Source organism: Arvicanthis niloticus, chromosome 1 (genome assembly GCF_011762505.2).
Source record: "Arvicanthis niloticus isolate mArvNil1 chromosome 1, mArvNil1.pat.X, whole genome shotgun sequence".
In the NCBI taxonomy this organism is placed as follows: domain Eukaryota; kingdom Metazoa; phylum Chordata; class Mammalia; order Rodentia; family Muridae; genus Arvicanthis; species Arvicanthis niloticus.
The window spans coordinates 146,050,985-146,195,163 of record NC_047658.1 but is presented as its reverse complement, the minus strand read 5'-3'; the positions used below and the strand labels follow the sequence as shown (position 1 = coordinate 146,195,163).

The window sequence follows — 144,179 nt, the reverse complement described above, 5'->3', positions numbered from 1 at the left end:
TGGATATTTTGACTTCTTCCTGTCCAATTTCTATCCTGTTGACCTCTTCTGTTGTTTAATTCTTTTGGCTAGGACTTTGAGTACTATACTGACTAGCTAGGAAGAAAGTGGGCAACCTTGTCTAGACCTTAATTTTTTGTAGAATTCCTTCATTTTTTTCTCCATTTAGTTTGATGTTGGCTACTGGTTTGCTGTATATCGCTTTTTCTATGTTTACGTATGGGCCTTGAATTTCTGTTCTTTTCAAGATTTTTAACATCAAGGTGTGTTGAATTTTGTCATCTGCTTTTTCAGCATCTAGTAGATGATATTTGGTTATGTTTCCTTGATTTTGTTTATATGGTGGATTACATTGTTGGATGTACTAATATTGAATCTTCCCTGCATCCCTGGGATGAAGCCTACTTGATCTTGATGAATGATCCTTTTGATGTGTTCTTGGATTTGGTTTGCAAGAATTTTATTGAGTATTTTTGCATCAATATTCATAAAGAAAGTTGGTCTGAAGTTCTCTTTCTTTGTTGGGTCTTTTTTGTGATTTTAGTGTCAGTGTGACTGTAGCTTCATAGAATGAATTATGAAGTGTTTCTTCTGTTTCTATTTTGTGTAATATATTGAAGAGTATTGGTGTTAAATCTCATTCAGAGTACTCACAGCTAAGAATTTTTGTCTCAGCACTGCTTTCATTATGTCCTTTATATTTGAGTATGTTATACCTTCATTTTCATTAAATTCTAAAATGTCTTTAATTTTTTTATTTCTTCCTCGATCAAATTACCATACAGTGAAACTTTGTTCAGCTTCCATGTGTATATGTGCTTTCTGATGTTGTTGATGTTATTGAGGACACTCCTTAATCTGTGGTGATCTGATAAGATGCATGGGATCATTTCAATATTCTTGAGTCCATTTTTTTGACTTGTTTTTTGACCAAGTATATGGTCAGTTTTGGAGAAAGTACCATGAGGTGCTGAGAAGATGGCATATTCTTTTGTTTTAGCATGATATCTTTCAAATCCATTTCATTCATAACTTCTGTGAGTTTCACTATGTCTCTGTTCAGTATCTGTTTCTATAATCTGTTCAATGATGTGAATGGTGTGTTGAAGTCTCCTACTATTGTTGTGTGAGGCTCAATGTGTACTTTAAGCTTTAGCAAGTTTTTTTTTTTTTTTATGAATGTAAATACCCTAGCATTTGGGGAATAAATGTTCATAATTGAGAGTTCCACTTGGTAGATTTTTTTCTTTGATGAGTATGAAATGTTCTTTCTCATCTTTTTTGAGAACTTTTGTTTGAAAATAGATTTTATTCAATATTAGAATGGCTGCTCTAGCTTGTTTCTTGGGACCATTTGCTTGGAAAAAGACTTTTTCCAGTCTTTTACTTTGAGGTAGTGTCTGCTTTGTCACTGAGGTGTATTTCCTGTATGCAGCAAATTCTAGGTCCTATTTACATATCCAGTCTGTAAGTCTATGCTTTTTTTTTTTGAGAATTGAGTCCATTGATGTTAAGAGATGTTAGGGACTAATGATGCTTCATCTTATTTTTATTTTTAGAGGTAGAATTAAGTTTGTGTGGCTATCTTCTTTTGGATTTGCTGAAACAAGATTAATTTCTTGCTTTTTCTTGGTAGCTGTTTCTTTCCTTGTGTTGGAGCTTTCCATAAATTATCCTTTGTAGGACTGGATTTATGGAAAGATATTGTGTAAATTTGGTTTTGTCATAGAATATCTTGGTTTCACCATCTATGGTAATTGAGAATTTTGCTGGGTATAGTAGCCTGGGCTGTTATTTTTATTTTCTTAGGGTCTTTATGACATATGCCCAGGAATTCTGGCCTTTAGAGTCTCTGTTGAGAAGGCTAGTGTAATTATGATATGTCTGTTTTATATGTAACTTGACAATTTTCCATCACTGCTTTAATATTCTTTCTTTGTTTTGTTCATTTGTTGTGAAAGGAGAAATTTCTTTTCTGGTCCAATCTATTTTGGACTATATATAAGCTTCTTGTATGTTTATGGCCATCTTTTTCTTAGGACAGGGAAGTTTTGTTCTATAATTTTTTTGAAGACATTTACTATTCCTTTGAGTTGGGAATCTTTGCTCTCTTCTATGCCTATCATCCTTAGATTTGGTCTTTTCATTGTGTTCCAGATTTCCTGGATGTTTTGGGTTAGGAACTTTTTTGCATTTTGCATTTTTAAGTGTTGTGTCAATGTTTTCTATCATACCTTTTTTATGCCTAAAATTCTCTCTTCTATCACTTGTATTCTGTTGGTGATGCTTGCGTTTCTGATTCTAGGTTGTCTCTCGTTGTGATTTCTTTATTGTTTCTATGTGCTTTTTTAGACCCTCGATTTTGTTTTATTCCTTCACCTGTTTGGTGGTGTTTTTCTGTATTTTTCCAAGAGACTTATGTGTTTCCTCTTTAAAGGCTTCTACCTGTTTACCTGTTTCTGTATTTCTTTAAGGGAGTTACTTATGTCCTTCTTAAAGTCCCCTATCATCATCATTAAATGTGATTTTAAATCACAATCTTGCTTTTTCAGTTAGTTGGGGTATTCAGGGCTTGCTCTGGAGGGATAACTGGGTACTGATGATGCCAATTATCTTTGGTTTCTGTTCATTATGTTCTTGTTTTTGCCTCCCCCCTTCAGGTTATTTCTGGTGCTAGCTGGATTTGCTGTCTCTGACTCTAGCTTGTCCCTCCTGTGAGTCTCTGAGCCTATGGTCTTAGGTGTGTCAGCACTCCTGGAGACCTGCTCTCTTTGGTCTGGATTTGGGTGCTGAGAGTTCTATGTAGAACAAGGTTAGCTCCAGTGGTGAGATGGAAACCTGAATGATCCCCAGCTGCTTGGAAGTTCCTGGGTCTTGTGGCCTTCCGGCAGGTCCTACTTTGGCCTGGTATTTGGGCAGCAGTGGTGATCTCACCTGTGACCCTTGATGTGTCATCACTCCTGAGAGACCTGCTCTCTCTGGGTGGGATCAGCAGGATTGAGAAGATGATAGTTGTGGCACAGGCTCAGCTCAGGGGTACAGATGGAAACCAGAAGGATCTTGTCCCTGGCAGCTTGATGGTTTCTGGGTCTTGTGGGCTCTGGGCAGGTCACAATTGGGCCTGATATTTGGGCAACAGTGGTAGTCTCACCTATGATTTTTGGTGTATCAGCACTCCTGGGATACCTGCTCTCTCTGGGTGGGATTAGGGTGCAAATACTTGTGGCCTTTTCTATTATTTTGACTGAGGGTGAAGAGTAAGGGATATTTTATTTAATGACTCAGAATTTTAGACATGCAATGTTCTTGGATTTGACATTAATGCTGTACTCGGAAGAATTTACTGGAGTCTTCTTTGAAGTAAATCCAATGTACATGATCTCATATGTGAAATAAAACCAATCAACAGTATATGTGTTATTTTTAACCATCTAGTAGTCTATTCATAGATTGTGACTTGAGCCTAGAATGATGATTATTGAGACTGTGCTTTTTTAATGATGCTTCATGCTATGGTACACTTTGGATGATGCCCACTCTATGTACATTTGTAACAATAAAAGAGAATGGTAGTCGAACATTTGTCTTAATCTAAGAAATTTTATTTCTACTATTCACCACAGGGATCTCTAGTTTTAACAAGAAGTGTTTTCCAACTGGTTCTCTAGCACTCATCTGAGTATTGAAATCATTACAGTATGAGGTTATTATGAAAGTGATGCTCAATATCCAGTAATGAATAAAGAGAGAGCCAAATTTGAGTCGACTTATTTGCAATAGAACCCTGGAAATAAATGTGGCAATTTTTCTAGTTTCTTTGCATAATATGAAGAACAGATTAAATTGACAATCTTAGTGTGATAAATCTTTGGTTTTAGTGTATCAACAACCTGGGGGATTTTCTGGCACACTGTAGGCCATCAATGTATGATAATCATCACAATGTAAGGAATTATACAGAATTTAAACTGAGTTTTTCTGAATAAAAATGTTTTAACACAATATTATCAAAAAACTAAATAGATTGACTCTGGAAAATACAATATTTTTCATTAATATTTGTTTGCTATTTTATTGCAGTTTTCGAAAACCTATGGCCCAGTGTTCACTCTGTATTTCGGCTCACAGCCTACTGTGGTATTGTATGGCTATAAGGCAGTGAAAGAAGCCCTCATTGATCATGGGGAAGAGTTCTCTGGAAGAGGAAGGCTCCCAATTTTTAATAAGCTCTTTGAAGGACAGGGTAAGAGTGTGTGTGTGTGTGCGTGTGTGTGTGCATGTGTGTGTTTATGTGTATACTGGGCAGTTTCCACAGTGAATTGAAAGGTGGAGAGTAGAGGTCATGATTGCTTTTCAGGCATAGGGTATGACTCCACTGATGCCACCTGCCAGCTTCTTCCTTTTGTGTCTGAGATTTTCAGTGTCCCAATTTCTTCAGGCCTTGGTTTTAGCCATGGAAATGTATGGAAAGTCACAAGGCACTTCACAATCAATACTCTGAGGACCTTGGGAATGGGAAAAAGGTCCATTGAGGTCAAAGTACAAGAGGAAGCACAATGTCTTGTGAAGGAACTGATGAAAACCAATGGTAAGTGCAGGTCATAATCTGACTTTTATATCTTGGTCTATGCATGGCTGTGTATGAGTCATGTTGTTTTTATCTTATTCTAACGTTCTTTCTAATGAGGTGTCATGAGTATATGTCTAATAATAACTTTTAGTGCATTATGAAACATAAATTCCCTTAAACACAAATGTCATTTTTCTTTGCATACCATCATGATAAGGTGATTATCAGTGATAATGGTTTCCATGTAAAGTAAGTAGCCTAGACTATGTGGTTTCTTTCTTTCTCTCTCTCTCTCTCTTTCTCTCTCTCTCTCTTTCTTTCTTTCTTTCTTATTTTTGAAGACTAAGAATAGCACATCTTCACTCAAGTTTCTAGTTATCCTTCCTCATTCATGTTTGTAGTTCTTAGTACAATTGTGTAGTCAGTATTTTCATTTCTCAGCTGATTTAAATAATTTATCAATTATTGAATCTCTAATTTTAGCATAATTTCAGTGTTATTTCTTCTTACATAGCATTTAATATTTTTATTTATAACATTTACTAAAACACTTCAATATAAATACTCAAAATTCATGCACACATCAAAACTAGTAAAATTATTGATTTAAAAATATTTAGAAACAGTTTCATTGACTCTAATATTTTCCTATGCATCTTCAGTTGTGGAAGTCATTTTCACCTTTATAGGTTTTTGTATTAAAATGTTGGCTGTTACTTTGCTAGCACATTGGATGCTACTTACCTAGTGCTTTCAAAGAAATATATATATATATATATATATATATATATATATATATATATATATAATGTTTCTTCTAAATACAGTGAAACACTGATAATTAGATTTTTCTTGTAAGTGGCATGCACCCATCAAAAAGTAATCTCAAAGTACTTTAGTTCATCCTCTTTGCTTAAAAACTGGGATATCTTAGTACACTGTAAGGTTTTAAAATCCTGATATCAGTTTTTTCAAGGAGTTCCACATGTTTAAATGTCTAACTTTGTTAATTCATATGACCTTTGTTTGTGTCTACATAATTTAAGATCACCTTCAACACATCACCATTTTGATCCTTTGATCACAGCAATTTCACTAAAGAAAGTACTACTAACAATCATGCTCTCATAGATTGTTATTTGTTTTGTTTCTGTCATAAAACAGTGACCAAACTAAGTTGGTGTTGGGTTCAGTTGTCTTACAGTTGTCTTAGCTCATCATTTATGGAATCAGAGCAGGACCTCAAAGAAGGATCATAGAGGCATTAACAAACAACTAAATAAATGGAAGATAGCTACTAAGTGACCTATTCAGCTTGTGCTTCTCACTTCCTTTTTCCTACTGTCCAGAATCACGTGCTCAAGACTGACACTGCCAATAGTGGGTTTAGCTCATGCCTCCATCATTAGCAATGAAAGAACAGAACAGAGAGACATGAGCCCAGATTAGTTTCCTGGAGCAATTACTCAACTGAGGTTCCTTCTTTTATTTTTCCTTTTATTTTATTTACATTATATTTACATTTCAGATTTTATCTCCTTACCCCATTCCCCCCTCCACCCCGGAACCCCTTATCCCATCCCCCCTCCTCCTGCTTTTATGAGGGTGTGCCCCACCTGCTTCCCACTCCCACCTCCCCACCCTCAAATTCTTCTCCAATCAGTGTTCAGCCTTCATGGGACCAAGGATCTCCTCTTCCACCTATGCTTAACAAGGCCATCCTCCCCTCCATATATAGCTGGAGTCATGGGTCCCTCCCTATGTGCTCCCAGGCTAGTGGTTTAGATCCTGGGGAGCTCTGGTTGGTTGGTATTGTTGCTCTCCTCTTGGTGCCACCAACCCTTTCATCTCCTTCAGTCTTCTAATTCTTTTTGGGGGACCCTTGATCAGATCAATGGTTAGCTGTGAGCATCTGCCTCTGGATATGACAGACTCTGGTAGACCTCTGAGGAGACAGTTATATCAGGCTCCTGACAGCATGCACTTTCTGACATCCATATCAGCATCTATCTTTGGTGCCTGCACCTGGGATGGATACCAAGGTAGAATGGTCTCCAGATGGCCCCTCCTTGAGTTTATGTCCCACACTTTGTTTTGTATTTGCTCCCTTGAGTATGTCAAGTTGACTAAAACTGCAAGACAATCACTGATTTTTTATTTTCCTTACAAGTAAAATAAATTACATGACTAATATAATGCACACATTATAAACATATTTGTGTTACCTTGATTCTTACTTGATGGAAAATATCTACACATTTAAATTTTGCTTAAATATATTAAATATGAGTTTTGGCCATGATAAATATTCACTTTTTTCAGTAAATATTATTGTTGCAATTGTACTAGATGCTGGATTGAGATCATGAAAATATTTTTGTAATTGTAGATTATGCATTTTGGGTTTGCTTGCCCTTAGAGTATTTTTTTCTCCTCGGTTTTCTTACATTATTCCTAGTTACCACCCAATTTTGCTCTTAGAATACTTTACCAGTGGATTTTACCATGACATATATTTTTAGAAAGTAAAATTCATTGTTTAAATGATGACCATGTGAAAAGAAAAGTATTCATTTGTATTGTCATAGCATTTTCTTTATCTTGTATGGACATTAAATGCTCTCATAACACTTATTCATATAAATGTATCATGAAATAATTAGCAGGTGTTGACATTATATTTCCTTCATATATAACGATGATGTATCCTGGATTTTTAATTTTTCTTCCTAATTCTTTAATGTCACTACATGTATATGATTCCAAGTATTTCCACTACACTCTCCAAATAGATTATAATTTTTGTTTTGTTTTATACTGTTTATATTTTTGTTTTTTATATTTCTTTTGTTTTACACATACTATTATTTTGAGTATATGTGACTGTTATGGAAGTAGGTCTATAGACCAGGCTGTTCTGCAATTCAGATTTGGCAGTGAATCACAGACCTGCCTTCTCCAGGTTGCCAGGATTACTGCTATTGGCTTGAATAGGGATATTACAGAATTTGCTCTTAAAATTGCACCCCCTACATACCTAAACACACAAACTCTACCAATCCAACAGGGTTTCAGTGACTGTTTCTCACAGTCTATTTCAAACCCCACTGGATTTATATCTTTATTTGAAAGAATGAGCTTTGTACATCTGCTGGTACCTATAGTGAGAATATATAGCACAGAAGCAAGAGTTTACAGGCTCAGTAGTGAAATTATTTTCATGTCAGAACTAAAAATTCCTGAAATCACTTATGTCATCCACTTTTCTTCATACAGAATACACCAAAAACTTACATTGAAAGATTTTTCTTATTTTATAAATAAAACCATTAATTAGAGAAAATATCTGACTAATGTTAATGGCATTCTTTCAGAACTGTTCTATCAAATCATCATACCTCATTTTGTTGCCAAGTTTGAGGGCATAGAAAATGGAATCAAGAGAGTCTTAGTCAACATGATGACTTTGCCAACATTGATGTATTCCAATCAATATTTTGGTTGAGACCTATGAGCACAGACCCAGTTTGATGTCAAGAATAAAATCTATATTTTCAATATACCTCATAGATGAATGAATTGTACGATATTTTGAATGGGTAGAACCAAAAGTTAATTTTTTAAACTGTTAGACTACTATAACACATCTACATGTCAAGCCAAAGAAGCAAACACAATAGGTAATTCTTGGAAAGTCTTTTGGCACCAACATATATTAAATTTAGCACCATAGGTTCTGTACATTCATTCCAAAAATATTGAAAAGAAAAAGGAAATATGTGAGACTATGACAGAAATACCAAAATATAAAAAATAAATAAAGAGGGAAAGGATTCTATATATCATAAAGGAGATGTATGATACAGAGCTTTGAGGGATACAAGTATTCATTGGATGGTCAGAATAGGTCTCTAAGAAATATACTATAAATTAATGTGTCAAAGAGATTCATGCCAAATATGAATTTTCTAGAAAATGCTTGGAATAAATGTAGGAACAAATTTATGGTACTGAGAAAGAAATTAATCGTGAAAATACTTAAGTGATATATTCTAAGACTGTCAATGTACCAAAGGGAGAATCTATAGATTTGACAACAAATATGAACACAGTGATATTGATGCCATTTTTGAAAAGATGGATGCAACTTAGCTTAACAGTGTAATGTTAAAAACTATTCTCCATTATCAGTAGGAAGTGCAACACTTATGTGCCAACACTGAAGTGGCTTAACATGCTACACCTAATCCAAAGAAGCTATTAGTGTGAGTGGCCTATGAATAAGCACAGAGACCTCCAGGAAGTCCATATATACCACTAAAGTAATGTAGCTTGCATATTTATTACATGTTTATCTTGGAACATTAATTTAGGTGTATATTTGGGTCACATTCACACAGTTATAAAAATAAATATTTATTCTGAATACCATATACTGAAGTACTTGGCTGAATTTTAGGAGGTTATGCCATTTAAATTGAGGGCCTTGAATGTGGTAGTGAACAGTCTTATTTAACTTGTGAGAAAGAAAACTAAGTCAGTTTTATGTCAACATGATCATGATTCTTCACCAGGTAAGTACCTAGCAGTTTAGTATTGTAAATTACTGCTTACAATCTATAAAGTACCTTAATCTGTTAACAAGGGCAAATGTATGTATTTTTAAAAACAATTTTACAATTGTTTCCAATCTTCAGGCTCACCCTGTGATCCCAAGTTCATCATGGGATATGCTCCCTGCAATGTCATCTGCTCCATTGTCTTCCAGAAGCGTTTTGGTTATGAAGATAAGAACTTTATTAACTTGGTAGAAAAAGTGGAGGAGTGCGTTAAAATTTTGAGCTCTCCTTGGTTGCAGGTAAAGCCAAGGTCTTTTATTTCTGAAAACACATTTTATTATCTTTGTTTCTCACAGGTCAAGATCAATAGTAACCAAGTAGTAAGATGACAAGTACCACAATTCTGACTAACATATTATACAAAAGTATCTGGAGGTGAGTTGTAAGCCTTTAGCTATATACAAGCAAGTAAAACAATGCCAGGATCGCTCCAGCCTGCTAGCTAGCTATCCATGAGTTTTCTCAGTGACTACTACAGAATTGTTTGTAAAATAATTCCATTCACTTCTACAAGTGTGGGCAGTCACATATAGAACATTTTTTATACTATAGAAATTCCTTCCCTATGTTAAAACAAATAAACACTTTTTAAAAATCATATTACTAGGTAGGAATACCTCAGTATAGAAAGAATGTTCTAAGGAATAGTATTAATGGGAATGAAAACCTTCAGGAAAACTGAGTAATTACAGTTGTTTATCAGGTCAGCTTGGATAATAGTTAACAAGGGGACAGGTCAAAGTGAAAACATGAATATTTTAATAGTGTGTGGACAATATACATACCCACAGAATTGTCCTAGCGTGAACTAGCATTGACTGCACACTTCAAATAAATCAATTGTTTAATCATGCAGAAATTATAAAGTGGTACAGTGTGCTGTTCATTTAAGGGCATCTTGAAGCTCCACCTACTTCTAAATAGATATTACATGTCAGAAGCTGGTAGATAGAAATGGAACTCAGGCACTAGATTTCTTGTATAAATCAGTCAAAAAATTTAAACTTCTATTGTCATCTTAAAGGTGTGAGACTTAGTAATCATTCAAACTTGTAGAACAGAGTTATTTGAATCATTGAGTAGCTAAGATGAACATTCTTTCATACTCAAAAGAAATGTGAATGTGGAAATTTTTATTATGGTCTTTTTTCATTTTGCAAAATGTGTCCATCATATCTCTAATAGAATGAAATATATATATATATATATATATATATATATATATATATATATATAAACAACCTACCTAAGATGAATTTCATTCATATCTTGAGCTGTCAATGAAAACAATCATGCATTATGTTATCAATATATCTTTATTACCTCATTAGAGTGTATTCACTTAGTAAATTCTTGCATTTATTTGTAGGTTTGCAATGTATTCCCTTTACTTCTTGATTATTGTCCAGGAAGTCATAACTTACTTTTTAAAAATTTTAAATTTATAAAGAGTTTTGTTATGGAGAAAATAAAAGAACATGAAGAATTATTGGATGTTACAAATCCCCAGGACTTCATTGATTACTTCCTTATTCAAAGAAGTCAGGTAAAGGATTAATATATAATTATACAATGAGTGAAATGCTTGTGGACAGTATAGTTCATTCAATAGTTACTGATTTACAAGTGATGATTAAAATCATGCAAGTATTATTTTAAAAAAATTTTATTTTTTAATACATATATAGGTGTGGCTGGGAGAAATGGAACAAGTTTGTTAAATTGAGCATATTATCCTGTTCTTTAAATTAAAACCACAAAGAAAACTTAAAATAAGCAGAATAGAACAATAAGACAAATAGCAGATAAGATGAAGCAAATTTCAATCCAGTTATAAATCATAAGAAGTTCTGTATTAACATGAACACTTCATCATTATTAGCCAGTGTGTGGATCACTTGTATATCATATGTATTTAAAATGATATGGACATATTTGCAACAGTAGACCCTATGGAGGTTTTTAAATACATGTTTATGTTGTACCATTGGAAAGAGTAGGTGGATGAAAGCTCTGAGAAGAGTTTTTAATGAATTTGCACTAGTGAGGTTAAAGATAGGTGTCTGTTGGTTGTGCTGTGAGGATTAACTATTGGAATTGTGTATTTTAGAAAAAAAAGATCCATTTTCTACAATTTCTTTGACACTCAAATTTACAAAACAATTGATAACATTCAGGTTTGTTGTTAAGAGTCAGTCTGCTCTTTTGTCTTTGTTTATATCCTTCACTAGAGATACAGTGTCAAAATTCCCCATTAATGAAACTTTTTAACATTATTTTAAAATTCAGCACTGTCTGTCCCTGGACTTTGTTACTTGTTTTTTAAGACTACTTGATGAGTCTGAATCCCTTAAACTTCCATATGAATTTTAAGATGTTTTCAATTTCTGTAGTGAGGACAGTGAGAATATGGACAGAGATAGCCCTATTTTATGAGTTTTATTTTCCTTCAGTTTTATTATCATCATTATTGTTATTATCATTATTATTTTAATCTTTTTTATACTCCAGTGATTATCCCCCTCCTGGTCTGCAGGCTAAATATTCTTCAATACATATTTTCCTCCCCTGTCTCCAACAGAATGTCTACACTCTCCCAACTGACAGCTCACTAGACTTCCCCATCCCCTGAGACCTCAAATCTCTTGAGGCTTATGCACACCTTCTCTCATTGATGCCAGACCAGGCAGTCTTCTGTTGCATAGCTGCCAGAAGCCTGAGATCAGCTAGTATCTGCTTCCCGGTTGGTGCTCAGTGTCTGAGAGATCTCAGGGGTCTAAACTAGTTGAAAGTGCTGGTCTTCCTATGGATTTGTCTTATTCCTTAGATTCTTCCAGCTTTTTACTAATTCAATCAAAATTTCTGTCCTTTGGTTAGGTGTAAGTATCTGCATCTGACATTTTAGCTGCCTGTTCTGCCTCTCAGAAGGCGGTCATGCTAGGTTTATGCCTGTAATAGTGTCAGGCTTGAGCTGGATCCCAATTTGCATCTGTCACTGGACAATCTTTCCCTCAGTCTTTTCTCCATTTTTGTCCCTGCAGTTCATTTAGAAAACAAATCTGTGTCAGAGTTTTTTACTGTGGAATGGCAACCCTATACCTCCACTTGATGTCCTGTCTTTCTACTGAAAGTAGACTCTACAAATTCCCTCTCTCCACTGAAGGACATTTCATCTAAGGTCCCTTTCTTTGAGTCCTGAGAGTCTCTCACTTCCCAGGTCCCTGCTACATTTTAGAGTATACCCCACCTCTTATCTACCAAGGTTGCCTATTTCCATTCTTTCTGCTGGTCCTCAGGGCTTTAGTCTTATTTCCCACCCCATTACCTGATCATGCTTTCTATTTTCTGTCTCTGTGTCCCTTCCCACCCAAGACATTCCCTCCTTCTGTCCCCCTCCCCAGTTATTATTTTCTTCTCCCTTCCAAGTGGGATGGAGGCATCCTCATTTAGGCCCTTCGGCTGGTTAATCTTCTTGAGTTCTAAGGATTATATCCTGGGTATTCTGTATAATTTGGGGGGAGGGTAATATCTACTTATTAATGAGTACATACCATGTATTTCCTTTTGGGTCTGAGTTACTTCACTCAAGACGATAGTTTTGTTTCATTCATTTCCCTGCAAAACTCAAGATATCCTCATTTTTAATAGCTGAGGAGTATTACATCGTGCGCATGAGCCACATGTTCCGTATTCATTTTCCCTTCATGAAACATCTGGGTTGTTTTCAGATTCTGGATACCCAAAAAATACTGCTATAAACATAGTGGATCAGCAGCCCTTGTGGCATGCTGAAGCATGTTTTGGGCATGTGCCCAGAATGGTATAGCTGGATATTCAGGTAGATCTATTTCCAATTTTCTGAGGGAACCTCAAAATTGATTTCCAGAGTGATTGTACTACTTTGCAATTCCACCAATAATAGAGGAGTGTTCCTCTTTCTCTATATTCTTGCTATTTTGTGCTGTCATGTGAGTTTTTGATTTTAGCCACTCTGATTGGTATCATGGTTGTTTTGATTTGTATCTCACTGATCACTAATTTGAGAATTTCTTTCAGTTTTTCTCAGCCATTTGAGATCCCTATGTTTTGAATATTGTTCAGTTCTATAGTCCATTTTGGGTTGTTTGGCTTTTTTTGATGGTTTTTTTTTTTTGAGTTCTTTATATATTTTAGATATTAGTCCTCTACTGGATGTGGAGTTAGTATTTTTTCACAATATTTAAGTGGCTGATTTGTCCTGTTAACTATGTCCTTTCCCTTACAGAAGATTTCCAGTTTCATGAGGTGTCATTAATCAGTTCTTGATCTCAGAACCTGAACCTCTGGAATTCTGTTTAGGAAATTCCTGCTCCCCACCCCACTCATACCCACAATACAATGAGTTCTATGCTCTTTCCCATTTTCTCTTCTATAGATTCATTGTATCTTGTTTTAAGTTGAAGTCCTTTATTCACATGGAAGTGAGCTTTGTCCAAGATGACACATATAGATCCAGTTTGATTTTTCTACATACAGACTGCCAGTTAGATCATCACCATTCTTTGAAAATGCTTTCTTCATTCCATTGCATATTTTTGGATTTTTTTTTTTTTTTTTTTTTGTCAAAGATCAAGTGTGTGTAATTGTGTGGTTTTATTTCTGGGTCATCAATTTTATTTCATTGATCAACCTGTCTGTCTCTGTAACTATACCATGTAATTAGTTAGTTAGTTAGTTAGTTTGTTTATTTATTTATTTATTTATTTATTTATTTATTTATTTATTTATTTAAAACTCGAGCTTTTATTTCCCTCCTGGTCCACCCTCTAACTATTCCCCATTTCATATCTCCTCCCTGTCCCCTATCTCCACAAGGATGTCCCCAGCCCCACCCTCACCCTACCAGATATCTAAACTCAGTAGGGGCTCTAGGCTCTTGAAGATTAGGTGCATCTTCTGTGACTAAACCAAGACCCAGCAGTCCTCTGCTGTATATGTGTTGGGGGCCTCATATCAGCTGGTGTATGTTGGTTTATTTGTGGTCCAGTGTCTGAGACATCATGGGGGTCCAGGTTAATTGAGACTGCATTTCCCCTATAAGTTTGCCCTCCTCCTCATCTTTTTCCTGCTTTTCCCTAATTCATTCACAAATGTCAGCAGCTTCTATCCATTGGTTAGATGCAAATATCTTCATCTGACTCTTTCAGCTGATTGTTGGGTCTTCTGGAGGGCAGTCATGATAGGTACCTTTTTGTGAACACTCCATAGCATCAGTAATAGTGTCTGGTCATGGGACATACCCTTGAGCTGGATCTCACTTTGGGCCTGTCACTGGACCTCCTTTTTCTCAGGCTCCTCTCCATTTCCATCCCTGCAGTCTTTCAGTGAGGAACAATTATGGGTCAGAGTTTTGACTGTGGGATGACAATACCCTCCCTCATTTGATGCCCTGTCTTTTTGCTTGAGATGCGTTCTAGAGATTCTCTCTCCACAGTATAGGTCACTTTATCTAAGGTCCTTCTCTTTGAGTCCTGAGAGTCTCTCACTTCCCAGGTCTCATTTACATTCTGGAGGATCCCCTCATCCTCCTACCTCCAGAGGTTGCCTGTTTCCATTCTTTCAGCTGTTGCTTAGGGATTCTTTCCTTTCCCCCCACCCAATATTAGATCATGCTATGCTTACTCCTCCCATCCTCATTCTGTTTCAGGTCCCCCCTCCCTCCCAAGTGTGACGGAGGCATTCTCACTTGGGCCCTTTAGCTTGTTGACCTTTTTGAGTTCTCTGGACTGTATCTTGGGTATTTTGTACTTTTTTGGCTAACATTCACTTATTTGTGAGTACATATCACGCATGAAATGACCCTGAGGTTACACCTTACACCTATCAGATCAGGTAAGAGCAAAACCTCCTGTGCAACAGCACACGTGGGCAAGGATGTAGAGAAAGGGGAACATTCCTCCATTGCTGGTGGGATGGCCAGCTAGTACAAGTACTCTGGAAAGCATTTTGGAGTTTCCTCAGATAATTGGAAATAGATATAGCCAAAGACTCAGCAATACCACTCTTGGGCATATACCCAAAAGATGCTCCACCATACCACAGGGGCATGTGTTCCACTATGTTCATAGAGGCCTTGTTTGTGATAGACAGAAGCTGAAAACAACCTAGATGTCCCATGACAGAAGAATGGATACAGAAAATATTGTTCATTTGCACAATGGAATACTACTTAGGTATTAAGAAGAAGGACATCCTAAGATTTGCAGGCAAATGGATGGAACTTCAAAATATCTTCCTGAGTGAGGTAACTGTGACCCAAAAGGACATGCATGGTATGTACTCACAATGCAGTTTTTTTTTTTTTTTATCATGATTGCTCCATAGAATAGCTTGAGGTCAGTGATGGAAATTATCCCAGAAGTTCTTTATTGTTAAGAATGTTTTCACTATTCTAAGTTTTTGCTTTTCCAGATGAATTTAAAATTGATTGTTCCATGTCTTTGAAGAAATGTGTTGTAATTTTGATGCAGATCATGTTGAATCTGTACATTGCTTTTTGTAGGATGGTCATTTTTTTTCTATGTTAATTCTACCAATCCATGAGCATGGGAATTCTATTCTATTTCTGAGGACTTCTTCAATTTCTTTATTGAGAGACTTGAAGTTCTTGTCATAAAGATCTTTACTTGTTTCATTACAGTTACCCCAAGATATTTTATATTATTTGTGTCTATCATGAAGGGTGTTGTTTCCCTATTTTCTTTCTCAAATCATTTATCATTTGTATAGAGGAGTGCTATTGATTTATTTGAGTGAATTTTATATCCAGTCACATTTCTGAAGTTATATATTAGCTGTAGAAGTTCTCTGGTATAATTTTTTGTGTGGCTTCTGTATACTATCATATCACCTGCAAATAGTGATACCTTGGCTTCTGCTTTGCCAATATGTATTTCTTTGGTCTCCTTTTGTTGTCATATTAGTCCAGCTAGAGCATCGAGGACTATATTGAATAGATATGGGGAGATTGGTCATCCTTGTCCCTGATTATAGGGGGATTGCTTTGAGAATCTCTCCATTTTATTTGATATTGGCTGTTGGTTTTCTGTATTTTGCTTTTATTATGCTATGTATGGGCCTTAAATTCCTAATCACTCTAATACTTTTAACATGAAAGGGTGTTGTATTTTGTCTAATGCTTTTTCAGGATCTAATGAGATGATCATGTGGTTTTTTTTTTTTTTACTGTATTTATATAGTGGTTTTCACTAATGGATTTTTACATATTGAGCCAACCTTGCATCCCTGAGATGCAGCCTACTTGATAATGTTGAATAATGGTTCTGGTGTGTTCTTGGATTTGTTTTGTGAGAATTTTATTCAATATTTTTGCTCTAATATTAATAAGCAAAATTGATCTAAAGTTCTGTCTTTTTGTTGGGTCCTTGCGTGATTTAGGTATCAGAGTAATTATGGCTTCTAGAATGAATTAAGTAGTGTTCCTTCTATTTATATTTTATGGGTCTAGTTTGAGAAGTATTGATATTAGCTCTTTGAATGTCTGAAAGAATTCTGCATTAAAGCCATCTGGCCATGGGCTTTTTGGCTAGAAAGTTTTTAATGACTTCTTCAATTTCTTTAGGGGATATGAGCCTGTTTATATAGCTTTCCTGGTCTTGATTTGGTACATGATTCCTGTATAGAAATTTATCCATTTCTTTTAGATTTTCCAATTTAATTAAATATAGACTTTTGTAGAAGGATCTTAAATTTTTTCAAATTTTCTTAGTTTCTGTTGATATGTCTCCCTTTTCATTTCTGATAATGTTGATATTGATATTTACTCTGGGTCCTCTAGCTAGTTTGGATATGTGTTTATCCATCTTTTGGTTCTCTTAATGAACCAGGTTTTGGTTTGTTGAGTCTTTGTAGTATTCTCTTTGTTTCTATTTGGTTAATTTTAGTCCCAAGTTTGAATATTTTCTGCCTTCTACTTGTCTTGCCTGTGTTTACATCTTTTTGTTCTAGAGCTCTCAGTTTTGCTGTTAAGGCTCTAGTGTACGGTTTCTCCAATTTCTTTACCAAAGCTATTAATTTTCCTCTTAGCACTACTTTTATTGTGTCCCATTAGTTTGGGTATGCTGTGTCTTTATTTTCATTGAATTCCAGGAAATATTTAATCTCCATCTTTATTTCTTCCCTGACCAAGTATTCTTTGAGTAGAGAATTGGTAGGTTTCTATGGAAATACAAGTTTTCTGGTTTTTCTCCTTTTCTTTTGGTTATTGACAATCAGGTTTAGTCCATGGACATCTGATAGGATGCATAGGATTATTTTAATCTTCTCTTATATTTTGAGGCGTTTTTTTCCAATTATACGGTCAGTTTTGGAAAAGGTACCATGATGTGCTGAGAAGATATGACATTTTGTTTTAGGGTGAAATGTTCTGTAGATGTCTATTAAATCCATTTGGTTCTTAACATCTATTAGTTTCACTCTATCTCTGTTTAGATTATATTTCAATGAACTGTCTGTTATTGATAGTGGGGTGTTGAAGTCTCTACTATTCTGTAGAGTTCAATGTGTGTTATGAGTTTTAGTAAAGCTTCTTTTTTTTGACTGTGAGTCCCCTTGTATTTGTGTCATAGATGTTCAGAATTGAGACTTTCTCTTGGTGGATTTTTTTTGTTTGATGAATATAATGTGTCCTTCTACATCTTGCTTCATAACTTTTGATTGAAATTATATTTTATTGGATATTAGGACGGCAACTCCAGCTTATTTCTTAGGACCATGTTCTTGGAAGACTATTTCTAGCCTTTTACTCTGACGTGGTGTCTGTCTTTGTTATTAAGGTGTATTTCTTTTATTCAGCAAAATGCTAGATCTTGTTTGGGTATCCATTTTGTTAGCTTATGTCTTTTTATTGGGGAATTGAGTTCATTTATATTGACAGAAATTAAAGACAGATGATTGTTGCTTCCTGTTATGTTTATTATTATTCTGGCATTATAGGTATATGATTCTCTCCTTTCAGTTTTGTTGTGACACTATTAACTTCCTGTTTTTTCTTTGATGTAGGTACTCTTATTGTGTTGAAGTTTTCCTTCTAGAATCCTTTTAGGGCTAGATTTGTAGATAGATTTTGTTTCAATTTGGTTTATACCTGTAATATTTTGAATTTGACATCTATGTTGATTGAGAGGGTACTGGGTTTAGGAGCTCAGAATGGCATTTATGTTCTCTTAGGGTCTGCATAATCTCTGTCCTAGCTCTGTTGGCTTTTATTGTCTCTATTGAAAATTCTGGTGTAATTGTGATAGGTATTCCTTTTATATTACTTGGCCTTTTTGACTTGCAGCTTTTAATATTCTTTCTTTATTCTGTACAATTAGTGTTTTGATTATTATGTGACAAGAGGGTTTTCTTTTCTGGTCCAAACTATTTCATGTTCTATAGGCTTCTTGTACTTTAATTACCATCTCTTTCTTTAGATTAGTAAAGTTTTCTTCTAAGATTTTGTAAAAATATTTTTGGATTCCTTGAGCTCAGAATCTTTGCTTTCTTCTATTCTTGTTATTCTTAGATTTGTTCTTTTCATTTTGTTCTGGATTTCCTGAATGTTTTGGGTTAGGAGTATTTTATGTTTTGAATTTTCATTTGCTGTTGTGTCAGTATCTTCTAAGGTATTTTCTACACCTGAGATTCTTTCTTCTATCTCTTATACTCTATTGGTTATGCTTGGATCTGTTGTTCCTGACCTCTTTCTTAGGTTTTTTATTTCTAGATTTGCCTCCATTTGTGTTTTCTTTACTGCTTCTAGTTCCACTTTTAGGTCTTGTCGTACTTTGTTCAATTCTGTAACCTGTTTGATAGTATTATCCTGTATTTTTTAAGAAATTTATTTGTTTCCTTCATTAAGGGCTTCTACCTATCCACCTGTATTTTCCTGTCTTTTTTTTTTTCAGTCAGTTATTTATATCCTCCTTAACAGACTCTATTATCTTCATGATATAGGATTTTATGTCAGCTTCCTGATTTTCAAGTGTTTTGGTGAATCCTGGGCTTGCTGCGGTGGGAGAACTGGTTTCTGATGATGCCAAAATATATTGATTTCTGTTGTTTATGATCTTGTGCTTGCCTCTCACCATTTTGTTATCCCTCATGTTAGCTGGTCTGGGCGTTTCTTTCTGGAGCCTGTCTTCTGTGTTCCTGAATTGCTGTAGGTTTCTGGGAGACCTGTGGCTCTGCCCATAGAAGACCTCCTGTGAGGTTTTCAGACTATGGGGTTTTCAGAGTTGCATGTCTGTGAGTGATCTCTTGCCCTGGTTGCAGTGGTTTTTCTGGGAGGCCTTCATACTGTAAGGACTTCAGGAGGTAGACAAGCTGCTGATCTGTTGTCTTGGATGCTGCAGATCTCTTAGAAGACTTTCAGACTGTTGTGTCTTCAGAGGATCTGTCCAGCTGTTAGACTGTGTGTTGCTCTTCTCTTGGGAGACATTCAAACTATGGGTTCTGTTGCTCTGTGTGCAGCCAAAATCCTGGGAGGCTTTCAGACTTGTCAGTCTCCCTGCATGCAGCAGATTTCCTGGGATGTCTTGAGGCTATGGTTTCTTAAGAGAATCAGACAAGCTGGTGATCTTGGTAGAATGAAAGGCAGTGTATTTCAGGGGGTGAGGTGTCTCTGTGTTTATGAGTCCTGAGATTTCTGTGCTTTTCAGGGTTCTCACCTGCTGCAGCTGTATGTAACCATACCTTACAGGCTTCTCTGTGTACAGTGGCACTCCTGGGAGGCATTCAGACTGTGCTGTTTTCAGGGGAGCAGACAAGCTGATCTTTAGCGATTGCCCTTACTTGCCAGCTTCTCTGTGTTCTATCTTTTTCTGATACAACAAACTTTAGTTTACAAGCATGGGAACTACCAAGTACTTATTCATCATTTATATATCTTTGCATTCTTTCTACCTTACAGTTTTCTGAGCTATTTTTCTATGAATATCTTTGCAAACATTTCTTGATGGTATGTTTGCTTTTTCTGTGTTCACATCACCCACCAATGATGAGGTTTCTCATTCAAATTGTAATTTCATATTAGCTTTTGTGAAAAAGTAGTCTTCAAAAGATAATGTACATTTTAATAGCTATAAGATCCTTTAGTTTTAATTTTTAAGTTCTCATACCATGTGTAATGTAGTTTTGCTTACATATGAGTCTGCACAATATGGACATCAAAGCTCATACCTTGAGAGAAGTGTTACATCTCTGTAAGGAAGGCAATTTAGAGAAGCTAAAAATTAGCAGGTAATCAAGAGATGGTTCTACCATGGACTGTAAAGCTTTGATGGTTTTGGTTCTTTAGGTACAAATGAGAAGATTTTATTTAAGGAAAGATTTTTGATATTAATTTTCTTTCTGTTTTTATAATTTTATTATTATTATTATTATTATTATTAATTTTCTGTGTTTTTTTACACTAAAGATTATATTTCCCTCCTGGTCCACCCTCTGACTGTTCCACATCCCATACCTCCTCCCTGTCTCCCTGTCTCTAAGATAAAGTTTCCCCTCCCTACTAGACATCTAAACTCCCTTGAGTCTCCAGTCTCTTGAGGGTTAGGTACATCTTCTCTGACAGAACCCAGACTTGTCAGTCCTTGGCTGTATATGTGTTAGCCTCATATCATCTGGTATATGCTGCCTGGTTGGTGCTCCAGTATCTAAGATACCTTGTGGGTCTATCTTAATTGAGACTGCTGGTCCTCCTACAGGGTCACCCTTCTCCTCAACTTCTTCCAGCTTTTGTCTAATTTAATCACAGGGGGTAGTAGCTTCTGTCCATTGGTTGCATGCAAATATCTGCATCTGACTCTTTCAGCTGCTTGTTGGGTCTTTTGGAGAGCAGTCATGATAGGTCCCGTTTTGTGAGTGCTTTGTAGCCTCAGTAATAGTGTCAGCCCTTGGGCCTCTTCTTGAACTAGATCCCACTTTCAGCCTGTCGCTGGATTTCCTTTTTCTCAGGCTCTTCTGCATTTTCATCCCTGCAGTTGTTTCAGACAGGAACAATTGTGGCAATATGTATAAAGTTACTAGGTATTAACCCATACTTTGTAGAACAATGAAGTTTTATTCTCTTGTAGAGATACTATATAGACAAATAAATAATTTATTAATACTTAATGATGATTCTGTAAGAATTCCTAAAATGATACTGGTAATGAGTAAGATATTTTATAGTAGGACTGCTCTTAAGTCCTTGCTGTTGTCAAAACTGCAATTAGGATACTGCTAATCTACCAGTGTCACTAGTTAGTTGCTTCTGAGCTAGTAAGCAGGCATCTACAATTTAGTGCACATTCCAAGAGTTTTTTTAATTAACCAGAAGTCATAAAAAGGAAGTATGGATTTACTGTAGGTGCTAGAACAGAAGATACAAAATTGACTGGGTTTATCTATATAAAACTTCAATAATACCATAGTTTCAAAAATTATGGTTTCTTAACTTTCAAGGAACCTGTTCAACTTGTGATAGAATAATGAATAGTTACTAAATAATTATTTTTATTGGATATATATGTAATTATTCTGTGTTGTAAAGTTATTCAATTTATGACTTGAATTTATGTTTGAACATTTAGTGATTCTGTGTACAAAAGATAAATAATGTTTGGAATCATTCAATCTATGCAATCTATTTCTTAGAAAAGGTACAAAACACTAAAGATGATTACATTGCAAAGGCACAGGCAATAAAACTATTGGGAGGAAAGGCAGTTGGGAGTAAGGTCATTGTGAACTAGGACATTACCAGAGCATGAGGAAAAAGCAAGTCTAGGAGAAAAAGAGAGCATGGAAAACTTTTTGCAAGGCATTTAGTAGAGAACATTTTGTAGAACATTTTAGAGAGCATGAGAAGAAACTTAGAGAGAAGAACCTTTTAGAGCAGAACTTTCTTAAAGAACTTTCTTTTTTGTTTTTGTTTTGTTTTATTTTGTTGTTTTTGTTTTTTGAGACAGGGTTTCTCTGTTTAGCCCTGGCTGTCCTGGAACTCACTCTGTAGACCAGGCTGGCCTCCAACTCAGAAATCCACCTGCCTCTGCCTCCCAAATGCTGGGATTAAAGGTGTGCATCACAACCAATGTTGCCTCCTTCCTAGTTTTGCCTCTCCAATTTCTTCACACCATCCCCAATCCCCTTTGCTTCTGAGAGGGTGGTCCTCTACCCACCCATGCACCCCCCACTTCATTCCCTAAAGCATCATCTTCCTTGTGGAATTAAGTTTCTACAGAATTAAGCAAATCTTCTCCTACTGAAATATATATATATATATATATATATATATATATATATATATATATATGGAGAGAGAGAGAGAGAGAGAGAGAGAGAGAGAGAGAGAGAGAGAGAGCCAAGGATCAGCTTATATATGCTCTTTGGTTTCTGCCTTATTCTATGTGAGCTCTGGTTGGTCTGATTAGTTGATACTGTTATTCAACTTATAGAGTTGCAATCTCATTCACCTCCTTCAGTTCTTTCCCTATGTCTTTAATAGTGGTTGCTCTGTTCAGTCCAATAGTTGTCTGAAAGTATCTCCATCTGTCTCAGTCAGCTGATGATAGAACCTCTCACAAGCTGTCTGCAAGCACAATATGACATCAATAATAGTGTCAGGGTAAGATACCTGCACATGTGATGGATACCGAGTTGGGCCAATCAGTGGTTGACTTTTCATTCAATCTCTGCTTCATTTTTGTCCCAGCATTTTATTTATACAGGAACAGTTCTGGATCAAAAAATTTGAAGACTGGCAGATAACAGTATGTCTTAATTGGGTGCCATATCTCTGTAGTAGAGGTTGTCTCTTCCAGTTCTGTCTTTCCACTGTTGGGCATTTTGGTAAAAGCCTTCCCCATTGAATCCCAAGAACTTCTCACATCACAAGTCTTTGCAGGTTTCTATAGATTTCCCCTGACTCCAATCCCTAACTGCTGTATATTTCCATTCATTTTCCCTGTCTCCCTGAGCTTCTCTCTTCTTTCCCCCATAACCAGATCCTACCCCATTTCTCCTCCCTCTCCCACCCAGGTTCCACAATATATTTGCCTCCTATTGACTATTTTGTTCCTCTTCTAAGTGGTATTGAAATATCTACACTTGGGCCTTCCTTCTTATTAAACTTCATATGGCCTATGAATTGTATCATGGGTATTCTGAACTTTTTGTATTATATCTACTTATCAGTGAGTATATATTACTCATGTCCTTTTAGGATTGAGTGTCCTTATGCAGGATGATATTTTTTAGTTGCACCCATTTACTTGCAAAATTCATGATATTCATTTTCTTAATAGTTGAAGAGTATTCCACTGTATAAATGAACCATATTTTCTGTATCTATTCTTTAATTGAGGGACATCTGGGTTGTTTTCATTTTCTGGCTATTACAAATCAGGCTGCTATGAACATAGTGGATAATGTGTTCCTGTGGTATGATGGACCATCCTTTGGGTATATATAGCCAGGAGTGGTATAGCTGGGTCTTCAGGTAGAAGTGTTTACAATTTTCTTAGGAACCACCAAATTGATTTCCATAGTGGTTGTACCATTTTGCAATTCTACCAGCAATTGGTGATACCAGCAATGGAGGAGTGTTTTGCTTTCTCCATGTCCTACCAATCCATGAGTGTGGGGATCTTTTCATAATCTGCAATCTTTGATTTCTTTCTTCAAGGAGTTGTTGTTCTTGTCATACAGATCTTTCATTTGATTTAATAAAGTTACACCAAGATAATTTATAGTACTTTTGACTACTATGAATTTTATTATTCACCTGAATTCATTCTCAGCCTGTTTATCATTTGGATAAATGAAGAACACTGATTAGTTTGAGTTAATTATGTATCCAGCCATTTTGCTGAATTTGTTTGTGACATGTAGCAGCTCTTTGGTATAAAATTTGGGTTCACTGATATATACTATCATATCGTCTGCAAATGGTGATACCTTGATTTCTTTATTAATAATTTGTATCTTTTTGACCTCCTGTTGTTGTCCAATTGTTCAAGTTAGAATGTTAAATATGATATAGAGTAAATATCGCTAGAGTGATCAACCTTCTTTTGTCCCTGATTTTAGTGGGATTACATCAAATTTTTCTATATTTAATTTGGTGCTGGCTGTTTGTATGCTGTATATTGCCTTTGTTATGTTTAGGTATGTACTTTGAATTTCTGATTTTTCTAAGACTTTTAACATGAAGTCATATGTATCTTGTAGAAGACATTTTCAGCATGTTGAAATGAACATTTAATTTTTGAATTGATTGAGATGAACATTTGATTTTTTTCTTAAAGCTCGTCTATACTATAGATTGTGTTGATGGATTTCCATGTATTGAACCATCCCTGCATTTCTGGGATGAAGCTTAATTAATCATGGAAAGTGATCATTTTGATGGTTCCTTGGATTTGTTTTGTGAGAATTTTCTTGAGTATTTTAACATTGATATTCACAAGCAGGATTGATCCAACATTCACTTTCTTTGTTGAGTCTTTGTGTGGCTTATGTATCAGCATAACTTTGTTTTAATAGAATGAATTAACTAGTATTCTCTCTATTTCTGTCTTGTAGAATAGTTTAAGAAGTATTGGTATTAGGTCTTCTTTGAAGGTCCGATAGATTTATGTACTAAAACCACCTGGCCTTGCATTACAACAGGAGATGAGTGTCTTTATGTGGTTGGTATCAATACAGAGAATGCTACTGCTTTTGATAATGTTGTTTATACAATATTAGATGCACTGAAGGCCATCTAGAGAACATGATGATATCAAGATGACAGAAAACAGTAATTATGTTTTATTTATGATTCTGCCTCAACATTTAAAGCCATAAAACTGTTGACAAACCTGCAGCACTATCTTTGCAGCTTTGTCACTTGCATTCCTCTCCTTCTCTGCTTTATCTTATGAAGGTCACAGATGTGTCATGCTCTTGTCTTCATAACTTAGTATCTTCTTTTTATATTTTCATTATCAATCCTTCCATATCATATGGATCATATTGGTAATTGACACATATTGGTAATTGACACATATTGCTAATTGTTCACATAGAGTGGAGCCTGGTTGTACTGACTGTGAACCTACCTAATCTTGCTAGGATTGATTCTTATCTCACTTACAAATTTGAAATTTGTGCAGATTGTGCAGTGATTGTTACTCCATGAAATTTTTTTGAGAAAAAATTAAAGCAAATTTTTTATTTAGACTTCAAGCAGCTAGAATAATAGATCCAACTTCTCTATTTGTACAAATCAAAGTTTTCTTCCTAACAAATAAGGGGAAGTCTAGCTATGAATGCCTTAAAAGTCCAAAGGATCTATGGAATTCAGGTACAAAGAGACTCATTGAGACCTAATAATGATATAGTGAAGAAGATGTAAAGTATTAGAGTCAAGTGCCTTTCAATATTGTTACTATCTTTAATGTGTAGGCTTTATTTGAATAAATGAACAATCTTATGCCCAGAGAGGATAAAATTTAAATCTCTTCTTACATGTGTTTTAATTGAAATAGACAACAAACAAAATTTCTGTAAACTTATTATGTATTGTGCGCACACACACACACACACACACACACACACACAAACACATAATCTTGGGAATGCAATTTTGGCAAACAAGAAAAATACGTTTGGAAAATGAAGTATAGACCATTATAAAACAATCTCTGAAACTCTATAATAGTTTTTGCCACGCTGAACTTTCTAGATTCTGTGTTATCAACAATATAGATTTGTCCTATTCAATTATAATTGATTGTAGTACATGGACAATATTTATCAGATAATTGTATCAATCCTTTCTTAGGCAAATCAGCAGTTGAACTATACCCTCGAACACCTGACAGTATTGGTGATTGATCTGATTTTTGGTGGGACAGAGACATTAAGCTCATCGATTAGATTTGCTTTTCTGCTCTTGATGAAGCACCCACACATCACAGGTAAAGACATAGGTGATGAAACACAGCATTCCTTGAAGATGCTAGGAAGATGTGGATTGTGTCCTGCACAGTATTATTCAAAATATCAGTATTTAACTTCCTATTCCATTGGCTTTAGTGAAAATGATGACTGAATGAAGTGAAGAGACCTTAGCTGTTGAAAGGCTAGTCCTTTGTCTGAGTTCTCTAGCAGTTGATCTTGAGCATATATTGGGCCATGGTTGCATACTGTTTACATCTCCAAATTCAGGCCCTCAGAGCAGACAAATTCTTGCAGTTGCCTTCTTTATTGTGATGAATTTAATTCTGGGGTAGATAAAAAAAAACTCAGCTCATTAAAGGATAAAATAAAGGCCAGTATTTAATGTTTTTTTTCTGGGAATTTTTTATTCTGTGAAGCATTTTTTTTTTTTTTTTTTTTTGGTTTTTCGAGACAGGGTTTCTCTGTGTAGCCCTGGCTGTCCTGGAACTCACTCTGTAGACCAAGCTGGCCTGGAACTCAGAAATCCGCCTGCCTCTGCCTTCCAAGTGCTGGGATTAAAGGCGTGCACCACCACCGCCCGGCTCTGTGAAGCATTTTAAATTGTTTGGTTCATAATAAATTTATTGCCTTTGATACCAAGGTTATGATGTCAAATTTATAAAATAGAGAGTTTTATCATGTTCAATAAAAATTCTGATGAACAATATTTTTCAAAATATACCAAAAAGTTTCATTTTACAAATAAGATTATTGTAAAAATTTCATATGTAAATAGAACTAGGCATTCCCCATTAATGAAACACACTTTTCATCTTGTGTCAATATCCACTGAAATGACAATAGTATAATTATGAGACAGAATTATGTCATCTAGGGTAGGACCATCAGAAAACAGTAAACAACAGAATCCTTCTAAATATAACTATAATACAACAGTAATGAAGAGTGATTGGCGAAGTACCCTGGAAGATGATGGGGGAACACATGCTTGAGGAATTGCTATAGAACAGGAAAAGCATTCTGTGCCTCTCCAGTGTCCCTAAGGTTTCCTCTTTGCATCTAACAATTTTAAATAGAAAACCAGGTTGGGAACCAGAGGCTGCCCTGACTACTGTTCCCTTAATTACTTCATTCATCTGAAGAGAGTTTCCATCACATAAAGCATAGAATTACTTTAAAAAGTCAACAGAAATCCATGTATAAAAGAACATTGAATAGTTGACAGTAAAAGAATAATGTAGAGGCTGAAAGTGCAGAACTGGCAATGTTGAATAGAGAGTCTTAGAGCTTTTCTCCACCATTTCATGAATATCAATTGCTGAATCTACCACCCAGACTGTAATGCACTATAAACATCTCCCTGTTTTACATAGACATTTTTCCCAAATATCCATCAGAAATGACAATATAAAGACCAGAATGTAAACAATGGAATGGAAGCACAAAGATGATCAGGTTTATTCACAATCCACACTTAAAATACTGTCACTATACTAGAATTACAAGAACAGCCAGCGATTGTCTTTTGCATTGAAAAGCAAAAACGTAAAGATAGATCTTTAACTGTAAATTTTGCTCACTATGTTGATTTCCTTATTAAACCATGGAGGATGTTTTTCATCATATTGTCTAAAGTAATTTTCTACAAAGCAATTAACTCCAGATAGTTGTATAATTTATGAGAGGAGTTGACACATTCAAAGAGTGTTCTAGACACTAGAATTCGAAAGCCCCAGATTTGGTATTCACCTGGAGGATGCTACAGGAATGAGCAGAGAATGAGGAACAACATATAATTAAGGGGTATTCTCTTGACTTCATTAAATGCACATTTATTCTAAGAGCTATAACATCTACTTGAATACTTGGAAGTAACTCTAAATCATAAAATGGAAAATTAAAAACTAATGTGAATGACATACATTTATCAAAAACTATATAAACTATATATATAAACTCATTTTGCACATAAGGAATCATATTTATACATCTGCAACTCTTTCAACAATTTGTCTATATTACCAATATGGCAATCAAAGATTGATGCATGTGTGGGCATTCATGTGTATATGTATTTCCATTTCTACCTGCAGATATATATTTATAAATAGGATTTAGGAATAAATGATATGTTCTTTTCTGCTACCATTATCTCAATAAATATTATGTATGATTGAGTACATAAAACAGTTATTGTTTAAAATAAAAATATATTTCTAAGTAGTTGTTGATGATGAACCTGCCCACTGATTATTAAAAATAAAATAGGTAGAATAAAATTGCTCAAAAACCTTCACATACATAATTTTAAAATCAGAACTACATTCACTAATTTAATAACTTATTTCTCATATCTTTTATTAATGTCTATAATGTTAAATTAATTATACTCTGTTTAATTTTTACCATTTATTATTTTTCATATTATTTGATAACATGGGTAAAAACAATTAGCATATAATGAATCATATTATGTATGTGATACGATCATAGTATAAATCTACACTAAAATAATCCTATGTATCTAAGTTTATTCCCAGCATAAAATGTATGTTCAAAATGCTACTTAGCCACTTTCTTCATGACCTAAGTAGCTGCGAATTAATGGGAGATACAGGGTACATTTTTTCTATTCCAATATTTGTCATTGCTTATATCCAGCTAAAGTCCAGGAAGAGATTGACAATGTGATTGGGAGACATCGAAGCCCCTGTATGCAGGACAGAAACCACATGCCCTACACAAATGCTATGGTGCATGAGGTCCAGAGATTCATTGACCTTTCTCCAAATAATTTGGCACATGAACTGACCTGTGACACTAAATTCAGAGACTACTTCATCCCCAAGGTAAGAATGTTTCTCTCTGCTATACTTCTGTTCTCTTAATGCTCTCGGTTTCAATGTGGTTCCAGTCCTCTCCATCACACTATGTATTTCATTGCTTATGCTGCTCACAATTGGGAAAGCAGCTATAAGCAGGCAGGTACATGGTAGATGCATTTGGACATTTGCTTTGTCTTTCAAGGATTACTTGGATAAAGATTGGTTGTTTATGTTCTCATGTATATTTTCCAATTTGAGTTGAATTCAGCTAATACCTTTTGAAATTTTATTATTGAATTGAGTTGAATTCAGCTAATACCTTTTGAAATTTTATTATTGAAAGGAAAATCTACAAGTAATTAGAAGTAGTTTATATGCTTAACTCTTCGATTTATGATAAAGGCTATATCATATTTGACTTTTGTTTGGTTTATTTTAGTCATAACAATTTCCTTTCAGTGATATAGCAGGTATAAAGTTTATGAGTTTTACTGACTAATGAATATTTTTGTTATCATTTTTAAACATGGTGTATAGTAACAAATTATTATGTAATTTTATTTTACCTAATCTCATATATTTTACTAGTTACTGATGTTTTCACTGAAAATATATGCAGAACTCAAGGTGGCTTCTGGTTAACATTTTATCTATGCTTTTATTTTAATATGTTTGTACTTCATTACCATTCAAGTCATTATTGGTCCATTAAGTTATTATTGATGAATTTTAGAAATAATTAATTTAAAATGCTATTAATTTCTAAATTAATGAAAATAAAATGTTTATAGAAGTATATTAGGACACTTGGAATATGTGTGCACTGAGAGAATAGAAAGGACTGAGGAACTCAAAATGTGAGTTATACTATTAATTCATGATTCATCTAGAGAACTGAGGAGTTGACATAAATATTATGAGATAAAGATGACTGAATGAATAAAAACAACTGATATATAGGCACATTCATGTTATTTATGATCAGTATAACTGTAACATTTCTCTTTCAATTTGAGAGACTTTAGATTACTTGGAAAGTAATTTTATTAGATTAAAATGTAGCCAAATGATAAAAAATTAGCATATAATAATGAGTCATATTAGCTATGTGATAGGGTGATGGTATAAGTCCATGTTAGACTAGATCTATGTATCTAAATTTCTGGAAAATCAGCACCCATATATATAATCACACCAAATCCAGGTGCCTAGATGCCAAGACAAGGACAAAACCAATTACCAAAGCATTATTGCATCATTAGAGAATTGCAAGGCTACCGTAAAAAGCTCTTAATATTCTAACACAGTTGAAGCACAAAAAAGTCCTCAGTATCAACATTATGAACAAAAGAGGGGATCTTAAAGAAGTGAGTAAATTTCTTAAAGAAATTGATTAAAAGACAAACAAAAACTTCTAGGAAATAAATGAATTTGTTAGCAAATGACAAGAATAAAACACCTAAAAAAATAAAAGCAAACAAATGAGAATACAGCTGATGTAAATTGAAATACAAGCAATGAAAAAACACAAGGAGAGAAAATTCTGAAAATGGAAAATCTAAGTATTTAAACAGGAGTTACATACACAAGCATCACCAACAAGGATTGAAGAATGAAATTCAGGCATTGGCAATACAATAGAAGAAATATATACATCAGTCAAAGAAAAAGTTAACTATTAAAAAAATTCTTGAAACAAAACATCCAGGAACCCTGCAGTACTATGAAAAGACTAAATTTATTTGACCAAATAATAATAGGAATAGTAGAAGAAGTTAGTGCAGAGACCCTCCAAAATATGTTAGTCTAAATCACAGAAGAAAAATTTTCTAACTTAAAAAAGGAGATTCATACAAGAATACAAGATAGAAGCAGACATGAAATATATTCTTCCAGATATGAAAGTTTCCTCTCAATATGAGAATTGAAATACTAAACATGCTGAACAAAGAAATAATATTGAGAGGTGCAATGGGAAAATTAAGTACAATATAAATATAGACATATGCAAATTATACCTGATTTCTCAATGGAGATTCTAAAATGGAGAAGGGGCTGAGCAGATGTTCTGCAGAGACTAAGAGACCAAAGATATGTCAAGAGTTCTAGATTTAGAAAAATTTTCAGTCACCAAACAAACAAAATCAGTTTATTCTATGATAAAGTTTAACTCAAACACTATCTATATACAAATCCAGTCTTACAGGTGATACTAGAAAGAAAATTATAGCCCTAGGAAGTTAACTATACCCATGAAAATATATAACCCCACACCAGATAAACTAAAATAAATAAAGAACCTTAGCTCCTTCTACATACATACCATGAACAACACCACCCAAAACAATACAATAACAAGAATTAACAATCATTGGTCACTGATATCTCTCAATATTAACGGATTCTACCCTCCCACAAAAGACTTAGACTAACACAATGAATGAAAAAGCAGGATCTATCCTTCTTCAGGGGCATACAATAAACACACTTTATCATCAAAGACAGTCATTGCTTTGGAGTGTATGGTTGGAAAATTATTTTCCAAGCAAAGGGACCTAAGAAACAAGCTGGTATAGACATTCTATTCTCTAACAAATAGATTTCTGCGGGTAAGGTGGCTGGGAACACTGAGAGTTCCTCCAGGGGGAAGTTAGGTGCTGTGCCTGTGGCTACAGTGGCTCATTAAAGGCCTCCTCTATGTTTCCTCATGCCATAGCCCCAATGACAAGAGAAAGTCTTTGAGTTTTACAGGCTTTATTTTCATGACGTATAGTAGTTGTCTCTGGATGTGCATCCCCCTGAAACTCAAGGCAGACCTGAATTAAATAGGGAGGAAGGGGGGAGGGGCTGGGGAAGAATGCTAAATTGGCTCCACCCTCTGGCCTTCAGGCAACTCATTAGTACGTAATTTCTCTAGGGCCTGAGGCCTGTTCTTCCTGACTGATGGCCATAGACCTCTCTGTTGGAGCAGCTGTGGAGGGCTGAAGCTAAATGAAAAGAACCATGGCCAGGAGCAGACCTGAACTCCTGTTATCCAATAAGGGTCCAGGGTTCCAGGCTTATGCTCTACCAAGCCCCCAGCTGCTTCTCAAACCCCACCACCCCACAGACTTTCAATGGATATGAGGATAGACACATCATATTCATTTAAGGAATTATACACCAAGACCATATTTTATTTTTTTTAACTATAATGGTCCAAACACAAGAATATCTTCTTTGTAAAAGAAAATTACTAAAGTTTAAATAACACATCAATACTAACACATTGGTAGTAGGAGACTTTAATATCCAACTCGTCTGAACTAATTGGCCATCAGGATGAAAACTAAGTAGAAAATAGTGTAGCTAAGAAATGTTACAATAGAAACAATCTAGAGAGATATCTACAGAACATTTACCTAACACACAAAAGACTATGCCTTCTTCTCAGCACCCCATAGAAATTTCTCCAAAATTGAGCACATACTAGTTTATACAGCAAGTCTCAAAAGGTACCAAAAACATTAAAATTAACCAAGAACACTACAGATTAAAGCTTGGTTTCAACAGCAGCACAAAAACTAGAAATCCTACAAACTTATAAAAACTGAAAAACTCTCTTCCTATTGAAATGTGTGACTTTGAGACATTCTTAGGAAAATGGATGGAACTAGAAAACACCATCCTGAGTGACATACCCTGGTCAAAAAAGAACACACATGGTATACACTCACTGATAAGTGGATATTAGCCAAAAAGCTCAAAATATCCAAGATACAATTCATAGACCACTTGAAGCTCAAGAAGAAGGAAGACAAAAGTATGTATGTTTCAGTCCTTCTTAGAAAAGGGAACAAAATACTCATGGGAGGAAATAGGGAGACAAATTATGGAGCAGAGACTGAAGGAAAGCCATCCAGAGACTGCCCTACCTGGAGATCCATCCCATATGTCGTCCCCAAAAGCAGATACTACTGTGGATGCCAAAAAGTGCTTTCTGACAGGAACCTGATATGTCTGTTACCTGAGAGACTCTGCCAGAGCTTGGCAAATACAGAGGCAGATGCTTGCAGCCAACTCTTGGACTGAGCACAGGGGCCCTAATGGAGAAGTTAGAGAAAGGATTGAAGTACTTGAAGGGGTTTACAATCCCATAGGACAAACAACAATATCTATCAAACAACCAGTCCCAGAGACTAAACCACCAACCAAGGACTGGACATGGAGGAACCTAGGGCTCCAGCCACATATGTAGCAGAGGATGGCCTTGTTGGGCATCAATGTGAGGAGAGGCCCTTGGTCCTGTGAAGGCTCAATGCCCCATTGTAGCAGAAAGACAGAGCAGGGCAGTGGGAGTGGGTGGGTGGGTTGGGGAGCACCCACAGAGAAGCAGGGGGAGGATCAATGGGATAAGGGGTTTCAGAGGGGAGAACCAGGAAAGGGTATAACATTTGAAATGTACATAAAGAAAATGTCTAATAAAAAAAAGACAACTGTGTAAAAGAGAGAGAGAGAGAGAGAGAGAGAGAGAGAGAGAGAGAGAGAGAGAGAAATTAAAGGCTTGTGAGGTATTGATAAAAATCCATGCACTAAATACCTAAATGTATGGAACACAATGAAGACTAAGATGAAATATCATAGCACTAAGTGCCTATAGAAAAAATGGAGTGTTTTCCCACTAGCAATTGGGCAGTACATCTGAAAGCTATAAAACAAGAAAAGTATTAAAGTAAGAAAAGAAAGTATTCAAACCCCCAAAGAATAGTTGGCATGAAATAATAATAAAACTGAGGGCTGAAATTAATAAAATGAAAACAAAGATATTAATACAAAGAAACAATAAAACAGAGTTGGTTCTTTGAAAAAATCAACAACATAAAAACCATGGTACAAACTAATTAAAAGGAACAGAGAAAATATCTAAATTAACAAATTCAGAAATGAGAAGGGCGACATAAAAACAGACAGCAAGGAAATTCAAAGACTCAACAGGTCATACTTTAAAAACCTGTTCTCCACAAAATTTCTTGATATACATCACTTACTGAAGTAAAATTGAGATCATATAAACAGTGTACATAAACCTATAACCCGTAAAGCAATAGAGGCAGTCCTTAAAAAGTTTTTAGCACAGAATTTTACAAGGATTTCAAAGAAAATTAATGACAATACTCCTCAAATTATTACATAAAATAGAAATAGAAGGAACTTCATAAAATTTATGTTATGCAGCCACACTCACCCTGTTATCAAAACCACACAAAGATTTAACAAATAGTTTTACATGACAATTTCCTTAGTTAACAAAAATGTAAAAATACTCAATGAGATATTTACAACATTTATCCAAGATCAAATCAAGATCATTCACTGTTATGAATGGCTGCATACTAGAGATATAAATATAGTTCAACATACATATATCAGACAAAATAATCCACCCTACAAACTAATAGAAAAAATTTTAGAATTATCCCATTAGATTCTAGAAAAGTCTTTGACAAAAAACAACACCCTTCAATGATTAAAGTCTTGGAGAGAATAGAGATCCAATTTATATACCTAAACATAAATGAAATTTATATCAAGACTATAGCTATCCTCAAATTAAAGGGAGGGAATATCGGGGAAATCCCACTAGAATCAGGAACTAGATCTAGACACAATGATAAAATAAGTGAAGGAAATCAAGTGGCTATATATTGGAAAAGAATAAGTTTATATTTATTTGCAGTTGATATGATAGGATGCATAAGGAACACCAAATATTCTACAAGGTAACTCCTAATCTAATAAACTCATTCAGGGAAGTGGGTAAATATGAGATTAACTTGAAAAAAAATCAATAACCCTCCTTCATACAAGTGAAAATGGAATGAGAAAGAAATCAGGGAAACAATATCATTCACTATAACTACAAACAATATAAAAACTTTGGGCTAACCCTATTCGAGTAAATACAAAATTTGTATGATAAACTTCATGTCTTTGAGGAAAGAAATAGAAGATATTAGAACATCAAAAGATCTCCCACAATTACAGATTGCTAGAAATAACATAGTAAAAATGAGTAATCTACAAAAAACAATCTACAAATTCAATGTAATCTCCATCAAAATTTCAACACAACTCTTCTCAGCCCTTAAAAGTACAATTACCAACTTCATATTGAGAAACATAAAGCCTCTGATAGCTAAAATAATCCTGAAAATAGAACTTCCAATGGTATCACCGTTCATTATTTCAAGAGGTAATACAGAGAAATATTAAATAAAACATATAATAATTACATAAACAGACATGTTGATCCTTAATAAATGATGTTGGTCTAACTGGCTGCCAGACCATAGAAGAATGCAAATAGATTCATATTTATGAGCTTACAAAAATGCACTTACAAGTACACCAAATAGCTCACCATTTTGGAAGGTAAAACCATGCAAGAATCTTGGTAATATAGACCAGGTTGAGACTCAGAGACTCAGTGGGCACACACCTAAGAATTAGGTGACTCCCCACTTCCTATCAGATTCCTGGCCTGGACCATGTGCCATACTTCTCAAGTAGGCACATAACAGAGTTCTCCATGCTAATGAGGTCCAGAAGGCTTAGTCAATAAACTTCCCTTCCCAGACACTCCTTCCTGCAAAAGTTATTTAATCTCATATCCACTCTGAGAAATGGGTACCAAACAGCATATATCTATTCCCCACAATGAACAGTCAATAAACAGTTTAGAACCATGAACTGTGTCTTTCATCAAGTTCTGCCCTGGGGAGCCTTGGAGAAGTTTTTCACTTTCAGAACCTCAACTCAATTCTCCAGTAGAAGGCCTCTCTGTGCTCCCAGCCACAACTGCCACCAAGCTAAGTATAGTCACCACTGGAACAAGTCTGAGCTTCTCTTTCCCAAGGCCCCAGACTAGACACTGTCCACAGTCTGTGGGTCCCTACTGTTCCAGTTCTTCTGCTACTCCCACCTGCACCTGCACATCCAAGAGTGAGAGAATTCACTAGTTCCCAGATTTTTTGCATCTCAGACTGTGCTTTGTCACCCAAGAATGGTGTCTTGGTGCTTCCCTCTAGCCCAGCACCTGGCCTGGCAGTGGTGTGGGAATAGCACAGACAAACACCCCATGTTCTATCTCCACAAGAGGCCATGCCTAGCAGTAGGATAGATGTGAACCCACATCACCATACAACCAGAAACAGTAAACGTGATAGAAAAAGAAATAGGGAATACCCTCTAATGCCTTGGCAGAGGACACACTTTCCTAAAGAGAACATTGGTATTACAGGCATGAGTACTGACAATAAATGAGACCTCATGAAAGTAAAAAGCTTCTTTAAGACAAAGGGCATGGTCAATAGGACAAAATGGCAGCCATCCAAACAGGAAAAAAAAAATTTTTCACAAACTTCACACCTGACAAAGGACTAATACTTAAACTATATAAACAAAGACTAGATATCAACAAACCAAATAATGAAATTATTTTTAAAAACTGTACAGATGTAAACAAAGAAATTTCAGTACAGGAGTCTTAAATGGTAGCGAAACACTTTAAAAAATAGAAATGTTCAACGTAGTTATCCAGCAGGAAAATGCAAATCAAGACTACTCTGAGATTCCACCTTACAACTGTCAGAATAGGTAAGATCAATTGCGTAAGTGACAGTTCATGCTGGCCAGGATATGAACCAATGGGAATGCTCCTGTATTGCTGTTGGGAGTGCAAACTTACACAGGAAGATAATTCAACTGAAATAAATAGAGCAGTTCCTCAGAAAACTTGAATCGATCTCTTTCAAGACTCAGATTTTCCACTTTTAGTCATATACCTATAAGATGATCCATCCTAGCACAAGGGCTGTTGGTCAATTGCATTCATAGTGGCTTCATTCAGAATATCCAGAAATGGGAAACAATCTAGATGCCCCTCAACTAAGAAAGGGATTTTTAAAATGTGGTACATTTACAGAGTGGGGTATCAATCAGATATTACAAACATGACATTATGAAATTTTTAGGCAAATGGATAGAACTAGAAAAAAATCATCCTGAGTGAGGTAACCCAGACCCAGAAAGACAAACATGGTATGTACTAACTTACATGTATATTAGCTATTAAGTAAATGATAATCATGCCACAATCCACAAATCATGACAGGTTAAATAACAAGGGGGAATAAACAAGAGTTTAGGGGAAGAGATGACTGGAATTGGCTAGTCTTTCCATATGTTTGTGAAAATCTAGTGCAATAGAAACAACATGGAATCTAAAAGGGGGAGTCTAGAAAGGATTCCTAGTATTAGGAGATAAGGGATTAGACATTTTTTTGCCACCAGACAAGGATTCCAGTAGTGGGAGTAGGATACTAACCCAGGCATATAACCTTCAAACTACAATTTGTCCTTCCTGGAAAATATTCTAGAGTAATGGAACCTCAGAACTTGTGAGACTAACCAACCATTTACTGGTGTAAATTGAGTCCCATGCCAAGTCAGAGGGTATAGACTGGACAGTGTGTAGGTGTAGATGGCCAAAACTGAATGTTGAACATCCTAGGTACCCATAGTAGAGATGAACCCAGCTGGCAAAAAAAGAAATCAATTAAATTGTTTTAAATTATATTCAACTATATTAGTACCCAGTATAGTTATCATCAGAGAGGATTTCTAAGGCAGTGGATCAGGGCAGATGCAGAGATGCAAACCCACAAATAATGTAGAGCTTAGGAACACTACAAGAGAAGGTGAGGTAAGGTTGTTGGAGACAGAGGGGATGAAGATAACAGGAGGACATGACACACAGAATCAACTGAGTAGGGCTCATAGGTACTTACAGAGATAGTAGATGCAATCTCAGAGCCTGCATGGGTCTGCACCAGGTACTCTGAAAATACATTATGGCTGATTGGCGTGGTCTAGTGGGACCTCTAACAATGGGAGTGGGGTATGACTCCGTTTTCCCTGCTCTTCTTAGTAAGAACTTTTCTTCTTACTAAGTTTCCTCACTCTGCTTTGATATGAGGGCTTATGACTAATCTTATTAGATTTTGTTGTGACATGTTCAGTTGATAATCTTAGGAGGGAACATTTTTTATGAACATTACCAAATAAATAACCCCCCAAAAAGACAAAAAATGTATTATTTATTTATTTACTTTGTGAAGGTTTATTTATTTATTTTGTGAACAGGGCAGTGGTCTTCGGTAAAGGGGAGCTTAGTGAGTCGAATGGGAGGGGTAGAGGGAGGGGAGGATCTCATCAGGATGTATTGTATGAAAGAGAATAAATAAGAAAAAAATAGTAACAGGGATTCTATTGCTTCCTATCCTGGTTGATTAGTTCCTTTCCTTCAACAGTCTCCCTTCTGTTTGTCTATTTGCACATGTCTTTATATACATAAACTCTGAGTGTGAGGGCAAAGAATTCCATCTATAGCATTTAAGACCTTAATTATGTTCATGAGGAAAAATAAGAACAATTTGTCTTTCTAGACCTTGCTTGTTTACCAGCACGAATGACTTCCTGTTTGCTTCACATAGAAAACAAGTCTCCATTTGAAATCATGACCCATGTGACCAATGAAAATCTGTTGAAAAACTAGAGCAGCAGGTGATGGGACAAACCTGCAGGAAAAGAGAAAAGAGTCAGAAGCATTAGCACTAAATGCTTAATGCCAACTTCAAATGTCACTGAAGGCACCTTACTCACACCACTGTGGCTAGTATCAGACTCCTCCCTGCTCCTTGCATGATTTGTTTCTTGAAATGTTCTACTGCTTTTGTACTTCCTCCATGGAGTAAAGTGTATATAATATTTAGCACTCTGATATATTTGTACATTGCTTTTTCTGTTGTGTATTGTTTGCAGGGAACAATGGTAATGACATCACTGACATCAGTGCTGTATGACAGTAAGGAGTTCCCCAACCCAGAGACGTTTGACCCTGGCCACTTTCTAGATGGGAATGGAAACTTTAAGAAAAGTGACTACTTCATGCCTTTCTCAGCAGGTAATAGAAACTCATTCCCAGGGCTCCAGTGACATGAGGAACTGTGGGGACTAGTACAGTGGCTCCCAATTGTGGGTAGACTTGGGATTTGTGCATGATTAGCAGAATTACTCCCAATGTCTGTACACTATCTTTGATAATGATGACAGGTTTTCCTTGACAGAATCAAATAAGGATTCGCTGTGGTCGTGCTTTCCTAGCCATCTTAGTGGTTATACATTTGCAATTTTCCTTTATGTACATCTTGGGGATGCAAAAGACATTATCCTTGAGAATAAACACCACTTAGCCTGTGATCAATCACCACTAAGATAAAGACTGAACCACAATTTGAATATACATCTTTGTTGTGTCACTCTCCTTCAGGCTCAGCTACACAGAAAAAATTAAAAAGTTAAAAAATAAAATAAATAAAATTAAAAACACCAAAAATGCTCCAGTACGCATAAAGTCCATGCAGGGACGTAGATGGCAACCAGGCTGATACAGTTGGACTTGTGTGGAGAGCATTACATATCGCTGAACAAGTGTGCTGCTTGGGAGAATCTTCCACAAGTTTTACAATCTAGTATCTCAAATTTAAAATAAAAAATTTAATCAACATTATAATTGAGAAATTCCTTCCTGTTACAAAGAATATGAGACAGCAGGAAAAAATAATAATATTTTTAGGTATCATTTTTGATTGTTTTAGTTTCATATGAGTGTACAAGGGCTTTGATAAAAACTAACACAATATTTCTACACAACCGTCACATGTTCATAACATACGATCAGCACAATTTTTTCCACCTTCACACACCTTTTTAAAACTACTGAGTGCACTATGTCCTGTTATATGTTTATTTGTTTAGTGATAACCTCTGGAGAATAAGTAACTCACATATGGCTCGAATCAATGAATAAAATTGGCTTTCTGTCTCTTAGTAACCTGAAGCTGCCAGTAACTCTGCATTAGGAATGAGGCTTTATGAGCACATCCCCAGTCATTGCTGGAACTTTGGCTGGTGTCTGACATTCTTACAAAGGCAATAAAGGCCATGATAGATGACTCAGCAATCAAGAGAACATGCAGCTCTTGTCATAAGCCTGCCTGCCTACCTACCTTGCACCTACCTTGGGTGCTAACAATCATTTGTATTTCCGGTTCCAGGAGACCTTGAGGAGTCTTATGATCTCCCTAAATAGCTAGCTTTGACATTCACTCACTCACATATTCAAATGTAATACACATTTATTTATATAAAAGAAGATAATGAAACACAGATAGACAATACTTTCTAGGTCCAGATGTAAGAAACTTCCAGCTTACTATGAGACTGTGGAAACCTTGTGATTGTGGCAGAAGACTTTGCTGGGATCATGGGCTTCCCTGGTGCTCCACCAATGAGGACAATTTTTTGGATATCACATTTACTTAGCTAAAATGTTGACATGGATTCATGTCCATTCATCAAGTGATTTTGATAACAAACTTGTAAGTTGACTCCTTCAGCCTGTTTGCTTTTCTGTTAATACCATACTGATTTTATTACTTCATCTTCTTAGTACAATTTGGATTCAGTTATAGTTATATCTCTGTACATTTTTGTCATTCAGGATTATTTCAGCTATCATATCTTTTTTGTGTTTCTTCTATATAAAGCTGAAAATTCTTCATTGTGTTGGGACTTTAATCTCTAAATTGCTTTTGGTAAGATAAGCATTTTTCACTCTATTAATTCTGTGGATCTGTGAATATTGGGGATCTTTCCATCTTCTGATTTATTCTTCAATTTATTTCTTCAATATCTTAGATCTTTTTCTTTAAGTCTTTCACTAGTTTGTTCAGAGGTACCCTAATATGTTTTTTGTTGTTAATATTGTTGGTCTGACTTCTCTCAGTATTGTTCTCATTTGTACATAAAAAAGCCTATTGATATTTATGTGCTGATTTTGTATCCTGATACTTTCCTTTCCTTAAAGAAATAGCTGTTCCAGTTACCTAGTAGATATTTTAGGGTTTTGTAGATACAATCTTATCACCTGCAATTAAGGATATTTTGAAATATTCCTTTCCTAGCTGGATTGCCTTGCTTTCCTTCAGTTGTCTCATTACCCTAGCGTAGACTCAAATGCTATATTGAATAAATATGGAGATAGTGGACATTCTTTTCTTGTTCCTGATTTTAGTAAAAATGCTTTAAGACTTTCATTTTAGGTTGATTTGGACTGTGGGTTTTCTCTAAAATAAGTTTTATTATATTGAGTGAATTCCTTCTATTTCTAAGCTCTCCAGGATTTTCTCATGAAGGAATGCTGTGTTTCAGCAAATGCCTCTTCTAATGAGATGATCACAGTGTTCTTATAATTTAGTATGCTTATATTGTGGATCACATTGTTTTATATATGTCAAACCATCCCTTCATCTCTGGGATGAAAGCTACTTGATAATCTTATTGAATATTCTGTGTTATGTTAGCAAGTATTTTAACTGAGAATTGTTACATCTATGATTGTCAGGCAATTTATTTTGTAATTCTCTTTTATATTTGTGTCTTTAATTGGTTTAGGCATCCGGGTCATTGTGACCTCATGACATAAATTAGGCAGTTCCTTTTGTTTCTATTTTGAAAAATAATGTTGGAATTATTGGCTTTAATTTTCACTGAAACTGGTAGAATTCTTGGCATCTGTATTTGCCAAGCTCTGGCAGAGCCTTCTCAGGATACAACTATATCAGGCTCCTGTCAACAACATTTTGGCATCAGCAATAGTGTCTAGGTTTGGTGTCTACATATGGGATGAATTCCCAGGTGGGTCAGCCTCTGGATGGCCTTTCCTTCAGTCTCTGCTACATTCTTTGTCCTTGTATTTCCTTTAGACAGGAGCAATTCTGAGTTTAAAAATTGAGATGGGTGGGTGGCACCAACCCTTTACTGGGGGCCATGTTTAACCTCTGGATGTGGTCTTTTCAGGTTCTCTCTCCACTTTGTTGACTATTTCAGCTAATGACATCACTGTTAGGTCCTGGGAGCCTCTTGCTTTCCTGGCAAATGAGACTTGCTGGTAGCTGCCCCCCCCCGTTCCCCAACCCCCACTGTTATACAACTCTTCAGTTTCCTGATCCTCTGTACATCAACCCTAACTTCTCTCATACCTCATCTTGCCTTCTTCTCCCTCCACTGCCTCTCTCTCTCCTAAGTCCCTCCTTCCATCTACTTCCCACAATTATTTTGTTCCTCCTTCTAAGTAGGGTTTAAGCAAGCACATTTTGGTCTTCCTCCTTCTTGAGCTTCATATGGTCTTGGAATTGTATGGTTGGTATTCTGAGCCTCATGTGTTGTATCTCCTTATCAGTGAATACATATCAAGTGTGTTCTTTGGTGACTGGGTTACCTCACTCAGGATGATATTTTCTAGTTACATCCATTTTCCTGTGAAATTCATGAACTCATTGTTTTTAATATCTGAGTAGTACTCCATTGCATAAATGTACAGCATTTTGGGTATCTATTCCTCTGTTGAAGGACATCTGGGTTCTTTCCAGCTTCTGGCTATTATAAATAAGGCTGCTATGTACATAGTGAAACATGTGTCCTTGTCATATTGGAACATATTTTGAGTATATGCCCAGGAGTGGTATAGCTGGGTCCTCAGGTAGTACTGTCCAATTTTCTGTGGAACTGCCAGAATGATTTCCAGAGTGGTTGTACCAGCTTGCAATTCCATCAACAATGGAGGAGTGTACCTCTTTCTCCACATCCTCTTCAGCATCTCATCTGAGTTTTCATGTTAGCCATTTTGACTGATGGGAAATGTAATCTCAGTGTCATTTTGATTTGCATTTTCCTGATGACTAAGGATTTTGAACATTTATTTAGGTGCTTCTCAGCTATTGAAGATTGCTCAGTTAGAATTATTTTTAGCTCTGTACTCCATTTTCAACAGGATTATTTGGTTCTCTGGATTTTAACTTCTTAAATTCTTTGTATATATTGGATATTACTCCTCCATCAGATGGAGGATTGGTAAAGATCTTTTCCCAATTTGCCATTTGTCCTGATGACAGTGTCCTTTGCCTTAGAGAAGTTTTTCAGTTTTATAAAATCCCATTTGTATATAGTTGATCTTAGAGACAGGGCCATTGGTGTTTTTTTCTGTTCAAGAAAATTTCCTCTGTGTCAATGTTTTCAAAGATTTTTCCCACTTGTTCTTCTAATAAATTCAATGCATCTAGTTTATGTGGAGGTCTTTGATCCACAGAACTTGAGCTTTCTACAAAGATACAAGATTGAACAATTTACATTCTTTTTTTTTTTATTTTGGAAAAAGATTAGTTTTTTTAATCATTCCATTCTTTTACATCTCAAATGATATCTCACTTCCTGATTACCTCTTCACAAACCTACTATCCCCCATCCACCCTCTCTCCCCTCCCCTTTGCCTCCATGTGGGTGCTCTCTCCAACCCTCTTCTACCCCACTCCCACTTCTCCAGTGTCCTTCTATACTGGGGCATCAGACCTCCACAGGACCAAGATACTTTCCATCCACTGCTGTCAGGCAAGGCCATTCTCTGCTACATATGTATCTGGAGTCATATAACCTTCCCTGTACACTCCTTGATTGGTGGTCTAGTCTCTGGAAGCACTGAGTCGTCTGGCCAGCTGAAGTTGTTCATCCTCTGGGGTTGCAATTCCCTCCAGCCCCTTCCTTTTTTTCAGACAGCTCTCTCAAGTGTAGTAGCAGTTGAACCTGCACCATTTGTTGAAAATGCTGTTATTTTTCCACTGGATGGTTTTGACTTCTTTATCAAAGATTAGGTGAATATAAATATGTTGGTTTAATTGTGGGTCTTCAGTTCTATTCCATTGATCTACTTATCTGTCTCAGTAACAATACCATGCAGGTATTATTTTATTAACTATATAGAGCTAGAGGTCAGGGATGATGATTCCCCAGAAGTTCTCTTATTGTTGAAAATAGTTTTCACTATCCTGATTCCAAATAAATTTAAAAATTGCTCTTTTCATTTCTGTGAAGAATTGAGTTGGACTTTTGACAGGAATTGAATTGAATCTGTAGATTGCTTTTGATAAGATGCCAATTTTTACTATGTTAATCCTGCTGATCCATGAATATAACAGATCATTCTATACTCTGAGGACTTCTTAAATTTCTTAAATTTCTTTCCATCTATTATTTATCGTAGGGCTAGATTTGCAGAAAGATATTATTTAAATTTTTTCATGGACTATCTTGGTTTCTCTATCTATGGTAATTGAGAATTTTGCTGGGTATAGTAGCTTTGGCTGGTATTTTTGTTCTTTTAGGATCTGTATGATATTTGCACAGGATCTTCTAGCTTTTAGAGACTCAGTTGAGATGTCTCATGTAATTCTGATAGTTCTGCCTTCATATGTTATTTGACATTTTTTGCTTATCACTTTTAATATTCTTTCTTTGTTCAGTGTATGAGTTGTTTTGATTATTATGGGATGGGTGGAGTTTCTTTTCTGGTCCAATGTATTTGGGGTTCTGTAGGCTTCTTGTTTAGATGTTTAGAGGCATCTCTTTCTTTAGGTTAGGGATGTTTTCTACTATAATTTTGTTGGAGATATTTACTGGCCCTTTAAGTTGGGAATCTTCTCTCTCCTCTATACCTATTATTCTTAGGTTTGATCTTTTCATTGTGTTCTGGATTTCCTGGATGTTTTGGGTTAGGAGCTATTTGCATTTTGAATTTTCTTTGACTGTTGTGTCAATATTTTCTATGGTATCTTCTACAGCTCAAGATTTTCCTATCTTCTGTATTCTGTTCATGATGCTTGCATTTTGACTCCTGATTTCTTTCCTTGGTTTTCTGTCTCCAGGGTTGTCTCCCTTTGTGTTTTTTTATTGTTTCTATTTCCATTTTTAGATCCTGGATGGTTTTGTTAAATTTGTTTTTCTGTTTGTTGTGTTTTCCTGTGTTTCATTAAGGGATTATGAGTTTCTTCTTCAAGGTCTTCTATCTGTTTACCTATGTTTTTTTGTATTTCTTTAAGAAAATTATTTATGTCCTTCTTAAAGTCCTCTATCATCATCATGAAATGTGAATCTAGATAAGGATCTTGCTATTCACGTGAGTTGAGATTCCAGGGCTCCCTGTGGTAGATGAACTGGGTTCTGAGGATGCTAAGTAGCCTTGGTTTCTGTTGCTTATGTTCTTGCACTTGCTGCTCTCAAATTGGTTATCTCTGGTGTTAACTGGTCTTGTTGTCTCTGATTGGAGCTTGTCCCTTGTGTGAGCCTGTGGTTCTATGAGCTTAGGTGTGTCAGCACTCATGGGGGCAAGTTATTTCCAGGTGGGATTGGGGTGTGGAGGACTGTGTCACAGGGTCGGCTCCTTGAGACAGATAGAAACTGGCTGGATCTGGGGGTTCCTGGTTCCTCTGGGCCCTGGGCAGGTGCCTCTTGGGACAGGTATTAGGGTGGTAGTAGTGGTCTCACCTGTGAGGTTAGAAATGTCATAGCTCTTGGGGAACAATTTATAACTGGGCAGGAATGAGTTGGGGAGAATTGTGGCACTGGGTCAGCTTTCAGGCACAGATAGAAACCTGAAGCTAGAATATATTTTTTAACATCATATGTTAGCAGAGAAAATATGTCTCAGCTTTGTGCCTTTGCGTAAGTAGTTATCCATTCAACCATCAATACATTTTACCACTCATCCAATAACTCATTCAAATTTATTTTCTTAAGCCAGTTACAACACAGTGCCTCTTGAACTCATTGATGTACAAGGCATAGTTACCTTCTTTCACTCTTTATTTCCCATAGGAAAACGGATGTGTGTGGGAGAGAGCCTTGCCCGCATGGAACTGTTTCTATTCCTGACCACTATTTTACAGAATTTCAAACTTAAATCTCTGGTTGACCCAGCGGACATCGATATAACACCAGTATATTCTGGATTTTCTTCAGTGCCTCCCACTTACCAGATGTGTTTCATCCCTGTCTAATGAAGAGCAGGAAACAGAAATGAAGACGAGGAAAGCTTGTGCTATGCTGTTTTCTGAAATATCCCACAAAAACCTCTATTAACCACTGTCCCACTAACGCAACTTTATACTTATTTTTTCTTGCAGATTCTGTTCTATAATTGCCCAAGTATATCAGTTCCCCATTATACAGTTTCTGAAGTCGATGTAAAAGATCCTGAGGGAAAAAAGTTCACTGCAAATAAAAGGTTTCTACTGTGATTACCTGTTTCTGAACTCATTTTGGGAGCTCCTAAAGGACAAAAATCAAAGATTGAGCTCTGATGCCTTACACCTTTACACACACACACACACACACACACACACACACAGAGAGAGAGAGAGAGAGAGAGAGAGAAAGAGAGAGAGAGAGAGAAATACACAGACAGACAGACACACATGCACACAGCCTATACTCTTCCTCTGTTAATACATATGAAAAAGAAATTATTGGTAAGAAAGATATGACAAATCTTTTTAGCTAAGAATCACCTAAAGTTACCGGAAGTATTTACTTTTGAAACTGAGAAACTGTAATCAGGAGTAGCTTCAAGAGGTACAGAAACAAGGGTGGAATACACTCTCAGGGTGATGCCATTCCTTCTTTGTTGTTACCCAGATCAAAATTAAAACATTTTAAATTTGTTTAAAAAATGCTCAACTCACAGACCACATGAAGCTCATGAAGAAGGAAGACCAAGTAGGGATGCCTCAGTCCTCCTTAGAAGGAGTAACAAAAATACTCAAGAGAGCAAATATGGAAACAAAACGTGGGACAGAAACTGAAGGAGGAGCCATCTGGAGACCATTCCACCTGAGTATCCATCCCATGTATAGTCACCTAAGCTAGACATTGATGTGGATGGCTGGAAGTGTATGCTGACAAGAACATGATATAGCTGTCTCCTTAGAGGTCTGCCAGAGACTAACACATTCAGAGGACGATGCTCACAGCTAACCACTGATATAATCAAAGGTTTCCTAATGGAGAAGTTAAAGAGAAGACTGAAGGAGCAGAAAGGGTTTGTGACCCCATGAGGAGAGCAACAATACCAATCATTCACAGCTCCCCAGGGTCTAAACCACCATCCTGGGAGAACATAGGGAGGGACCCATGACTCCAGCTGTATATGTAGGGGAGGATGGCCTTGTCGGACATAGGTGGGAGAGGAGATTCTTGGTCCCATGAAGGACAAACACAGAGTATGTGTGGGGGGAATGTGAAGCTGGGGAGGGGGGAGTGGGGGTAGGGGTAGGTGGGGGCACAGCCTCATAGAAGCATGAGGAGCAGGCATGGGATAGGAGGTTTCTGGGTGGTGGGGTGAAGTGGGGTAAGAGGATAAAATCTGAAATGTAAATAAAATACCCAATAAAAAATAAAATAAAAAATGCAAAAGCATTTTAAATTGGTCTTCCATCTTAAACCTTAGTAAGTGTTCTGCTTTCATATTGCTTTCCTTGTCTCTAAACTCCTCTCTCCAGTCCAGCAAGAGTAACAGCCACAAGAAACTTTACGTTTTGTCATTGTTGATTGCTATAATCCCTGTCCACAGCATCAAATGTTATTAAATGAGAATACATTGACAAAGTCAAATCCATTAGAAAGAGAAAGAGCTATGAAGTCAGCACAGTTGCTTAACACAGTTCCAAAAAAGATTGAACAGATTGAAAAGTTTTGAAGAGATTGATACAATCTTTGCCCTTCTATCTCTATCTTTTGGATTCTGCTCTCTGTATGTTGCATGCTTGGCAACTTTCTGCATTATGATTTTGTGTCTTTTTCTGAGAAAATTATATCTGAAACTTTTTAGGAAAATTCAAAAATTACATTATCTGGCCAATATGTAGAAGTCTTCTTTATGACTTGGAGATCATTAAGCACAGATAAGCACATAGCAAAATGAGGCCATTACTCCAGGAATCTTCTTTGGGTATCTCCATCCAAGCAAACTCAAACAGTATAATTGGTGCATGGTAAACAGAGACCATTAACAAACTGTGACTGTCCAGAAAAATGGGTTACAGATTGATAAGATTGATAGATTCTCTCTCTCTCTCTCTCTCTCTCTCTCTCTCTCTCTCTCTCTCTCTCTCTCCCTCCTTCTCTCTTGTTCAGAGCTCTTTGAGAATGTAGTTAAAAGATAAGGGTTCATGTAGGATACACTCATGAAGGAATAAAACTCAGTAAATAATATAGATTGACTAAAACTTTTGCTTACTTTATAGAGTAGATGAAACATATAGAAAAAGAAGTTAGGTATTAGAATTTTCTAATTATAAAAGACTGGTTCAGATATATTCTGTTTGTTTGGAGTGCTTTAAAACCTCAAACATTTCCACCCAAGGTGCGTAGAGTGCAGGAAATAGTCAAACTCAGGGTCAAAATCAATCAAATAGAAACAAAGAGAATAAATGATTCAAAGAATCAACAAAACCCAAAGCTGATTTGTTGAGAAAAATCAACAAGATAGATAAACCCCTATCCAAACTAACTAAAGGGTACAAAAATAGTATCCAAATTAACCAAATTAGTAATGAAATGGGAGACATAACAACAGAAAAATGAGGACACTAAAAAAACCATCAGATCCTACTATAAAAGCCTATACTCAAAACTGGAAAATGTAGATGAAATGAATGATTTTTCTAGAGAGATACTATGTACCAAAGTTAAATCAAGAGCACATCAATTATTTCAACAGTCCCATATCCCCTAAGGAAACAGAAATGGTAATTAAAAACCTCATAGAGGAAAAAAAAAAGCCTAGGGCATGATGGCTTTATGGCAGAATTTTGATAGACCTTCAAAGAAAAGCTAATACCAATACTTCTCAAACTATTCCACAAAATAGAAACAGAAGAAACTCTACCTAATTCATTCTATGAAGCCACAGTTACTCTGATACCACAATGACACAAGGACCCAAGAATGAAACAGAACTTCAGGCCAATTTCTCTTATGAATACTAATATAAAAATACTAATAAAATTCTCCCCAACTGAATCTGATAACTCATTAAACCAATTATTTACCTTGATTAAGTTGTCCTTCTTCTAGGGACGGAGGGATGTGTCAATATATGAAAATCCATCAATATAGGAAACTATAATACCCGTGATACAAATCACGGATTATATGAAGCTCAAGAGAAAGGAAGACCATGTAGTGGATGCTTCAGTCCTACTTAGAAGGAGAACAAAATAATCAAAGGAAGTAGTGGGTGGGAGGGACTTGGGAGGAAGAGAAGAGGAGGAGGGGAAAAAGAGGGGAAGAATCCAGTATAGGAGGAGATGGATGAGATGTTCAGAGGGTCAGGAAATTGACCAGAGGTGTGTAGAAATGGGGGATGGGGAGCTGAGTGTAGCAAGCAAGAAGTCCCAGATGCTAGGAAATCAAGAGCCTCCCAGGACTCCATGGGGTAACATTAGCTGAAATACCACACAAATGGGAGGGAAAGCCTGTCAAGATTATATCCAGAGATTAGGCACGGCCCCCTGGTTGAGGGATGTGGCCACCCACCAAAATTTTAACCCCAAATTGGTCCTGTCTAAAGGAAATACAGGGACAAAGAGTGGAAAAAAGACTGAAGGAAAGACCATCCAGAGACAGCCCCACCTGGGGATCTATCCCACATGCAGACACAAAACACAGACACTATTGTAGACACCCAGAAGTGCTTGTTGACAGGAGCCTGATACAGCAGCTGCCTGAGAGGCTGTGCCAGATCAACCAATACAGATGCAGTTGCTCTCAGCCAGCTATCAGACTGAGCCAAAGGACCCCAATGGAGGAGCTAGGGGAAGAACAGAAAGAGCTAAAGGGGCCTTATCTGGCATCAATAGGAGGGGAGGGCCTTGGTCCTGTGAACAAGGCTTGATGATGCCCCAGTGTAGAGGAATGCTAGGCAAGAGAGGCTAGAGTGGGTGGGTGAGAGGAGGAGAACTCTCATAGAAGCACTAATGTAAATGAATGGATATTTTCTATATCCATTCTCTGAGTGAGGAACATCTGAGTTGTTTCCAGCTTCTGCGTATTACAAATAAGGCTGCTAAGAACATAGTGGAAGGAAATTGGCAACATACAGATTGGGGAAAAAAAAAACTTCACTTACCCTATATCTGACAGAGGGATAATATGTTTATTAGACAAAGAACATAAAAAGGTAGACTTCATAACCCAACTAAAAAATAAGATACAGAGCTAAAAAATAATTCACAACAGATGACTCTTGAATAGCCAAGAATGACATTGGCCAAGGACAAGGAAATGGACTGCAGACAGGAATCCAACAATAGGCTAGAACAAAGAAGTAATTTCAAGCAGGAATCTAAATATTAGGCTAAAACAAAGAAGTAATTACTGGCATGGCAATGACTTTAGGCTAGGACAGGCAAGTAGGCTCAGATATTTTGGTCATCCTGATAAGCCCTTAGAAACAGTGATCATGGGAGTGATCACAGGACATTGTTTATTACCTTGCTTGTTCTTTGACTACTTGTGTTTATTGTCTTGCTTGTTCCTTCAACTATTTGCATCTATTGTATTGCTAATTCTTCAACCTAGAACAGACCTTAATACTTGTAAATATTTAAAATGGCATAAAAGCAGATTGGGAAAAAAATAAAAACAACAAAAAGAAAAATGATTAAAGTCCTTACTCATTACAGAATTGCAAACCAAATCAGCCATGAGATTCTTCCTTACACTAATCAAAAAGGCTAAAATCAAAAACTCAATTGACAGCACATGCTTGCAAGAATGCGGATAAAGAGAAACACTCCTTGATTGCTGGTGGGAACACATACTGGTGCAATAACTCTATAAATAAATCTGGCTGTTCCTCAAAAATTTGGAAATAGTTCTAAATGAAGAGCACCTATACCATTCTGGACATATACATAAAAAATGCCTTACCATACTACAAGGACTAGTGTTCCACTATGTTCTTAGCAGCCTTATTTGTAATAGGCAGAAGCTGGAAATGACTCAGATGTTCCTCACTCAGAGAATGGATATAGAAAATATCCATTCACTTACATTTACATATTGAAATACTCTTCAGCTTTTAACAAAAAGGACATCACACATTTTGGAGGCAAATGGATGGAACTAGAAAATATCATCCTGATCGAAGTAACTCAGACCCCAAATGACATACATGGTTGTTGGGCCTTGGACGAGGTAACTCCATTTAACCTGTTACCTTCAGTCACATAGGACACAGGTAGAGGGCGTGATTAACAAGTCTCTACCTCCAGAGATTTAAATATTAATGAATTATCAAAAGGCCAGGGGCGTAGCTAATTAAGTTATTCCCTCCCCTTTTTCCTTCCCTATAAAATGAGAGTCCCCTGGCCTTTGGCGGGGGAAGCACGTATCACTTGCGTCCATTCACCATGCCATGAACAATAAAAGCTTTGGAAAATCAGACTCCACGTGTCCATGGTCTCTCCGCCTGATTCCCAGCTTTTGGAACCCTGGAACCTTGCCGATGCAGCCGCCCGCCCACCGACAGCTGCGTGAATGTGGGATCTTCCGGGAAGCCCTGATGCCGGACCGCCCTGAGACTCTGCCGCTGGACTCCCTCCCCCCCACCCCCACCCCCCACCCCCGCCCTCGAGATTTCTTCCCCACACATGGTATGTACTCACTGATAAGTGTGTATTAGACAAAATATGTAGGATACAGCCCAAATAACTTAAAACGTTTAACAATATCCAAGTAAGAATGCTTCAATCCCACTTAGAATGGGGAACAAAATACTCAAGAAAGACAGAGGGTGGGAGAGGGGAAAGGAAGCAAAAAAAGGAACAGGAGTAGGTATGGGGTGGAAACTGGAGAGAAGTCCAGAGGGCAAAAAGATGAATGGAAACATGCAACCCCAGGGAGTGGGAGCTGGGAGTTTCTCTACTAAGTACCAGGGACCTGGGAGGTGAGAGACTCTCAGGTCTCAATTTGGGTGACCTTAGCAACAATGCCCAGCAATGTCAAGAGGGAGCTCGAAGAGTCCACCTCCAGTAGATAGACAGGGCCTCAAGTGGAGGAACATAGTTACCAAGCCAGAGTCAAAATTTCTGACCCAGAATTGTTCTTGTCTAAAAGAACTACAAGGACAAATATTGAAATAGACAGAAAGAAAAGAGATCCAGTGTCTGGTGCAATTTATGATCCATCTCCTGGGGACAGAGTGCATCAAGGCTTGACACTATTACTGATGCTATGATGTGCTTATAGACAGGAGCCTAGCATGGCTGTCATTGGTAAGGCCATCCCTGCAGCTGACTGAGACAGCTATTTACACTTAGCCATTTAAGTTTGGGACACCTCTGATTGAATTAGGGGAAGGATTGAAGAAGCTGAAGAGGAGGATGACCCTGTAGCAAGACCAGCATTCTCAGTTAACCCTGAACCCTGAGAGCTCCCCACCCCCACCCCCACAGTGACTGAGCTACAACCAGGCAGGATACAGGGACTGTCTAAAGGCCCTGGCACATATATAGCAGAGGACTACCTGGTCTGGCCTCAGTGGGAGAGGATATGCTTAATCCTAAGGAGACTTGAGGACCCAGGGATGGAAGATGCCTGGTGGGTGGGGAGAATCTCTTTGAAGTCAAGGGAGAAGAGGAAATCAATGAGGAAATTTGGGAAGAGGGACCCAGCTGGGAGGTAATGGCAGTAATGTAAACAAATGAAGTACCTTAAACAAACAAACCAACCAACCAACCAACAAACAAGATCTACAGGCAACTAAGGAGTTCTGGGAGTGGAGAGCATGCTCCAGGGGGTAGTTCACAGATTGGTTAGCAAATATTACATAACTAGCTCAGAAACATATATAAAAACCTATATAATACAAAATTTGCAGGTGCTGTTATATCTTATGAAGTACATGTGTATATACAAATATGTAAGAATCATTAATGAAAAAAGACAAAATACACGAAAAAATCACTAATTTTATATGTGAGTTTAGAGAGCTCCAGTATCAACCAGCCTAACAAACAAGACCACTGGTGTAATAATAACCTGAGTATTCTGGGTGTAACAAACCACTTTCTGAGTGGATTAAAGGTCCTATGTACAAGATAGAACTCATACCTAGAACTATTACTAGGAGCAAGACCTGTAGATACTGGGGAAGAGCCGTCTACTACTATTTTAAAAAGGCATAGTACTTAACAGACTCTTAAAGAAGCAAGTCAATTTTATTTAAAAAATAAGCAAACAAAAATCATTGAATGACAATTAATACAGTGACCCGCAAGTATTCAGGATAAAGAAACTAAGAGATTGCAGTTTCTAGTTCTGAGTCGGACATTTTTTTTTCACATCCTCACATTTCAAGGGTCAGGAATCACTATAAAATATGAATCTATACCACTACTGGGCATATAATGAAAAGCTGCTCCAACATATACCAAGGACACATTCTCCACTATGGTCATAGCAGTCTTGTTTATAATAGCCAGAAGTTGAACTACATTCACTTCTAACTCATCTCTCCTTTTATTTATTCCTGATCCATCTCCACCATCTTTGCCTTAATTCTAGTTTTATTTTACATTTTTGTTTAATACCACATGAATTTTGACATTCACTGTCATTTATTGTGGGTGTGGGTCTCTCTACTGGAAAGTAGTCTACCTACCAAAGCTTTAGTCTTTAAGATAACTAACTCTCCTACCTTTAGAAGTCATCATCTGACCCTCAGTTCAGGATTGCAGTTCACATACCCTTTTGCTCTCCAGACCGGTTTGTTCTCAATCAGGTCTTGTGGAGAAAGCACAACTTCTTTGGGTTTTTGAAGGCAGTGGTTCTCTCATATAAAGAAGACACAATAGTAGGAAATAGGATTCAGATGATAAAATGATCTTGTGATTACTATCCCTGAATCAATTTAAATGATGGATTACATGTTTCATTTCCCTTGCATATCTGAAATAAAACAGATTTGATCATGGTGGATGATCATATAGAGGTCATCTTGAATTCAACTTGAAAATATTTTATTCAGAATTCTTACATGTTTGTTAATAATAGAGATTAGCTTATACTTTTCTCTTTTTTTCCTTTGGTCTTTGTCTGATTTGGTTTATCAGGGTAATATTGGATTCATACAAACAACTCAAAAATTGTCCTTCCTTGCCATTTTATGAAGTAACATGAGAAGAATTGATGTTATCTTTTCTCAAAAGCTCTTGTAGAATTCTACATTGAAACTGTCTGGCACTAGGCTTTTTGAAGTTGTGGAAATTTTGATTACTGCTTTTATTTCATTGATTCTTATATATCTGCTCACTTTATTCTTTTCATTTTAGCCTAATGATTTTTTAAGTTATTGCATCAAAAATTCATCCTATTCTATGTTTTCTACTTTAGAGGAATATACATTATAGAGTATTTATTTAGTTAGTTAGTTAGTTTTTGTTTCTTTGGTAATTAATATTTTATTAATTTAATCCCTGATTTTAATTATCTTTTACTATCTACTTTTTCAAGGTGTTGTTTACTCTTCTTTTTCCAAGGCTTCAACTGCCTCATTGAGGTATTAATTTACATCACTTAATTTTTATACAGGCATTTACAGCTATAATCATTCATTTTATGAATGCTGTTCTATGTCTCACGGATTTTAAAATGTCCTGTTTTAACTTATATTAATAAAAATAATTTTAGGTCTATTTTATTTAAATGAGGTTTTTGTTTTTTGTTTTTGTTTTTGTTTTTTTTTTTTTTTGCATGTAAGTATGTGCATCACGTAAATGCCTGGTGCACTAAGAGGTCAGAAGTAGTCATCAGGTCCTGTGAAACTGGAGTTAAAAATGGTTGTGAACCAACCCAAGGATGCTATGACCCAAATGCAGGTCCTTTTTAAGAGAAAAGTACTTTTAACTGCAAAAGTGTCTCTCCAGCCCTAAATTTAGGAATCAATTAATTTCATTCTTCATTGCTTCAATGACAGAATTGTCATTTTGTGTAGTATGATATTTAATATTTTATGAGTTGGTATCCTTTCCCTTTCTGTTAATAATCACTTTTATTTTACTGTACTCTGAGAGAATTCAGAGTTTTATTTCACTTTACCTAATTTGTTGAGAATTGTACTGTGTACTAATATTGTTGCTCAGCAGTATTGGCTGCTGAGAAGAATGTTGATTCTTCAGGGCTTAGTCGTAATGTTCCTTATATGTATATTAGGACAAATTGATTTAAAGTGGTGTTTAACTATATTGTTTCTTTGTTTAGCTTTTGTACAGATGATCTGTCTATTAATAAGAATGAATGGTAGAGTCACTCACTATCACTGTGATGGGGTTAATCCATGGTTTTTGATATAATAACAATTTCTTCATGAAATGGAACTTATCTGTCTTCAGAAGTAATTTGATTTTTCTTACAGATTTTAATGAACTTTCTTTAATCTCTGATTTTAGTGTTTTAACTACAATGTCATAAGTGCATTTTTAATCCTATATATTTCAAATTCTGTAGACATCTTCAACCTAGACTGACATCTCCTTCTCTAGATTCTTTTCAGATTTCTACCAATGATTTTCTATGTCTTTGCTCTGGTATTCTCCTTCTTCTATGCCATAATCTCGTCATTGGGTCATTACACGTTGTCCAACAGCTCTTTTAATTTCTGTTTATATTTTTTTTGACTCATACAGAGTTATCTTTTTCGTCTACCTCTTTTTTGTTCCTGGTCAATTTATTTAAAGAATATCAGTATCAATTTTTAAAACATTTTTATTTAAATAAAGATTTATTTATATTACTTCCTATCACCCTTTCTATTTACTAAAATCTCCCATGGCCGTGTATGTCCATTGATATTAATAGTCTCATAATTTTAATTATCATTGATATTGTGTGCATGTGTGTGTGCATGTTTGTGTGTGTTACATATATAAAATGCAACCAGCTGAGTTTATTTAGTATTGATTGTGTGGATATATTTTAAGACTGACTAATGTATGATAACATTTAGGGTGTTCAACTCTGAGAAAGACTAAATCTTCCCATCCCCGCAGTTTTTAAATGCCTGGATCTCTTTACTAGGGTTGAATTTCCATGCCATCTGTCTCATAAAAATCATCATTTCCACTGATGTTATTACTGTTCACATCTTTTTTAGCAATGTTTTAGAGATTTTGTGGCCATAGCTTTCCTCTAATATCTAGAAGAAGCAATCTTGGAGCAGGTATTCTATACTCCTATCACTTACAATTTTTCTTTCCCTTCTTCCCATGGGGGTGATTGTAGGTCCATCGAATGGGTTTGGCAGTGGTTTTTTGTGTTTTTGGTTTTTTTTTTTTTGTGTGTGTGTGTGTGTGTGTTACTATTTGTGGAATAGTTTTGAGGAGTATTGGTATTAGCTGTTCTCTGAAAGTCTGTTAGAATTCTGCAATAAAACCATCTGCTTCTTGGTTGTTTTGGGTTGGAATGTTCTAATGACAGTTTCTCTTTCCTTAGGGTTTAGGAAACTGTTTAGATAGTTTACCTGCTCTTGATTTAACTTTGGTACATGGTATCACTCTTGAAAATTACCCATTTTATTTTGATTTTCCAGTTTGGTTAAGTATAGTCTTTTGAAAGTAATACCCGGTGACCTTTTTTTTTTTAATTTAACCCTTTTTATTGGAACAGACAATGAACTAGGTTATTTTCCTAATATGTTTTAGCTCTGTGATTTTTTTTGTGACTTGGTGACTCTGTGTTTGTTGTACCATGGAACAATGGTAAGAGCATCACTGTCATCAGTGCTGCATGACAACAAGAGGTTCTCCAATCCAGAAATGTTTGCCCTGTCCACTCTCTAGATGGGAATGGAAAATTTAAGAAAAGTGGCCATTTCATTCTTGTTTTCAACAAGTAAAAAAACTCATTTTCTTTTTTTTTTCATTTTTTATTGGATATTTTATTTATACTTCAGATGCCATCCCCTTTCCCCATTCCCCCCTTAGAAAACCCCTATTCCATGCCCCCTTTCCTTTTTGCATTTATTCACTTTTTTTAAAAAATGTTAATCAAAGGCTTTATAAGTTTGGTAATGCTCAATCAGAGGTGTAACCCACTACCCAACCTACATATATCAACTATCTTTGACTGGTGCAGACACATGAACATCTGCCTCCCTGTCTCCCCCCTCTTTCTCTCTCTCATCACCTAGCTTCTTCTGTCCTTCTTCTCCTCCTCTTTTTACTCCTTCTCTTCCTCTCAGTACTCCTCCAACCTTAGCTCCTCCTACATATCACCCTTCCTGTTAAAATAAAACTTTTCTCTCAAAATACAATTAGAGCATAATTACGCCAATTTGTACCAGTGAGGTACAAGATAGTCCTAATATCCAGTCCATCATTTTGTTGACTAACCAGAACCTCTGTCATCTATCCTAACTAAAGCACTTAGTTCTGAACCTGGATTTTTCCTTGGCTTTAGAATGAATGTCAGCTGAAAACCATCCACTCAAATCTTTTCTCTCAAGGTAAATAGCCAGGATTGGTTATGAGACTATAAGTTTTCAACCCTGTAAGAAATCCAGAATGACTGAGTTAACTATAATTGTGGGAAGCACAAAGCATAGCTTCTAAACCTTAGCCAATTTATAGAGACCTCTGAACACCTGGACACTCCCTATACACAAAATGTTGGAGCATCTGATCTTCAGCCTTCTGGCCCAGAATCATCTGACAGACCTTAGTGATGCAGAATTATTAAGGGCTGATTACTCTGTCTAGGCAGATATAATCAGTTGACTATTCTGCAAGTGTGTCCTTTTCTGGACAGTAATTTGTCTGTAGATGGAAAGAGGCAATTCTTGCCTAGTGGCTGTCTCACCACAACTGGAGTAACTCCAAAGATGCTCAATTTCTTCTTAGAATTCAATACAGGAAGCTGTCAGGAGCAGACAGGTCTCTAATCAAAATGAACATTACTACAGAAATGTTTGTCACGTCAATTCTGTGGACTTCTGATGTTTTGAAAACCAACTATCCATGTAAGGTAATCTGGACTGTTGTTTGTTAACTCCACTCAGTATTTCTAAGTAAAACATAGAAACCACCCTAATAATAAACTGTAAGCCATGATTTGCTATAGTCCCTTATCTCACAAGCTAACCATCTCAAATCTGTTTAAAAAGTTAAAGAAGGACTGGGTCTAAGCTTTGTATTCCTAAATCTGTTATACTGGTACCATGCCTATGAGAGTAACAATATTCATCTCACTTTCGTGTCAATAAGAAGCTCGTACCAATGAAAACCTTAAAATTTATAATCAAAGTAAATTGGTGCCATTTAAGAAATCATATCTTCATCTTGATAATAATTGTACAGATTTCTACCAATAGATTATGGTTATGCAATAAATCCTAACTAATCCTCTCTATTCCCCCCAAACCACTACTTTTCCCTAAAAAGGCAGCCCAACATTTACCACCTTATTCCCCAAGCCCAGAGAATAAGGACGCTGACTCTTCATTAGCTTCTTCAAGCTGATTATGGGAGTTGAGATATTAGAAGAGGAGTGGGGGGGAATAGTAAATTGATTAGCCTCTGATGCTGTGTCTTCACTGCATCCAGATGGAATTCCAGGACCTCAGAGGTTTGAGCAGGTCTGCCCAGCTGGCTGGATGTAAGGGCAATCTGGCTTAGACATCTGTCACCCCATTGATCGCCAGGGTTGATTTGGCTGATCTGACTGGCTAGGCGGGTGTCCCCTTCCTCCCTCACTTCTCCATGTGCATCCCTCCGGAAGCTGTGTGCTTGGTCGAAGAGGAAGCCCTTCCCCGAATAGAGGAGGACCGGTCTTTGGTCAAGTGTATAGGAGTAGCTGCGCTCCCCTGCTAGAACCTCCAAACAAGCTCTCAAGAAAGCTCATTTTTATATGACTGGATTACAGTTTCAGATGTGATAAAACATGATGACCAGAAGCAATTTGAAGAGGAAAATGTTTATTTCATCTTACAACTTGTTCACTAACATCAGGAAAGTCTGGAAAGAAATTCAAGACAGGCACCTGGAGTCTTGAATTGATACTGAAACCATGGAGGTATGTTGTTAAAAATATATTTTCAGCCTGCTTTCTAATGAAATCCAGGACCACGAGCCAAGAGGTGACACTACCCACAGTGAGCTAGATTCTCCCCCACCAATCATCAATCATAAAAAAAATTCATACTGGCTTGCCTTATGGCCAATTTGGTCAGGAATTTTCTTGATTGAGGTTCACTCTTTCCAAATGTCACTCTCTTTGATTAAACTGACTTAAAATTAGCCAGCACACACTAGACCAAGGAGAGGCACATTGTGGATATTTTAGAATTTACATGGCAACTTCGATAAGGTTAGTTGATTTGTAACTTGTACATAATCAGGAGCATGAATCCAAAGATGAACCCATAATATGGGTGCATTTTGCCAAAAAAACTGCAGTAGGAGTTAGTTTAGTGTTAAAAATAAGAAAATATAAAGGCTTAGAATAATTAATATGGGTTACAAATTGGGACAAAATAGCATTCTCAACCTTCTGTACAGCTTTTCTACCGTCCTCTGTTAGAGCACTGTCAGACTTAGGGTCAGGATCTCCTTTGAGAATCTCAGAGTCTTCAATTCTCCTGTCATGAGTTTCAAATGTGATCATAGCAAGTTAATGTCTCCCAATAATTTTTGAAAATCATTAAGTATCTTAAGGGAATCAGTCCTGAAGGTGGCCTTACTATTAATAATACGTGGACAATTAATCTGAAATCCTAAATAAGTACGTGGATCTTGTAATTATACTTTTTCTGGTGCTATTTGTAATCCTGCAGTCTGTAAAGCTGTTCTAAGATCATCAAAGCACTAAAGTACCTGTTTTCCATATTTTCCTGCTATTAAAATATCATCCATGAAATGAATCATATAGATTTGCTTCTACATGGTTCTAACACCCTCTATGGTGGAAGCCACAAACTTTTGGCACAAGGTAAGACTGTTAGCCATACCCTGAGGCAAGACCTTCCATTGATATCTCTTCACAGGTTCTCTAAAATTTATAGTGGGAACAATGAAAGCAAAGTGCTTTCTGTCATTAGGATGCAATGGGATAGAAAAAAAAAAACAGATTTTAAATCTATAACTATTTTATTATAGCCTAAAGGTATGGCCATCAGTGTGGGCATCCAAGGTTGTAAGGCTCCCATCCTAATCATGGTTGCATTAACAGCACTCAGGTCTTGCAACAATCTCCCCTTTCATTTTCCTAATGACAAATATTGGGGTATTCCATGGAGAGTTAGTCTCCTCTAAATGTCCTGCCTATAATTGCTCCTGCACTAGCAATTGAGCAGCTTGTAATTCTTCAGTGGTTAGGGACCACTGATCCACCCTGATGGGCGAGCCCCCCTTCCAGGTGATGAGATCTGCACAACACCCTGGGGGTACAGCTGAATCAGTCTCCCCCAAGCCTCTTCTTCCAGTGTTACCATAAACCTCAATAGGATGACTCATCCCATCTTCACTTTTTTTTAATCCTTTCCCTGGGGAAAATTCAGAGTTTATCATTTGAGCCATGATTACTTCATTAGGGCTGCACAAAATCAATCCCAACTGGGATAACAGATCTCTGCCCCAGAGATTAATAGGAAAGCCCAGGATGACATAGGGTTGTATATTCCCTGTATTGCCTTCTTTATCTTTCCATGTCAGCACCTTAGAGCTTTGTTTTGGATTTTGACTTTGGCCAATACCCCTTAGATTGGTTAAGGGTGGGGTCAGAGGCCAGGTGGCAGGCCATTTACTTTGTTTTAGAATAGTCACAACAGCTCCTGTGTCAATCAAGCCTTGAAATGCCTTTCCATCCAGCCATAGTGTCATCATAGGTTTTTGCTTAACTATAGGCTGTACCCAATATGCATCAGAGGAGCCAAAGCCTTGATCCCCTCTCTTGGGACTCTTATATTTGTGATTAGTAGGGTACAATGGAAGTAACAATAGTTGAGAGCTATCCTCCTTTCTGTAGGAATGGTGACTATATTCTGAATTGCCTTGGCCATTACCTTAATCTCACCTTGATAATCATTGTCTATAACTCCAGGAAAAATTTGTAGTCCCTGCATAGTAGTACTGCTTCTTCCCACTATCAGGCCAAACACATTTGGATAGAGTGGTCCAAACACTCCAGTGGGTAAGGCCTAAGGTTGCATTTCTGGGGTTAATACTATGTGGGTGGCAGAACTGAGGTCTAGTCCTGTACTTCCTGGTGTTACTCGACTAAGTTCTGAAAGGGATTTTTGTTTGCTGGTATAAAACTGACTGCTCCATAAGCCTGTTTTGACTTGTGTTGGTTCAGGCTCTGGAACTGGCCCCTGTTCCCATTTCCCTGATTATGGGAAAGGATGTTTTCTTGTGTGTCTCTTTTGGACCTACAATCACTAGCCCAACGCCTTCCACATTTGCAAAGTAGGCAGAGCCCAGGCTGTTTTCTGGGCATCTCTGGGTTAACTCATCTTCTGCCTTGCAATCTCTTGCAAAGTGTCCAGGCTTGCCACATTTAAAACAGGCCTTTTGGTTTCTACTAGTCAAAAAATCTCTTACTGATTGTCATTGTATGGCAGCCACCATAGCTAAGCCCTGTTGGTAGGAGGGGCCTATGTCAGAACAGAGTCTGATATACCCCATAAGGTCTGTCTTTTTCCTGTAGGGTCTAATGGCACCTTGGCAGGCAGTAATGGCATTTTCATATGCAAGCTGTTTCACATAACCTACACCTGCCTCTGAATTACCAAAAATCCTACCTGCTGTTGTCATTAATCGATGAACAAAATTAGAAAAGTGTTCATCAAGTCCTTGTCTGACTGCTGTTAAGGATGCACCAGAGTTCTCTTTTGCCTGGAGTTTATGCCAAGCCTTCATGACTGCATTTTGAATTTGAACAAATAAGCCTGGGTCATATTGCATCTCATTATCACTAGAAGTAAATTTCCTTCTCTTACCAAATCATCAAAGGAACAACCATTGCCTGCCTGAATGTTTTTCCTATCTGTTTCTTTACAATTCTCATGATACTCTGATTTCCAAATAAGATAGTCACCACCTGTAAGAACTGCTCCCACTAGCATATTCCAATCACTAGGAGTCAGCCAGTCCTCTGCAGTAGACTCTAAAATTGCAAGAGTAATGGGAGCAGTGGCACCATATTGTAATATTGATTTTTTTAGTTTCTTAATAATTTGGATATTAAACCCTGTGTGATGTCTCCAAGAAACCCCTTGAGCATCTCTGGTCTTCAATACAGGGAAAGCCTCAGTGAACCCCTTTTATGGATGATCTGTGGCTAATCTTAAGCTAGGGACAGGGACTGCCTTTGGACTCCTGGATGAGGAATGCAAGGAGCCGGGGGATTTTCGCAGTTTACCTTTTGAGACATCTTCCCTGACTTTAATTTTTGTAGCTTATTAATTAAGTCCTGATACTATTTTTCTAACTCTATTTGTTGTTTAAGAACAAATATTTTTTCTTGTAACTCCCTTATGGGATCTATAACCACCATCTACATTGGAGGAGCACTTGGAGGCAAAGGCGCATAGGGAGGGGGTCTTTGGGAAGAGGGCCATTCAGGGTTGTAATGTTGGGCTGCCTCTTCCTCTAGGTCAGCACAATCTGGCTCTGACAAATTGTCATCAACCTTTGGTGGTATTTTAGATTCTAATTTCAGATAAATACGTTTCTTTTTATTTTGAACATAAAAGATAGCATTCAAACAATAAAACAAAAGCAGACAATTAACACACATGAGCAGTAAACAGCAAAATAAAAACAGAGAGTTGAGTTCAGGCTGACTTATTTCTTGCCCCATTTTCATTAACATGCCTTTCTTGATACAGCAGATGCCTACAGTGATCACCTTTATTTCACTTCTGAATTTTCAGCAGATCCTTCTTCCAGTAAAGTCCCTCACTGGGTCTCTTGTTCTTGCTGCCCCACATTGGGTGCCAAAAATGTTCCGGCCTGAGCTACCCCACATTTGGTGGTCAAATTGATAGAGCAGTTTGGGGGACCGCTCTATCAATATTGGAACCCGCACTGCCAAAAGCCTTGGGAGGTAAATTGTTCCGGCTCCTACTGCCCCTAATTGCTCCAATCTGCAGGTTGGTGGTTAGCAAGAGAGAGTGAGGATGAACTTGAAAAATGGAGATCAGACAGAGTGTGATTCAATCCCATTTATTCTTCAGTCTCTCTTCTTCTCTCTTTACAGGCCCCTAGTTCCTAGTACCCAGTCTCAGGTCCTCATTCCTACTTCCTCTGTAATAAATCTCAAGTCCTAATCTCTGTTCCAAGTTGCTAGTCCCTTTCCCATTTCCAAGTTCTCTTCCAAGTGCCTTTCTGGAGTACAAGTGTCTAATCTCAAGTGTCTAGTTCAAGTGTCTGTCTTCTGTCTGCCTCTTGTCTTTTATATGTCTCACTTCTAAGTCACACCTTTTAGTCACTCCTTTAAGTCTCACACCTTTAAGTCTCAGACACCCAAGGGAAGATCCTGGGTATCTAAAACAAGATGTTATCAGAGTGTGCGCAGCTGTTGTAGGCTATTGTAAACAAGTCTCTTGTCAGGGTATATGGCTCAAGATGGCTGCAAGGATGATAGCCACCTTCTGTGGGCTCCCCACAACTTATTACTTATTGATTTTATATGCTGTGTTATTGGGTTTCTCTTTGTGAAATTTTCTCCTGAGGCACTGTGGTCAAGGCTGTTTCCTACTTTATTTTCTCCCAGGTTCAGTGTATCATTTTTATGCTGAAGTTTTGATCCATTTGGACTTGACTTTTGTGTAAAATGATAAATATTGATATAGTTGTATTATTCTACAAGCAGACATTTAGTTTTACCAGCACAGTATGTAGAAGATGCTGTCTATATTATACTGTGATTTTTTTTATTTCCTTATCAAAAATTTGGTGTTTTTAAATGTACAGATTTACATCTAGATGTTGAATTCAATTTTATTGATCAACATGTCTATGTATATGACAATATCATGGAGTTTTGAACTATGATGTCTCTTTAATACAACTTGAAATCAGCAACGGTGGTAACTTGAGCACTTCTATTTTTCAGATTGTATTAGATATTATGAATTGTTTGTTTTCACATGAAGTTGAGCATTGTCTTTTCAAAGTCTAAGAATTGTGTTTGAATTTTGATGATGATTGCATAGAATCTGAAGAATATGTTTGGTAGGATGCCTATCTTTACTTTGTTAATACTACAGATATACAAGCATGGGAGAGTTTTCCATCTTCTGCTACCTTATTCAGTTTCTTTAAAAAAAAAAAAATAGTTGTGGTTTTAATCATACAAGTCTTTCACTTCCTTGACTAGAGTTACCAAAAGATATTTATACTATTTTAGGCTATTGTGAAATCTATTTGCCATTTCTAAATAGGAAGGCTACTGGGTTTTTGTTGTTGTTGTTGTTGTTTGGGTTTTTTTTTAGTTGATTTTTGTATTTGGCTCCTTTGCTGACATTGAATATCAGCTGTAGATGATCCACAGTGTAATCTTAGGATCACATGTATATTTGACCATATCACCTGTTAATAGCAGTAATTTCATCTCTTCCTTTCCAAATAGTACCCCTTTGATTTCTGTCAATTGTCTTAGTGCTCTAGCTAAGACTACAAGGATTATATTCACTGGGTATCAAAAAAATAGCCAATTTTGTCTTATTCCTATTGAGTATTTCATCTATATTTATGAGAGAAGTTGGTCTCTAATTCTCTTTGAAGTTGGGTCTTTTTGTAGATTGCATATCAGGATAACTGTGGCCTCATGAAGTGAGTTGGTCAGATTTCTTTTGTTTCTATTTTTGTGGAAAAATTCTCAAAGTATTGGCTTTATCTTTTCTGTGGAAGTTGAAACAATTCTCAACTAAAACCATCTGGCTACCTCTATTTTCTATTGTTATGTTTCCCTTTTAATTTCTAATTTTGTTAATATTGATTTTGTCTCTGTGCCCTCTGGTTAGTCTGGCTAAAGGCCTTTTTTTCTCACTGATTTTCTCAAAGAACCAGATCCTGGATTTGTTGATTCTTTGTATAGTTCTCTTTGTTTCTACTTGGTTGATTTCAGCCCTGAGTTAGGTTATTTCCTGTTGTCTTCTCCTCTTGAGGGTATTTGGTTCTTTTTGTTCTAGAGCTTTAAGATGTGCTGTTAAACTGCTAGTGCATGTTCTCTTCAATTTCTTATGGAGGCACTCAGAGCTATAAGTTTTCCTCTTAGCACTGCTTTCATTTTGTCCAATAAGTTTGGGTACATTTTGCTTTCATTTTCATTACATTCTTTAAAAAATCTTGAATTTTTTTATTTCTTCCCTGAATAAATTATTATTGAGTAGAAAGTTGTTCAGCTTTCATGTGTATGTGAGATTCTGTTGTTTTGCTGTTCTTGAAGAATAGCCTTAGTCCATGGTGATCTTATAGGATGCCTGGTGTTATTTCAGTCTTCTTATTTCTATTAAGCCTCATTTTGTGACCAATTGTGTGCTAAATTTTGGAGAAGGTACCATGAGGTGCTAAGAAGAAAGTATATTCTTTTGTTGTACAATGAAATGTTTTATAGAAATCTGTTAAATCTATTTTGTTCATAACTTCTTTTAGTTTCATTGTATTTGTTTAGTTTCTATTTTCATGATGTGTCCATTGGTAAGAATGGGGTGTTGAAATCTCCCACTATTATTGTATGAGGTTCAATGTGTGCTTTGAGTTTTAGCAAAGTTTCCTTTATGGATGTGGGAGCTCTAGCATTTGGGGCATAGATGTTTAAATTTGAGAGTTCCTCATGGTAGATCTTTGCTTTGATAAATATGAAATTTCCTTCCTCATTTTTTATAATAACTTTTTGTTAAAAGTTGATTTTACTCAATATTAAAATGTCTATTCTAGCTTGTTTTTTGAGACCATTTGCTTGGAAACTTTTTTCCAGCCCGTAACTTTCAGGTAGGGTCTCTCTTTGCCACAGAAGTGTATTTCCTGTCTACAACAAAATGCTGGTTCCTGTTTAAGTATCCAGTCTGTTAGTCTACGTCTTTTTATTGGAAAATTGCATCCATTGATGTTCAGAGAAATTAAAGACCAGTGATTGTTGCTTTCTGTTATTTTTGTTGGTACAGGTGGAATTAAATTCTTGTGGCTATCTTCTTTTCATTTGTTAAAAGAAGACTAATTCCTTGCTTTTTCTTGGGTGTAGTTTCTCTCCTTGTGTTGGAATTTTCTATCTATTATCCATTGTAGAGCTGGATTTGTAGGATGATAGTGTTTAAATTAATTTTGTCATAGAATATCTTGCTTTCATCATCTATGGTAATTGAGCATTTTGCTGGGTATAGTAGACTGGGCTAGCATTTTTGTTTTCTTATGGTCTGTATAACATCTGCCCAGGATATTCTGGCTGTTAGATTCTCTGTTGAGAAGTCTGGTGTAGTTCTGATAGGCCTGTCTTCATAAGTTTCTTGACCTTTTTCCCTTACTGCTTTTAATAGTTTCTATGCTTTGTGCATTTGATGTTTTGATTATTATATGATGGGAGGAATTTCTTTTCCAGTCCAATCTATTTGGGGTTCTTTAGCCTTCTTGTAGGCTTTCTATGGTTTAGTGAAGTTTTCTTCTATAATTTTGTTGATGATGTTTACAGGCCCTTTGAGTTGGGAATCTTTGCTCTTTTCTATGCCTATTATCCATAGGAATAGTCTTCTCATTGTGTCCTGGATTTCCTACATGTTTTGGCTTAGGAACTTTTTGCATTTTGCATTTTTTGACCGTTGTGTCATTGTTTTCTATGATATCTTTTGTGCCTGAGATTCTCTCTTCTATCTCTTGTATTTTGTTGATGATGCTTTCATCTATGACTCCTGATCTCTTTCCTAGGTTTTTTATTTCTTCCAGGATTGTCTCCCTTGGTGATTTCTTTATTGTTTCTGTTTTCATTTTAGATCCTGGATGATTTTGTTCAATTCTTTTACCTGTTTGCTGGGTTTTCTTGGTTTTTTTTTTGTTTTTTTTTGTTTTGTTTTTTTTTTTAAAGCCTACAAGAAGGCTAAAGAACCCCAAATAGATAGGACTGGAAAAAATTTTACCCATCATATAATAAACAAAACATCAAATGAACAAAACAAAGAAAGAATATTTAAAAATATTAAGAAATCTGTGTGTTTCCTTTTTAAGGGCTTCTACTTCTTTACCTGTGTTCTCCTATATTTCTTTAAGGGAGTTATTTTTGTCCTTCTTAAAGTCCTCTATCATCATCATGCGATTGAATTTATTTTATATCAGAATCTTACTTTTCTGCTGTGTTGGGGTATCCAGGGGTTGCTGTAGTAGGAGAACTTGATTCTGATGATGCCAAGTGACCTTGATTTATGCTGCTTATATTTTTGCTTGTGTCTTGCCATCTAGTTATCTCTGGTGTTAGCTGGTTTTGCTGTATGTGACTGGAGCTTGTCCCTCCTGTGAGCTTGTGAGCCTGTGGTTTTAGATGTGTCAACACTCTCTTCAGTAGAATTGGGTTGCTGTTAGCTGTGATCTTATGTGTGTCAGCACTCTTGGGATACTAGCTTTCTCTGGGAGGGATTTGGGTATGGGAAGTTTTGGCACAGGGTCAGTTCTGGGGTGCAGATACATGAAGTCTGTTTAAATTCCTTATTTGATCTTGATTTAACTTTGGTAGAATTTACATAGAAAATTATTCATTTTCTTTCATCTACCATTTTTTATGGAGTCTAAGTTTTTAAAGTATGTCTTTATTAACATCTTGAGTTCCTCGATTTCTCTCCTTGTATTCTTCATTTTTTTGTTGTTGTTGTTGTTTTGTTTCTAATTTTGTTAATTTGAATATCCTCTCTTCAACTTTTAGTTATTGTGGATAATGGCTTGTCAGGCTAACTGTTTTTTCCTAGAACCAATTTTGTTTTGGTAATTAAGTTGTTTCATTAATTCTTTATATTCTTCTCTTTGGTTCTATTTTGATTATTTCAGTACTTAGCATGATATTTCTTGCCATCTACTCTGCCCGTCTGTATTTGCTTCTTTTTATTCTAAAAGTTTCAGGTGTGTTGTTGAATTATTTGTATGAGAGCTCTCATTTTGTTGTTTCTTTCCTTGCTTGTTTGTTTGATTTGTTTTTAAGGTAGGCACTTAGTATTATGAATTTACCTCTTAGAACAACTTTCATTGCGTTCTTTAAATTTGGGTATGATGGGTATTTGTTTCCATTGAATTCTATGAAATCTGTAGATTCTTTATCTTTCACTAGATGAATTTTCAATTTATAGAGAATTCTTTTTTTTTATTTTTTATTAGATATTTTATTTACACTTCAGATGCCATCCCCTTTCCCCATTCCCGCCCCCTTAGAAAATCCCTATCCCATGTTCCCTTTTCCTTTTTGCATTTATAAATTTTTTAAAAATGTTAATCAAAGGCTTTATAAGTTTGGTATTGTTCAATCAGAGGTGTAACTCACTACTCAACCTAGATATATCAACTATTTTGACTGGTGGAGATACATGAACATCTGCCTCCCTGTCTCTCCCCTCTTTTTCTTTTTCATCACCTAGCTTCTCCTCTCCTTCTTCTCCTCCTCTTCTTACTCCTTCTCTTCCTCTCAGTACTCCTCCCACCTTAGCTCCTCCTACATATCACCCTTCCTGTTAAAATGAAACTTTCTCTCAAAATACAATTAGAGCATAAATATGCCAATTTGTACCAGTGAGGTAGAAGATAGTCCTAATACCCAGTCCATCATTTTGTTGACTAGCCAGCACCTCTGTCATCTATCCTAACTAAAACATTCAGTTCTGAACCTGGATTTAGGATGAATGTCAGCTGACGACCATCCACTCAAATCTTTTCTCTCAAGGTAAATAGCCAGGATTGGCTATGAGGCTATAAGTTTTCAACCCTGTCAGAAATCCAGAATGACTGAGTTAACTATAATTGTGGGAAGCACAAAGCATAGCTTCTAAAACCTAGCCAATTTATAGAGACCTCTGAACACCAATATATACATCAATATAGGAAGCTGTCAGGAGCAGACAGGTCTCTAATCAAAATGAACATTAATATAGAAATGTTTGTCATGTCAATTCTGTGGATTTCTGATGTTTTGAAAACCAACTATCCATGTAAGGTAATCTGGACTGTTGTCTGTTAACTCCACTCATCTATCTTTAAATAAAACATAGGAAACACCCTAACAATAAACTCCAAGCCATGCATTTGCTATAGTCCCTTAACTCACAGGCTGTCCATCTCAAATCAGTTTTAAAAAGTTGAAGAAGGACTGGGTCTAAGCCTTGTATTCCTAAATGTGTTATGCTGGTACAATGCCTATGAGAGTAACAATATTCATCTCACTTTTATATCAATAAGAAACTCGTACCAATGAAAACCTTAAAATTTTGTAATCAAAGTAAATTGGTGCCATTTAAGAATTTATATCTTCATCTTGATAATAATTGTACAGATTTCTACTAATAGGTTATAGCTATGCAATAAATCCTAGCTAATCCTCTCTATTCCCACAAAACCACTACTTTTCCCTAGAAAGACAGCCCAACATTTACCACCTTAGTCCCCAAGCCCAGGGAATAGGGGCACTGACTCTTCATTAGCTTCTTCAAGCTGATTATGGGCATTGAGATATTAGAAGAGGAGTAGGGAGAAGGGCAAATTGACAAGCCTCTGATTCTGTGTCTTCACTGCCTCCAGATGGAATTCCCAGACCTCAGAGGTTTGAGCAGGTCTGCCCAGCTTGCTTGTTGAGTAGATACACCAAGGCTGATCATTCTGCAATATACAATTCTCAAAACAAATTTAGTATCAAGATAGTTTTTTTTAAGAGGGCTGACATTTTATTAAGGATGTTGGTTCTAACCACTTTTCTTTTTTTCCCTCTTTTATTGGATATAATATTTACATTTCAAATTTTATCCCCTTACTGCATTCCTCCCACCACCCAGGAACCCCTTATCCCATCCCTCCTCCTCCTGCTTCTATGAGGGTGTTTACCCACCTACCCACCAATACCCCTCCCCACCCTCAGATTCTTCCCCCCCCCCACTCAGTGCTCAGCCTTCAAGGTACCAATGACCTCACCTCATCTCCCACCTATGTTCAACAAGGCCATCCTCTCCTACATATACAGCTGGAATCATGTGTCTCTCCATATGTGCTCCTAGGCTGGTGGTTTAGACCCTAGGGAGCTCTGGCTGGTTGGTATTTTTGCTCTCCTCATGGGGCCACCAACCCTTTAGGCTCCTTCAGTTTACTCTCTAACTTCTCCATTGGGAACCTTTGATCAGATTAATGGTTAGCTGCCAGTATCTGCCTCTGGGTATGTCAGACTCTGGGGGACCTCTAAGGAGACAGCCTTATCAGGCTGCTGTCAGCTTTCCCTTCCTGACATCCATATCAGTGTCTATTTTTGCTGACTTCACCTGAGGCCTGGATCAGACCTCTGCCCGGTCTGCTATTGTGTGGACCCCGGATCCCGCCTGAGACATTCTGGAGGCTCCACTGATCCCACAGCCATCATTAGGTAGGAAGACCCACATACTTCCCTGAGCCCATAACTGGGTGCTGTGAGCGTTCAGATTCCAGCAGATACCCCCCCTCGCTGCCCCTGCAGATGAGCACTCCCCTTCCACCCTGGACCAGACCTCTGCTGGGTTGGCTGTTGTGTGGACCCCAGATTCCACCTGAGACATACTGGAAGGTCCACTCAACCCAGAGCCACAAAGGAACAACTGAACTCAGTGTCAGACAACATATCTGGAGATATCATAGAGGAGACACTGCACCCAGAACAGCAGACACCTAGCTGGACTGCTACCTTGGAGGCACCATATCCTGAGGCATCCTAGAGGTACCACTGTAATCAGTGCAGCTGGAAAAGATCACAGAGACATCTGGACCCCAGGAGAGCAGACGAAAGCAAGATAACTAGAAAGGCAGGCTTCAGTCAGAGACAGTAAGTACAGGCAGCACTAGAGTTAAACAGATGGCAAAAGGCAAGCACAAGAACAAGAGTAACAGAAACCAAAGTTAGAACCCAGTTCCCCCATCATAGCAAGCCCTGAACACCCCATCACACCAGAAAAGCAGGTTTAGAATTGAAATCACTTCTCATGATGATGATAGAGGACTTTAAGAAAGACATAAATAACATTCTCAAAGAACTTAAGGAGAACACTGGTAGACAGATAGAAACCCTTAAAGAGGAAACACAAAAATCTCTTAAGGAATTGCAAGAAAATGCAACCAAACGGGAGAAGGAATTAAACAAAACCATGCAGGATCTAAAAATGGAAGTAGAAACAATAAAGAAATCACAAAGGGAGACCACCCTGGAGATAGAAAACCTAAAAAAGATCAGGAGTCATAGACACAAGTATCACCAACAGAATACAAGAGATGGAAGACAGAATCTCATGTGCAGAAGATACCATGGAAAACATTGACACAACTGTCAAAAAAATGCAAAATACAAAAAGCTACTAATCCAAATTATACAAGAAATCCAAGACACAATGAGAAGGCCAAACCTAAGGATAATAGGTATAGATGAGGGAGAAGACTCCCAACTTAAAGGGCCAGTGAATATCCTCAACAAAATCATAGAGGAAAACTTCCCTAACCTAAAGAAAGAGATGTCCATAAATATACAAGAAGCCTACAGAACTCCAAATAGTTTAGACCAGAAAAGAAATACTTCCCGCCACATAATAGTCAAAACATCAAATGTACAAAACAAAGAAAAATACTAAAAGCAGTAAGGGAAAAAGACAAAGTAACATATAAAGGCAGACCTATAAGAATCACACCAGACTTCTCACCAGAGACCATAAAAGCCAGAAGATCCTGGACTGATATCATACAGACCCTAAGAGAACACAAATGCCAGCCCAGACTACTATACCCAGCAAATCTGTCAATCATTATTGATGGAGAAACCAAAATATTCCATAACAAATCCAAATTTACACAGTATCTCAACACAATCCAGCACTTCAAAAGATAATTGGTGGAAAACTCCAACACAAGGAGGGAAACTACAACCTAAAAAAGCAAGAAAGTAATCTTCCAAAAACCATAAAACAAGGTAGCTACACAAACATATCTCCACTGCCAATAACAAAAATAACAGGAAACAACACTCATTTTTCCTTAGTATCTCTAATTCTCCAATAAAAAGACATAGACTATCAGACTGGATACGTAAACAGGACCCAACATTCTGCTGCATTCAGTAAACGCACCTTTGTGGAAAAGACAGACACTACCTCAGAGTAAAAGGTTGGAAAACAATCTTCCAAGCAAATGGTCCCAAGAAACAAGCAGGAGTAGCGATTCTAATATCAAATAAAATCAGTTTTCAACCAGAAGTAATCAAAAAAGATAAAGAAGGACACTTTATATTCATCAAAGGAAAAATGTACCAAGAGGAACTCGCAATTCTCAACATCTATGCCCCAAATGCAAGGGCACCAACATACATAAAAGAAACTTCACTAAAGCTTAAAGCATAAATTGCACCCTACACAATAATAGTGGGAGATTTCAACACCCCACTCTCAGCTATGGACAGATCATGGAAACAGAAAATAAACCGACACACAATGAAACTAACAGAAGTTATGAACCAATTGGACTTAACTGACATCTATAGAACATTTCATTCTAAAACAAAAGAATATACCTTCTTCTCAGCACCTCATGGTACCTTCTCAAAAATAGACCATATAATTGATCACAAAACAGGCCTTAACAGATACAAAAAGATTGAAATAATCCCTAATACCTTATCAGACCACCATGAACTAAGACTTGTCTTTGACATGGACAAAACCAACAGAAAGCCCATATACACATGGAAATTGAACAATTCTCTACTCAATGATAACTTGGTCAAGGAAGAAAGAAAGAAAGAAATTAAAGACTTTTTAGAATTAAATGAAAATGAGGACACATCATATTAAAACTTGTGGGACTCACTGAAAGCAGTACTAAGAGGAAAAATCATAGCTCTAAGTGATCACAAAAAGAAATTGGAAAGAGCACACATTAACAACTTGACAGCAAACCTAAAAGCCTTAGAACAAAAAGAAGCTAATATACCCAAGAGGAGTAGACTGCAGGAAATAATCAAACTCAGGGCTGAAATCAACCAAGTTGAAACAAAAAGAACTATACAAAATATCAACAAAACCAGGGGCTGGTTCTTTGAGAAAATCAAGATAGACAAACCCTTAGCCAGACTAACCAAAGGGCACAGAGACAGTATTCAAATTAATAAAATCAGAACTGAAAAGGGAGACATAACAACAGGAACAGAGGAAATTAAAAAAATCATCAGAGTCTACTACAAAGGCCTATACTCAACAAAATTGGAAAATCTGGATGAAATGGACAATTTTCTAGACAGATACCAGGTACCAAAGTTAAACGAGGAGCAGATAAACCATCTAAACAGTTGCATAATGCCTAAAGAAATAGACACAGTCATTAAAAATCTTCCCACCAAAAAATGTCTGGGGCCAGATGGTTTCAGCGCAGAATTCATTCAGACCTTCAAGGAAGACCTAATACCAATCCTCTTCAAGCTTTTCCATCGAATAGAAACAGAAGGAACACTACCCAATTTGTTCTATGAAGCTACCGTTACGCTCATACCTAAACCACAGAAAGACCCAACAAAGATAGAGAACTGCAGACCAATCTCTCTTATGAATATTGATGCACAAATACTCAATAAAATTCTCTCAAACCGAATCCAACAACACATCAAAACAATTATCCATCAAGATCAAGTAGGCTTTATCCCAGGAATGGAAGGATGGTTCAATAGTCAGAATTCCATTAATGTAATCCACTACATAAATAAACTCAAAGAAAAAAACCACATGGTCATCTCAGTAGAAGCTGAGAAAGCATTTGACAAGATTCAACAACCCTTCATGTTAAAAGTCTTGGAAAGATAAGAAATTCAAGGCCCATACCAAAATATAGTAAAAGCAATATACAACAAGCCAGTAGCCAACATCACACTAAATGGAGAGAAACTTGAAGCAATCCCACTAAGATCAGGGACTAGGCAAGGCTGTCCACTCTCACCTTACCTATTCAATATAGTACTGGAAGTCCTAGCTAGAGCAATTACACAACAAAAGGAAGTCAAAGGGATACAGATAGGAAAGGAAGAAGTCAAAATTTCACTATTTGCAGATGATATGATAGTATACTTAAGTGACCCTAAAACCTCTACCAGAGAACTCCTAAACCTAATAAACAACTTCAGTAAAGTGGTGGATATATAATCAACTCAAACAAATCAGTAGCCTTCCTCTATTCAAAGGATAAACAGGTTGAGAAAGAAATTAGGGAAATGACCCCCTTCACAATAGCCACAAATAAAATAAAATATCTTGGAGTGAATCTAACCAAGCAAGTGAAAGATCTGTATGACAAAAACTTCAAGTCTTTGAAGAAAGAAATCAAAGAAGATCTCAGAAGATGGAAAGATCTCCCATGCTCCTGGATTGGCAGGATTAACTTAGTAAAAATGGCTATCCTGCCAAAAGCAATCTACAGATTCAATACAATACCCATTAAAATTCCAAATCAATTCTTCATAGAGATAGAAAGAGCAATTTACAAATTCATTTGGAATAACAAAAAACCTAGCACAGCGAGAACTATTCTCAACAATAAAAGAACCTCTGGGGGAATCACCATTCCGGACCTCAAACTGTACTACAGAGCAGTAGTGATAAAAACTGCATGGTATTGGTACAGAGACAGACAGGATGATCAATGGAATAGAATTGAAGACCCAGAAATGAACCTGCACACCTACGGCCACTTGATCTTTGACAAGGGAGCTAAATTCATCCAGTGGAAAAAGGACAGCATTTTCAACAAGTGGTGCTGGCTCAACTGGAGGTCAACATGTAGAAGAATGCAAATTAATCCATTCTTATCCCCTTGTACAAAGCTCAACTCCAAGTGGATAAAGGACCTTCACATAAAGCCAGATACACTGAAACTAATAGAAGAGAAGTTGGGGAAGACCCTCGAATACCTAGGCACAAGGGAAAAGTTCCTGAACAGAACACCAATGGCTTATGCTCTAAGATCAAGAATCGACAAATGGGACCTCATCAAATTGCAAAGCTTCTGTAAGGCAAAGGACACTGTCAACAAGACAAAACGGCAACCAACAGATTGGGAAAAGATCATTACCAATCCTACATCTGATAGAGGGCTAATATCAAATATATACAAAGAACTCAAGAAATTAGACGCCAAACAACAAAATAACCCTATTTAAAAATGGGGTACAGAGCTAAACAAATAATTCTCAACTGAAGAAACAGGAATGGCCGAGAAGCACCTTAAGAAATGCTCAACATCCTTAGTCATCAGGGAAATGCAAATAAAAACAACTCTGGGATACCACCTGACACCAGTCAGAATGGCTAAGATCAAAAATTCAGGTGATAGTAGATGCTGTCGAGGATGTGAAGAAAGAGGAACACTCCTGTGGTGGATAGCCCTAGCCTCTTGTTGTCATGGTAATTCCACTCCTGGGAGGGGCTGCGAAGGAGGAGTGAATCTTGTAAACCTTCTGTCCAATCAAATTTGTTAAATAAAGGCTACAGCCAGTGATTGGGCAGTGGAAGAGGAGTGGGAGGAGCCAGAGGCAGGGAAAGAGGATAAGAGGTGGAGAGCTGTTGGAGTTAGGGGAGTTGGCAGTTGGTGGAAGCAGAGGTCAGTTGGTGGAGAGAGAGAAGACAAAGAAGACTTTGACCTAGGAAACCGCAAGTTGTTAAGAGCTCTTTTAGCCAGGGAATAGTGTAGTTTAATGGTAAATCTGCCCAATCTAGGCATGCAGCATTCATTTGATATTTATTGACTTGTGTCTTTATTCTATGGACTCCCTATGGGCAGGAGATTTACCACAACACACTCCTTCATTGTTGGTGGGGTTGCAAGCTGGTACAACCACTCTGGAAGTCAGTCTGGCAGTTCCTCAGAAAATTGGACATAGCACTACATACTACTACTGAGGACCCAGATATACCACTGCTGGTCATATACCCAGAAAATGCCCCAATATATAACAAAGACATATGCTCCACTATGTTCATAGCAGCCTTATTTATAATAGCCAAAAGCTGGAAAGAACCCAGATGCCCTTCAACAGAGGAATGGATACAAACAATGTGGTACATTTACACAATGGAATATTACTCAGCTATTAAAAATAATGAATTGGAGAAATTCTTAGGTAAATGGATGGAACTAGAAAATATCATCCTGAGTGAGGTAACCCAATCACAAAAGAACACACATGGTATTTACTCACTGATAATAAGCGGAGATTAGTCCAAAAGTTTGAAACAACAAAGATTCAACTACCAGATGACATGAAGCTCATGAAGAAGAAAGAACAAGTGAGGATGTATAGAGAATTCTTTAGTGTTCATGACTTTATAAGCTTTCTTTGTGTCTGCTATTGCTGATATCCATCTTTAAAACCAGGGGTTGCACTCCCCCAGAAACTCACACAGACAGGATTTGCTGCAATAACATGAGGTTTAATAATAATTATAATCCAGTGCACTAGGGTTCTCTCACATGCAGGCAAGAAGAACCTCAAGTTGAGGTTAAGGGCAGTTTTTATACAGCTTAAGGGGTGGACTAGGGAAACAGTGACTAGCTACAATATGATTGGTGGAACAGTGTGACTTTTAAACTGATTGGTCTTTGGGGGAAAGGGATAGCAAGGACCTTCCTTGTCTGTAAGTGGCAAAGATTGGTCCATTCTGTGGAATGTGTCTATGTGCTCTGGGCCTTTCTCACTTGCTGTGGGTTCTCTCCCCTGCAGTCTGAGGAATGTTAATCTGCTTTTCATCTGAATATTAATCCAGCAGAGTAATCCATCAGGTGTCCTTGGACTCCCAGGATGTGTCCTGGGGCAGTTAAAAATTAACTTTAACTAAAAATTAAGTTTAACCAAATTTCTACATTTACATTCCAGTCAAAGAGGCCACAAACTCAAGCAAGTGAGCTGACCCAGCAATAATCTAGCCAAGCAAGTTGCTATTACCAAGAGTCTCAACCTCATGAGATGCAGCTAGAGCTTCTCTCTCTCCCCTTCAGCCCGGGGTCTATTCAGCCCATATACCCCTGTCTCAGCTCTTCTGTGGCCCCTCAGTGGCACCTGAGAGCCCAAGGGCATGAGACCCAGTCATTTCTTGACCGCCTCCTGGACCAGGGATCCCCAACTCAAGAGCTCTGGCCTTCATGGAGTCTCAAACTGTGTTCCCTCTACCCCTGGAGCAGAGTCCTATGGTTTATTACAGCCAGATGTCTGTCCAACACAGGCATGGAGTGAACACAGTCAAATTTCCGTGCCTTTGCTTCTATGAGCTGAGGCCCTAGCTCATAATGGGTGGCCCTAGCTCCTTGTGGGTGGCAGATACAGGACTCATATTTCAACTTACAAGACCCATGTCTGCACAAGCCATAGCTCAACAACTGGTAGAGGATGTGGACAAAACCAGTTTCAAGTATACACTCACTGGAGGTCCACAAAGACCCACTCAGCCATTCCATAGAAATCAAGAATAGTGAGTAACTCCCTGCCTAGTTCAAAAGATTCTCTCTCTCTCTCTCTCTCTCTCTCTCTCTCTCTCTCTCTCTCTCTCTCTCTCTCTCTCTCCCTGCATGTGTTCCTGGCTAGCTTCTTCCCTTTGACTTTTAACTACAGTCTCCAATTTCATTTTGGCTAGCCTCCACTCTCTGCCCCTCCAAAAGCCCCACAGGGACCCCCAACTCAAGAGCTCTGGCCCTTGTGGAGTCTCAGAATATGTTCCCTCTAACCCTGGAGCAGAGTCCTATGGCTTCTCACAGCCAGTTGTCTGTCTAACACAGCCATGGAGTGCATTGCACACAGCCAAATTCTCATGTCTTTGGCTCTATGAGCAGAGGCCCTAGCTTCTTGTTGGTGGCAGACATGGGACTCATAATTCAACTCACAAGACCCACATCTGCACATTCCATAGCTCAACAACTGGTGGAGGATGTGGATAAAACCACCTTCAAGTCTACCCCCACTAGAGGTCACAAAGACCCACTCCATAGAACTTGTGGACAGTGAGTAACTCCCTGCCTAGTTCAAAAGACTAGGTCTCTCTCTCTCTCTCTCTCTCTCTCTCTCTCTCTCTCTCTCTCTCTCTCTCTCTCTCTCTCTCCCTGCATCTGTTCCTGGCCAGCTTCTTTCCTTTGAGTCTTAACTACAGTCTCCAATCTCACTTTGGCTAGCCTCCACTCTCTGCCCCTCCCGCAGCCCCACAAGGAGGGCTCCTATACTGTTAAGTCCTGCCTTTCAGGTAGCAATGCCTGTCTTGACACTTGTTCTAGGACACCTTCCCTTGGGTGAGACTTTTCCCTTTTCTTCTAAGACAGTTTCTGTTTCTCAGCTGAGAACCCCAGGCCAGGCCCAGACAAAATGTTCTCTCAGGAGTGCCAGCTCCAAATGCTAGTTCCCATCTACCAGGTGTCTCCCACATGAGTCAGTCTTTGCAAAAGCCTTTCACTCCTTCTGTCTCTGACTGTTCTATTAAGCCTCTATGTTTTTTCCTTTGAGCTTTTCTTCAAGGTTGGCCTTTCTTCTCCTGCTTTACATTTAGGATTTACTGGCTAAGAAAAAACAAATGGGAAATACAGGAGACCTCTCTGCTTGAGCACACAGCCACCATGTGGCAGAGCAGGCTCCTCCCCCACTGCATCTAAACCTGCCAAAGATAATAGAAAAACTTACCTGAGAACGTTAACTTAAGTTTTAAATGCTTGTTCTCCCTAACAGAAATATATGAAACAATGTTCATAGTTTTCAAATAAAAAAATTTCTTCCTTTTTTATTTAAATGTTTTCTTTTCTCCATAGCATTTGTGATATATGTCCAAAATATTTAACTTTTTTGATATGACTTTAAGGTTCAAAAGTCATCTAATCTACTTCCATAGGTAAAATCAACTATACTGATCACAATTTTTTAACCTCTAATTAACAACCAGATTTGTTTTACAGACAAACTGTTGCTGCCTATCTTAGATATATAATTAATATGATAGTCTCTTCTTCAGTCATCCAAAGCAGACTCAAATGTACCTTCCGGGACTAAATTTCTCAAATACCCTTGTTTTTCTAGGATCATAAAAGCAGACTATGATGTGTTCCCAAGTAGCTTGATGCTTGCTATTCACGCTTTGCAGGCATCCCCCTGCTCCCCTATTGTAATAACCCTAGAGGTTACCAACACAAAGGAAAAGGACAGTGCTGCTCCCACAAGTCCAGCAGAGAAAATGCCATCTCCTGGGACCTGCCTGGGACAATAATCTGCCTTCCTTCAGATATCTGATCTGACTGAAAACTCCCAAGAGAGTCTTCACGATGAGATCCAAAGAGACACACTGAGTCCTACAGAGGACAGACTTAGACTTCCAGCTACAGATGAACTCTCTTGCCAAAGCCAAATGGCTAATGAACGTGTGGAAAGTTACATGTTAGTAAAGAAAACATAATATCTATCTAGATTAATCAGATGTTATTAACCTCAAACTGTACAACCCATGAAACAATTAATTGGTTCAATGATCCCTTGCCTTCCCAACCCTCATCTTCAAACTCCTTACCCACTAGCTTAATTGTGCTACTACTATAGCCTATGTAGTATTTTCTTTGATACTTCTACCTACCTCAACCAAAATGAAATTCTACCTCAACAAATGAAACAGTCACTCTAGCGATGCCTCTCTTTTAAAAAAAAAAAGTAAAAGAAGGAGTTGTGGGGCTGTGTGAGGTAGCTGGGTACCTGGTTGAGCATGCTTTGAATCCTAGAGACCCTCAGGGATGGTAGGAGTTTGGCCTTGCTCCTGGGATCCTTGCTACTTTCACATAACTACTGCCCTGACAGAGAAGTCTGTGGCCATCTGGGCTGTGGTGTGCATGTATGTGGATCCTGTTGTATTGAATTTTGAGTCCCATGTCTGTCATCCCCAAGGGGCTAGGGCCATGTCTCTCTCCACGCCCACACCAGGCAGACATTGGGCTGTGAGAAGAAGCAAGAACCTGCTCAGGCAGTGGATGGAACACTGTCTGAAGTCCCCTGGAGCCTGGAGCTCTTGAGTTGGGGGTCCCCAGGCCAGGAGGCAGCTGAGAATCTACTGATTCTCATGCCCTTGGGCTCTCAGGTGCCATTGAGAGGACACAGAAGGACCTAGACAGAGGCATATGGACTATATTGACCTGCAACCAAAAGGGGGAGGGGAGAAGCTTTAGCTGCATCCTGCAGGGATAAACTCTTTGTAGCTGTGACTAACTTGTCTGAGTCTCCCTGCCTGGAATGTAGAGAGGTTGTTGGCAGGAGATTAGATGAAGGTTCATTTGTTGAAATGCTTCTCAACATCTCCCCATGGTGGGCACCAAAGAAGAGAGATAGTCCATCGTCTTAAGATATGGTCTTAAGATATTTATTGTCATAGATGAAATTGGATGAAGCTATACCCAATTATTCTCAGGGCAGGCCTGAAGTTAAATACCTTTTGCAAGGAGGAAAGTCTGGGAAGGAATGCTTAATTTTCTGTAGCCTCTGGCCTTTAGGTATCTCATTAATTTGGAGATCTATCCTGAGGCTCTGTTGCCTGTAGTCACATCTTCTACCTGTGGAGGGGCTAATAGGAGCACTGCCCTATGTGACCGATGGCCTCAGACCTCTGTTAAGGGCAGTAGCTATGTGAAAGGATCAGGAGCCCTGAAGAAAGGCCAAACTCCTCCTGTCCCTGAGGGTCTCTGGGGTTCAAAACCTTGCTTGACCAGGTACCCAACTGCTTCTCACAGCCCCACAAGGAAACAGTGCTTTCAAGACAAAATGGGGATTAGCATAAATAAACTGTGTATATAAACTCAAATAGTTGTGACAACTATCACAATACAAGTGAATTTACAAGCCTGACAAAATGCCAAAAAGTATGTGTTGCTTGGGGTCGATCTCATTGTCTTACCATTATCTGAGGAGCTACTAGAACTGCTAGAAATAGGAAACTGGTTATTCTTATAAGTATATCCCCTAAAGAAGAAACACCACATACTCAAGAATATGTACTGGGTTTAATGGGTTAAGAAAGAGAACAGAAGCTTGGTGGCATGGGAGTTGAGTTAAGTCTATGAGAAGTAAGGAATGGGAAAATCAATATGCAGTGTACAAACTTCAATGAGTTAAGAATATTGTAAATGTTACCCCTCCTTAAAAGGGATATATTGTTTTCCCTCTAAGAAATAAAAACTCTGTTCAAATCCTCATCAGAAGAAACAGATATATGGAGAAGGAACAACTGGTTTTTAAGGGATGTAAAATAATTCTACTTTTAAAGAAATACACTGAGAATGTTTCATCAGTATAAAGTGTTCAAAATTGGAGGATTTTAGAGCAACATGAGTAAGTCACAAAATATTGCTTCTTCTGTTGTAGAAAATGGAGATCTAAAAAATGTTGAGTCACTAATATTCTACAAATTATAAAAAGCAAACAGTTACAAAACACATGTTCTTAATCATGAGAGTTTATTTAGCAACTCCTTATTTATTTTTAATTTCTACTGAATAGAGTGAATTTTGAACTTTAGGACAAAGTTAGCACTGTTGAGTGATACAATTGAGTGAAATATATTTATGTAGGTACAGAGGGGAGATACATTTGACATGGTATTAAGGCCCAATCTAGCACCTGGAGTCTTTGGTTTTGACAAGGGTCTGAATTCCCAGGACCCAGCTTTTCATCTCCATATGTAAAAAATTATCATAGTAATGAAATTAGAACAAATATTAACAAGGAAGAGAGTGAGAATTGGCAGAACCACTTTAATAACTACTAATACAATGTGATATAAGCAAGTATCAAGAAGAGAACTACATATACTGAGGACATTTATGAGTATCTGTTTAGTCTAATCAGAGTAAACATGATGACATCTTTACAGAAGGAGAATTTGCTTGAACCATGCTATTACTGCTCAAATAATAAATGTCATTCTTCTGGAATTTAAATACTGGAAATGTATAGCTATACTTATTAAATTTTGCTTACTTTGGTCATTTATAGTGTAATTTTGACATCCTTAAGAACACACATGTTCAGTTACTGCTTCACATTTAAGAAACCTTCATAATAATGGACCAACTATTATGATTATTATTATTGTCATTATCCAACAGGTAAACCCACATATCCAGCGAAGACAACACAATCTCCTGGAACCTGCCTGGGACACAAAGCTGCCTTCTTCCAGCCACCTTGTCTGACTGAAGACTCCAGAAACATGTCGACATACAGAGACACATGCTGAGACCCAGAGACACTCACTGAGATGCAGAGACACATGCTGAGTCCTACAGAAGACAGATCCAGACCTTCCAGCTACAGATGAACTCTTTTGCCAAAGTCAAATAGCTAAAAGTTACATATTAGTAAGAAAAACATAATGTTTATCTAGATTAATCAGTTGTTATGACCTTCAAACTGTACCACCTGTATTTGATTGGTTCAATGATCCCTTGCCTTCCCAACCCCCACCCACAACTCCCTTTACCCTGTGATTTAATTGTGCTATCCTCTCCAGCCTGCGTTTTCTTTTGACTTCCTCATCAAAAATTTTTACTACAGATGACACAGTGATGCCCCACCCCCCTTTTTATAAAAAAAAAAACAGGGGGAGATGTGGGACCATGAAAAGATAACTTTTCTGAACTCATTCTTGCTTGCCCATGCACAAGCTAATCACTCCCTGCAATGGAAAGGTAAATATTAGCCTGATCCTGTCAGTATTTTTCATGGGCAACCACCCCTTCCTCTGGCAAGGAAGAGACTAATCACTGAAATTAACAAATGAAAATAGGCAAAGTAGTCACAAATGAGGTCTGCATGATCACCTTCATGGGACCCACAACATAAATCCCTAAAGGGCCAACTCAACAAAAAAAAAGGTAGAACATAAACTTGGAACTATTATCATACCCAAGGACTTGTAACTGATAGACCAAAGATACCAGGAGAGAGCCAACCATTACTACTTTCAAAATATAGTACTTAAATGAAAAGACTGTTTTATTACTTGAAAAAAAACCCAAATATAAAAACAAAATATTAAATGTTGATTATCAGAGAGACCAATGAATACTTAAGATGTAGAGTTTAAAAAATTGCAGAGTGCTCAGTCACGAGTAGGGTATTGTTTTTCACATCCCTGATTTCCAAGCCTCAGGAAAGTTTGCAAAACTTGGGCAAACAGACTAGCAGAACGGTAAGGATGTGTGAGATTGTAAGAGGCAGCTGGGTACTTGGTCGAGCAGGATTTGAACCCCAGAGACCCTCAGGGACAGTAGAAGTTTGGCCTTGTTCCTGGGCCCCTGGATCCTTTCATATAGTTACTGCCCTTCACTGAGAGGTCTGTGTCACATAGGACAATGCTCCTACTAACCCCTTCACAGGTAGAGGGCATGATTACAGGCCACCAAGCCTCAAGATAGATCTCCAAATAAATGAGATACCTAAAGGCCAGAGGGTATAGCCAAGTAAGCATTCCTTCTCAGATCCTCCTCCTTGCAAAAGGTATTTAACTTTAGGTCTTTCCTGAGAATACTGGGGTATAGCTTCATTCATTTTCTGCCATGCCAATACATATCTTAAGACCATAGCCCAAGACCATGGACTAGTTTTCTTTCTTCTTTGGGGCCCACCATGCGGGACCTTGGAGAATGTCTTCAACTACAGAGCCGCCTTCTAGTCTCCTGCCAATGAACTCTCTATGTTGGACTCTAAAATCCAAAACCAGGGGATGTGTTCCTCTAGAAACTCACATGAATGGGATTTGCTGCAATAACATGAGGTTTAATGATAGTAATAATAATCTAGTGCACTGGGGTTCTCTCACATGCAGGCAAAAAGAACCCTGAATTGAGGTTAAGGGCAGTTTTTATAGAGCTTAAAGGGTAGAATAGGGAAACAGTGTCTAGGCACAATATTGTTGGTGGGACAGTGTGACTTTTAAACTGATTGGTCTTTGGGGAATGGGGTGGCAAGGACATCCATTGTCTGTAAGTGGCAAGGATTGGTCTGTTCTGTGGAATGTGTCTATTTGCTCTCTGCCAAATGTGTCTATGCTCTCTGGGCCTTTCTTGCCTCTAGGTGGGTTCCCTCCCCTGTGGTCTGAGGAATGTTAATCTGCTTTTCTTCTGAATGTTAATCCAGCAGGTGTCCTTGGACTAAGGAATGTGGTCCTCCCAGGATGTGTCCTGGGGCAGTTAAAAATTAACTTTAACTAAAAACTAAATTTAATCAAATTCCTACATTTACATTCCAGCCATGGAGGCCACAAACTCAAGCAAGTGAGCTAACCCAGCCATGACTCAGCAAAGCAAGTTGCCATGAACAAGAGTCTTGACCCTGAGGGATGCAGCTAGAGCTTCTCTTCCCCCCTTTGGCTAGGGGTCTATCCAGTCCATACACCCCTGTCTCAGCTCTTCTGCGGCCTCTCAATGGCACCTGAGATCCCAAGACCATGAGACCCATCTAGTTTTTGAACACCTCCTGGTCTGGGGACCCCCAACTCAAGAGCTCTGGCCCTTGTGGAGTCTCAGAATGTGTTCCTTCTAACCCTGGAGCAGAGTCCTATGGCTTCTCACAGCCAGATGTCTGTCTAACACAGGCATGGAGTACACACAGCCAAATCCCCATGCCTTTGGCTCTATGAGCAGAGGCCCTAGCTCCTTGTTGGTGGCAGACATGGGACTTATAATTCAACTCACAAGACTCAAGTCTGCACATGCCACAGCTCAACAACTGATGGAGGATGTGGAAAAAACCACCTTCAAGTATACACCAACCATGCCTTTACTCCTCAAATAATAAATGTCATCCTTCTGGAATTTAAGTACTGGAAATGTATACATGTACTTATTTAATTTTGCTTAGTCTGGTCATATTATATTACACTTATGAAATCCAGAAGAACACACATGTTCAATTCCTGCTTCATATTTAAAAAAAAAAAAACATAATAATGGACCAACTATTTATGGTTGTTATCAATGGGACAATAAAATTCACAAAGGAAATGTCTCTGGAGTACTTCAAATTATAGAATATAATCTTTCTAAAGAGTTTTTATTTATTTTCTTCTGTTTAGTTATGCTGAGCTAGCCTTACTTCTGAAATGATGGTAAGTAGTTAATCCTAATAATTTTAAAGCCAGATGGAGTGTCTGCAACTCCAAGATAATCACATTGAATTCTAAGTTTTTCCAGGTATGACTTGGGGAACACATGTAGTCCTTCAGTTACGGTACTGACAAGGGTTGGGGGGAGGAGGAAGAGGGATAGAGACTAGGAGTTGGACAGAGACAGAGAAAGAAACAGAAAAAGTGGAGGTACTACGTAGGTCTTCCATTGGATTTCACAGAAATAAAAGTCATATATCTTTCACTAGGTATCAACTTAACATGTTTTCTTATTAAAATGTTTTTACTAATATAAGGTATTTTTGTATTTTGTATTAGCTGTGTTACTCAAAGCAAATATTAGAGCTTTCTTGCATTTATAATTAAAGCTCATATCCATATGTTTAAATTAGCGAGAAACAATTTAGATACACAATTAAACATGCATATGATTTTATATCAATGTCTTTCTATCTTTTGTTCAAAGAACTCGGAGTGGTATGATTTTGAAGCAGCCAGAGGTGTGATTATATTAAATGCATACATATCATGGCAAACACAACACATCCATACAATACAAATTCCCACATGGCCTCTACTTTACAAATGAAGACTTTTGAGGAATTTTTTGCATCTGAAAGTTAACTCAAGTGATTGCATCTGAAAGTTAACTCAAGTCTTGTATCAATGTCTGTGTATCTACTCACAACATCTCACCAAAATATTTCCCCAAAAATAACCTAGAGGGATAACACTAACAGAAAGACTTGCATAAGTAAGAAAAGCTCCATAGACCTCAACTCTACAAAAAGAAATACATATTTCTGAATAACATTACACAGACTTAGAGATAGCATTTATATGTTTATTATATATATTATATATACACATATTTATATCTTTACTATATATAAACTATGTGCATACTGTTTATATATATTAGCAATATGGTATATATACATATGTGTGTGTGTATATATATATATATATACATATATATATTTATAACTTTAATATATATATACATATGTATATGTATATATATATACCATATGCATACTGTTAATATGTACATAAACAGTATGGTAAATATACATACATATATAAGGTATATATGTATACACACATACATGAACCATGGATTACATGGATTACATGGATTAAATGGATTACAAGAACCATGGATTACAGAGAAAATAAAAAATTGCAAGTATTAGATATTTTGCATAAAAAGAAAATAGGAAACTGACAGAATTTCAGTACAATTACATTAATAAATACATTTCAAAAATTATCTCAAGTATATTTCAAATCTTGAAAGATTATATTTATCAGCAATATGTGTCACAACTCAATAAAATTAAGAGAAAATCTCTTATAGACAACCTACAAAAATGATAAGGTTAAAAAGCTTATTGTGTGTTATCATTGAGACTAAGTCCATTTGAAAGAAAGTTAAACAATGTGACTAGTGGTTTTTACAGTTGATCAAGCACAAAATCTTGATACTGCAGATGCATTATAAAATCTCTGGACTGCCTGATCACTCCTGTCAGTAAGAAGGATCACCATGAATCCAGTTGTGGTCTTGGTACTCAGTCTTGCCTTTCTTCTTCTTCTCTCATTGTGGAGACAGCGCTCTGGAAGAGGAAAGCTCCCTCCTGGCCCTATTCCTCTGCCAATTATTGGCAACTTCCTCCAGATTGATATGAATGACACCAGCCAATCCTTAGCCAAGGTAAGTATGCCATATGTACTTCAGGTATACTGCAAAGGGAGATATAAATCATGCTGCTTTCAATGAAATTATATTACTGGAAAAAATACTGTGAAAATGAGTATAAAGTAAAAAACTGTTAAGTTTTATGTTTTTTTAAAATTTTACCTCTAATTCTGGTTAGAAAATTTGTAATGCTCTAGGTTTCAAATTCAGGAACCTATATATATGGAGAGAGAGAGAGAGAGAGAGAGAGAGAGAGAGAGAGAGAGAGAGAGAGAGAGAGAGAGAGAATACCTCCCATGTCAGGTGTCCCCAATCCCTATAGCCACAAGTCTCTAAAGGGTTAGGGGCCAGGCATTCCTCTGCTGTATATGTGTCAGTGCCCTTGAACCAGCATGTGTATGCTGCCAGGTTGGTGGTTCAGTGTCTGAGACATCTCTGGGTTCTTGGTTAGTCGAGGCTGCAGTTTTTCATATGGGGTCACCTACCTTGGCTTCCTCCAGACTTTCCCTAATTCAACCACTGGGATCCCCATCATCAGTCCATTGATTTGGGTATAAGTATTTGCATCTGTCAGAGTCCTGTGCTTTTGGGGACTCTCAGAGAACAGCGATGCAAGGATCCTGTCTGTAGGCACACCATAGCACACACATAGTGAATATTTACAGTATTCAAAGCTACATCTTCTTCTTGAAATATTATTTCAATAATTTTCAAATTTTTTTACAATCATTTTCTATTATTTTCACTGAAGATGAAGATTAAGGACTATTTCATTACATGACTTAGAATTTTAGACTTGAATTGTTCTTGGATTTGATATCAGTGCTATACTCTGAAGAATCTACTAGTGTCTGATTTGAAGTAAATCCACTGTGCAAGATCTCATACAGGAAATAAAGCCATAATCAATCTGTGGTAGCATATGTGGTTTTTTCCCCGTCAGTTTTTATTCCATTCATAACTGTGACTTGAGTCTAGAATGCTGATTAATGAGAATCGAATTTTTTTCTAAGATCCTGTATGCTGTGGTACACTTTGTATGATGCCCACTCTATGTACACTTGTAACAATTGATGAGAATGGAAGTTGAATATTTGTGGTAATCTAAGGTTTGACATTTCTACTCTTAATCACAAGGCTCTCTAGTTTTAACAGGAAGTGTTTCCCAGCTGGTTCTGCAGCACTAATCTGACCATTGACCTCCATTTCAGTATGAATTTACCATGAAAGTCATGCTCAAATATCTAATTATTAATACGCAGAGTCTTAATTTGGAGTCTACTTAGATGCAATAGAGCACTGGAAATAAATGTGGATATTTTACTGCAGTTTCTTTGTGTTGTATGATTAATATCTTAGTATGATAATTCTCTGGCTTTAGTGTCTCAACATTTTGGGAGATTGTCGTTACACTGTAGGCCATCCATATAAAATAATCTTCATAATTTAAGTAATTATACAGACTTTAAACTGGGTTTTTTGAAAAAAAATATTATAACACAATGCTATCATCAGGCTGAATAGATTGACTCTATGAAAAATACAATGAAAATTTTTTCACTAATATTTATGTTTGCTATTTCTTTCTAGTTTTCTAAAACCTATGGCCCAGTGTTCACTCTGTATTTTGGCTCAAAGCCTACTGTGGTATTCCATGGATATAAAGCAGTGAAAGAAGCCCTCATTGATCATGGGGAAGAGTTCTCTGAAAGAGGATGGTCCCCAATTTTTGATGAGGTTTCTGAAGGCCAGGGTAAGTTTGTGTGTGTGTGTGTGTGTGTGTGTGTGTGTGTGTGTGTGTGTGTGTATGCTTATCTGTATATGCTTATCTGTATACTTTGCAGTTTCCAGAGTGAGCTGAAAGGTGGAGAGTAGAGGTCATGCTTGCTTTTCAGGGATAGGTTGGGACTTTTCTATGGCTGCTAGCTGTTTTCTCATCCTAGTTCTGGGATTTTCAGTCTCTGGTCCAATTTTTCTTTATCTTCTTTTGTTACTTTTATATTTTTACAGATATTAGTCTGCCTGCCTACAATTACTCATCCTATTCCTTCTTCTTCATGTTTCACACAGGATGTCCCCTGCTTCTCTGTACTCCACCAGGCCTCCTCAATACCTGGGTTCACAATTCTCCAGAGGGTTAGGTCGATATTCTCCCACAGAGAACCAATCTGGCAGTCCTTTGATGTATATGTGTCCAGGGACTTGGAAAATCTTGTGTATGCTGCCTGGTTGGTGGCCCAGTATCTGAGAGATCCCAAGAGTCTGTGATATTTTAATATACTTGTAGGTCTATGAAAGGGGCCTTGGTTTTTGGTAGAAGCTGTGGGAAAAAAAAACCTTGTAGGGGAGGGAGGTCTGGTGGTGGGGTCCCACAGGGGTCCAGGGTACCGGTGGGCTTCCCACACTGCCAGCAGAGGAGGGTTCCACATTCACACAGCCACCAAGGGCTAGTGGCTGCAGTTCAAGGTTCCAAAGTCTGGGAATCTAGCAGCAGGCGCAGGAAGGCCCAGGCGATACATGGAGTCTGGTTTTCCAAAGCTTTTATTGTTCATGGCATGGTGAGTGAGTATAGATGGAGCATGCTCCCCACCCCCCTCAAAAGTCATGGTGCCTGGCTTTTTATAGGGAAAGGGAAAAGGGGCAGGAATAACTTAATTAGCTATTGCCCCCCCCCCCCCGCCTTTAGATAACTCATTAATATTTTAATCTCTGGAGGTGGAGACTTGCTAATCACGTCCTCTACCTGTGTGCTACGTGACTGAAGATCGCAGGTTAAATGGACTTACCTAGTCCAAGGCCCAACAAGAAGCTCTGGCTAAAATTAGCCCGGAGACCCAACAGGTGTCCATTGCCTGTGAGGGATGGACATTTATTCTGCTGCACTCCCAGAATCCAGGATCCTAACACATGGCATGGAAGTCCATTGACCTGCACTGTTCAATCACGTAGGCCATTGCAGCCCTTCTCAAAGAGCACAGGTAGAGGGCATGACTACAGCCTCAGGCCCTAGAGATATTTACATACTAATGAGATACTTGAAGGCCAGAGGGTAGATCCAATTAAATGTTCTTCCCTAGGTCCTCTCCTCTCCCTCCCTATTTAACTCAGGTCTGCCCTGAGTTTCATGGGGGTACTGTCAGATCCATCTACATCCACCATGACAATAAAACTCTTGGAACACACCAACTTCTTGTGTCTTTGGTGCTGTGGGAAAATGTGGAAAAGTCCCTTAATGAGCCTCTGTAGCCTCAGTCACCACGCCAAACTTCCTGCCTGGAGGACCTTTCCAAGATTCAGCCACAGAAACCCACATCTTCAAGCAAGCTAGCCAGGCCGCAGAGTCTGCTAAAAGAGTACAATAACCAAGTCTCTCCAGTGGGGTGCGGTTGGAGTCTCTTTCTTCTCCCCCCTCATTTCTCTCAGTTGTAGGCTAGTTGGTCATGAGCCCATATGCCCCCAGTCTCGGTCCTTCCTCAGTGTTTCAGCAGCATCTGAGATTCCAATGGCTTGTGACCAGTCAGTCCCCAGCCACCTCGTGGCCCGGGGATCCACAATCTAAGAGCTCTGTGCCCCTGCAGAGCTTCAGACTGAGTGAGAACTCCACGTGCCCACTGGGCAGGGCCCCATAGGGCCCACAATGTGCTCTGCATGAAGTAAACTCAGTCAAGATTCCTGCACTCCAGTATCTTTAGAGCCTTGAGAATCACAACAGCCCAACAAGATTCAAGAACCCACACCAGCCCCCACACATGAGCTAATCATTCCCTGCATATACTGGTCTGCCAATGGAGTCACTCTCCTCCACAACTTCATGCTTTCCCCTAATTCAATTACAGGGGTCCCTGACTTCAGTCAAATTGTTGGGTGTAAATATCTGCATCTCTCTGTCAGCTGCTCGTTAGGCCTCTCAGATGACAGCCATGCCAGTATTCTGTCTATAAGCACACCATAAAATCAGTAATAGTATCTGGCTTTGAAGACTCCCTTGAAATGGATCTTGATTTGCAGTAGTCTCTTGACCATGTTTTAGTCACTCTAATCTTCATTATTTTCTTGCGGGTCACTTAGATAGGAACAATTTTTGGGTCAGAGTTTTGACTATGGGATGAAAAACCTTCCGCTCACTTGAGTCATGTGTCTCTCCTGGATGTGAACATTATAAGTTTCTTCTTCCAAAGTTAGGCAATTCATCTAAGGTCGCTCCATTTGAGTCCTGAGAGTTTCTCATCTCCCAGGTCTCTGGTACATTCTAGAAGGTCTGGCTACCTCCTACCTCTCAAAGTTATATATTTGCTGCTCTGAGAACTTCTCTCCTGTCTCCCCTACATATCTGATCATGTTTGCCTTTTCCCATACCCCTACTATCTTTCACTGAGATTCTTCCCTCCCTCTGCCTCCTGTGATTGTTTTCTTCCTCCCACGTGGGAATGAAGCATCCTCCCTCAAACGCTTTGTCTTGTTAACCTTCTTAAGTAATGTGGATTGTATTCAAGGTATTCTGTATTTTTTTTGGCTAACACCCACTTATGAGTGACTACATAATATGCATGTTCTTCTGTGTCTGAGGTACCTCATGATGGTGTTCTCTATTTCTGTTAATTTGCCTGCAAAACTCATGATGTCCTTTTTCTTGATAGAATAGAATAGAGTAGTATTCCATTCTGTAAATGAACCACATATTCTGTATCCATTCTTTCTTTTTGCAAGAGCTGGGATTTTTCAGCTTCTTTCTATCACAAATTAAGCCCACTATAAACATAGTAGAGCATGTGCTGATATGGTATGGTAGGGTATCATTTGGATATATGTCCAAGAGTGGTATAGCTGGGTCTTCAGGTAGATCTATTTCCAATTTTCCGAGAAACATCGAGATTAATTTCCAGAGTGGTTGTACCAGTTTATAATCCCTCCAGCAATGTAGGAGGGCTCCTCTTTATCCACATCCTCACCAACATGTGCTATCACTTGAGATTTGATATTAGCCTTTCTGATTGCAGTAAGGTGGGATCTCAGGTTCATTTTGATATGCATTTCCCTTATCACTAAGGGCTTTGAACATATCTTTAATTGCATCTCAGCCATTCAAGACTCCTCCGTTGTGAATTCTCTGTTTAGTTATATAACTAATTTTTTGATTGGGTTGTTTAGTGACTTGTTGGGTAGCTTCTTGAGTTCTTTATATATTTTGGATATTGGCCCTCTACCAGATATGGGGTATCTGATAAGACAGTAAAGACGTTTCCCAAATCTGTAAGTTGCTGATTTGTCCTACTGAATTTGCCCTTTTCCTTACAGAAGAGTTTCAGTTTCATGAGGTTTCATTTGTCATCTGTTGATGTTACAGCCTGAGCCATTGGTTTTCTGTTTAGGAAATCCACCCAACCCTACTCCCAACCCCATGCCAATGACTTCAAGGCACTTTCCCACTTTGCCATCTATCTAAATGTTAAGATATTTTTTGACTATTGTGAAGTATGTTGTTTCCCTATTTTCTTTCTCAGCCTGCTTAACATTTGTTAAGAGTGTATCTAATTTTATGTCAAGGTCTTTAATCCGCTTGATCATGAACTTCGTGCAAGGTGACAAATATGTGTCTATTTTCATTTTTCTACATACTGCCAGGTAAATGACTATGACTGCCAGGTAAATCAGCACCATTTATTGAAGATGCTTTCTTTTTTTCATTGTATACTTTTGTCTTCTTTGTCAAAGATCAAGTATGGACTTATTACTGGGTCTTCAGTTCTACTCAGTTTATTGACCCGTCTGTGTCTTACCAGTATACTGCTGTTTTTATCATTGTTGCTGTGTAGTACAGTTTGAGGTAAGGTATGGTGATTCTCCCAGAAGTTCTTTTATTGTTAAGAGTAGATGTTGCTCTCCTTGTTTTTTTGCTCTTTCCATGTTTGTAAAAAAAATGAGTTGGAATATTGATTAGAATTGCATTGAATCTGTAGATTGCCTTCAGTAGGATGGCCATTTTTACTATGTTAATCATACATATTCATGAGCATGGGAGATCTTCCCATTTTCTGTGGTTTTCTTTGATTTCTTTCCTGAGACACTTGAAGTTTCTGTCCATATAGATCTTTCACTTGTTTTGTTAGAGTTACACCCAGAAAGTTTATATTATTTTTGACTATTGTGAAGTATGTTGTTTCCCTATTTTCTTTCTCAGCCTGCTTAACATTTGTTGAATAAAGACTACTGATTTTTTTTAATTTAATTTTATATTTATCGACAGTGCTGAAGTTATTTATTAGATGTAGAAATTTCTTGGTTGAATTTTAGGGATTGCTCATGTATGCTGTCTTATCATCTGCAAATAATGATATCTTCACTTCTTCTTTGCCAATTTGTATTCTTTTGATCTTCTTTTGCAGTCTCATTGCTCTAGCTAGAACTTTGAGTACTATATTGAATAGATATGCAGAGAGTGGCAGCCTTGTCTTGTCACTGATTTTAGTGGGATTGATTGAAGTAACTTTTCAATTAATTTGATATTGTCTATTAGTTTACTGTATATTACTTTTATTATGTTTAGGTATGAGCCTTGAATTCCTGATCTCTCCAATACTTTTAACATGAAGGGCTGTTGTATTTTATCAAAGGCTTTTCCTATGTTTACTTAGATGATCATGTGATTTTTTTTTCTTTGACTTTGTTTATATAGTGAATGCCAGCAATGGATTTTTTTGTATATTGGATCAACCTTGAATTTATTCAGTAAAGTCTACTTGAATGTGGTGAATAATGTATTTGATATGTTTTTGCATTCACAATTCTCCACTTTTATTGAGTATATTTGCATGCAAAATTGTTCTGAACTTCTTTTTCTTTGTTGGGTCATTGTGCAGTTTACATATTAGTGTAATTGTGGCTTCATGGAATGTATTAGGTAATGTTCATACTGTTTCTATTTAATGAAATATTTTGAGAAGTGTTGATATTATGTCTTCTTTGAAGAACTGGTAGAATTCTGCACTAAAGCCATCTGGCCCTTGGCATTTTCTGGTTGGGAGGTTTTTAGTGATTTCTTTTATTTTCTTAAGGGATATGGCATTGTTTATAGTTTACTTGTTTTTGATTTAAATTTGGTATGTGATATAAGTCTAGAAAACTATCCATTTCATCTCCATTTTCAAGTTTTGATGAATATAGGCTTTTTTAGTAGGATCTGAAGTGTTTGTTTTGAATTTCCTCAATATCTCTTTTCATGTCTCCATTTTAATTTCTGATTTTTTCCTTTGGTTATTTTGGCTTGGGGTTTATCGATCTAGCAGACTTTCAAAAAAAAAAAAAAAAAAAAAAAACGCTTTCCGTTTTAGTGACTCTTTGTATCACTGTAATTTTTTCTACATGGTTTATTTCTGTCCTGGTCCATCCTGCTTGTGTATCCAGGCTTTTAGATTTTATCTTTTATTGAGAATTGAGTCTGTTGATATTGAAAGATATCAAAAATGGACAATAGTTTCTGTTATATTTTATGTTGTATATAATCTACTTGTGTTGGAGTTTTGCTTCTAGAATCCTCAGGAGGGCAGAATTGGTAGATAGATATTGTTCTTGTCACACAATATTTTGGTTTCTTCATCTATAATGACAGAAAATTTTGCAGCGTATAGTATCCTGGGTTGACATTTGTCTCCCACAAAAAATTGCATGACTTCTGTCTAGATTCTTCTGTCTATTACAATCTATGTTGAAAAGTCTGGTGTAATTCTGATAGGTCTGCCTTTATATGTTGGTCCTTTTTCCTTAAAATTTTCAATGTTTTTTCTTTGTTCTATGCATATAGTATTTTGATAATTATGTGACAAGAGGACTTTCTGTTCTGGTCCAATCTGTATCTTTCTTGAACATTTATAGCCACCTCTTTCTTAAGGTTGGTGAAGTATTCTATGATTTTTTGAAGATGTTTTTGGGTCCTTTTGGCTATGAATCTTTGCTCTTTTCTATTCCTACTACTCTTAGATTTCATTTCTTCAATTCTGTCTTTGATCTCCTGGATGTTTTAAGTTAAAATTTTTTTATATTTTGAATTTTCTTTGATTGATGTGTCAATATCTTCTAAGCTATATTCCATGCTTGAGATTCTTTCTTCTATCTCTCATATTCTGTTGTTGATGTTTACATGTACAGCTCCTGACCCCTTTACTATGTTTTCCATTTCCAGGGTTTCCTTCATTTGTGATTTCTCTATTGTTTCTACTTCCATTTTTAGGACTTGGGCTGGTTTCTTGAATCACTTCACCTGTTAATTGTGTTTTCCTGAATTTCTTTAAGGGAACTCTTTGTTTCCTCTTTAAAGGCCTCTACCTGTTTACCTGTGTTTTCCTGTATTTCTTTGAGTGAGTTATTTACACTCTCCTTAAAGGACTCTATCATCTTCATGAGATAAGATTTTAAGTTAGCATGATGGTTTTCAGGTATGTTGGGGAACCCAGGGTTTGCTGTGGGTTCTGATGTAGACAAAGCATTTTGGCTTTTTTCGCTTATGGTCTTGTGCCTGCCTCTCACCAACTTGTTATCTCTGGTGTTACCTCACCTGGATGTGTCTGGAGCCTGCCTCCCTTGTCTCTGGGTTCCTGTAGGTCTCCTGAAAGACCTGTGGCCCTGGCTGCAACAGACTTCCTGGGAGGCCTTAAGACTGTGGTATCTTTTACCCTGTGTGCAATAGATATCCTGGAAATGCCTTCTGACAGTTGGCTCTTGGGAGGAAAAGACTAACTGATGATCTGCTCTGACTGGTTACAGGCCAGAAGGGAGGTGAACTTAGTCCAAAAAAAGATCAGACCAGAGTCTGCTGGGCTCCTCATGGTTCCCAGCTGCTGTGATTATTTGGGAGGTTCTCTTATCTGTTGCCTTGTGTGCAACACATCTCCAGGGAGGCCTTGGGACTGTGGCATCTTTGTAGGCATAGACATGCTGATGTTGTTCCCTAATGGAAGGCACGGGCAATAAGGGCTGTTTCAATTTCTTTAGACATTGGTTTTTCCCATGGAAATGTATGGAAACTCACAAGACAATTCACGCTCACTACCCTGAGGAATTTGGGTATGGGGAAAAAGACAGTTGAGGCCAGAGTGCAAGAAGAAGCACAGTGGCTTATGAAAGAACTAAAGAAAACCAATGGTAAGTACAGGATAGGCTCTGACTTTTATATCTTTGTTTATGCATGTCTTTATGAGATAAGTCTTTCTATTTTATTGTAAAATTTTTTTTTCTAATCAGATATCATGAATATAGGTCTCATGTTAATTTTAATGCATTGTGGAATCATAAATTCACCTAAGTACAAATGTCATTTGTTTATTGCATGCTATCATGAGAGGATGTCTGTCAATGATAATGTTTACCATATAAATGTAAGGAGCATGCACTAGGTAGTATTTGCTTTCTTATTATTATTTCTTTTTTAAATAGCAATAATTAGCACTGCTTAATTCAAGTTTCTAAGTGGCCTTTTACAATCATGTTTGTAGTTCCTGGTAACAGTGATGTGAGGGAATTTTTTCATTTCACAGCTGATCAAAATATAATTTTGATCAACTATTGTATCTCTGATTTTATCATGATGTAAAAAATATTATTTTTTCTTACATATCTTTTAATATTCTGATTTATAACCTTTACTAAAACACACTTCAACACAAATTATTCAAAATTTATTTACAAATGCAAACTAGTAAAATGATTCATTCAACTAAGCTAGAAACAGTTTCACTGACTCTAGTATTTAACTGTGTCTTCAGTCTTGGAAGACGTTTTGACCTTTATAATTTTTGTATTACAAAATTGATGGCTGTAATTTTGCTAACACTCTGGATGCTAGTCAGGTAGTACTTTCAAAGTAAATATTACATTGTTTTATATATTTCTACATGAATACATTTTAACATTTGTTTTTACTTTAAACTACAGTAAAAGAATGACAATCATATTTACCAAGTGAATGGCATGCACACAAGAAATATAATCTCAAATTCTTTCATTTCATCCTCTTTACTTAAAAGCATTGCATATACAATTGTTTATTGTAAGTTGTTGGATTCCTGGTATATCATCAGAAATCTCAACAAATTTCACATGTTTAATTGTCTAACTTTATAAACTCATGTGACCTTTTTTGAATCTACATAATTTATGATCACTTTTAACACAATGTCACAATTTTGATTCTCTGATCACAGAAATTTCACTACTGAAAGCAATAAAAAGAAACAATCATGCTCTAATAGATTGTTATTATTTTTGTTTTTGTCAGAAAACACTGACCAAACTAAGTTGGTGGTGGGTTTACATGGCTTACAGTTTTGAGAACCAGTGTAGGACCTCAAAGAAGGAACTTGGAGGCATTAACTGCATCAGAAAACATGGGGGGAATAGATGTTCAGTGGTTTGTTCCCTATGGGTTTCTCACTGTCTTTTTCTACAGTCCAGAATCACAAGCTCAACTGGAATTGCCCATAGTGAGTTTAGCATAGCCCATCATCATCAGTGTTGAACAAAGAGATTATCTGGAAATTAATCCCAGATTAATTTCACGGAGTTATTACTCAGCTGAACTATTTTCATTGTACTGACTATAGTTTGTGTTAACTTGACTAAAACTAACAATCATAAATGATGCTTATTTTTTGCCTTCATGTGAAGTAAATCACATGATTAATATAATGCATTCACTTTTAAAAATTTTGTAATATAATATCTGAACAGTTAATGGAAAATATCCATATATTTTAGTTTTACTTAAATATATTAAATGTGAAGTTTGGCCATGATGAATATTGACTTTTTTTTTAGTAAATGCTATTGTTGCAATTATACTGCATACTGGGTTGAGATCATGAAGACATTTTTGTAATAGTAGATTATGCATTTTGGCTTTTCTTGCCCTTATAGTATTTTTCCCTTCCATTTTCTCCCATTATTCTTAGTTACCACCAAATTTTGCTTTTATTATATTTTCACAATGGATAATATCATGACATATTTACTTCTTAGATAGTAAAATTCACTGTTTGAAAAATGAACCTGTGAAAGTATTCATTTGTTTTCTCATAGCATTTGCTTTACCTTGTATGGGCACTAAAAAGTAAATGCTCCCATACCATTTATTCATATTAAGTGTATCATGAAATACATAGTAGTTGTTGACATTGTATTTTCTTCATATATAAGAGTGATGTATCCTGGTTTTTAAATTTGATCCTTCAAATTCTGTAATGTTACTACATGTATATGACTCCAAATATTTCCAATACATTTTTCAAATAGATTTTTTCTTTTGTTTTTATTTTGGTTATATTTTTGTTTTTTGTTTTTGATTTGTGTTTGTTTTAGAAATATTATTTCTCTGAGTAGATATGACTCTCATGGAACTAGTTTATAATCCAGACTGACCTAGAACACAGATTTTCTCATGGATCATAGACCTGTTCCCTCCAAGTTTCCAGGATTGATATTATTGACATGGATATGAACATTGTAGTATTTGCTCCTCCACTTGCTTCTCACCCCCAACAAAAACACACAAACTCTTCCAACCCAACAGGATTTCAGTGCCTCTTTCTCACAATCTATGGCAAACCCCATTGGATTTATTTCTTTATTTGAGATAATGAGCTGTGTACATCCATTGGTACCTACAGTGAGAAAATATAGCACACAAGAAAGAGCTTACAGACTTAGGGTAAAAATGTTTTCATGTCAGAACCGAGAATTTTTGTAGTCATTTCTCCTTCTCTTCAAAGAGTAGACACCAAAAAGTTACATTCAAAGATTTCTTCATCTTATTGATAAAGTCACCAATTAGATAAAATATCCATCTTTCAGACCTGTTCTATCAAATCAACTTTCCTCATTTTATTGCCAAGATTCAGAGCATAGGAAATGGAAACAAGACAGTTATAGTCAACATGAATGACATTGCAAAGATCTACACTGCAAAAATCAGCATTTTGGTTGAGACCTGGGAGCATAGACCCTGTTTGATGTCAGGAATAAATGGTACATCTTTAATAGATCTCATGGAATGAGTAAGCTGTAAGATGTTTTGAAGGGTTATAACAAAAAATTAGTACTCTGGCCTGAATTAGAATACCAAAACACATCTGTGTGTCAAGCAAAAGAAACAAACAATAGATAATTCTTGTAAAGCTTGTTGGTACCAACATATGTTAGATATAACACTATAAAAAATGAAAAAAAATGCAAACATGTTAGACTGTGACCCTATTACAAAATATAAGAACTAAATAAAAAAGGGAAAGAATATACACTTCTAAAAGGAGATGTTTGATGCAGACCTTTGAGTATCACAGTTTTCATTAGATGGTCAGAAAAGATCTCTAAGAAAATATGCCATAAATCAATGTGTCAAAATGACTCATGTCCAATTTGAACTGTCTATTAAATCAATGAAGTAAGTGTAGAAACAAATTTCTAATAATGAGAAATAAATTGATCATAAACATATATACGCAGTGTATTCTAAGGCTGTCAGTGTACCAAAGGTAGAGAATCTATGGGGTTTGACAACAAAGATGAAGAACCTGACATTGATGTCATTTGAAAAGATGAATGCAACTTAACTTAACTGTATAATGCAGAAAATTATTCTCCATTATCAGCAAGAAGTGCAATACTTATGCATTAACACTGTAGTAACTTAACATGCTACACCTAATCCAAAAAAACTGTGTGAGTAGTCTATGAATATGCACAGAGACCTCCAGGAAGTCCATAAATATCATCGAACAACTGGTGTTTGTATGGGTATTGAATGTTTCTTTTGGAACACTTGTTGGAGCCACACTTGGAAGACATTTACATGGTTATAAAAATACAGATTTTACTCAAGGCATTCTTGAGACTCTATGTTCTGAATAATATATGCTGAAATAACTGGCTAATTTCTAGGGTGTTATACCATTTAAATCAAAGTCCTTGTTTATGGTAGTGAACAGCCTTATTTAACTAGTGAGAACAAAATCTAAGTCAGGTTTATGGTCAAGATGATCATGATTCTTCACCAGATTAATACATAACTGTTAAGTATATTCATAGTTAAGTATTGGCTTACAATTTCTAAAGTAGCTTAACCTGTAAACAAGTTCAAATGTATGTATATTTTTAAAGAATTTAACAATCCTCTCAAACTTTTAGGCTTACCATGTGATCCTCAATTCATCATAGGATGTGCTCCCTGCAATGTCTTGTGCTCCATTATTTTCCAAAATCGTTTTAGTTATGAAGATAAGGATTTTCTCAGCTTGATAGAAAAATTGAAGGAGTGCATTACGTTACTGAGATCTCCCTGGTTTCAGGTAAAGTCAAGGTCTTTTACTTCTGAAAACACATGTACCATCTTTCTTACAGGTTAAAATCAATAGGTAATAAGAAGTCAGGTAACCAGTACTACAATTATGACTATCACATTATGCAAAGAATATCTGGGAGTTCTAAGCCCTAATGTATACAAGCAGTAAATCTAAGAGGAAAAGGCCAGGATGGTTCAACCCTGCTAGCTGCCTATCCATGAATTTTCTCAGTGACTTTCACAGGATTGTAAAATCATTCCATTCACTTCTTCTAGTGTGGGTAGTCACATATAGGACATTCTATTACAGTGTTAATTTTTTCCTACATTAAAGCACTTAAACACATTTTCATCATATTACTAGAGAAGAATACTTCAGCAAAGAAAGAATATTATCTCAAATAAAGACGATTATTAATGGCAATTAAAGCTTTCAGGAAAACTGAGTAATGACAATTGTTTGATGGGTCACCTGGGAAAATAGTTGACAAGGGAACAGGTCAAAATGAAAAGAAAAACATTTTAATACTCTGTGGACCATAAACACACTCACAGAAATGTCCTAGCATGAACTGGCATTGATTGCACACTTCAAATAAAATGTTTGTGTGATCATGCACAAAATATAAAGTGGTATGGTGCACTATTGATTTCAGGGTATTTTTAAGCTCTACTTACTTCTAAGGAGACATTGCATGTCAGAACCTGGTAGATAGAAATAAAAAGCAGGAACTAGATTTCTTTTATAAATCAGTTCACCCAAAAATCTAAACTTCTATTGTCACCTTAAAAGTGTGAGCAATAGTAACTTATATCAGATGGTGATTCAAACTTGTAGAATACAGTTTGTCTGAATCATCAAGTAATAACTAACATGAACATTCTATAAACTCAAAAGATATGTGAATGTGGAATTATTTATTATGATCTTTGTTCATTTTATAAAAATTTATCTCAATTAGAATGGAGAATTACTATATTTGTAAACAAACCACCCAAGATGAATTTTGTTTATATGTTGATCTGTCAATGAAAAAGGTCATGTATTAAGTTATAAACATATTTTAGTTAATTCATTACAGTGTATTCATTTAGTAAATTCTTGCATTTCTTTGTAGGTTTGCAATGCATTCCCTATACTTCTTGATTACTGTCCAGGAAGTCATAACATATTTTTTAAAAATTATACATATATTAAGAGTTGCATTTTGGAGAAAATGAAAGAACATGAAGAATTGTTGGATGTTATAAATCCTCAGGACTTCATTGATTACTTACTAATTCAAAGACTTAAGGTAAAAGGTTAATATATAATTGTACAATTAGTGAATTGGTCAAGGATTGTATAGATCATTGAGTATCTAATAATTTATAAGTGGTGTTTAAAATCATGCAAGTATCATTTAAAAGATAGTTTTTATTACATGTGTGGGTATGGCTGGGAGAAGAAGAGTGAATTTGTTAATTTCAGCATATTGCCCTGTACTTTGAATTAAAAACAAAAAGAAAATTAAACTAATCAAGCACAGTAGAATGATAAGACATATAGGAGATAAGATGAAACAAATCCCAACTTGGTCTTAAATCATAGGTAGTTATGTATTAACATGAACATTTTCATCGTCATTAGCCAGTGTGTGGATCACTTGTATATCTTATATATTTAAAATGATATGGACATATTTGCAACACAAGACCAGAGGTTTTTAAATGGATGGTTGATTTTACCAGGGGAAAGATTAGGTGGATGGAAGTTCTGAGAATAGTTTTTGATGAATTTGCCCTAGTGAGGTTAATGATAGGTGTCTAATGGTTGTGTTGTCAGGATTAACTATTGGCAAAAGACCTGTTTTCCACAATTTCTTTGACACTCAAATTTATCAAACAATTGATGACATTCGGGTTTGTTGTTAGAAGTCAGTTCTGCACCCTTTGCCTTTGTATCCTTTACTAGTGGTGAAGTGCAAGAGTTCCTCATTAATGAAACTTTTTAACACTATTTAAAAAAAATCAAGATTGTGGGTTCCTGGACTTTGCTACTTGTTTTTCAAGAATGCTTGATGAATCTGCATCCTTTAAACTGCCATATGAATTTTAAGACATGTTGTCAGTTTTTGTAAGGAGACCAGTGAGAATTTATACAGTGATAACCCTGTTTTATGAATGTTGATTTTTACCCAATTTTATCATTATCATTATTATTATTTATTTTCATTTTAATTTTTAAAAAATCCAGTTATTATCCCACTCCTGGACTGCCCTCTGACTGGTCCTCAACACTTATCTCTTCCTCTGAATCCAACAGGATGTCCCTGCATCTCCAACCTACCACCCACTAGACCGGCCCACTTCCTGGGACCTCAACTCTCTAGATGGTTAGGTGCATTATTCTCTCATTGAGGCCAGACAAGGGAGTCTTCTGCTGTATTTGTGCTAGGGGCCTCAAATCAGTTAGTTTCTGCTGCTCAGTTAGTGTTCAGTGACTCAGAGATATCAAAGGTCCAGGTTAGTTGAGACTTTTGGTTTTCCTAAGGGGTTGCCCTATTCATCAGCTTGTTCCAGCTCTTCTCTAAATTAACCAAAGGGGTTTCCAGCTTCTGTTCTTTGGTTGAGGTTAAGTATCCGCATCTGACTCAGCTGCTTTTTCAGCCTCTCAGAGGGCAGCCACGCTAGGCTCACATCTATAAGCATACTATAACATCAATAATAGTGTCAGAGCTTTAAGCCCATTGATCATCAATATAATGGAAAGCTATTGATTTATTTGGGTAAATTTTTTATTCAGTCATAATTCTCAAGTTGTCTATCAGCTGTAGAAGTTCTCTGGTATAATTTTTTTTGCATTGCCTGTGTATACTATCACATCATATACAAAGTGTGATACCTTGACTTCTTCTTTGCCAATTTTTATTCCTTTGATCTTCTTTTTCTGTCTTATTGGTCTAGCTAAAATATTGAGGAATGTATTAAATAGATATGGGGAGAGCCATCATCCTCATCTTGTACCTGACTTTAGAGGGATAGCATCCAGCATCTCTCCATGTAATTTGATATTGGCTGATGGTTTGCTGTATACAGCTTTTATTATATTTAGGTATGGGCCATGAACTCCTTATCACATCAAATCATTTAAAATGAAAGTGTCTTGTATTTTGTGAAATACTTTTTCAATATTTAATGAGATGAAATGTGATTTTTTTCACTTTGATTTCATTAATAGGTTTTCATATATTGAACAAACCTTTCATCTCTGGGATAAAGCCTACTTGATAATGGTTAATTATGGTTTTTGCTGGGTTCTTAGATTCAGTTTACAAGAATTTTATTGAGTATTTTTGCATCAGTATTCATAAGCAAAATTGATCTGAAGTTACCTGTTTTTGCTGGGTCGTTGTGTGGTTTAGGTATCAGAGTGATTGTGGCTTCATAGGATGAATTAGGTAATGTTCCTTTTATTTCCACTTTAGGGACTAGCTTGAGGAGTATTGATATTAGCTCTTCTTTGAATGTTTGATAGAATTCTGTCTTAAATCCATCTGGCTTTTGTTGTTGTTAGGAGGTTTATAGTGACTTCTATTTTCTAAGGGGATTTAAGCCTCTTTAGATAGTTTTCTTGGTCTTGATTTAACTTTGGTATATGGTACCTGTCCAGAAATTCATCCATTTCTTCATTTACCAAGTTAATTAAATATAGGTTTTTGTCATAGGATCTTAAGTTTTTTCAAATTTCCTTTCTTTCTGTTGTTATGTCTCCATTTTCATTTCTGATATTGTTAATTTGGATATTTTCTCTGTGCCCTTTAATTACTTTGGCTATTAATTTATCTATCTTGTTGATTCCCTCAAAGAACCAGCTTTTGTTTTGTTGAATCTTTGCATCATTCTCTTTGTTTATATTTGGTTGATTTTGGCACTGAGTTTGAGTATTTTCTTCCTTCTATTTGTTTTGGGTGTATTTGACTCTTTTTGTTCTAAAGCTCTCAGGTTTGCTGTTAGGATGCTTGTGTAGGATTTCCCCAATTTCTATACTGAAGCATGTAGTGCTAAGAATTCTCTCTTAGCACTGCTTTCATTGTGTCCCATTAGTTTGGGCATGCTGTGTCCTCATTCTCATTAAATTCCAAATTTTTTTTCTTTTCAAGTACATAACATTTTGCTTTTATTGACTTAATAATGTTAATAATCGATAATGTTTTAGTCATTGACCTCCATATTAATTCTCTCAATTACAAAATAAGCAGTGTTACTGTTACTGTAAGTTCTTTATAAAATTACATGGTTTATCTATGCAGATTGAAATATTATATCTTGGGTTTTATCCCTTTATTTTTTTTCTCAATCTGCTTTTATACCATTTTAATTACATGCAAGTATTAAGGTAAGTTCTAGGTTGGGGAACTATCAATATAATAGCTGAAAATAGTCAAGGAACAAGTAAAACAATAAACACAATATTCCAAGAATATTTGCAAGGTAATAAGCAAAGTCCTGTGATCAATCATGATCACTGTTTCTAAGAGCTTATTGGGGTGACCAAAATATCTGAGCCTACTTCCCTGTCCTAACCCAAAATCATTTTCATGCCTGAAACCTACTCCTTTGTTCTAGCGTAAGATTTAGATTCCTGCCTGAAATTACTTCTTTGTTTTAGCCTAATGTCAGATTCTGCCTGAAGCACATTTCTTTGTTCTTGGACAATGTCAGATCACTGCCTTGCAACCCATTTCCTTTTCCTTGGCCAATGTCAGAATCCTTCCAAACAGCCCCCAAAGCTATCTGCCTCTCCCCCTTTTATATTTCATAAACAAATCTGAGCATGTCTTTGTATATTTTGACAAGAATGCTTTCCTTACTTGTCATGGAATATGCATTATCAAAAGCCATGCACTTCTGTCTTATAATGATAAGCCTCTGTGCAGAATCTTATCTGTCCTTGGCTTACCAGCCTGTTAAGTTAATAACTCTGTATGGGAGTCCATTTTTAGTTTCAAGCCATGTACTTTGGCCCCCAACATGGTGATGATGTTAAAGACAAGCTTTAACACAATGTGCAGGAATAAACATATCCCCAGGACAAAAAGGGCTAGCATGATCAATCTATATATGCTATTCTTGAAACTTGACTAAAATGGAAATACTGAACTCAGGACATAGACAATTTTATCAGCAGTATCTGTAGCATCAAAGCTCAGCAGAGTAGCATTCTTTAAATTGGTAATCACACTATTCAAAGTTAAAATATCCAGAGAGGTCTTAGAAATCTTTTTTTTCTAAACTTTTTCCCTGACCCAGTTGTCATTGAGTAGAGAATGGTCCAGTTTTTATGGCTATGTGTGTCTTCTTTCTTTCTTTCTTTCTTTCTTTCTTTCTTTCTTTCTTTCTTTCTTTCCTTTTTTTGTTATTTGCTATCAGTTTTAGTTTGTGGTGATCTGATAGAATACATAGGATTATTTTAATCTTCTCATACATTTTGAGGTTTTTTTTTTTGATTGATTAGATGGGCAGTTTGGGGGAAGGTACCATGATGTCCTAAGAAGAAGGTATAATCTTTTGTTTTATGGTGAAATATTTTGTAGATGTCTATTAATCCCATTTGGTTCATAACCTCTGTTAGTTTCACTGTCTTTGTTTTGTTTCAGTTTCAAAGACCTGTCTTTTATTGAGTGTGGTGTTGATGTCTCCCATTATTATTGCGTGGGGTTCAATGCATGTTATGAGTTTTAGTAAAAGTTCTTTTATGAATAAGGGTGCCCATGCATTTCAGCATTATTGAGACTTTCTCTTGGTGTGTTTTTCCTTTGATGAAGATAATGTGTCCCTCCCCATCTGGGTTCATTACTTTTGGTTGAAAGTTTATTTTATTAAACAAGACCAATGCAGTTACAGCCATTTATTGGGACAAACCCGGGAAACATATTGGAAGAATTAGGGGCTGAAGGAGATGAATGGGATTGAAAATCCACTGGAAGAACAACATCATGAATTAATCAAATTGTGCTTCCTAACAAATAAATCTAGTTAGGAATGCCTTAAAAATATAAAGAATCTGTAGAACTCAGATACAAAGAGACTCATTATAACCCAGTGTTGATACAGCAAAGGAGACATAAAGCATTAGAGTGAAGTGTCTTTCAAGATTCTTAGTATGTTAAATGTATAGGTTTCTTTGAGCATATTTTTATGTGCAGATAAGATGAAACCTGAATCTTTTCTTACATGTGTTTTAATTGGAATAGACAGCAAACAAAATCAGCTTCTCTTCATATTTTCTGTAAACTTATTATGCACTGTACACACACACACACACACACACACACACAAGAACATAAACTTGGGAATGCAATTTTGAAAAACAGGAAAAATAAGTTTGACAAATGAAGTTTTGACATGTACACCACAAACCTTAAAATGGTGTAACAGATTTTGCCACTGATGAACTTTCTAGATTCTGTTATTAAAAACCTAGATTTTTCCAATATTTTATATTCAATTGTAGTTGATTGTTCAAGGATAATATTTACCAGATAATTGTATCAAATCATTTTTAGGAAAATGGCAATCAGCAGTTGAACTATACACTGGAACAGCTGGCATCATTTGTGACTAAACTGTTTTTTGGTGGGACAGAGCCTTTAAGCTTAACAATAAGATTTGCTCTCCTGCTCTTGATAAAGCACCCACACATCACAGGTAAGGACATAGGTGATGAAGCACAGCATTCCTAGAAGATGCTAGGAAGATGCACATGGTATCCTGCACATTCTTATTCAAAATATCAGTATTTATATTTCTGTTTTATTGGCTTTAATGAGACTGATGACTGAATAAAATTAAGAGATTTTAGCTGTTGAAAAAGCCATCAAGAATAGTCCTTTGTCTAAGTTCTCTGGCTGGTGATCTATGGTAAGAACCTTGAGCATACATTTTGTTGAGAACTGCTCTATCAGTCTTGGAACCTGTACTGCCAAAAGCCTTGGGGGCTAAATTGTTAGAGCCCGCACTGCCCCAAGCTGCTCTGGTCCATGGGTCCGTGTTCAGCAAGAGAGAGAGTGAGGATGGATGCAAAGAATGGAGACCAGACAGAGTGTGATTCAGTCCCATTTATTCTCCAGTCTCTCTTCTTCTCTCCAAGTCCCTAGTTCCAAGTTCCTAGTTCATAGCACCAAGTCTCAAGTCCTAATTCTCTAGTCCAAGTGTTTGTTTTCTGGATCCTCTTTTCTGTCTGCCTCTCGCCTTTTATATGTCTCACTTCTAAGCCATGCTTTTAAGTCACACCTTTAAGTCTTATCTCTAAATTATACCTTTAAGTTACACCTTTAAGTCTTGGCTCTAAATCACACCTTTAAGTCTCACAAACCCAAGGGAAGATACTGGGTATCTAAAACAAGATGTTATCAGAGTGTGCTCAGCTGTTGTAGGCTGTTGTAAACAAGTCTCTTGTCAGGGTATATGGCTCACAATAGCTGCAAGGATGATAGTCACCTTCTCTCAGCTCCACACAGGCCCCCCTATTTAATTTTTTTTTCAAAAGGGAAGGCTGGGAAAACTTATGGAAAGCATGCCTGCCTTAGGTCAGAACAAAGGACTCCAGCCTCCCTTTTTTGTCTTTGGATACTCAACAGCCATTGGTTGAGCTCCTGTCTTAGGATGGTGAGGCCTCCCTTTTTAAAAACAAGGGTCTTGAAGTGTTCTCTTACCTGTCATTGACTATCTGGCTTAGCTCATAAGTTAGGGGTTAGTCCTCTTTAGTCTTAATGACAGAGGTTTTAGAATCCCCTACTTCCAGCCTATAATAATGGACCTGTATGGGTTTCATTTGAATAGCGTCTATCTGTTGTCATACAAAAGCCATCAGTTTGTTGAATAACATGGACCCAAGAGACAAGAGACTTAACAATGTCTGAATAGTCAGTATAACAGCAACACTCTTTTTTAAGGGCAACACATAACTCCCTCTATCAGATGAGTAAAATGTATAAGCCTCTTCTATTTTGTTTATAAATCTGTTATAGCAGAATCTAAATCTATAGAAATACAGAACTGATCATAGCTTTGATCTTAACAAAAAAAAGCAGGAAAATCTTTGTTCCTTCTCCAGTCAATCTCAAACCCAAAAAACAACTATAGTAAATGTGGTAGTGGTTTTTCAACTGAGTCTAAACAATTTTCCTCATTAAATCATAAGTTGAGGAACCAAGAGTCCAATAGAGCCAACCTGGAGGTATGGGTAGTGATGTCTCCTTACACAATGAGGACTTCCCAAGTCAGGTTTGCTGGTTGATCTGTTCCAGTTTGGAGGCAATTGAGAAGCATCTTCATGTTTCCTGCAAAGAAAAAATATGCTTCTCAGGGGGTTTCTCCTCCCTGGATTTGTTATTGTTGTTTATTTGTTTAATCAGTCTCTCTGGCAGCCAGCATGCAGCATCTGCAGTTTGGGAATATATGCAGAGAGAACCTCTTCCCTATATGAGCACTAGATCTGGCCCATTCCAGGTTCTAGTTAACAGGTCTTTCCAGAGGACTGTTGCAATTTTTTTTTGTATCAGGATGCCAGAATCTATCTGCAGCAAATTTTCCTTCAGAATCCAAAGTTAAAAAATTAAAATAAAAAGTGTGTGATGAAGGATATTTCTGGGAAATCCCTTGGTAGGGTACCATTCCCACTTTTTAATTTTTCAAATTGACATTTAATGGTTCAATGTGCCCTTTTTACCATACCTTGGCCCTGTGGATTATATGGAACATCCGTTTTATGTAGTATTCCTAATTTTTCACAGAATTGGTGGAAACTGGAGCTTGTATAACCTGGGCCATTGTCAGTCTTTATCTGTTTAGGCACACCCAATACAGCAATTGCAGCAAGCATATAAGTGATCACATGCTTGCTTGGTTTTCCAGATTGTAATGTCACATAAATGAAACCACTGTATGTGTCTACACATACATGTATATATTTTTGATTGCCAAATTCATTATAATGAGTAACATCCATTTGCCAGATACTGTTTGTTATCATTTCCTTTGGACGCCAAAATGAGGAACTGGTAAATGTGTAACACATGATTGACATTGTTTAACAATTTGTCTAGCTTGTTCTCTGGTAATTTTAAACATAATTTTTAAAGTTTTAGAATTAAGGTGATATAACTCATGAGCCTTTATTGCCTGATCCAAGTTAGATGGTATATCTAATAAAGTCACTGCAGCTACACGAGTAGCTAGATCTGCCTTTGTGTTTCCCTCAGAGAGAGAACCTGGTAGCCCAGTGTGGGCTCTCAGGTGTCCTATAAAAAATTTACACCTTCTCCTCAAAATTAGTTGTTGGCACTGTAAAAACAAATTGGCTGCTTCTGAGGATTGCTTTATTTGCGCAGCAGTTTCTAGCAGAGGGATAGATTGAGCTATATATGAGCTATCTGTATAAATGTTAATGGTTTGATATGGAAATGCTTGAAACACACCAATAACAGCATGTAACTCAACCAATTGAGCTGACACAAATGATGTAGGAAAGGAGACTATTTGATCTTGAAAGGCATAAGCAGCTGTTCCTTATGAGGAACTATCAGTGAAATCTAGCAATGCTTCTTGATAGGTGCATGCATGGTACAAGATGGAAAAACAAATGCATGGCAATTACAAAACTGAACCAATTTATCTGATGGATAATGATTATTTATCTGACCAGCAAATGAGGCACATGCAATAGGCCAGACTTCAGAACTCTGCATAAGCCAATCAACCTGATGCCTTGTATAGGCTTGCACTATTACATCAGGATCTTTTCCAAAATATTTTTGACTATTATCTCTGCCCAACATAATCATATCAGCTACAGCAACATAGTATGGATAAAGAACCTTCGTAGGGGATGAGGGCAGATGAACACATAATATGGGTGCAGTTTGCCAAAACACTGCAGTAGGAGTTGGTTTAGTGTTAAAAATAAGAAAATATAAAGGCTTAGAATAATTAATATGAGTTACAAATTGAGATAAAATAGCACTCTCCACCTTCTGTACGGCTTTTCTACCCTCCTCTGTTAGAGCACTGCCAGACTTAGGGTCAAGATCTCCTTTGAGAATCTCAAACAGAGGTTTGAGTTCTCCTGTTGAGTTTCAAATATGGTCGAAGCCAATTAATGTCTCCCAATAATTTTTGAAAATCATTAAGTGTCTTAAGGGAATCAGTCCTCAAGGTGTCCTTAACTATTAATAATATGTGGACCATGAATCTGAAATTTCAAATAAGAATATGGATCTTGTAATTGTACCTTTCTGGTGCTATTTGTAATCCTGCAGCCTGTAAAGCTGTTCTAAGATCATCAAAGCACTGGAGTACCTGTTTTCCAAATTTCCCTGCTATTAAAATATTATCCATGAAATGAATTATATAGATTTGCTTCCACATGGTTCTAACACCCTCTATGGTGGAAGCCACAAACTTTTGGCACAAGGTAGGACTGTTAGCCATACCCTGAGGCAAGAGCTTCCATTGATATCTCTTCATAGGTTCTCTAAAATTTATAGTGGGAACACTAAAAGCAAAACACTTTCTCTCATTAGGATGCAATGGGATAGTAAAAAAAAAAAAAAAAACAGTCTTTTAAATCTATAACTATTTTATAATATCCTAAAGGTATGGCCACTGGTGTGGGCAGCCCAGGTTATAAGGCTCCCATCTTAACCATGGTTGCATTAACAGCCCTCAGGTCTTGCAACAGTCTCCAGTTTACTGTCTCTTTCCTAATGACAAATATTGGGGTATTCCAGGAAGAGTTATTCTCCTCTAAATGTCCTGCCTGTAATTTCTCCTGCACTAGCAAATGAGCAGCTTGTAATTTTTCAGTGGTTAGGGACCACCGGTCCACACAGATGGGTGAGTCCCCTTGCCAGGTGATGGGATCTTCAGAGCACCCTAGAGGTGCAGCTGAATCAGTAGCCCTCAAGCCTCTTCTTCCGGTGTTACCATAAACCTTAATAGGATGAGTAAACCCTTCTTTACTTTTTCCTAATCCTTTCCCTGGAGAAAGTTCAGAGTTTACCATTTGAGCCATGATTACTTCATTAGGGCTGCACATAATAAATCCCAACTGGGATAACAGATCTCTGCCCCAGAGATTAATAGGAAAGCCCAGGATGACATAGGGTTGTATATTCCCTGTATTGCCTTCTTTATCTTTCCATGTCAGCACCTTAGAGCTTTGTTGTGGATTTTGACTTTGGTCAATACCCCTTAGATTGGTTAAGGTTGGGGTCAGAGGCCAGGTGGCAGGCCAATTGCTTTGTTTTAGGATAGTCACATCAGATCCTGTGTCAACCAATGCCTTTCCATCCAGCCACAGTGTCATCATAGGTTTTTTGTTTAACTATAGGCTGTACCCAATATGCATCAGAGGAACCAAAGCCTTGATCCCCTCTCTTAGGACTCTTATATTTGTGATTAGTGGGGTACGATGGAAGTAACAATAGTTGAGAGCTATCCTCCTTTCTGTAGGAATGGTGACTATATTCTGAACTGCCTGGGCCATTACCTTAATCTCGCCTTGATAATCATTGTCTGTAACTCCAGGAAAAATTTGTAGTCCCTGTATAGTAGTGCTGCTTTTTCCCACTATCAGGCCAAACACATTTGGATAGAGCAGTCCAAACACTCGAGTGGGTAAGGCCTGAGGTCCCAATATCTGGGGTTAATATTGTGTGGGTGGCAGAACTGAGGTCTAGTCCTGTACTTCCTGGTGTTGCTCGACTAAGTTCTGAAAGGGATTGTTGTTTGTTGGTATGAAACTGAGTGCTCCATAAGCCTGTTTTGGCTTGTGTTGGTTCTGGGCCTGGAGCTGGCCCCTGTTCCCATTTCCCTGATTATGGGAAAGGGTATTTTCTTGTGCATCTTTTTTGGACCTACAATTACTAGCTCAATGCCTTCCACATTTGCAAAGTGGGCAGAGCTCTGGCTGTTTGCTGGGTTGTCCCTGGATTAACTCATTTTCTGCCTTGCAATCTCTTGCAAAGTGTCTAGGCTTGTCTTGCCACATTTAAAACAGGCCTTTTGGTTTCTACTAGCCAAAAAATCTCTTACTGATTGTCCTTGCATGGCAGTCACCATAGGTAAACCCTGTTGGTAGGAGGAACCTATGTCAGAACAGAGTCTGATATATCCCATAAGGTCTGTCTTTTTTCTGTAGTGTCCAATGGCTGCTTGGCAGGTAGGATCTGCATTTTCATATACAAGTTGTTTTACATAATCTACACTTGCCTCTGAATTACCAAATATCCTCCCTGCTGTTATCATCAATCTATGAACAAAATCAAAAAATTGTTCATCAGGTTCTTGCCCGACTGCTGTTAAGGATGCACCAGGGTCCCCTTTTGCCGGGAGTTTGCACCAAGCATTCATGGCTGCATTTTGAATTTGAGTGAATAAGCCTGGATCATATTGCATCTGGTTATCACTAGAAGCAAATTGCCCTTCTCCTACTAAGGCATCAAAGGACCAACCATTGCCTGCCTGAATGTTTCTTCTAGCTGTTTCTTTACAATTCTCATGATACTCGGATTTCCAAATAAATTAGTCACCACTGCTAGAACTGCTCTCAGTAACTCTTCTGTGGCAGACTCTAAAATTGCAAGAGTAAACAGAGCATTGACACCATATTGTGATACTGCATTTTTAAATTCCTTAATAATTTGAAAATTAAACCCTGTGTGATGTATCCAAGCAATCCCTTGATCGTTTCTGGTTTCGGATACAGGGAAAGCCTCAGTGTCTCCCTTCTCTGGATGATCTGTGGCTAATCTAAAGCTAGATGATAGGGGCTGCCTTTGGACTCTGGGTTGAGGAATGCAAGAAGCTGGGGGGGGATTTTCAAAGTTTACTTCTTGAGACATCTTCCCTGTCTTTAATTTTTGTGGCTGATTAATTAACTCCTGATACTCTTTTTCAAACTCTATTTGTTGTTTAAGAAAAGATATTTTTCCTATAACTACCTTCTGGAATCTATAAGCGCCATCTCCATTGCAGGAGCCCTTGGAATCAGAGGCACATAGGGAGGCAGTCTTTGGGAAGAGGGCCATTCAGGGTTGTAATTTTTGGCTGCCTCTTCCTCTAGGTCAGCACAATCTGGCTCTGACAAATTATCATCAACCTTTGGTTGTATTTTAGATTCTAATTTTGGATAAATATGTTACTTTTTATTTTGAATATAAAGGATAGCATTTAAGGAATGAAGCAAAAGCAGACAATTAACACATGTGATCAGTAAACAGCAAAATAAAAACAGAGAGTTGAGTTCAGGATTACTTATTTCTTGCCCCATTTTCATTAACACGACTTACCTTTCTCAGTGCGGCAGATTCCTGCAGTGATCACCTTCTTTTAACTTCTGAATTTTCGGCAGATCCTTCTTCCAGTAACATCCCTCACTGGGTCTCTTGTTTTTCCTGCCCCATGTTAGGCACCAAAGTGTCGAGAACCGCTCTATCAATGTTGGAACCTGCACTGCCAAAAGCCTTGCGGGCTAAACTGTTAGAGCCTGCACTGCCCCAAGCTGCTCCAGTCCGCAGGTCTGGGTTCAGCAAGAGAAACAGTGAGGACAGATGGAAGAATGGAAACCAGACAGAGTGTGATTCAGTCCTGTTTATTCTCCAGTCTCTCATCTTCTCTCCAAGTTCCTAGTTCCAAGTCCCTAGTTTCTAGCACCAAGTCTCAAGTCCTAATTCTCTAGTCCAAGTGTCTGTCTTCTGGATCCTCTCTTCTGTCTTCCTCTTGCCTTTTATATGTTTCACTTTTTTATTTTATATTTTATTTACATTTCAGATGCCATCCCTTTTCCCCATTTCCCCTCCCTAGAAACCCCTATCCCATGCCCCTTTTTCCTTTTTGCTTTTATACAATTTTTTTAAATGTTAATCAAAGGATTTATAAGTTTGGTAATGCTCAATCAGAAGTGTAACCCAATACCCAACCTAGATATATAAACTATCTTTGACTGGTGGAGACACGTGAACATCTGCCTCCATGCCCCCTCTCTCTTTCTCTCTCTCATCACCTTGCTTCTCCTCTCCTTCATCTTCTCCTCTCCTTACTCCATCTCTTCCTCTCGGTACTCCTTCTCCCTTAGCTCCTCCTACATATCACCCTTCCTGTTAAAATAAAACTTTTCTCTCAAAATACAATTAGAGCATAATTATTCCTAAATGTACAAGTGATGTACAAGATAGTGCTAATACCCAGTCCATCATTTTTTGACTAACCAGAACCTCTGTCATCTCTCCTAACTAAAACACTTAGTTTTGAACCTGGCTTTTTTCTTGGCTTTAGAATGAATGTCAGCTGAAAACCATCTACTCAGATCTTTTCTCTCAAAGTAAATAGCCAGGATTGGCTATGAGACTATAGGTCTTCAACCCTGTCAGAAATCCAGAATGACTCAGTTAACTGAAATTATGGGAAGCACTAAGCATAACTTCTAAAACTTAGCCAATTTATAGAGACTACTGAACACCTGGAAAGCCCCTATACTACCGAACGTTGGAGCATCAAAACTTCAGGCTTCTGGCCCAGAATTATCTGACAGACCTTAGTGCTGCAGAATTATTAAGGGCTGATAACTCTGTCTAGGCAGATATAATCAGTTGACTATTCTGCAAGTGTGTCCTTTTCTGCTCCTGACAGCTTCCTGCAGTGGATTCTAAGAGGAAATTTTGCATCCTTGGAGTTACTCCAGTTGTGCAGTGACTAGCCACTACCTTTCCATCTATGTATCTCACTTTTAAGCCACACCTTTAAGTCACACCATTAAGTCTTAGCTCTAAATCACACCTTTAAGTCTCACACACCCAAGGGAAGATCCTGGGTATCTAAAACCAGTTGTTATCAGAATGTGCTCAGCTGTTGTAAGCTGTTGTAAACAAGTCTCTTGTCAGGGTATATGGCTCAAGATAGCTGCAAAGATGATAGCTGCCTTCTGTTGGCTCCCCACAACATTGCACCAAGGTTGCATAATATTTTGATCCCCAAATTGAGGCCTTCAGAGCAGAAGAATTCTTGCAGTTGCTTTCTTCATTGTGATAAATTTAATTCTGGAGTAGTTAAAGGAAACCTGATCATTATATTACAAAATATAGTCTAGTATTTCAGGTGTCATCCTAAGAATATTTTTATTCTGTAAAGCATTTTAAATTATTTAGTTCATGATAAGCTTATTGCCTTTGATATCTAGGTTATGATATCAAATATATAGTATAGAAAATTTATCTTGTTCAATACAAATTGTGATGAACAATATTTTTCCTAATATACCAAAAAAATTCATTTTACAAATAACATTATTGTAAAATGTTTTGTTTAAATAGAACAAGGCATTCAACATTAATGAAACACACTTTCCATCCTGTGTCAATATCTATTGAGATGACAATAGCATAATTATGAGACAGAATTAAGCCATTTTAGGTTAGAAAAACAAGACAACAGTAAAGAAGAGAATCCTTCTTGTTATAACTATAATACAGTAGTAATGAAGATTTATGGGGAAAATATCATGGAGATGATAGGGGAACATGTGCTATAAAATAGGAAAAGTGTACTGTGCCTCTCCAGTATCCCTAAGGTTCCCTCTTTGTATCTGACAATTTTAAATAAAAGCCCAGGTTGAAAACCAGAGATTGCTCTTTCCACTGTTTTCTTAATTATGTTATACTTTAGACGAGAGTTACCAACACAAAAACAGAATTACTTTTAAAAGTCAACAGAAAAATCTATTTGTAAAAGAACATTGAATGGTTGACAAGAAAAGAAGAATGTAGAGGTTGAAAGTGGAGAACTGGCAATGTTGAATAGAGAGTCTCAGAGCTCTTTTCTTCAACCTTTCATGAATATCAACTGCTGAGTCTACCACCAAGACTGTAATGCACTGCAAATATCTCTGTGTTTTGAATAGGCAATTTTTTCCAAACATACATCAGAAATAACAAAATAAAGAGCAGAATGTAAACAATGGAAAGAAAGCACAAAGATGTTCAGGCTCATACCCAATCCACATTTAAAGTTTTGATACTACACCAGAATTATCAAGAGCATCTGATGATTGTATTATATGATGAAAAGCATAATATAAATATATTGCTACAACCATAAATTTTGCTTCCTATGTTGCTTTCTTTATCAAACCTTGTAGTAGTTTTCTATTCAATTGTCTAAATGAACTTTGCAGGAAGCAATTAACTCCAGATACCTATATAGCCTATGAGAGAAGATGATACTTTCAGAGACTACTCTGGGCACAAGAATTAGAAAGTCCCAGATTTGGTATTTACCTGGTGGATGCTGCAGGAATGAACAGAGAATGAGGGATGACACAGAAGTAATGTGTCTTCTCATGTCTTCATTAAGTGCACATTTCTTTGGGGAGCTGAAACATCCACTTTAATACTTGGAAGTAATGCTAAATCATAAAAAGGAAAATTATAAACTAAAGTGAACAGCAGGTATTAATCAAAAAGTATATCAACAATGTAAACTCACTCTTATATTGGAAATAGTTAATCATATTTACATATCTGCAATTGTTTTCACAATTTGTCTATATTACTAAATATGATAATCTAACAATGGTGCATGTGTGCAAACTCATATGTTTATAATATGTAAGTTTGTTTATTATCTTCTTGCATATATTTATTTATAAATAACATATACGTTAACTGATATGTTCTTTTCTGATACCAATGTCTCAATACATGTTGTGTATAATTGAGTACATAAAAACAGTTATTGTTTAAAATACAAATAAATTTCTAGGTACTTGTTGTTGATGAACCTGTCCACTGATCTTAAAAAATAAAATAGGTAGAATAAAATTGCAGTAAAACCTGCATATACATAATTTTATATTAAGTACTGCATACATTTAACATTTTAATGACTTATTTCTGATATATTTTATTAATGTCAATAATGCCAAATTGTACTGTTTTATTATTACCAATATTTATTATATCTCATATTACTTGATACAATGGATAAAGCAGTTAGCATATTATAATGATTCATACTAGTTATGTGATATAATAAGTATATAAATATATATTACAATAATCCTATGTATGTAAGTTTACATCTCCACTTGAAATTTACATTCAACATGCTACTGGGTCACTTTTTCATGGCCTAGGTTACTGTTCATTAATGGCTATACAGGCTATGTTTTTCTTATTTGAATATTTGACATTGATTATATCCAGATAAAGTCCAGGAAGAGATTAACCGTGTAATTGGGAGGCACCGTAGCCCCTGTATGCAGGACAGGAGGCACATGCCCTACACAAATGCCATGGTACACGAGGTCCAGAGATTCATTGGCATTTCCCCAAACAATGTGATCCATGAAGTGATATGTGACACTAAATTCAGAAAATACATCATACCCAAGGTAAGCTTGTTTCTTTCTGCTACACTTCTATGCTCTTGATGTTCGCAGTTTCAGTGTGGTTCTAGTCCTCTCCATCAAACTGCTGCTCTGAATTGCTTCTGCTAGTTCATAATTGGAAAAAGAGCTCTAAAAAGGCAGAAACATGGTAGTGGCAATTCCACATTTGTTTTTTATTCCAAACATTATTGGATGAAAATAGGTTGTTTATAATTTCAGGTATCTTTTTCAACTAGTGTTAAACTCACCAAAACTCTTTTTGAAATTTTTATTATAGATAAGTACATCTACAAATACTTAAAAAATAGTTTATATGCTTAATTCTTCAACTCATGAAAAGGTTATGTTGAACCTTGACTTATGTTTGGTTTATCTTAGTCATAATAATTTCCTTTCAATGATATAGCTTGTATGTAGTTTTTGAGTTTAAGAGAATAATGAATATTCTTTTGTTATCATTATCAAATCCTGGTGTATAAAAATGACTTAATCATTATGTGATTTTATTTTACCTAATTTCATGTATTTTACTAGTCATTGGTGTATTCTTGAAAAATGTATGCAGAATTCAAGGTGACTTCTGGTTAACATTTTATCTATACTTTTATTTTCATCTGTTTGTACTTTATTGCCATTAAGTTATTATTGATCCAATTGATGAATTTTAGAAATCATTAATTTGTACTTCTATGAATTTCTAAATTCATGAAAATGTAATAACTATAGAAGTATATAAAAACACTTGGAATATGTACCCATACAGAGCATAAAAATGACTGCACAAACTGAAAATGTAATTTATACTATTAATATGTAATTCATCTAGAGAAATAATGAGGTTGACATAGGTATTATGAGGTAAAGATGACTGAATAATGAAGAAGAACAACTGATATGTAGGCACATTTATAACATTTCTGATCAATATAACTAATATTTCTCTGTCAAATTCAAAGAATTTACATGATTTGAAAAATGATTTTACTATATTAAGTTGTATCCAAAGGGCTACAGTATAGGAAGACTATGGAGTTGTTTGAGTTAAGTTCATATTCAGCCACATTGCTGAAGTTATTTATCAGGTTTAGGAATTCTCTGGTGCAAGTTTTGGGTCACCTAAGTATACTACCATATCATCTGCAAAGAATGGTATTTACTTATTCCTTTCTAATTTGACCTCTGTTTCTTGTCTAATTGCTCTGGGTAAGACTTTGAGAACTATATTGAATAGGCAGAGAGAGAGTATACAGCCTTGTCAAGTCACTGATTTTAGTGGGATTTCTTCTAGTTTCTCTCCATTTAGTTTAATGTTGGCTACTGGTTATTTGTATATTGCTTTTACTATGTTTAGGTATGGGCTTTGAATTTCTGATCTTTCCAAGACTTTTACCATAAAGGGGTGTTGAATTTTGACAAATGCTTTCACAGCATCTAATTAGATGATCATTTTTTTCTTTGAGTTTGTTTATATTGTGGTTTACATTGGTGGATTTACATATCAGGTATAATCCCTGCTTTCACCCACAAAATGTTCAACACCCTTAGACATCAGGAAAATGCAAATCAAAACAACCCTGAGATTCTACCTCACAGGAGTGAGACTGGCTAAGATCAAAAACTAAGGTGACAGCAGATACTGGCAAGGATGAAGAGAAAGTGGAACACTCTGCCATTGTTAGTAGGATTCAAAGCTGACACATCTACTTTTGAAATCAGTCTGGTGGTTCCTCAAAAAATTGGATACAGTACTATCTGAGGAGCAAGCTGTATCACTCCTGGACATATACCCAAAAGAAACTCAAATATCTAACAAGGAGATATGCTCCATTATGTTCCTAGCAGCCTTATTTATAATAAACAGAAGCTGAAATGAACCCAGATGTCCTTTAAAAGAGGAATGGATACAGAAAATGTGGTACATTTGTACAAAGGAATACTACTCAGCTATTAAAAATAATGATTTCATGAAATACTTAGGTAAATGGTTGGAACTAGAAAATATCATCTTGAGTGAGGTAACCCAATCACACAAAAAAAAAACAGCCATGGTATGCACACACTGATAAGTAGATAGTAGCCCAAAAGCTTGGAATATCCAAGATACAATTCATAGTCCACATAAAACTCAAGAAAAAGGAAGACCAACATGTGGGTGCTTTGATCCTTCTTAGAAGGTAAGAAAAAATTCTGGAGGAAATACAGCAACATAATGTGAAGCAGAGACTGAGAGAAAGATCATCCAGAGACTGACCCATCTGGGGATTCATCCAATAAAGAGTCATCAAGCCTAGACACTATTTTAGAAGCCAAGAAGAGCATGCTGACAGGACCCTGTCTCCTGAGAGGCTCTACCAGAGCCTGACGAATACAGAGGCAGATGTTCGTAGCCCACCATTAGACTGAGCATGGGGTTCATAAAAAAAGGAGTTAAAGAAAAGACTGAAGGAGCTGAAGGGGTTTTCAACTCCATAGGAAGAACATAAATATCAACTAACTTGACCCTTAACCCCAGAGCTCCCAGAGACTAAGTACCAATGAGAGTCTGACCATGGATTGACCCATGGCTCCAGCCACATATGTAGCAGGAGATGGCCTGATACATATTTTAGTCATTAATAAGATGAGTGGTCTTTGGTCTGTGAAGTCTGGATGCCCTAGTGTAGGGAAATGTCAGGGTAGTCAGGCAGGAGTGGGTCAGTTGGTGGGGGAATACCATCATAAAAGCAGGTGGAGGGTGTTGAATAGGGTTTTTCTATAGGGAAACAGAAAAGGAGATAACATTTGGCATGTGAATAAAGAAAATATCCAATAAAAAATTAAAAAAATAGAAATATTCAAAATCTTTATCCATCAGGAAAATGCAAATTAAAATAATTTGATATTTCATCTTACACCTGTCAAAATAGGTATGATCAATTTCATAAGTAACAGCTAATGCTGACCAGGAGGTGAACCAATGGGACCACTCTTGTATTACTGTTGGGAGTACAAACAGGAAGATAATTTATTGAAATGAATACAGCAGTTCCTCAGAAAACTTGGATCAATCTATTTCAAGACTCAGCTTGTCTAGTTTCAGTTATATACCTAAAAGATGATTCACCCTAGCACAAGGTTATTTGCTCAATTATATTCATGATGGCTTTATTCAAAATAGCCAGAAACAGGACAACCTAGATGCCCTTCAAATAAGGAATGGATAAAAAAATGTGATACACTGACAGACTGGTATATTAATCAGCTGTCACAAAAATGACTTCATGAAATATTCAGGCAAATGGATGGAACTAGAAAAATATTATCCTCAGTGAGGTAACCCAGACTCAGAGAGACAAACATGCTATGTACTAACTTATCAGTAGATATTAGCTACTAAGTAAAAAATAATCATGAGACTATCCACAGATGATGACAGGTTAAATTACAAGTAGGATGAATTGGTTACTGTTTGGAAATGTTTGTGGAAATCTAGTGCAAAAAACTCCATGGGATATAAAACGGGGACCCTAGAGAGGACTTCTAGTATTAAGAAATAATGAGCCTGAACTAGACATTTATTTCACCAGTCAAGGATTCTACTGGTGGGACTAGGACACCTACTCAGGCATAAAATATTCAACCTACAATTTGTCCTTCCTGGAAAATGTTCTGAAGTTTTGGTAGGTCAGAACTTGTGAGATTTTTATAAATTGAGTCCCATGATAAATCACGGGCAACAGCTGGACAAAACGTAGATGTAGATGTCCAGAAATTGAATGTTGAACATCCAAGGGACTCATAATGGGCATGAATACAATTGGAAAAATCAATTAAATTATTTCTAAAGTATTCTGCTACATTAGTGCCTACTCTAGTTATCAAAGGAGATTCTAAGACAGTGGATAGAGGCAGAGGTAGAGATACACAGACAAATATTATGCAGAGCTTGGGAAACACCACCAGAGAAGGTGAGGTAAGATTGTTGGAGACAGGGGAGATGAAGACACCAGGAGAACATGATAAACAGAATCAACTAAGTGGGGCTTATAGGTACTTACAGAGATAGTAGATACAATTTTAGAGCCTGCATGGGTCTGCACTAAGTACTATGAAAATACATTATAGTTGTTTGGATTGGTGTTCTAGTGTGACCTCTAACAATGGGAGTGGGATGTGTCTCTTTTTTCCCTCATCTTAGTAAGAAGAATGTTTTTTCTTATCAAGTTTCCTTGACATGCTTTGGTATGAGGCCTTATGCCTAGTCTTATTAGACCTTGTTGTGACATGTTCAGGTGATATCCTTGGGGGGGCATTGTTTTTTTGTTTTTTGGGGGGTTGTTTATTCATTTATTTATTTTGTGAAGGCAAAGATCGGGGTAGTGGATCATGGATAAACAGGAGGTTAATGAGTAAAATCGGAGGAGTTGAAGGAGGGGAGGCCCTTCTCAGGGTGTATTGTATGAAAGAAGAATTAATACAAACAAAAATGTTAAAAAGTTGTATTGCATCCTATGATAATTTCTTTCCTTCCATAGTCTCCCTTCTGTTTGTATATTTGCATGTGTCTTTACATATGTAAACTCTGTGTGTGAGAGCAAACTCTTCCATCCATGGCATGTAAAACCTGAATTAAGTCCATGATGAAAAATAAGTAAAAACTGTCTGTCTAGACCTTGCTTATTTACCAGCATTATTGACTTCCTATTTGTTTCACATAGAAAGCAAGCCTCCATTAAAATCATGACCCAAGTGACCAATGAAAGTCAGTTGACAAACTAGAGCAGCAGGTGATGAGATAAAACTGAAGGAAACGTGAAAAGAGTCAGCAGCATTAGCACCAAATGCCCAATGCAGACTTCAAGTGTCACTGAAGGCACCTTACTCACAACACTGTGACTAATATCAGACTCCTCCCTGTTCCTTGCATTATTTGTCTGTGGAAATTTCCCTAGTATTTTTGTACTTCATTTGTGGAGGAAAAGGTGAATAATATTTAGCACTCTGATATATTTGTACATTGTTTTTTCTGTTGTGTATTGTTTGCAGGGAACAAGAGTAATAGCATCACTGTCATCAGTGCTGCATGACAGTAAGGAGTTCCCCAACCCAGAGATGTTTGACCCTGGCCACTTTCTAGATGGGAATGGAAACTTTAAGAAAAGTGACTACTTCATGCCTTTCTCAACAGGTAATAGAAATTCATTCCCAGAGCTCCAGTGACATGTGGATCTGTAGTGACCTGTACAATGTCTCCCAATTGCTGGTAGACTTGGAATTTTTAAAGAATTTTTATTGATCATTTCATTTGTTTACATCTCAAATCATATTTCACTTTCTGGTTACCCCGCCTGGACCAACCCCATCCCACATTTTGTGCATGATCAGCAGCATTACTCTCAGCATCCATACACTATCTTTATCCTAGACAGAATCAAATATAAACACTTTATCCTAGACAGAATCAAATATAAAGGACTCACTACATTCATGCTTTCCTAGTCACCCTAGTGGTTATACATTTGCAATTTTTTATGTACATCTTGGGGACACAAAAGACATTATCCTAAAAACTGAATGTCATTTAGCTTTTGATCAATCTCCATTAAGATACAAATTCAACCATAATTTGAATGTATATCTTTGTTGTGTCACTCTCTTCCTGGCTCAGCTATACAGAAAAACTCAAAAATTAAAAAATAAAAGAAAGAAAGAAAAAAACACCAAAAATGCTCCAATAGGCCTAAAGTTTATGGAGGGAAATAGATGAGCAACCAGGCTGATATAGTTGAACTTGTGGTCAAAAGAATTACATATCACTGAACAAGCATGCTGTTTGGAAGAATTCTCCACAATTTTTGCTCTCTAGTATCTAAAATTTAAAATGCAAAATTAAATCAACAATATAATTGATAAATTTTTACCTTCCACAGAGAACCATAAGTGGTGGCAGAAAATGAATAATATTTTTAGATCTCGTGTTTTATTGTTTTAGTTTTATACATGTATACAAGGCTGTTGATCAAAACCACCCCAATATTTCAACACAACCATCGCATGTCCATAACACAGGATCAGAAAAATTATATTTCTCCAACTTCATAAATCCTTTTATAATTACTGAGTGAACTATATCCTGTTATATGTTTATTGGTTTAGTGACAACCTCTGGAGAATCAGTAATGCACGGATGGCCTAATTAATGAATAAACCTTGCATTTCCTTTCTAAGTAACCTGCAGCTTCCAGTAACTTTTCATTAGGATTGAAGTTTTGTTACACATTCCCAGTCATTGCTGGAAATTTGGCTGGTGTTTGACATTCCTACAAAAACAATAAAGGATGTGATAGATAGCTCACCAATTAAGAGAATATGAAGCTCTTGCCATAAACCTCAGTAGAATGCCCAGCACCTACCTTGGGTACTAACAACCACCTGTATTTCCTCTTCCAGGAGAACTTGAGAAGTTTTCTGAACTCCATAATTAGCTAATTTTGTCATTCACTCACCCACATATGCAAATATAATACACATTTATTTATATAAAAATAATGAAACACAGATAGACAATACTTTCTAGGTACAGATATAAGAAACTTCCTGGTTGCCATGAGACCATGGAAAATTGTGATGGTAGCAGAAGACTATTCTGGGCTTCCCTGCTGCTCCACCAATGAAGATACTTTTCATGAATGTCACATCTCCATACCTAAAGCTTGTGTTTAGGCTGTTGACATGGATGCATGTTCATTCATCAAGTGATTTTGATAACAAACTCATAAAATGTCTCATTGAGCTTTTGTGTCAATACCATCCTGATTTTATTACTATAACTCTGTAGTACCATTTGAGGTTCATGATAGTTACATCTCTGAGCATTTTTTATCATTCAGGATTGCTTTAGTTATCATGGTGTTTTTGTGTTTCTCATATACCAAGCTGAAAGTTCTTCATTGTATAGGGATTTTATGGAGGATAGTGCAGAATCTGTAGATTGCTTTTTATCAGGAAACCAGTTTTCACTCTATTAATCCTGCTGATCTGTGAGCATTGGGAATCTTTTCATTTTCTGATTTCTTCTTCAATTTATTTCTCCAATATCCTAATTTTTGTCTTTTAAGTCTTTCACCTCCTTGTTCAGAATTACCCTAAGATATTTTTTGTTGTTAATATCATGAAATGTATTATTGCTCTGATTTCTCTAAGTATACTTTTATTTGTATATAGAAATCCTGTTGATTTTTGTGTGTTAAGTTGGTATGTTGATACTTTCCTTAAAGAGATATCAGCTGTTGATATCTCTTTACCTAGTAGAGATTTAAGGGTTTTATAGATACAGTCTCATCATCTCCAGTTAAGAATATTTTAAAATATTATTTTCCTGCTTTTATTGCCTTGATCTCCTATAATTGTCTTATTACTGTAGCATATACTCAAATATTATATTGAAAAATATGAACAAATGAATATCATTTTCTTGTTCCTGATTTTAATAAAAATGCTTTAAGTCTTTCCAATTTTGTTTATTTGGGCTGTGAGTGTGCTCTAAAAAACCTGTTATTATGGTGAGTAATGTTTCTTCTATTTCTAATCTCTCCAGCACTTTTTTTCATGAAGAAATGCTGTGTTTCAGGAAGTGCCTCTTGAATGTATGGCAATGTTGTTCTTATCTTTATATTGTGGATGACATTGATTTATGTATGTTAAACTATTGCTTCATCTTTGGGAATGAAGCCTACTTGATAATCTTTTTGAGAATTATATTATTTTGTTAGTAAGCATTTTTACTGAGGAGTGTTACATCTATGATTGTTAGACAATTTAATTTTTAATTCTCTTTTATATGTTAGTCTTTAAGACATTTAGGCATCTAGGTAATTGTGACTTCATAAAATGAATTAGGCAGCTTCTTTTTTATCTATTTTGAAGAATAGTTTTGGGTTTAATTTTCTTTGAAACTGGGAGAATTCTTTGCTAAATCCCTCTAATGCTGGTTTTCTTTTGTTAGGAGTCTTTAAATTACTGCTTCTCTTTAACTATGAGTCTGAAACCTGATTTAACTTTTGTACTTGGTATAAATCAAGAACTTATTGTTGGGGACCATGCTGCCCCACACTTGGGGGCCAAAATGTCGTGGACCACTCTATCAATGTTGGACCCACACTGCCAAAAGCCTTGGGGGCTAAATTGTTAGAGCCCACACTGCCCCAGGCTGCTCTTGTGTGAGGATCAGGGTTCAGCAAGAAAGAGAGTGAGGATGAACATGAGGAATGGAGACCAGACAGAGTGTGATTCAATCCCGTTTATTCTTCAGTCTCTATTCCTAGTCCAAGTCCCAAGTCTTGAGTTCCTAGTCCCTAGTTCCTAGTCCCTAGTGTCTCCAAGTTTCAAGTTTCCAGTTCCAAGTTGTAGTCTTGAGTCTCATCCAAGTACTCTTCCAAGTACAAGTGTCTAATTCCTAGTTGCTTTCTTCTGGTATTGAGTCTCAAGTGCCTACTAATTTCTTCTGTCTGCCTCTCGCCTTTTATATGTCTCACTTCTAAGCCATGCCTTTAAGTCACACCTTTAAGTCTTATCTCTAAATCACACCTTTAAGTCATGCCTTTAAGTCTCACACCTTTAAGTCTCACACACCCAAGAGAAGATCCTGGGTATCTAAAACAAGATGTTATCAGAGTGTGCTCAGCTGTTGTAGGCTGTTGTAATCAAGTCTCTTGTCAGGGTGTATGGCTCAAGATGGCTGCAAGGATGATATCCACCTTCTGTCTGCTCCCCACACTTAAGACTTTCTCTTACCCAATTTGTTGGGGTACATATTTCTATAGTATTTCTTTATAATTTTCTGAATATCCTCACTCTCTATTGTCATATCATATTTTTAACTCTAGTTTTATTAGCATGGATTTTCTCTCTTCATCTTTTAGTAAATTTTATAAATGGTTTATCAGTCATGTTGTTTTTCCAAAGAGTCAACATTTACTTTCACTGATTCTTTATATTGCTTTGTTGTTGTTGTTTCTATTTTGGTGATTTCAGCCCTGAGTTTGACTGCTCCTTCCCGTTTACATTTTCTGGGTGTTATTTCTTCTTCTTTTGGCTAGAGCTTTCAGATAATCATATAGTTAATATGAGCCATACCACTGCCTCCTCTCTTCATCTCTGTTTCTCTCTCTCTTAGTTTTGATACACTATGACTTTTTCTTTTAGAAGTGAATTTATTATGTGTCATTGGTTTGAATTTTGATTATCATTCAATTTTTAAAGGGATGTTTTATTTGTTTACATTCAAACATTTTTTTCCTTTCTCAGTTTCCCCTCTACAACCCTTCTATCACATCCTTTCTCTCCATGCTTTTTTGAGGGTGCTCTCCTGTAGCAGCATATGTTCCCTGCAAGTTGGAAGGAGTAAGGAAAGGAAAAGAAAGAGGAAGGAGAAGAAGAGGAAGAAGAAAGAGGAGGAACTAGGGAGGCAGAGTTGTAGGCACCATAGATGACCACGCATATACCTAGAGCAGTCCTGGGTAACAACTTATATCTAGGTTAGTTAATTGGTTAATACTTCCAATTACATGAGCATCTTGTTATTGAGCATTATCAAACATATAAAGACTTTGGGTAATCTAGGCATTAGTCTCATTTCTACAGGGCCTGTGTGGATGGTGGGTGGTCTGGGCTCAGCAACCCAGCCTTGTGAATACAGCACAGAAGATTGGAAGTGCCATCTCTCACACTGGTGTCTTATGGGTGGCTGGGCCAGTGTCTCTGGCCATCTGAGCTGGCAGCTATAGCCAACGACTTGAGCTGTTATCCTGAGCCACAGCAGCAGTGAGAACATGCTGCTGATTATGACCTCAGGCCTAGCCTAGTCAGGAAGATGGCAGCGATTAAGAACAAGATTGGGAGCCGTCATTTTTAAATATCTCCCACACACATCCACACACTCCAACCTCATGTCTCTAGAATTCCTCTATGCTAGGGCATCAAGCCTTCCCAAGACCAAGCACCTCTTTTTCTGTTGATGTCAAATAAGGCCATTGTCTGCTGAGTATGCACCTGGAGCCATTGGGTGCTTCATGTGTACTCTTTAAATGGTGGATTAATCACTGGAACCTCTGAGGGGTTCTATTTGGTTGATAGTGGTATTTTTCCTGTGGGGTTGTAAACCACTTCAGTTCCTTCAGTCCTTCCCCTAACTCCTCCAATGGGGTCCTCATGCTCAGATAGATGGCTGTGAGCATCTGCATCTGTGTTGTTCAGACTCTAGTAGAGCCTCTCAGGAGACAGCTATATCAGGTTCCTGCCAGCAAGCACTTCTTGGCATAAGTAAAAGTGACTGGGTTTGGTGGGTAAATATTGGATGGAGCCTCAAGTGGGGCAGTCTCTGGATGGCCTTTCTTTCATTCTCTGTTCCACTATTTTCCATGTATTTTTTTTTTTAGACAGGAGCAATTCTGGGTTAAAGTTTGATGTGAGTGGGTGACCTCATATATCAAGTAGGGGCTGTGCCTAACCTGTAGATAAAGTTTCAAAGGTGCTCCCTCCTCTTTTGGAGGAGTATTCCAGCTAATGTCATCCCCACTGGGTCATGGGAGCCTCTTGATTTCCTGGCATCTGGGACTTTTCAGTTCCCCATCCTTCATTGCTACACCTCTGTTAAATTTCCTGACACTCTTTCCTGTCTCCTCCCATATCTGATCATATCCCCCTTTTCTTCTCCCCCTCCTTGCTTCCCAACTCACTCCCACACTCTACCTCCTGGGATTATTTTGCTCCTCCTTCTAATCAGGACTTAAATATCCACACTTTGGTCTTCCTTCTTCTTGATCTTTATATCTTCTGTGAGTTGTATTTTGTGTATTCCAAGCTTTTTGCCTAATATCTAATTAGTGAGTACATATCATGTGTGTTCTTTTGTGGCTGGGTTACCTCACTCAGGATATATTCTAGATCAATCCATTTGCATGGAAATTTTTTGAATCATTGTTTTTAATAGCAGCATGGGGATCCATTATATAAATGTACCAAATAATTTTTTTGCTTTACATGCTTTTCTATCAGTATTGCCTTGATCAATTTCTATGACTTTAAAAACCTTCTGTGGATTCTGTTGTTGTTGATAACCATCTTTAATCCATGGACATCAGATTGTTTTCAGAGTGTTGTTTTACGCTTGTTATGTTTTTTCAGACTTGCTTTGTTACCAAGTTTGTGTGTTCACTTTTGGATAAAGTTCTATTAGCTTCTGAAAACAAAGTATATGATTTGTAATTAAGTTGAAATCTTTGTGAATATCTCCTAGTTTCATTTGATTTATGCTGTCATTTTTCTTCAACCTTTCTGTTTTGATTTTATCTGGATGACCTGTCTTCAACAATATATTTCTTAACATCATATGTTAACAGGGAAAAATATATCTCACCATTGACTATTTGCTTACGTAGTTGTCCATACAATAATCAATACATCTAACCACTCATCCACTAATGCATTCAAATTTATTCTCTTATGTCAGTTACAAACACTGGCTCTGGAACTCACTTATGTATAAGGCATAGTGACCTTTCACCCTTTATTTCCCATAGGAAAACGGATGTGTGTGGGAGAAAGCCTTGCCCGCATGGAGCTTTTTCTATTCCTGACCACTATTTTACAGAATTTCAATCTGAAATTTCTGGATGACCCAAAGAATATTGATATAAAACCAGGTTGTGGACTTTCTTCTATGCCTTCCAATTTCCAGATGTGCTTCATCCCTGTCTAATGAAGATGAGTAAACAGTAATGAAGATGAGGAAAGCTCCAGATGTGTTGTTATCTGAAATCACCCACAGGAGCCTCTATTCACCACTATTCCAAAACTGCTACTGTATACTTCCTTCTTCTCACGGCTTCTATTCTTTAATTGCTCAAGAATAACAGTTCTCCATTATAAAGTTTCTGAAGTCAATATAAAATACCCTGATGAAAAAAGTCACTGCAAATAAAAAGGTTTTACTTTGATTACCTGTTTCTAAATCGATTTTGGGTGCTCATAAGGGAAAAAATTAAGGATTAATCTCTGACCTCCACATATGCCTTTAAAGCTTTGATAAACCCTTAGCCAGACTAAACAAAGGGCACAGAGACAGTACTCTAATTTAATCAGAACTGAAAAGGTAGACATAACAACAGACACTGAGGAAATTTTTAAAAATCGGCAGATCCTACTACAAAGGCCTATACTCAACAAAATTGGAAAATCTGCATGAAATGGACAATTTTCTAGACAGATACCAAGTATCAAAATTAAAACAGGAGCAGATAAACCATATAAACAGTCCAATAACCCCTGAAGAAATAGAAGCAGTCATTAAAAGCCTCCCCACCAAAAAAAGTCAGGGACCAGATGGTTTTAGTGCAGAATTCTATCAGACCTTCCAGGATGACCTAACACCAATTCTCTTCAAGCTATTCCACAGACTAGAAACAGAAGGAACAATACCCAATTTGTTCCATGAAGCTACAATTACACTCATTCCTAAATCTCACAAAGACCCAACAAAGAAAGAGAGCTACAGACCAATCTCTCTCACTAATATTGATGCAAAAATACTCAATAAAATTCTCACAAACGGAATCAAGAACACATGAAAGCAATCATCCATTATGATCAAGTAGGCTTTATCCAAGGAATGCAGGGATGGTTCAATATTCAGAAATCTATTAATGTAATCCACTACATAAATAAACTCAAAGAAAAAAACACATGATCATCTCACTAGATGCTGAGAAAGCATTTGACAAAATTCAACATCTCTTCATGATAAAAGTCTTGGAAAGATTAGGAATTAAAGGTCCATACCTAAACATAGTAAAAGCAATATACAGCAAGCCAGTAGCCAACATCAAACTAAATGGAGAGAAACTGGAAGCAATCCTACTAAGATCAGGGACTAGACAAGGCTGCCCACTCTCACCTTACCTATTCAATATAGTACTGGAAGCACTAGTTAGAGTGATTAGACAACAAAAGGAAGTCAAAGGGATACAAATATGAAAGGAAAAAGTCAAAATTTCACTATTTGAGATGATATGATAGTATACTTAAGAGACCCTAAAACTTCCACCAGAGAACTCCTAAACCTGATAAACAACTTCAGTGAAGTGGCTGGATATAAAATCAACTCAAATAAATCAGTAGCCTTCCTCTACTCAAAGGATAAACAGGCTGAGAAAGAAATTAGGGAAATGACACCCTTCACAATAGCTACAAACAATATAAAATACCTTGGAGTGAATCTAACCAAGCAAGTAAAAGATCTTTATGACAAGAACTTCAAGTCCTTGAGGAAAGAAATGGAAGACAATCTTGGAAGATGGAAAGATCTTCCATTCTCCTGGATCATCAGGATTAATTTAGTAAAAATGGCCATCTTGCCAAAAGCAGTCTATAGATTCAATGTAATCCCCATCAAAATTCCAAATCAATTCTTCATAGAGATAGAAAGAGCAATTTGCAAATTTATTTGGAATTTAAAAAAAAACCAGGATAGTGAGAACTATTGTCAACAATAAAAGAAATTCTGGGGGAATCACAGTCCCTGACCTCAAACTGTACTACAGGGCAATAGTAATAAAAACTGAATGGTATTGGTACAGTGACAGGCAGGAAGATCAATGTAATAGAATTGAAGATCCAGAAATGACCCCACACACCTATGATCACTTGATCTTTGACAAAGGAGCTAAAACCATCCAGTGGATAAAGGACAGCATTTTCAGCAAATGGTGCTGGTTCAACTGGAAGTCAACATGTAGAAGGATGCAAATCAACCCATTCTTATCTCCTTGTACAAAACTCTAATCCAAGTGGATAAAAGACCTTCACATAAAACCAGATACATTGAAACTAATAGAAGAGAAGGTGGGAAAGACCCTTGAATACCTAGGCACAGGGGAAAAGTTCCTGAACAGAAGACCAATGGCTTATGCTCTAAGATCAAGAATTGACAAATGGGATCTCATCAAATTGCAAAGATTCTGTAAGGCAAAGGACATTGTCCATAAGACAGAATGGCCATCAACAGATTGGGAAAAGATCTATACCAATCCTATACCAGATAGAGGGCTAATATCCAAGATATACAAAGAACTCAAGAAATTATACTCCAGACAACCAAATAACCCTATTAAAATGGGGTACAGAGCTAAACAAAGAATTCTCAACAGAGGAAACTCGAATGGCCTAGAAGCACCTTAAAAATGTTCAACATCCTTAGTCATCAGGGAAATGCAAATCAAAAAACCCTGAGATACCACCTCACAACAGTCAGAATGGCTAAGATCAAAAACTCAGGTGATAGTAGATGCTGGCAAGGATGAGGAGAAAGAGGAACACTACTCCATTGTTGGTGGAATTGCAAGCTGGTAAAATCACTCTGAAAATCAGTCTGGCGGTTCCTCAGAAAACTGGACATAGCATTACCTGAGTATCCAGCTATACCACTCCTGGGCATATACCCAGAAGATGCTCCAACATATAACAAGGACATATGCTCCACCATGTTCATAGCAGCCTTATTTATAATAGCCAGAAGCTGGAAAGTACCCAGATGTCCTTCAGCAGAGGAATGGATACAAAAAATGTGGTACATTTACACAATGGAATATTACTCAGCTATTAAATATAATAAATTCGAGAAAATCTTAGGTAAATGGATGGGACTAGAAATTATCTTCCTGAGTGAGTTAACCCAATCACAAAAGAACACACATGGTATTTACTCACTGATAAGTGGATATTAGTCCAAAAGCTTGGAATATTGAAAACTCAACTCACAGACCACATGAAGCTCATGAAGAAGGAAGACCAAGTGGGGATGCCTCAGTCCTACTTAGAAGGAGTAACAAAAATACTCAAGGGAGCAAATATGGAAACAAAACTTGGGACAGAAACTGAATTAGGGGCCATTTGGAGACCATTCCACCTGGGTATCCATTTCATTTACAGTCACCTAAACTAGACATTGATGTGGATGGCTGGAAGTGCATGCTGACAAGAACCTGATATAGCTGTCTCCTTAGAGGTCTGCCAGAAACTGACACATTCTGAAACCGATGCTCATGGCAAACCACTGATCTGATTGATCAAGGGTCCTCAAATGGAGAAGCTAGAGAGAAGACTGAAGGAGCAGAAAGGGTTTGTGGCCCCATGAGAAGAGCAACAATACCAACCAACCAGAGCTCCCCAAGGTCTAAACCACCAGCCTGAGAGCACATAGGGAGGGACCCATGACTACAGCTGTATATGTAGGTGAAGATGCCCTTTTTGGGCATAGGTGGCAGAGGAGATTCTTGGTCCCTTGAAGGACAAACACAGAGTGTAGGGGGGGAATGCGAGGGAGGAGTAGGGGAAGTGGGAGTATGAGGTAGGAGAGGGCATAGCCTCATAGAAGCATGAGGAGTGGAGATTGGATAGGAGGTTTCTGGGTGGTGGGTGGAAGTGGGGTAAGAGGATAAAATCTGAAATATAAGTATAATACTCTAAAAAAAAAAAAAAAGAAAGCTCAACTCTGCCAACCACAGGTGGCCTATTTAAAATAAATGTTTCTAAGGGGAAAAAAAGATAAGATATAGCATGTCTCCTCCCCATTCACTGTCTCCATGGTGATATCCCCACAACCCATGCCCATGCCACATGACCTCTAAACTCCCTGGGGCCTCCAGTCTCCTGAGGGTTAGGTGCATCATCTCTGATGAGCACAGAACAGTCAGAGGGTGGGTGGGAGGGGGAAAAATAAAATCTGGAGTATAAAAAAATAAATTAAAAATAAATGAAATAATAAAAGATAAATATTTACACATTTTTCAATATGTGAAGGGGATAATTGTTATTTTTTATTTTTATTTTTTGTAAAATGCAATGATTGTTCTGGCACTTCAGTTACCAGTTCCCAACCCATGGTTCAGATGCATAACTGGAGTCCTGGAGGCACTAGAACAACCAGTTGGGCCACTCCCTAAAACCTGAACCTTTCATATCTCCCTGAGATATGAATATCACTGTTGAGCTATGACCTGTTTTTGAGCTTCTTCTTCTGGCCAACAGCTCTGACAGCAATTCTGGAGGCCTGAAGGATGCATAGATAACATGGTAGGACCATGCCCCAGGCTGCTTGCTCACCAGGTCTCCTGGGGGGGGCACCCATCAAAAGCAAACTGCACCCAGTACCCATGTGCTCCATTTTTCCCCTGTGCCTCCTTTCCATGAGACTGCAGTCACCTGAGAATACCAGGTAAAAATAATCCCACAAATTCCTTGCAGACCAAGTCCATCTAAATTATACAAAATAGTTCTAAACTGCACCTGTTCTCCTATGTTTCACTGTGCATTCCACAACAAGGTCTGCATTTCTGGAGATCTGCCAGCACCTGAGACAACCAAGTTGATAAAAGGCATCTTAAGAACACCATCAACCAAAGCCTGGGCAAAATGGTACCACCAGAGACTAGATAAACTACTATAGCAAACCCTATATATCCTTACACAGTTAAAGCATGAGAAAGTGACCTTAAATCCAATGTTATAAAGATGATAGAGGCCTTTAAGAGAAAATGAATAAATCTATTATATAAATGTAGGAAAATACCATCAAACAGATGAAGAAAATGAATAAAACTGTTCAAGACCTGAAAATGAAAATAAAAGCAAACAAACAAAAAACAAAATACTAACAAACAAACAAACAAACAAAAAAAACAGAAAAAATCCCAGAGATGAAAAACCTAGATAAGTAAGCAAGAGCTATAGAATACAAGAGCGATCAAAGAAAGAATCCCAGACATAAAAAGTATGCCAGAATAAATCTATACATCTGTCAAAGAATATCATAAATCTAAAATTTTACTGACACAAAACATCCACAAAATGTGGGACACTATGAAAAGACTAAACCTAAGAATACTGGGAATACTGGAATGGAATACTGGGAGTAGAAGAAGGAGAAGATTGACAGCTCCTTGCCCAGAAAGTGTTATCAACTAAATCATAGAAGAAAAATTCCCCAAGCTAAAGGAAGAGATGCCTGTAAACATATGCAAAGCTTACAAAATGCTAACTTATTTGGCCAGGAAAGAAAATTCTCCTACCTTCTGTTAAACAAAACCTTAATCCTAAAGAGAAAAACAAAAAATATTAAAAGATTTAAGAAAAAAATACCAAGAAACATGCAAAGGCTGACCTATCAGATTTAAATTTGATTCTCAATAGAGACTCTAAACATGAGAAGGGCCATCTGGGTTGATTCCAGCTTCTGGCTATCACAAATAAGGCCATTATGAACATATTGTAAACACATGCCACTGCGACATGGTGGAGCATCTTTTGTGTATATTCCAAAGAATGATGTTCCACAAAATAAGAATGGATACAGAAAATGTGGTTCATTTACACGATGGAATACTACTCAGCTATTAAGAATGAGGACATCCTGAGTTTTGCAGGCAAATGGATGAAACTAGAAAATATCAACCTGAGTGAGGTAACTCAGACCTAACAGGACATGCATGATATGTACTCAATAATAAGGGGATATTAGCCAAAAAAAAAAAAAATGTACAGACTACCCAAGATAAGTTGAAAGAAGACAAAAAGATCAACAAGCTGAAGGGTCCAAGTAAGGATGCCTCAGTCCCACTTGGGAGAAAGAAGAAAGCAATCATAAGTGGGGAGGTAGAGAGAGACCTGGGAGGGAAAGGGGACACAGGTGGGAGGGAGAGGGGAACCTGATTTTGTATTGGGAAAAGAACTAAAGCCTTGAGGGCCAGCAGAAAGAATGGGAACAGGTAACCTAGGGAAGTAGGAGGTTGAGGGCACCATCCAGAATGCACCAGAGACCTGGGGGCAGGGGTGAGAGACTCTCAGAACATAAAGGGAGGGACATTAGATGAAATTCCCAGCAGTAGGGAGAGGGAACTTATAGAACCTACCTCCAGCAAGAAGACAGAGCATCAAGTAAGGGAGGAGGTTGTCATCCCTCAGTCAAAATTCTGAACCATAGTTTTTTTCTGTCTGAAAAAACTGCAGGGAGGAAATGGAGAGGAGCCTGAGGAAAAGAAGGTCTAGTGACAGGCCCAACGTGGGATCCAGCTCAAGGGGAGATCCCAAGGCCTGACACTATTACTGAGGCTATGGAGCAACCCCCAAAAAGGGGATGTATCATGATTGCCCTCTGGAAGATCCAATAAGCAACTGAAAGAGTTAGATGCAGATATTTACACCCAACCAATGGACAGAAACTGCTGATTCTTGTGGTTAAATTAGGGAAAGGCTAGAAGAAGCTGAGGAGGAGAGCAACCCTGGAGGACCATGAGGAGTTTTAATTAACCTGGACCCTGAGATCTTTCAAACACTGGACCACCAACCAGGCAGCATATAACAGCTGATATGAGGCATCAAACACATATTTAACAGAGGACTGCCAGGTCTGGGTTCATTCAGAGAAGATTCACCTAACCCTCAAGAGACAGGAGGCCCGAGGGAGTTTAGAGGTCTCATTGGACACGGGTTGGGGATGGGAACATCCTTGTGGAGACATTGGGTCAGGAGGAGGTATGTGATATGGAACAGTCAGAGAGTGAATGGAGAAATAAAATCTGAAATATAAATAAATAAATAAATTTTTTTCAAAAGTGAGAACATCTCAGACAAATGTCTTGTAGAATCTTTGAAACCATAGATATTGACATAAACTACTATATACTGCAAGACTCTCAATCCCTATAGATGGAGAAAACAAGACAATCCATGACAAAAATAAGTTCAAAATATTATCTTTCCACAAATCCCTAGAGAAAATATTAGAAGTAAAACTTCAATTCAAAGAAGTTAACTACTCCCAACTAAACACAAGAAATTATTAATTACTCAGCACAAAAAAATAGAAGGGACACACACACACACACATCAAAATAACAAGAACTTATGGTCATTGGTCATTGATACCATTCAATATAAATGGATTCAAGATCCTAATAAAAACACATAGGCTAACAAATGTGGTGGGCACCAAGGAAAAAGACTTCTATCTTGCTCTGCTAAGATAGGTACACTTTTGGAAGGCATAGCCCTTGAGACATCATTCCAGGATTGCTTTTTTTCCTACTGTTCTTTCTCATGTTTATTATTAATTTACTACTAATTTATTTGGCTTAGTAGGAATGGGAACAGGAAGATTCTCACTGCCAATAGCCTGGTATGATTACTTTCTAGGAACAACCCAATCTGTTTGGCAAATTTCCTGAAAAATAAAAAGATAAAAATTCTTGAGACAATGCCGTTTAGATAAATTAATGATGTTACAGAATTCCTGATTTGGTTAAAGTACTGTTAAGAAGCTAGTTTGATTTAATTAATTTTGAGAAATTAGGTTAGTTGATACCAAGTTTAAAGCTAAAATCAAAATAGAATGTGTCTACTCATGACAGATTGTCAAGAGTTGAATGAGTATGAGAAAGTAGTAGAATGAGCACTGTGCATTATAATCATGTAATCACAATAGCGAGAAAACAGGCTTTAAATACATGAATGATCAAGAAGAACATGCATTCTAGGTCAGGTCCAAGGATGAGGACACAGCTGAGCACTGTTATAAAGCAGGGCCATGTAAAACTATTTTTTTGAATTTAGAATAAATTTATAAAATGAATCATTACTTTGAACTTATAATTTACAATCTGTTACAACTTTCTTTTAATATGTATTTGTTTCTTACATAGTGACATTTAAGTCTAAAAGGCTAGAAAAATCTGAAACCAAAAACAGAAGTTCAGTAGAACCCTTGTCTGCTTCATCTAGTATGTTTGTTTGTGTGTTTGCATGATGTTTTTTTTTTCCTTTCTCTCTGGCTCAAAAAGAATTAATGAACTCCCAGCTTCTCACTAGGCCAAGTAATAGCCCTTGAGTCAAAATGAATAAAGCCCATGTAATAGTGTTTCTTTCCTTTATCTCCTGCTGCTACCATCAGGAGTCAATTGCCAGAGTCTTTCTTTATTAGAAGCAGAGAGTGAGTGTTAAATTGGTAGCTCCAAGGCCCAGAAAATATTTTCAACAAAATCACAGAAGATAACTCTCCCAATGTAAGGAAAGAGATGCCTATAAACATAAAAGAAGCTTACAGAACACCAGTTAGATTGGAACAGAAAATAAAATCTTTCTGGGACAAGCTAGAAATGTAGGAAAATAAAACCTCTGAGGAATCTATGAGGGTGATCCTACTCACTATACAGTATACAGAACATGAAATGTTCTATGACCAGCAAGACTTTCAATGGAGGGACTGGAACAACAATCCATCCCCAAAACCTTCAAGCCACAACTTGTCATGGCTATAAAATGTGCAAGAGTAAATATGGAGATGATTTTGAAAGAATGGCTAAACAATGACAGGCCCAACCTGACACACATGTCATGAGAGAAAGCCCCATACCTGACTCTATTAATGATATACTGCTATACTTGCAGACAGGAGACTAGTAAAACTGTCATCTGACAGACTTCACCAAGCAGCTGATGGAAACTCACAGCCAAACACTACAAAGAGCTCAGAGGATCTGGTGGAAGAGGGGAAGGAAAGATTGAAGGAGCCAGAGAGGTTGAAGACACCATAAGAAAGTCTACAGAATCAACTAACATGTGTCCATAGTGGCTCACAGGGACTGAACCACAAGCCAGGGAAGCATACATGGGATGAACCTAGGCCCATAGTACATATGTAAGAGTTGTGCAGCTTTGACACCTAAGAGGAGAATCAGGGGATGTCTCTGACTTGACTGACTACCTTTCATTACATTTCCCCTAACTGGGAGTCCATTTCTAACCTCAATAAGAAAAGATGTTCCTAGTACTACTGCAACTTGATATTCAAGCCTGATTGATATCCAGGCATGAACTCCCCTTCTCAGAGGAGAATAGGATAATAGGTTAAGTGGGTGTGGGGACAACTGGGAGGATAGAGGGGACGCTTCAGTCAGCATGTGAGTAAATAAAATTTGTTAATGAAATAAATGCAATGACCTAAACTTCTCAACCTGAAACATCACTCATTGCTCTATTCCTGATAAATGTAGGCTGTGAAACACATAAGGTACACAACACTTAGCAAGAGGTATGACTTTACAATTATTTGTAACATTACTGCCAGTAGCACGACATTTTAAATCAGCCTCAAATTTATCTTCATCATGAAGGTATTAGAGGAGCACAAAGCGTACTTACATTGGTTAAGGACTGGCTGAAGTTCTTCACATCTATCTGAAGGAAATTACCAATAATTGGGAGAAGAGTGGGTCCAGGAGGGAGCATCCCTCTCCCAGAGCTCTGTCTCCATAGTGAGAAGAGAATGAGAGAGAAGAGAGTGAGCACCAGAAATATGACAAGATCCATGGACATCCTCCTTATTCATGCAGTTGTGACCAGGCATCACTGAGCTGAGTAATCCATTAGCAAATCTTTAATCTCTCTCTCTCTCTCTCTCTCTCTCTCTCTCTCTCTCTCTCTCTCTCTCTCTCTCTCTCTTGTGGATTTTGTCCACTTGATTTAGATAAAAATTAAATGTTATTTACCCTTGTCCTTTAGAGATTGTCCATTTTTAATTACTGGTTAACAGTACAGATTAGTGTCCAAGTACTGCTAATAAATGTAAACAAACATATTTCTAACGTGCAGCTGTTCATGCAAAGTAACAGATTAATTTTGAAAGGCAAAAAAACTTGTCAACCATTACATATCTGCTTAGTGGCCAGGTAGTCATATATGATTTATGTCATATATAACCTGTGAATATTGGTATGCTTAATGAAATGTTTATTTTTTAACAAAGTCATACTATATAACATAGGTAGGCGTCTAACTCACAATTCTTCTGTGTAGCAGTATATTTCCCTCTACATTAAACTCGGTTTTTTTGAGAGGAGCTAATATGGGAGGAGTAAGGAGAGGAAGAGAAGGAAGAGGAGAAGGTAGCAGAGAGAGAGGACCAAGAGAGGGGAAAATAGTGACCAATGTGCGTGTCTCTCTAGCAGTCTAAGGTAGTTGTACTATCTGTTAGGTATTGGGGAGCACCTCTAATTGTGTGGGCTTCTTGTTATTTGAGCATTAACAAATATAAAAAGCTATTGGATAATCTTTAAACAATAGAGTCTCATTTCTACTGGGTACCACATGGATGGTGAGATGGTCTGGGCTCAGCCCAATCTTGTGGAGACAGCATGGAAAATTGGCACAGCCATCTCCTATGATGGGGTCTCATGGGTGCCAAGGCTGGTGTTTCTGGCTGTGGCATGCCCGTGGTCCATGGTTACTTCCAACTGTGGAGCTCTAGGCTTCTGTCAGTGGTGTGTGGTGGCCTGAACTAGACAGAGTCACTGCCACTTAGATAGTCAGCCCAAGAAAATGCTGCTCTAAATATTAACTTCAACACTTCTGCTATATTTTCCTAATACCTAGAAATGTATTTATGCCTCACATATTTAGGCATACATAAAATTTTTGCTATATTAAAAATGCTAGCATATTTTATTCAATAATGTGAGCTTTATAGCTCCTTTTTTTAATCTAGGCCAATATAAAACTAAGAAAACGAAACATACCTATCAGTCACACATCTTTACTCCACCATGAAAGAGCAGTATTCTTTTGTTAAAGCTCAAGGAACAAAAAGAACTGTCAGTGTCTCACAGTTCATAGCTGGAAGAATTTAGAATTCACTGTGACTAATGAGCATACTTACTACCTTGACTGTACTATAGATTCTTAAAGAAAAGTCTTAGAATTCTCCACTTTCTGTTAATGCACATGGATAAGAACAATACTACACAGAGATGATAACAATAATTTAGAGGAGCTAAACCTCCTCAAACAACACCACTGAGTACCAAGTGTTCAAATGTCTGAGCCTGGGGGTGGGGGAAGCATTTCTAACTTAACATATTTGTTGCATTTGCACTCTTCCCTACACAAAAGCATTCAGTACAATTATATCTAAAATTTCTAGACTATGTACTATAATAATACATTATTATACTGTAATAATATATTGATCATAACTACTATAATTAACAGTAAACACGAATCTCGTTAATAATTATATCATTGTATTAAGTAAGATGTTAAAATGTTTGCTTATTTTGTAAAGTTTAGAATGTCAGTGACCCAATATCATGCTTTTCTTCATTATTTTCAGCACAGTAAGAACTAATTTTTCATTTTCACATCAGATTACTCTAAAACTCCCAAAATAAACGAATTCAAATTAATCAATCTCAGATTTCTTTTATGCCTGGAGACCTATTTGTTCTATTGCATTTTCACTGATTTATACGTCAGTGTGAAGCTTTGGATCAACTTTTTTATATAAAACATAAGAATTGTAAAACACTAAAAACAGATGGGACTCTGAGCTCAACATTTTTGCTCATTTTATTTTGCTTTGTTTTTTAAGAAAGGATCTGTTGATTTTATGTGCAGTACCACTAATTCACCTTTGGAACATGACTTGTCTCTTGTTAAAACTTTTTCTCGACTTATTTAAATTCATTTATTAGCTTGTCTCTTTGCTCATTTTCACATTTTTAAAACAATATTTTGATATTTTTGTGAAAAATTATTAATGCATATTTATTGCACAGTTGATCAGAATTCATATTTCCATTTTATTCATGTCAAGTCATGACTTTGGCATTGTAAACACACTTTCTTCACCAGGTAGGTTCTTCCTTATTATGACTCCAAGTCATCTTTCTCTTCTGAAATAGTCCCTCTTTTGTGTCATAGACGACACTCTCTAGACATTCTCTATTTAAGAAATAGCTCAAAGTGGAGACCCCAGGGAGTCTGCGGGAGTGATTCTACCTGAAACTACTTACAGTGGGGAATGTGGCACCTGAAGTGGCCACTACCTGTTGCCAGATAAGACTCCCAGTGGAGGAATAAGGACAGCAACTCACCCATAGAACTTTCTACCTAAAAGGTATCTGGCCTACAAGTAAAATGGATACAAAATGAGGAGAAATCTCAAGCATAGCCTTCTGATGCTTCCTGACATTTTGAGCATTTTGGTTGGTAGAAACCAGAGATCTGTTTATACATCCAAAAACATACCCTAATAGTCATAAAGAAGATAGGTCTCATCAGAGTTTGGAGCAAGTGCCAACAAGGGGATGAGATGGACTCAAGTCATTTGGTTCTAGACTTGCAACATTCTAACTTCTTCACAGCATTAAGGTTCTTCCTTACTTAAAATGAATTAATATTTATTAAATAATTCTGAACTTGATATTATTATTTCATAAATTAAACGGAATAAAATTTTCCTGTGTCAATTATATAAAGTGAGATAAATAGATATACATAAATCAGGGCTATTTTTATTATACAAGTACATAGAAAATAAGGGATAAAAGGGGTTTTTCATTCTACATGATAATTTCAGGCCACCAGACAGGTACTCATCAGTTCATTTCTGGAGGTGGAAGGGGGTCACCTACCACCTGAACATGGAACTTGTTACCCAGGATGTCATATGGTGAGTTCCCACACTCTAAAAAAAAATAGAGGTGGCCAAATGATTTTGTGTCTGCCTAGTGAAGGCCAGCAGCACCAGAGAGGCTTCTGCTCACTTCCTCTGAGTCACACAGATAAGACATCTATAGCATAACCAGAGGACACCTTCCACCAGATGACAATGCATGGTTGAATGCAATGCTGCTAGTTTCAGAATATTTTCTGGGAACATTTATGTTCTAATCAATCTGTCAGCCTTCACATATTCTAATATTATATGTGAATATTATTATATAATGTATATTATATATATTATATTATAATATAATAATAAAGTCATCTTATTTACTCAAAAAGCAAAAAAATTTGCTTCAGCAACAGAAAGTACAGCTTTAATCAATCTCCCCATATCAAAAGCTTTCTCCATAACTGAAATCCAAATCCCATAAATTATATTACTAATGGAGGTGGGAGAGACTCTTTCTAAACTTCCACAAGAAGGCTGACAAACTTGGAAATGGTTAAGTACATCATAGACAAAACTCAAAAGTACTACCCTATGTGGCAATTGACCATGCCAGGAAACTTGGTAAGTTGAGGGGGTTCAGAGTCCATGACACCTGGGCACTTACCTGAGATAGTAGACAGCTCCCTGTTCCCTTCCAGATTCCTGGCCTGGAATATATGCCACATTTCCCACATAATATCACATGTGGTCATGTAGTCCAAAACAAAATTCTCCATGCTAATGAGATATATAAAGAGTTTGAGGAATTAGGCAATAAGCTTCCCTGTCTGGATACTCCTCTCTGCAAATGGTACTTACTCTCTAGTCTACCTTGAAGAGTTCGTATTCAGCCATTTTCTATGATGAACAATCAATAAATACTTTGGAAGCAAGGATTGACTCATCCAATAAGAACTGCCATGGGGAGAATTTTGCTGATGAGCTAGTAGAAGGCTTCTGACTTTGCTCCCAACTCCTCAGAATGAATTGCAGCTCTGCCTGAATGTCCAGGAAGTTGGCAGTGTCTTGTCTTTGTGGGCCTAAGGACCTGCCCTTCTCTGTCTCCTCCCACACACACACACTATTTGCCCTATTTCTCTGAGGCTTTCCAGCTGCAAATGGATGCCCAGGAGTCAAGAAACCCCAGCTTTTACCTCAAGAAACTTAGACTGTGTTTTTCCACCACCTGAGCGGTACTCAGCACTTCTCTATAGCCCAGCACCTCATGGGGGCAGAACAGAAAATCTCAGTCTAGATCTTTGACAGTGACAGTGCCACCATGGTACCAAGCTTGGGTGTAGGCCTGGGGAATTTAAAAAAGACACAGATTCGAGTCATTCGTTATGTGAGAATGTCAAAACTTTTACTGAGCAAGTTCAATATATACATCAAACCCAAACCGGAGAGGGAAAAACACAAACAAGAACTCAACTTGGGGACAACAGTTTGTCAAGTGGAAAGTCCCTGTCCAGGGCATTATACTTATAACAGGATATTTTGTTCTTAGAAAAAATGCAGAATTTTATTTGACAGCAGCACACAGAAAGTCTCAACCAGGGCATGACAGCCCTTTGGGGTTCTACAGTTCCACCATTTTTATTTTATAGGTGAATAGCATCTGTCTTAGGTCACCTTTTGTCAATACTAATTACCCATCACTGGGAATTCCTGCCAGCCTCAGGACCCCTGTCTTAGATAGGTAAGAACTGCAAAGGAGTTGCCTATCATTGACTAACTATTCTCGGTTAAAGCTGAGACAAACCTGGGCAGAAGGGTTCTCTCATGCCAATGACATGAGCACCTGCTTAGTAATTGCCTGAGACTGGATCTGCTGTCTGCAAAAGCAGCAAAGAAATATTAATCTCCCCGCAGCTGCCCCAAA

The 144,179-nt window shown here is 37.0% G+C and overlaps 2 protein-coding genes across 8 annotated transcripts in view; both read left to right on the top strand.

Annotated features, from left to right (window-relative positions):
- LOC117704125 (cytochrome P450 2C40-like) overlaps positions 1-46,210 on the top strand; it is a 50,994-nt gene extending 4,784 nt beyond the window's left edge. Inside the window, exons 2-9 of one of the 3 annotated variants that reach the window (XM_076920445.1) lie at positions 4,081-4,243; positions 4,439-4,588; positions 9,268-9,428; positions 10,559-10,735; positions 26,039-26,174; positions 28,819-29,006; positions 38,844-38,985; positions 46,097-46,210. In XM_076920445.1, the coding sequence (XP_076776560.1) occupies positions 4,081-4,243; positions 4,439-4,588; positions 9,268-9,428; positions 10,559-10,735; positions 26,039-26,174; positions 28,819-29,006; positions 38,844-38,985; positions 46,097-46,110 (1,131 nt within the window). In that variant the 3' untranslated portion in view covers positions 46,111-46,210. Of the gene's footprint in view, positions 1-4,080; positions 4,244-4,438; positions 4,589-9,267; positions 9,429-10,558; positions 10,736-26,038; positions 26,175-28,818; positions 29,007-38,843; positions 38,986-45,788 lie in introns of all 3 variants that reach the window. The other 2 variants (XM_034496169.2, XM_076920453.1) reach the window with 2 other exon arrangements.
- Positions 46,211-86,844: 40,634 nt separating this feature from the next.
- Positions 86,845-129,752, top strand: LOC117704160 (cytochrome P450 2C40-like). 5 transcript variants are annotated; one of them, XM_034496197.2, is made up of 9 exons: positions 86,845-87,040; positions 88,616-88,778; positions 96,011-96,160; positions 100,196-100,356; positions 101,468-101,644; positions 106,898-107,039; positions 117,593-117,780; positions 122,803-122,944; positions 129,336-129,752. In XM_034496197.2, the coding sequence occupies exons 1-9, from the start codon at positions 86,873-86,875 to the stop codon at positions 129,512-129,514; spliced, it is 1,470 nt and encodes a 489-aa protein (XP_034352088.1). In that variant the 5' UTR covers positions 86,845-86,872; the 3' UTR covers positions 129,515-129,752. The 5 variants fall into 5 exon arrangements, with proteins under 5 accessions (XP_034352088.1, XP_076776582.1, XP_076776593.1 ...); XM_076920467.1 differs by having other exon boundaries at positions 86,866-87,040; positions 100,226-100,356; XM_076920478.1 differs by having other exon boundaries at positions 86,866-87,040; positions 129,494-129,752.
- The last annotated feature ends 14,427 nt before the right edge of the window (positions 129,753-144,179 follow it).

Bases quoted from the DNA above. Each gene is read 5' to 3' on its own strand.
- LOC117704160 (XM_034496197.2), top strand. From the start codon at position 86,873: ATGAATCCAGTTGTGGTCTTGGTACTCAGTCTTGCCTTTCTTCTTCTT. The intron at 87,041-88,615 runs GTAAGTATGCCA...ATTTCTTTCTAG, and splicing joins CCAGCCAATCCTTAGCCAAG to TTTTCTAAAACCTATGGCCC. The intron at 122,945-129,335 runs GTAATAGAAATT...TATTTCCCATAG, and splicing joins CTTCATGCCTTTCTCAACAG to GAAAACGGATGTGTGTGGGA.